This window comes from Coptis chinensis, chromosome 9 (genome assembly GCF_015680905.1).
Source record: "Coptis chinensis isolate HL-2020 chromosome 9, ASM1568090v1, whole genome shotgun sequence".
Classification (NCBI taxonomy): Eukaryota; Viridiplantae; Streptophyta; class Magnoliopsida; order Ranunculales; family Ranunculaceae; genus Coptis; species Coptis chinensis.
In genome coordinates this window covers 83129394-83273572 of record NC_141464.1, presented here as the reverse complement: position 1 = coordinate 83273572, position 144179 = coordinate 83129394, and the positions used below count along the sequence as shown (strand labels likewise).

The 144179-nt window shown below is 35.6% G+C and overlaps 9 protein-coding genes, 5 long non-coding RNA genes and 3 pseudogenes across 19 annotated transcripts; 5 read left to right on the top strand and 12 right to left on the bottom strand.

The window, feature by feature from the left end:
* Positions 1 to 1291: 1291 nt before the first annotated feature.
* LOC147478840 (tryptamine hydroxycinnamoyltransferase 2 pseudogene) lies at positions 1292 to 4695 on the bottom strand (annotated as a pseudogene). Its single transcript, XR_015208060.1, has 2 exons — positions 2380 to 4695; positions 1292 to 2305 (listed from the first exon to the last, which is right to left on the bottom strand). The product of XR_015208060.1 is annotated as a tryptamine hydroxycinnamoyltransferase 2 pseudogene (transcript).
* Positions 4696 to 5913: 1218 nt separating this feature from the next.
* DRT111 (D111/G-patch domain-containing protein) lies at positions 5914 to 8602 on the bottom strand. The gene is made up of 2 exons (XM_086584052.1): positions 7493 to 8602; positions 5914 to 6480 (listed from the first exon to the last, which is right to left on the bottom strand). The coding sequence occupies exons 1-2, from the start codon at positions 8372 to 8374 to the stop codon at positions 6184 to 6186; spliced, it is 1179 nt and encodes a 392-aa protein (XP_086440178.1). The 5' UTR covers positions 8375 to 8602; the 3' UTR covers positions 5914 to 6183.
* A 593-nt stretch (positions 8603 to 9195) lies between these two features.
* On the bottom strand, positions 9196 to 14825 carry LOC147478838 (exosome complex component RRP45A-like). The gene is made up of 10 exons (XM_086583945.1): positions 14662 to 14825; positions 14323 to 14466; positions 13303 to 13512; positions 12748 to 12843; positions 12512 to 12626; positions 11454 to 11534; positions 11160 to 11348; positions 10484 to 10761; positions 9980 to 10038; positions 9196 to 9559 (listed from the first exon to the last, which is right to left on the bottom strand). Exons 2-10 carry the CDS (start codon positions 14457 to 14459, stop codon positions 9351 to 9353), a joined length of 1374 nt encoding a protein of 457 aa, XP_086440071.1. The 5' UTR covers positions 14460 to 14466; positions 14662 to 14825; the 3' UTR covers positions 9196 to 9350.
* A 687-nt stretch (positions 14826 to 15512) lies between these two features.
* On the top strand, positions 15513 to 24331 carry LOC147478837 (cellulose synthase-like protein E6; annotated as a pseudogene). Its single transcript, XR_015209891.1, has 9 exons — positions 15513 to 15622; positions 20757 to 21333; positions 21768 to 21908; positions 22211 to 22340; positions 22453 to 22665; positions 22794 to 22923; positions 23029 to 23120; positions 23229 to 23576; positions 23691 to 24331. The product of XR_015209891.1 is annotated as a cellulose synthase-like protein E6 (transcript).
* A 1079-nt stretch (positions 24332 to 25410) lies between these two features.
* Positions 25411 to 33519, bottom strand: LOC147478836 (lysine-specific demethylase JMJ18-like). Its single transcript, XM_086583222.1, is given in 13 exon segments — positions 25411 to 26219; positions 26607 to 26786; positions 27307 to 27410; positions 27858 to 28989; positions 29074 to 29442; positions 29650 to 29811; positions 30524 to 30748; positions 30851 to 31183; positions 31186 to 31380; positions 31474 to 31551; positions 32043 to 32308; positions 32997 to 33082; positions 33383 to 33519. Coding segments are annotated over 11 exon segments (3336 nt in total). The 5' UTR covers positions 32202 to 32308; positions 32997 to 33082; positions 33383 to 33519; the 3' UTR covers positions 25411 to 25820.
* Positions 33520 to 37241: 3722 nt separating this feature from the next.
* On the top strand, positions 37242 to 38547 carry LOC147478835 (uncharacterized). Its single transcript, XR_015207632.1, has 5 exons — positions 37242 to 37365; positions 37458 to 37563; positions 37639 to 37752; positions 37857 to 38020; positions 38107 to 38547. It is a non-coding gene; the product is annotated as an uncharacterized LOC147478835 (long non-coding RNA).
* Positions 38548 to 39347: 800 nt separating this feature from the next.
* LOC147478834 (E3 ubiquitin-protein ligase WAVH1-like) lies at positions 39348 to 42805 on the top strand. Its single transcript, XM_086582479.1, is given in 3 exon segments — positions 39348 to 39905; positions 40756 to 42120; positions 42123 to 42805. Coding segments are annotated over 3 exon segments (2160 nt in total). The 5' UTR covers positions 39348 to 39695; the 3' UTR covers positions 42708 to 42805.
* Positions 42806 to 46630: 3825 nt separating this feature from the next.
* On the bottom strand, positions 46631 to 51062 carry LOC147478833 (transcription factor PIF4-like). 2 transcript variants are annotated; one of them, XM_086582286.1, is made up of 10 exons: positions 50793 to 51022; positions 50464 to 50570; positions 49343 to 50255; positions 49149 to 49247; positions 49006 to 49071; positions 48580 to 48645; positions 48178 to 48471; positions 47657 to 47783; positions 47173 to 47276; positions 46859 to 46996 (listed from the first exon to the last, which is right to left on the bottom strand). In XM_086582286.1, exons 2-9 carry the CDS (start codon positions 50541 to 50543, stop codon positions 47251 to 47253), a joined length of 1671 nt encoding a protein of 556 aa, XP_086438412.1. In that variant the 5' UTR covers positions 50544 to 50570; positions 50793 to 51022; the 3' UTR covers positions 46859 to 46996; positions 47173 to 47250. The 2 variants fall into 2 exon arrangements, with proteins under 2 accessions (XP_086438413.1, XP_086438412.1); XM_086582287.1 differs by lacking the exon at positions 47173 to 47276 and having other exon boundaries at positions 46631 to 46996; positions 50793 to 51062.
* Positions 51063 to 60991: 9929 nt separating this feature from the next.
* LOC147478832 (uncharacterized) lies at positions 60992 to 70141 on the bottom strand. Its single transcript, XR_015209104.1, has 2 exons — positions 69758 to 70141; positions 60992 to 61527 (listed from the first exon to the last, which is right to left on the bottom strand). It is a non-coding gene; the product is annotated as an uncharacterized LOC147478832 (long non-coding RNA).
* A 948-nt stretch (positions 70142 to 71089) lies between these two features.
* On the bottom strand, positions 71090 to 75413 carry LOC147478831 (Glycosyl hydrolases family 31 protein). The gene is made up of 5 exons (XM_086584485.1): positions 75032 to 75413; positions 73970 to 74673; positions 73480 to 73710; positions 72644 to 73287; positions 71090 to 72068 (listed from the first exon to the last, which is right to left on the bottom strand). The coding sequence occupies exons 1-5, from the start codon at positions 75250 to 75252 to the stop codon at positions 71196 to 71198; spliced, it is 2673 nt and encodes an 890-aa protein (XP_086440611.1). The 5' UTR covers positions 75253 to 75413; the 3' UTR covers positions 71090 to 71195.
* Positions 75414 to 82589: 7176 nt separating this feature from the next.
* On the bottom strand, positions 82590 to 86157 carry LOC147478830 (uncharacterized). The gene is made up of 3 exons (XR_015208667.1): positions 85993 to 86157; positions 84093 to 84313; positions 82590 to 83074 (listed from the first exon to the last, which is right to left on the bottom strand). It is a non-coding gene; the product is annotated as an uncharacterized LOC147478830 (long non-coding RNA).
* A 298-nt stretch (positions 86158 to 86455) lies between these two features.
* Positions 86456 to 87708, top strand: LOC147478829 (uncharacterized). Its single transcript, XR_015208409.1, has 2 exons — positions 86456 to 87083; positions 87321 to 87708. It is a non-coding gene; the product is annotated as an uncharacterized LOC147478829 (long non-coding RNA).
* Positions 87709 to 94001: 6293 nt separating this feature from the next.
* Positions 94002 to 95322, bottom strand: LOC147478828 (uncharacterized). Of its 2 annotated transcripts, XR_015208280.1 has the most exons (4): positions 94927 to 95321; positions 94731 to 94812; positions 94487 to 94617; positions 94002 to 94399 (listed from the first exon to the last, which is right to left on the bottom strand). It is a non-coding gene; the product is annotated as an uncharacterized LOC147478828 (long non-coding RNA). The 2 variants fall into 2 exon arrangements; XR_015208279.1 differs by having other exon boundaries at positions 94487 to 94812; positions 94927 to 95322.
* Positions 95323 to 96200: 878 nt separating this feature from the next.
* LOC147478827 (retinoblastoma-related protein-like) lies at positions 96201 to 98225 on the bottom strand. The gene has a single exon (XM_086586300.1). The coding sequence runs from the start codon at positions 98223 to 98225 to the stop codon at positions 96201 to 96203; it is 2025 nt and encodes a 674-aa protein (XP_086442426.1).
* A 6481-nt stretch (positions 98226 to 104706) lies between these two features.
* Positions 104707 to 108037, bottom strand: LOC147478826 (alpha-glucosidase-like). Its single transcript, XM_086586298.1, has 5 exons — positions 107814 to 108037; positions 106862 to 107526; positions 106487 to 106717; positions 105749 to 106395; positions 104707 to 105671 (listed from the first exon to the last, which is right to left on the bottom strand). Exons 1-5 carry the CDS (start codon positions 108035 to 108037, stop codon positions 104829 to 104831), a joined length of 2610 nt encoding a protein of 869 aa, XP_086442424.1. The 3' UTR covers positions 104707 to 104828.
* Positions 108038 to 109886: 1849 nt separating this feature from the next.
* ABA3 (molybdenum cofactor sulfurase (LOS5) (ABA3)) lies at positions 109887 to 120184 on the top strand. The gene is made up of 22 exons (XM_086583221.1): positions 109887 to 110116; positions 110210 to 110308; positions 110387 to 110445; positions 110888 to 111048; positions 111590 to 111759; positions 111962 to 112088; positions 112469 to 112574; positions 112661 to 112706; positions 112810 to 112848; positions 112929 to 113085; positions 113166 to 113268; positions 113885 to 114034; positions 114556 to 114633; positions 114754 to 114855; positions 115632 to 115731; positions 116017 to 116103; positions 116956 to 117020; positions 117275 to 117420; positions 118079 to 118311; positions 118727 to 118863; positions 119304 to 119414; positions 119829 to 120184. Exons 1-22 carry the CDS (start codon positions 110005 to 110007, stop codon positions 119937 to 119939), a joined length of 2499 nt encoding a protein of 832 aa, XP_086439347.1. The 5' UTR covers positions 109887 to 110004; the 3' UTR covers positions 119940 to 120184.
* A 453-nt stretch (positions 120185 to 120637) lies between these two features.
* Positions 120638 to 122421, bottom strand: LOC147478824 (pentatricopeptide repeat-containing protein At5g08305 pseudogene; annotated as a pseudogene). The gene has a single exon (XR_015209365.1). The product of XR_015209365.1 is annotated as a pentatricopeptide repeat-containing protein At5g08305 pseudogene (transcript).
* Positions 122422 to 144179: the final 21758 nt, after the last annotated feature.

The following is a 144179-nucleotide window of genomic DNA, read 5'->3' as shown; positions in this document are numbered from 1 at the left end:
AAAAACATCATTTAATTTTTTTTTAACTCGTTTAACTTTACTCCTTTAAAGAAACTATGTTTTTGCGACAAAAGAAAGTCTTGCATCGCCGCGTGTACGTTGAAAATACTATTTTTTTAAATATTTTTTCCTTCCTTAATAACTTGTTCTTTCCACAAAATTAAACTAGACAAGGTAAATGAACCAAATATTTTTCTACAGCAAACACTGTTTGTGTCAAACAACATGAAAAAAGAAAAATTCAATTTTCTCGATCATGTGCGACCAAACACAACAATACATTTTCTTATGAAAATTTTCCATCAAAAAATAAATATATTCTTGATTTTTTTTTTTTTAGCAATTGAAAATACCCTTAATAGCCAGCTGTCCATATGAAAGTTTTGTGATGAAAAACCTGCGTACCAAAATTTCCGGTCCTTACCAGTTACTAATACTATATAGAAATTACTCACCATTTATTATTGTCATAGCTAAACTAAAGCAAATTTATGACATATGAGTATGTATATAGATGGATCTAGGGGGGGTGCGTGTGGGGCGGACCCCCAAAGATTTGTAAAAGTCACATAATGTGTTAGTAATTTGTTAGAAAAATTGTTAGACTATAAGGATTTGCACCCATAAAATTTTTACAAAAATTCCACTACTGCTCCCCCTAATTCAATTACTAGGTTGCATATACTCTTGCACCCTAGACATTGAATCCTGGTTCCGTCCCTGAGTATGTAGTTATAATTAATGTTATGTTTTTTTTTATTTGTTATGTTGTTTGGGAATTATTTGTTCCTAGTTTCAGTCGTTCCATTTTTGTCAAACGTTATCTATATTAACATTCTCAGCTTTCTTAGTGTTAAGGATATCATGATTAGGAAGTAGGAATCCTAACCCTACTTTCTTAGTATACGATTGTAGCATGTCTAGTGATCTTAGGTATGTTAGGCTTATAGTATGTGGATTTTGCGTCTTTGTGTGCCTCCTTTTAAAGATCTAACTCTTAGGGAGGTTTGTAAGGTTTACTCCTTTGCAATAAAAACCGGTGGGGTCTGTCTTAACCCCATAACTTTTTCAAAAAAAAAAAAAAAACATTCTCAACTTATAAGCTTATCCCATATTTTAAGAAATTAATAAAGTATCTACGTATTCTGTGTTTGTGTATGTGTCGTATCCGTATCTCGTGTGAGTATCATTTCTCATAGATAACTAGCTAGTTTTCACTCACTTTCTCATTTTGGAGAATTAAACAATATATATTACACTGAAAGGAAGAAGTTACATACTACATGTCTACATATCACAATTTCATGACACTACAACAAGAACATTCGCACAAAACAAACATAACAATTGCTAAAAGGAGCATTGCTGATTTATTCCTGGTGGGATGTTGTGAAACATGAGTTACAGAGAGCTCGAACTCAGAGAGAGACACAGAGAGGGCTCCTACACATTTTCAAGAACAGATTAAGACTGGTGATTGCTCCTTCCTGCACACTCCACTCCTCTAATACCATTTCATGAAGTTGTAAGAACTGTAGTTGAACAAACCCTTCAGTTGAAAAAAAATGCATTTCTTTCCCTAAGTATGGCGCTTGCCTTAACCGAAGTTCCTTGAGATATGGTAGACATTCCAACTCATGTGACGGGTCTTTTGTCAAGACACAAGATTCAAGGTTTAGCTCAGTGAGGCTGGAAGGGAAACAGTCTTCTAGATCATTCAGTTTTCCGCGTAACGTTGATGATCTAAGGCAGACGAATTCGATAAAAGCCTTTGATAAACCCTGACTTCCAAATCTCATCCAAATAATGCCAGAGATCTCTAGTGTGAGGAGATCCCTCGGAAGGTGTTCTTTTCAGTCTCATAGCCTGAATACTGTGTTGGCAATGTAACATCAATATTATATTGTGATCTATAAGTTGATATCTCTTTACTCCTTTTTTCAATATCCTGAATCAGTTTTCCAATCTTGTGTAGATACTTGATCAGTTGAGCTTCCTCGATCCAGAAACCCATAATTCTGGTGCAATGGTTCTGTGCTTTCTTTTTTCCACATTAAGGTTGAAGGCATCTATAGCATCTCCTATATCATAAGCTAAGTCTCTAACTTGTCTCACCCAAATTTCCACCACTTGAAATTGTTTGCTTCTCTTTTCAGCATCCATTAGAAAGCCCCTATGAGTATAGTCTGGTTAGTGTCACTATAAATGATAACTAGTAGAATAGTTGTTCCATGCCAGTGATTGCAAGTCCCCTTGGAAACACCATGAAGCAATTAAGCCGAGACTCCTTGTCAATCCAATATTTCTACATGAGGAAAAACAATTCATCAATCAAACCATGGTTTTGGTACACATAATACATCATTTCAAGGGACTTACCTTTTTCTTTTGTTCCAAGTAAACTCCAGACTGAAGTTGATCATATAGCTCCTTAGTTGCCGAACTGTCCAAAGGTGGATCGCCACTCTTGATTATGTTCTCATATAGCTGTGTGACGAACCAACGATAGGTGGTTCTGCAGCCATCTCGTTTGCTTCCTTCTTTGCTTTTGTGTCTGAGGTTTTGATTTGGTGTAAATGTGTAATGATGCACATAGCCCCATTTTGTGCTCTTACTCTACTGTTTCTTGATCCAATAAATTTCTATATGGAGGTGTTTTTCACACTTTCTCTCTTCCAAGTTCAAAAGGTTGGTTCCATACACAACAGAGTGCCTATATATTCTTCCTTCAACCCAATAAGATACACTGAGGGTTTTTTCCTTCAGAAAAGTGGTCGATCCCATGTTCTCCTTTTTAGCTGGGTACTAGTGTAGGTGTAGGACTGAGCCAATTTTCTCTGATATAAATTAGCCCGGCCGGGGTTTTTTGGTCGATCGTGTCTCAATGTGTCATCATCCTTGTGGAAAGAAAGGTGACTAAAGACTCACTGTAGTTTAAGGATCAATTATTTGGATTCGCAGACAATAAGATAAGGAGCTCGGGCTAAACCAAGTTACATGTACATTATCAAATTTCGAATAGGCTTCAATATATAATGTTGGTTCCATCATAAGCTCAATCATGTCATTAACCCTGTTTCAAAATTTGTTTTTCCATTTTGTAACTAGGGTAGTCGATCATCACTCTGGTGGAATAACAATTAGTTCAGTGAGTGGCAAATTTTATGGTAGAGATTAACATGTTCAGACAAGAGTGACATAATCAAATCAACACCACCTCCCTTTCCGCAAGATGGCATGAATACCAACACCCCTTCAACAGGGAAGTTGGGAGAATAAAATGCACAAGGTGGTCCTCCTCCGAAATCAAGATCATGGAAGCTAAATCTTAACCAGCTATCCACTTCTAAGTTTGGACACAACGTCTGCCCAACCTCAGGAGTAGTCCCTGCGAGTATTTCACCATTTCTCTTAGACAATTCACCAAAATCAATAAATGATTGGATATAGTCATTATCAATCATAGACACAGCGTCGTGAATCGCTTTAGCAACATATGCATGGCTCTCCATTAATACCTCCCTCACTGTCAACCTTGGATAAGCAGATAGAACTAAGTTTCCGAAATACTCCATTGGTACAGGTGGCTTCATTCTTCTTCTAACATTCACTCCGAGTTTCACTTCCGTGAACTCGTCCAGTTCAAGGCCTCTAGCTTGGTCACCTTTCTTCCAAACTTGGGCAAGGAGACATTCAAAAGTGCTGTTTCTTTGTTTTGGATTGGATATTTGTTTATTTGCCAATGCTTTGATTTTCTCTATGATTTCCGTAGAGAAATGGGTAATGAAATGTGTAATGGAGGATAATGGAGTTGTTTTTTTTGGATTAGTAGTACCTTGTCCGAATTCCAGCAGGAAACGATGATCATAGTCTACTCTAAGTTGGTTTCTCGGGACAAAAATAGCAGCTCTATCATGGTAGGGAAGCTTTTCTATGTCAAGTCCACGCACTAACCTACCCCATGCAACAAAGAAAAAGCTCCCGGACCCAGCATCAACAACACGATGATGTGCGGTGTGTCCTATAACAAGGCCACCACAGGCATAACGGTTGAGTTGAATTTGGAGCAACTCATCAATTCCATCAACAGGCGGAATGAGATAACTAACATCCTTAGACGGATCAAAAGGTAGCTCGTCAGCTAACTTCATCGGCACGTATGTTTCAATTATTCGAATACCAGCATTGTTTAGCACAATGCATTGGTGGCCTTGTTTGTCGACTGTAAGCCGCCCCGTGAAGTGTGGAAAGTGTGCAAGGACTTTGGAGAGTGCATTCTTCAAAACTTCATTTGATGGCATGGGTGGTTTGAAGGCATGGAGGGATTCGACATGTAAATTCAAGGCGGCCTTGTCAAATATGGTGAGAGGAACTACAACATCATGGCTGAGTTGAGCTGATGAAAAAGAAGGTTTCAGGATGTTGTTCTTGATCAACCAAGTCTCAGTCATTGCTTACTAGTTCTGATATATCTGTCACTGGAAAGGGAGAAAAGGAAAGGAAGGTCGATCGGGAATCCGGGACTTGGTTTTGACTGAATGACTGGGATGCGTCTGTACTCTTCAAAACTAGCTGCTGCAGTATGTTTAAATAGGGTTTATCTGATTATTTTTAATTTTTTACATTGTTGGATTGTCCCATACATAACAACTTACTGCTTTCAATATTCCAAAATACCAAAAACCACTTCTGTCATTTTTTTTTTCATTGTCCGACTTAAGTGAGGCTCAAAATCGTCCAACTTGAGTAAGGGCGTTAGAAAACATAAATTTTCTTCCTCAAAGCAAGGATCAAAATATCGCCGATATATCTGATATATTGTTGATATATATTGGTATTTTGGTACATTGATATCGATATTTCCAATATATATCCACCGAATATAGAACTTTTTTTTTCCGATATATATTGAAATTTTTGATATAAAATTTTATATCACCGATATAATTGATATATTTGATATTTATGAAATATATCGGTTGACTTTTTGACTATTTTTTAATATAAATCCGATATTTCTAATATATTTTTGATATATTTTAATATTTTAATATATCTGATATTTTAAATAGTTTGGACTAGTCACCAAAAAAATAAATATATCTGATATATTTAATATATATCGGTTTTGAATATACCGATATATTCATCGATATCGATATTTTGGACCTTGCCTCAAAATAAGGTTCATGCTACTCTTGTGATTGTATTTTCGTTCACGGATCAGGAAGGTACTCTTTTCTTTCGATAAACGTTCACGGATTGAAGGTACCTTTTTTTCAACAAACGTTCACGGATAAGAAGGTCCACACCCAACTAGCAATAATTACAGGCCTAAACTCTCCCGAAAGGCCTAAACTGACTCCGTAACTGATCACTAATTATCCGCTTAAGTCTTACGTAATTATCTCTTTAGAATGAAAAACAGTCTTCAAAAATTTCAGTTGCAAATTTGACCCCTTCACTTCCAACAGAACTGTGTATATCGTGTACCTTTTCTACTAGGGTACAAATTATTGATATTACTTTATTTTGCATTGATTTATCCGCACGCACAGACCACTTGCAGGGCGAGGGCCCCAATTATATGGGGCGTCCCAAATTCAGTACAATTCTATTGGTTAACAGTTTTTTCAGACAATAGGCACAGTTATTTCGGTCAGTTTAACAGTTTTTTTTGCTTGTCCACAAATTTATTCTGTTTCTCTAATCACAGAGAACCCTTTTTCCTTTTGGTAACAAATGACTGAGGGAGAAACTGTCCCATCTATCCCAACCATAACGAAAGTCATTTATTTGTAATGCTGGACGATAATGAATAATGCACCTGAAAAAAACCCTCGAAAATCTCGCTAGTTTAGCTAGTTTAGCCATTTCATAATCATTTTCTTTCTGTTTCTCCAAAAGACAATAGAACCAACAAACGAATGATGTTATATGCCAATACACCAGAGAAGACGAGACATTGAGATTTTTCGAGCTTTACCAAAACTACATATCTCTTCAATAAGCGGAAACAAAAATGGAAAAAAAAACATATCTTCACAGTTTAGTGACCAGTGCTACAAGGGTATACTATAGTAGATAATACGCACCATTGATATCTAAAGCCTTCCGCAGTGCAATGGTACCTCCCACTTCTTCACATGAATTCAAAGAATTCTGCTCTTTCTAGATTGTATTTCAAGGGTACCCAGGAACTTCGCCGGGTACAGGAGCCAACTCATTCTTTCCAAACCTCTCTTCATCATAAAACGTCGCATGGACAGTCCTTCCTCCGAAGAAGCGACCATCAAGATCAATGAGAGCCTTTGTAGTCTCCTCTGACCTTTCAAACTGCACAAATATCCGAACTGCCTCGTCCACTGGAAAGTTGGTTTCTGTGATCTCAAAAATGAGGACACGAGTTACAGTACCATACTTTGCACACTCGGATGCCACCTCATCTTCTAGCTCATCATCCACCTCACCAGGACCCACCTTTAGAAAAGAAGTATAGTCAGGATAAGCAACTCAAAAGGTGGCTACAAGTAAGTGGTACAGAACAGGCGCGTAAATAGCCCTCTCCCAAAACAATACAAAATATACTTGACAAAAATATCTATACATGAATTAGCAAAAAATGGGTATAGCTCTGGTAAAACTAATTTGCAAATATGACACTTTCAACCATTGCCCACTTTTCAAAAATCACTTAAATGGCTACACTGGACAAGTCTAAAACTGCAGTTTCAATGTCAAAAGTACGCTGGCAAAAAGGGACATAAAAAAGGAGGAACGTCTAGAAAGATGCTCAAGGCAATACACCCAAGCCCAACCAGGTGATGAAAACCACAAACAGGAGCTCAGTACCTAGGATTGCCCATAAAACCAGAAACACACAGACACACATTATGATATATCTTTTCCATCAAAGAATCTACACCTACTTCTTGGTTTAACTCACCCCACTAAGAGGCGCCTAAGAGATGTGCATCACACCAGTGACACAACTCTTTTGAGGCTCTATTTAATTGTGACATAAGTTTCAGACTGCAATCTACTTTCCAAGAGCCTCCAGATGAGGCTCAACTAAGTCCCAAGCTTCTAGCATTTCTCAGACACTAATGTAATGCAGTATCTGATCATCAAAAGTTATTATATATCATAACATTGAATCAATGAATATATCTAGATATTTATACAGAAAAAAAAAGGTTTGATCTGTGGCCTATATCAGTGGCATTCCCAGGAATCCCAGCTCATAAACACCACTGATGATTTAATACAAGTAATAAACAATTGGCATGCAAAACTGATTTCATGTAAACAGCAATTTGATATGATTGTGACTTGGTTCCATGCTTATCTCCAATTACCAAAATATAAATCGGACAGAACCATAAGCCTCTCCACATTGTGTTTAAACAAAAAGTACCCAGGTGTCAAACTTGAAGTGCAAAATCTTAAATACAACTGCTTGTAAAAATAAATAAAGGAAAAAAGTGCATACCATATTCCGTAGCAGGAGAACCCGAGTAGGTATGCCATTGATGTTAACACTCTTAGGCTTCTTCTCTGCTTTAGTTTCGCTAGCATTCACAATTACTCCAGCTCGTCTATCTGTCTTCTTAGCCATCAAAGGAGTAGTAATCCCTTGCTCCTGCTTCCCAAGACCCTGGCCTGCTTTCCACCCCATCTTTGCCATCATTCTTTGTGCAGCAGTCATTTGTCCACCCGCACCAACACCTAGTCCAACAGAAGCTGACTTCCCAATACTAAACCCATCTCCATTAGATGGTGGAGAAGGTGATCGTGGTACAGAACCACCAACATTCCCACTCATTGCCGCTCGTCGTTTCCAAGCATCTTCCCCCGAAATATTCAACGACAAGGATCTAGAATCTTTATAATCCCTCTCCTCTCTTTCCACTACCTCCCTCTCTCTCAATTCCTTCTCCCTCTCCTCTTCTTCCTGCCTCCGTCTCTCCACCTCCTTCTTCAACTCCGCCTCCGCTGCCCTTCTCTTCTTCTCTCTCCTATACTCTTCATAATCATTCGGCCTACCCGGGTCATACTCTTCAATAACATTCGACATTACCCCAACAAGACCCGGTTGAGAAACAACCAGGGTACTTCTAACCACATCATCAACCACAATGCTAGGACTCAAAGCCTTAACAACAATAGGTGAACTAGAAACTACATTCTTAGGCTTAATCTGTGACTGTTGTTGTGTTTTCAATACAGATTGTGGTGGGGCAAAAAGGGAAGAAGGCTTACGCAATGTAGGCGGTGCCATTTTCGCACTACTTGACCAAACTGCAGAGTTACTTCCACTTTTCTCTTCTTCAGATGATGGTGGTGGTAAGTCTCCATATAACCCACCAAGCATTTTGCACTCTTCTCCACCAAACACTACAACAAGAACTGATTTTGAACAGCAGATTATGCAATTGAAGTACTGAATTGAAATGGGTAATGGTTAATTTTTCGATTGAAACTCGATTCTAGTTCGCATTAACGAGTTTTATGGATTTAGGGTTACCGAAATTTTTACCGAAATTTTCACAGAACGTCGTAGAGTTTTGAGGAATGAGATGAAAGAAAAACAAAAGATGTTTTGCATTTCTAGCTAGGGCTGGAAATGGTGCGGGTTTTGACCCGAATCCGATACGATTCAAACCCATTTCAACGGGTTTGGATTTTAATAATGAATTGAATAAAAAATGGGTCGGATATGGATTATCTATTTTTAATTCGGATTCAAATATGGTTTTACTCTAAACGGTTCGGATCGTCTTAGATCCGAATCCAAAATATAAAATTTTGTTAATATATCTTCTAAATAATAATAGGTCTCTCTTGTTTGTAGACATGTGGGTGATTGAGAACTTGTGGTTCGCAATTCGGATCGGATTGGGTCGGATCCGATTATCCATTTATATAAATGGTTTGGATATGGTATGCCATTTTGGATCCATTCGGGTAATGGATCCGGATCTGGTTTTGTATTGAAAAAATGGATCAGGCATGGATATAGTCTTATCCGACCCGAACCCGCTCCATTTCCAGCCCTATTTCTAGCCGTGTGATAGTTTTACAACTCAGATCTCAAAGCAAATAATACATCCTTTGGGCTCAGTGTGGGCTATTATTTCTTCTCAGATCGGGCCAGAAAAGGCCCACAATATTGATATCGTTCAATATCTCGTGTTTTGGAGATCAAGCATCTAATATATCGTGTATTGGAATTTCAACTGTTGAAATTTCGGAACAAAAATATATAAATTGCAAACAAGAGTAACAAAGTCTGTCAAACACAGAGTAATGGTTTAAACCAGATAACCTGTTACCTAAACCTAACCAATCTAACTTCTAGTATTGCCAGGTGATGGTCTCTTTCTTCTCTTGCTTTTCGGCTTCACAGCATCTTGAAGAGTCATGGCTATACTCGTCTGCTGCCCACTATCCTCTGCAGCAACTGGCGTAGATTTAGTAGTAGGAAGGTCTATAACTGGTTCCTCCAATGTCACTTCCATTGGGCCCTGATCATCCTCCCTTTTCGGTGTTATCCTTTCTGCATGATTCAAATAGTAACAAGCTATGAAGTCAGAAACCTGTTTAACCAATGAAAGATTATATATTTTCCTACATAGTATGAAGGTTATATCATATCACTAATAGAATTATCTATATGTGAAATGAACGGGAAGTCCAATTGGCATATGCCAAGAATAAACGCAATATGCTATGTAGATCACATGGATCTGCACGAGAGGTCAGTTCTAAACTTGGGTTATCAGGTACTAAATGGTTCCAAATGCAATAGCAGAGAATTATACAAGTTATGATCCGCGCATATGCGGATCATTTGCATACATTCCTCGGATGGAATAGGCACATAGATCCAGATTTTACATCACTTAGAATAAGGTAAGATATTAATAAGTATCTCTATTTTGTTTTCAATGTAAAATCTAAATTTGAAGTTAAATACCAGGTGAAGCTACAGAAGTCTTGAGAGAATCGTAATCTATGCAGCTAGTGTATGGATCCCTGCACAAAAGAAAAAGGAAAACAAAGGACTATAGTTCAGACACATCAACTGCAAACTAAAAAAAAAACTTGTAAAATTTAACCTAGTGCTTCTGACAAGTCTGTGCTACCACAGAATCTCAGACTCGCAATATTTGTAACAAGTTCCAGTATTCTTTCAATAAATTCCAAGATGGGCAACACAATTCTGTATTGGTTAAGCCAATACCATTTCAGCATTTCCCCTTTTTCTCTTTTGGTTTAAACAAAAGATCAAGCAATTCAAACACTAAATAGATGGATTAATTCGCTAGGATTCACAACACTACAAACACTAACAAATAGTGGCATGATATCTGTTGTTAGAAATTCCGAATAAGTAACCCCGTTATGGATGTTATGCCTAGAGCCCTAGACATATGAAAGATTCAATCCACGAAAACAAAAGTGAGTGCCAACAGCTTACCAACTTGAGGGAGCTCCACCAAGTTTTTTGACACTGTCACTTCTCCCTTTGGATGTTTTTGTAGTCGATTTTTTTTTACTATCAATACCATCACCCTTGCTACTGCAGCTTCCCTCTGGTTCATCCATTTGAAGCTTCGACAACTCACCAACTACTTTATGACTAGTAGATTGGTTTTGCTGCTTCATTCTAATGTCTGGTCCACTAACATCCACAGGAACTACAGATGAATGACGCTTGATCTTCCTTTGAGCTCTTTCTGTACTGTATACCTCTACCTAAAGAAGCTTACAAACAACAAGGGTCAAGGTTAACCATCAGCTTTGGTAAATGAATTTCATACAGAGCAATTGTGGAAACGAGTCACTGCTAGTTTCTTTCCAAGGCAAGCCATGGACCACCTTTAACAAAGATATAACATGACAACACGTGAGGCTTGTTTCTACTTGTGAAGTGCAGAGCATGCTGTTAAAATATAATTAAGAGTGCTAAATATTGTTCCTAATCTACAGAAGAATGCTGAACAATGCCTATGAATATGATCCCAGAAATATTAACATGCTTCACGGCTCTACCTAGAAAACACATATGCTTTTTCACGTATTCTTGCATAGATTAGAATAGGCACAAGAAGTAACTCGTGCTGCAAAAGCCAATATTTAGATGAAAAACTCACTGCATCTTTTATCTTGCTGGTTATATCAGCAGCTTTCACAGAGGCAATACGTAAACACTGCATGATCATACTCTGCATAACACCCTCTCCTCCAGCTTTCTGGATAGCACAGATCTCACCATTCATATTCAATGTAGCAGTCATTCTTCCTCCCATAACAGCCTCTTCACTGTGCGATGGATCTATCACCTATGCAGGAAGCCAAACTCTCATACAAACCAGAAAAAGCACACAGCCATGCGTTTATGGAGATTAATTTCAGTAAGAACAAACATAGAAAAACCAACGGCTTACCATAATGTTCCCGTCACCCAAAAATGCAAAAGTGACTGCTATAGGAAGATGATGTATTATCAGAGGAAGTGGTTCCTTGACCTGCCAAAACACCATATAAGAATGATGTCACAAATCCATTCAATGCTATATGAATAACTGTCAGAACAAATAAAAGAAATAAAAAATCAAATCAATGATAACATGGGTTTAATCAAGCACACACGCTATTCTATCGATATAAATGAACAGCATACAAAGTGTAAAGGTTCTTCTAGCCTAAAAACTGAGAACACGAGTATGAAGTCAAGGCCATGATTTACATGTCAACCATAACTATGCCAACATAGTGAAGCTACAACTTTGATCTAAAGTGTATGTTATCAAACAACCTGACAATCAATCTAATCTGTTTCATGGATATAAACTGTATGCTATCAAAATTATCAAACGTCAGTGATATAAACAGTCTTTTAATATAAAACATATTCTGGGAACAGGGGAGGTAATGATTTATGCCTGGATCCACGAAAAAAGAATCAAATATTGAAATTATATTATAGATTCTTAAATGATTAGAACTGACAAGGCAAGATCAACCAGCAAGACAGTTATGATGTTGAGCTCCTTAGTCCTTAACAGGTCATAATGAAAGATAATAAAATAACACGACAGAGACATAAAAGAAAACTTGCAATGATTGTACTACTACTGTAGTTGCATATCTGGACAGCGTACAGGCATAGCTTAGTGTTAATGAAAAGTATTCTACATCAAAAGTGTTAAAGAAAAAAACTCCAAGGGCGGAGGGGGGAGGAGGTCGGGGGTCGGGATGAGATTTTTCATATTCCTACACTCTCTCCTACGAAGGAACAAAGAGCCGGGAACTGGAAGACTAAGTCTCTGTATTAGTGTAAAGCTCATTGCCTTACTCTATTCCTTTTGGATCAGAATCTCAAAGGTGGACCCAACATATACTGTACTTTATAATTATGACATTGTTGTTCCACCAATAAGATTATATTCACGATTCACTACACAAACTACCAAGAACTTATTTCCAAAAGAAAGGCTCTAACCTCAGGTGGATGAACAATCACTTCCTGCCCATCTTCCCCTCCTAATGTGCATTCAGGCCTTCGAAATGTCATTAGCGCAGCCAAAGCAGCAACATTAGCAGCATCAACAAGATTCCTAGCAGATACGAAATCATAACCCTGTTCAAGAAACTGAATGTACATCTAAATATCCAGGAAAATAACACATCAGAACCATGCCCAAGAAACTGAACATGTCCAGAAAGTGTACAACATACCCTCCATTATCAATAACATGGAGATCAACACGGATAGACCACACTTGTTTTCCAGCAAGAACACAAAGTGACTCCGTATCAACTGCCCTGCTTTCCCTGCAATCCCAGACTCAGATTTTCAACAACATATTTCAATGTGGACCCACATAAAAGAGTCTGTTTCATTCAACATTTTTAAATTCCGGAATTGGCTACAAAAGCCTACATAAAATGCTTATAACTTCAATAAACCTACATAAAATGCCTTATAACTGTGTAGTTTTCTACTCTTATAAGAATAAAAACCATAAATTAACATAATTTACAAGTAAATTTATTTTTTTCCATCATAAGATAACTTAACCTAATAAACAAATAACAAAAATATTAAGTATCTAGTTATAGGAAAAACACTCCTTGGTGGGTTTTACCCTGTGTACACTCTGAGACCCTAAAAGAATCAGCAAGTGTCAAGTGAAATCATAGCAAAAGTTTCGCACGAAATCACTCGAGAGTCAAGACTATTCTATGGAGTGAATGTATAACAGTTGCAGAAAAAGAGATAACAGGTTTCACCTTAGACCACGGTCGATTATACGTGCCAATTCAACTGCCGATTCTCCAGGACGTCCTGCCTCAAATGAGGGATCAGCCATAGGTGAAAATTCTGTATAAATGGAAAGTGTTCCTTCATTTGGTCTGTCCCGATAAGGTTGTACAAGTTGAGAGCTCACAAAACCCATTACATGAGTCTGACCTAGCTGCACCTCAGAGGAACCATCCTCCCTGCTTATTTAAAGAATGAGAAGATAAACAGTTAAAATATCCAAAACATGATTACAAACCGAATAGGCGAATATTACATCCATACACATCAAATACACAGCATGAAACCAAACAAACTATCACAGAAGGTGAGATGCGAACGTATATGAGCTACAATTACGGGTTAGTTACACCTATGATAGTGAAAGCGTAGAACCCTATATCCAATCTAACCAGTATAGAAGATAAAATGAGGCGTACAAGGAATACACGAGTTAAACAAGCTTAGGATACATCACCTACGTAGTATCAACCTCATCGGACAACCTTAACCACAAAAAACGTCAACTAATACTCACATTAACTTACTCCATTAGAGTAATCACATAGTGATAAACTAGGACTTTTCACACATGCCAATTCCGAGAAAAGAAAAGAAATGCAAATGAAATGACTTGATATAAGTGAGATGTTATCATTGTCTTGAAAATCTTCTTGTGTGCCTTGTGACCAGTTTACATACTAAAACATGGACCATTTGCAACATTATTTTTAACATTCATAAGATAAACATATCGTTTTCAAACACAACGAAATGCAGCTTGTTTCCTGATTAAAATGTGCCGAAATAACTCATGAGACATGAATAACTTTGTTTGACCCCTTCTCTGATTGACAAATCTTCTTATTGGTGTATGCCAATACGCTAACATGATACATTACACAATATACAAACTTGAAGCACCAAACACATACACACATTCAAAACATAAAGAGTGGACTAAAGCAAGTATGAAAAATGGATAATTGAGAATAGACACAAATACTTACTTTCCAAACTTAATAGTTAACCGACGATAATCATAAGGCTTTCTACCATCGACTCTAAGGTCTACAAGCAAAGCAGTTTCAATAAACTTCTTCTCATTCACTGTCATTCTCCATGTATTAGCCAACCTTTGCTCCATTTCTCACCTTCACAAAAACAAAACAAAACAAAAGCCCAATATTTATATTCCAGTAACTAAGCCAATGGTCCTAAACATTCAACTCAAAGTAAAAGATAACTTCTTTCAGACATTTTATCAAACAGTTTGAAACAAAGTAAATAAAAAACAGTTCTTTTTACTGGTTACTTAAAAGGGGTAAGAGAAGAGAGTTAGTACTTACTTGTTTCGTGGTGAGAAAGTGAGTAAGAAAATGAGACGTGGGGAAGATGAGTGAGGGGTTTAGGGTTTTGCAGGTTTGAACTCAAAATTGAAATGGTGAAATTTTGTGTGGTTGAAATTTTAGCCCAAAGCCCACCCAAACCCAGAATGAAAATCTTGGGCTTTATCCAGTTTGAGCCCAGAATGAAACTTTTGTCTTGACTTAATCCCCCTTACCACCTCTACGATTCTCTCTATTTTCACCAAAACGGTGAAAAACAAGGTGAAGTTGTTCAATACATAGGTGGAAAAAAAAATCGATGGGATGTTAGCGGGATGTTAGATTCGAGAGGAATGTAACATCCCGTCCGGTATTTTGTCCGAAGTAAAAAAAACGAAAAAAAGCGGAATGAAACATTCCATCCGGAAAAAACACACGAGACGGAATCCAACATCCATCCGAAGTTAACAAGTCGATTCTTATACGGTGGAAGGGAACTTTGATTTCAACCGGGAAAATAGACCAATTTTTGGAAGGTTTTCCCCAAAACTGGTGACTATAGATTTTAATTGGGAATGATTTTAAAGAGAAAATTACAAATTAAAGTTATTACCTATATTTGTTGGTTCTATATTTCAATCTAATTTCATTGATCAGATATAGTAGTTTATATACATAATGAAATCACATTTTGGAAGGGATTTTGTGTGGTTTTGTGTGGTAACTAATATTTTAAAGATTGAGGTAACAAAAATAAATAAATTTAGTGAAGAAATGGGAATGGCCTTTGTATTCAGTGAATTGAGTGGTAAGAGGATTTAGCTAAATATAATAATAATAATAATAATAATAAAATAATAATAGTGAGAGAAATGGGAATGGCCTTTGTATTCAGTGAACAGACGTATGGCACTGTAAATCCCCTTAAGCCTTTACAAGTTGAAGGTGGTAATATAAAAAGTTGTCATGCCTTCGGAGTTTGGTCCGTCCTTTACAATTGAACATGCGAAAAATGAATACTAAACCCTGGTTAGTAATTCGGGATACGGCAAAAATATGAAAATAATTCAAGAATATTTTAGTAGCCTAATAAATTGGTACGGTCAAATATTTGCAATTCGTTAAATATCCGGTCTATGTATAATACATATATTAAATGTTTTCCTTTAAAAATTTGGTGTTCAAAAATTCTATAATTCTCATAGGAGAATACTTTATTATTTAGGGGGGAATGATTGTTATATACAAACCTAGAATCTCTCCAGGCAAACCTCATTTTAAAATATTAAAACACCATACATATTCCCAAATAATCTCTTAGGACATACTCCACTTAGAAGTTAGAAAAGTTAAAACACCTAAATTTCAACTTTTGTCTTTTTACTTAAGTTTTTGTCTTTTCACTCGGGAACTGACGCTTTTTTTTTCCCACTCCTCTTATTTTCCAATCCAAAACAAATTTAACCCACATATCTCTTTTTTCTCTACACATTCATATTTTCTTTCAAATTATTTTGTTATATTTATATTTACAACCCTAAAACCCATCTTTTTGTTTTTCATATTTATTTTTATTTATTTTATTATTATTATGGCATTGAGTGAAATGGAATGGGCATACGATATTTTTAGTTAAGTCTACCACGAGGATATCCTCATAGGGGGAAAATGAACTATTTAATAAAAAGAAACCCAATTCTCTCTCTCTTTTTTTTTTTTTTTTTATTTTTTTTTTTAGGACCATTGGAGATCCAAGGTAATTAGGGATATCCCGTGGTAGCCCATATCTATTTTTATTCATTTAATGTTTCAATTTCAATTTATCAATTATTATAAGACCATTATAAGACCATTATGAAGACGACTTGTACACAATGTGATTACAAAATATTTTTGCAAACTCAATCTATGAAGACGACCTCTTCCGTTTATGGTTGATTTTAATAGTGAGTGTTGGAAAATGGGAATAGCCTTACGTTCCAGATGTCTCAGGCCAACTAATTAACTTCCTAAGACCCTAGTGTCCCCACTGGAGCGACCTATGAAGCATTAGACAATCTAGTATAGTCGTCGCTTAGTTATTTTGATAGGCATTTTTCTTGTGACAAATTTTTAACTAACATCATAATCCACTGTGAATGTTATAGGATCCTCTATACAGTCACGATGAGGTACCAATTGATCCATTTCGAATTTCAGAAAACTCAAAACATCATCTTGAAGGGAACTACATAGATCGAACAAAATATTTTAACACCAACGAACATAGTATGTATGGACGAATATACGCTTTGAAACTTACTTCTTTGATTTAATATCTTCTTACTAATGGATTAATGAATTGATCCATAGATTAAATTGATTTATAGGTATTTGATAGTCGTCAAGACTTGATTGATTGGACACAATACAAAAAAAATGAAGTGGGAGCTATTATCGTCACTGAGAAATTTCGTAATGCAATTGGTGGGAATGATTCTAGGCTTATTTTGATATATGAGCGTGGTGGTGATAAATTTTGATCTCATAAAAAGGTATAAGCAAATGAGAAGACAACGAGAAAGACCTGAAACAAAAAAGATGGGTGTTTAAGGGATTGCTCAAGCAGTGCATAATCTTTCGAAGGAGATCTAATTTTTGTTGATTAGTGTAGTTGGGCAAATAGATGTTTGAAATATTTATATTTTTACATATGATACATGAATAAATATTTTTTTGTAAGGAAGACTATTTGTAAAGACTTTGATATAATGGAATTGAGTTTCTTATATATATATTTTGGAACCAAACATTTTAAATATTTAAATTGATGTTTCGACTTTCATTGTTTACATGTATTGGTCTGAAATGTTTTGCCAAATTTTCAAATTGGTTAGAGTTTTAATTTCGATCAAAATATCAAACCCATTATTTGGTCCTGCATTAAATACGGTTTAGAGAAACTAGCATAAAAAAAAGCAAAGACGTTCAGATTATACTAATATTTTTGGCATGGTTGGTTGGATTGGACCGTCTTACATGGAGATGAGATTGTGTTTGTCATGCATTAAAAATGGTTTATTATAACCAATTTTAAAATAAAATATGTTCAGATTATGCTAATTTTGTCTATATTGGATGGTTTGATTATACCGTCTTACAAAGAGAGAAGATCGTGTTAATCCTGCATTAAGAACGGTTTATTAAAACTGACTTTAAAATAAAATATGTTCAAATTAGGCTAACTTTTTCTACATTAGATGGGTGGACCAAAATTCAATTTCACCAACCATTTTAGATACAGACAATTCGACCAGAGTACCAGACTAACTTATTTCGTTTTGGATTGTTGATATGAACGATTTAGTTGGTCAAAATTGGGCCACTTATAGTAATTCACTAAAATTTGGTATTGGGTTACAAAATATTGATTTTAAGACAATAACTAGAAAATTATTACTAACCATTGTTTGTACACCTAAATGTTACATAGTTATTTTATAGTCTTTCCCACTACACTATAGTTACATATGAGTTTCGGGTTTAAGGGTTATGGTTAAAGTTTTGTATTTTATAGAGATGTTAATGAAATTGAATTTGAACAATATTTTTTATTTATTTCAAAATTTATTATTAAATTCTGGCTAACAAAATTATTTTTGAAATTTAAATACACGATTCAGTTTAGGGTTCAGGGTTTAACCATTTAGCCAGTCAAAATTGGTTTATTTGTAGTTATTCACTAAAATTTGGTCAACAATGGGTGACAAAATCTTGATTTTAAAACGATAATTAAAAAATCATCACTAACCATTGTTTGTACACCAAATGTTACATATTTATATTTTGGTCTTCAATTCTCCACTACACTATAAGTGTACATATGAGTTAAGGGTTTAAGGTTTATGGATAAGATTTTGATGTACTTTATAGAGATGTGAATATAATGAAATTGAATTTGAACAATATTTTTTTATTTATTTCAAAATTTATCATTGAATTTTGGCTAACAAAAATATTTTTTGAATTTAAATACATGGCTCAGTTTTGGGTTTTGGGTTTAGAACATATAGTGAAGGAAAACTTTGATTCAAAATTTTTGGTCAATTGATTTATAGGCTTATTTATTTGTTTCATATGAAGTTTTTGAATATAGTTTGAGATGTGAAATTTAAATTGAAATTTCCAATCAAAAATTTAAAATTTGAATTTGAACTAGGCAGTGGGTGCCATGGACAATTTTAAGTTTGAGAGTCAGTCTCGAGAAAAATGAAATCTGTTTTGAGATGGGTTCTGCGAGAAATTCGGATCTGTAGGTAGTCCTTCCAAAAAACCCCCGTGCCATATCATTTGATTACCTTTTGTACTTTACAATTTAGGTAGTTATTTTGTGTATCCTATGGGCCATTAACTATGAACTATTCGAGTCTTGGAATTTAGAAACACTGCATCACGTGATTGGTTTGAAAGTTAACCCTACCCCAGTTCCGACCCACCCTTCACTATTTTTTGTTGTTTTATCATTTTTATTTTTCTCTAACAGATCTAAAAACATATCTAAAGTTTGAAAGCAAGCTTTTATCTAGGAGTGTGGTATTGATACCACTTTATGAGATTGGCACCCTAGCATTTGACTAATTCAGAAGTACTGAAACTATTCCATTAATCATATAAAAAAAAGCTTTTACTCACACAAAATCATTTGACTAATTTCAAGTAATCTTGAAACTATTCCATTGATCACATAAAAAATCCACACCAATATTGGATTGCCGCATTAGAAAAATCATATCCACTAAAGGATGTTACCGTGAGTCTTTTTTTGTTTTTTTTTTTTTTATAGCAACCGTAAAAAAATGTTAGTTGCCGCGAGATGGTTATGTTCACTAAAATGGATATTTGCTTGTGTTAATTATCAAAATCTTATTCATTAATTTGATCACAAATTTTTCTTATAGTATAAAAATATTTGCCGTGAGATAGCAAAATTATGTCTCGATTGTATATTTTTTTCCCCATAGTTTTGGTGTTATTCTTAGAGTGTATAAAGAAGTTTTAAAGAAGAAAATGAGGTATTCATATGTTGTGTGTGTTCAACACGTAAAATTTGAAGTGAAAAAAAAAAAAAAACACAAAAAAATCTTCCACGACAACTCCCTACCCTGTAGGATATGGGATCTCGCGACAACCCGATGTCGTGCGATTTCATGGCAGCTGCTTGCCGTGGGATATGGGATCGATCTTGTGACAACCTGATGTCGTAGAACTATCGGTCATATAGGCGGTAAAAAGATATATAAGGAATAACTATTATTGTTTTACTTTGTGCCAAAGGGTGTCAATCCCATAAAATTGGGTACCAATACCGTACCCCTTTATCTATACAAAAACATAGATCTAGAAGAAAATTTGTTTTCTTTTTTCTTATTCCTTCTCTCTCAAAGTCTCAAGATAGAGAAAATTTAGATGTGTTTATTATTCCCATTAAAATGATTTATGATAAATTTATTGTTTTTTAAAATGAAATTTTTTATTAATTCGTGAATACGTGTTTTATACTTCTCGACTAAAAAAAAAGAGAGAATTATAGCAATTTTTTGAAACATGCAAAAAAATACGTATTTGCGAATTATACACAAATAATTCATCGAATTGCTAACAAGGTACACAACACAAGATTGATCTTGATCTTGAACTCGAGACAATTTTTAATTAAAGGAGACCAATTCTTTTCTTAAAGAAAAAAGACAAAAATAAACCAATTCTTTTCTTAAAGAAAAAAGACAAAAATAAATTATTAAAACACTTTAATTAGGTTGGCTAAAAATTAACAAATAAAACAAAAATACTAAATATATGATACTCATTAGTCCTTGCTCATAATCTTTATACTTATTAAACTACTAATGTTATGTCATCTCCCATGCCAGTGGTTGTTTTGATGTCAACCAGTCAGCATCACGAACGTGGTGTCCGTGGGATCTTATTTCGACTACAATGTTGTACGTGGGCTTGAAAGACCAAAAACCTTCTCAATGCAAATATAAGTATACACACGCTGCGCTTTTTCATTTCTAGCTCTTCACCAGGCTAGCCAAGCACATTCACCATCACTTCCTCGTCAAAAATGACTGAAGCAACTGCTGTCAACCGCCTTTCACCAGCAAGCAAATAGGTGGACGTTTTCTATACAAGCTCTACTTCACAACCTTCCTCATCGGAATATTCTCTCTTTTTTACTACCGTTTCACACACATACCAAATGATCACCTAGTCCTATATCTACTTGTCACTTTAGCTGAGTTTTGGTTCTCTGTTACGTGGATATTCCAGCAAGGATTTAGATGGGCACCAACGTTTCATTCCACGTATCCAAATCGATTACCGTATGATCTTCCACCAGTTGATGTGTTGGTTTGTACAGCTGATCCAGATAGAGAACCAGCAGCACTTGTGGCTAATACTTTGTTATCACTTATGGCTTATGATTATGATGCTAATAAGTTGGCTTATTACTTATCTGATGATGGAAGTTCAGAGTTGACTTTCCATGCTGTGTATCAAGCTTCTAAGTTTTTCAAGTATTGGTTGCCATTTTGCCGGAAGTTTAATGTGGAACCAAGAGCACCACATGTTTATTTTTCATTGGATAACGTAATTAATGGACATGGTCCGAGTGGCCGGAAGTTCACTCAAGAGCACGACACAGTCAAGGTGCGTGCATGGTTGATTGGGAGTTGGTACAAGTTGTTCTTCTTTCTTTTCATTTTTATTTTTTTATTTTTTATTTTTATTTTATCTGTTTTTTATAAATTTTTACATGGTAGCAAAACCACTCATCGGCCTGTGTTTTTTTACCAAAAAAAGAAAACTTGGTCTGTTTTAAATTTGAATTCATATTTATTGGTATTACACAAGTCACACACCCAATGCAAGTTGCATGGGTGAGCCTTGGTTGAGGTGAGTCAATAACCAAGTTAACTTAGTAATTTTAAAGAAAATGGTTGTAATCAACTCTCATTAGCATAAACAATCAAAATGTTTCTAGTCGCCTAGTTGACTCCCTCTTGGGCGCTCCTAATAATAAACATGTTTCTATAATGTTTCACTGATAATGTTTTAGCTCTGTGTACACAAATTTTGTGCAGGCAAAATATGAGGAAATGCAAGAACTAATAGCAAGAGTTGCAAGACTTGGAAAGGTGCCTGATGATATACGGAGTGAACACAAAGGCTTTAGAGAGTGGGATTCTAAGGTCAATCCTCGTCACCATCAATCCATAATTGAGGTATGATTTTATTTCATTTTAATTCTTCCATTTTAATCATGAGTTTGTTTACGTGTTTTTGTAATATATGTCCCTAGAACCCCTCCCATAAAGAAAATGTCCCAATTCAACACTGAAGTTTGAATCAACTGCCCGACATTTTCACGGTACCATAGCATGATAGCACCAATGCAACTATGGACTAATATTCATATCGGTCTTGCTTGTTTCAGATATAGTGACCAGTCATAAATCAATCAACAAATATATGATTATATCCTGTCAGCAATTAAATGTTTTTCTTTCTCTAATGTCTACATAAGGTTCTACTAAGAGGAAACGGAGATGATAAAGACATAGAAGGCAATCCGATGCCAACACTTGTGTATGTATCACGAGAAAAACAACAAGGATCAGCCGCATCACTACAAGGCCGGTGCATTGAACGCTTTGGTACTTCTCATTTCCCATTGTATATAAATTCTGGATCAAAGTTTGATTGTTATTTACACACTTGTTGTTTGTTGATTTGTTCTGATGAATCTTCTTTTTCATTTGTTGACAGAGCCGAGTTTCAGCATTGATGAGCAATGCACCACTAGTACTCAATGTCGACTGTGATATGCACTCAAATAACTCAAAAGCACTTCGTGATGCTGCATGCTTTTTCTTGGATCCCAAGGAAGGTCACCGCATTGGCTATGTTCAATTTCCCCAGAGCTTTGGAGGCATCACAGAGAATGATTTATATGCTAATGGTGTCAAGAGGATTTATGAGGTAAAAAAGAAAAATATTTATCATTTTAATTCTTTTTCTATGTGAAATGAAGAATGATGGGAAGTAAACTTTGTAACTTTTATGTCCACTACCAGTAGTATATGATGTATATCCTGTTTGCATTGTAGATTGAATTTTTTGGTACCAATGCCCACAATGGTCCTATGTATGCTGGAACGGGTTCTGTTCATCGTCGTGAATCTTTAAATGGAAGGAAATATGATCCCAAAGTTCATATAAAACTAGAAGATAAATCAGGTATAGAGTAACCGACACCACGCACAAATTCAATCAAAGCTTATATAGTTGGAATTAAGGACTGCAATGACTAACGTTGCCTATTATTTTGCTAAACAAAAACAGTTCAAGGAAGTAAAAGCTGGAATGACTTGGAAGTGAAGGCCAAGGATCTGACAAGTTGTACATTTGAGAATGGCAAACTATGGGGAAAAGAGGTATACTTAAAATCTTTGTTGTTAAAGTTTATTTGACAATGATTGTTGTTCTCAAATGCACCTACTTCGAGTCCCTAACAATTTTTTTGGTTCTGTTTCTTTTTTCAGATGGGTTTAATGTATGGATGTGCAGTTGAGGATGTATTCACAGGACTTGTTTTGCATTCAAGAGGGTGGCAGTCAGTATATTGCGCCCCTGAAAGGAAGGCCTACTTAGGATTAGCACCCGTCAACACCAATGACACACTTATTCAACATAAAAGATGGTCTACTGGGTTGCTTGAGATATTCGTATCTGATTATTGTCCTTGGACTAATGGAATTGGAAAATTAAAGCTGGGACAGCTTATGTGCTATAGTTTCTATACATTGTGGGCTCTCTGGTGTTTGCCCATGATAACTTATGGACTTGTACTTCCCTTGGCTATGGTGAATGATATCTCCTTGTTTCCAAAGGTATAGCACGGTGCTATTGTGTATCCTCTTCTTTCGATCTTACAAGATTATTATGCTCGACATTGCCTAATTTCTTTCTTCTATTGCATCTTTCTCGCCATTTCGATTTTGTAGGTATCTGATCCATGGTTTAAGGTGTTTGCCTTCTTGGGAATTGCTTCACATCTGTTTAGCCTAGGAGAACTATTATGGGCCAAAGGAACAATCAAAATGTGGTGGAATGAAACAAGAATGTGGATGATGAAAGGAACTTCTTCATACCTCTTTTCCGTCATGGTCATAATTTTAAAAACATTAGGCATTTCTGAAGCAGGATTCGAGATTACAAGTAAAGTTATAGACGAAGAAGCATTAAAAAGATACAAGTGCGAAAAAATGGAGTTCGCTGTAGCATCCCCTATGTTCATTCCTCCTACAGCATTGTCCTTGCTTCACTTGTTTTGCCTTTTGAAAACAATCACAACGGTTATGAAGGTTGGCATAGAAGAACTAGATCATATGTTATTACAAGTTGCTATTTCAGCATATGTTAGCCTTATTAGCTTGCCATTATACGAGGCCATGTTCCTAAGGAAGGATAAAGGTCGAATGCCAGTTTACGTGACCATGTACTCCGTAGGAATAGTTATCGTTCTGTTGTATATATCTTCAATGTTGTTGTAATTTTACAATGTAATAGTAGTTCATGAAGTACTATTTCATAAAAATTTTGTTGATAGTCATGAATATCACTCACTTGGGTGAGTTTCTCAGTTTCTCTGATGTCAACCTGGTGATGTGTTACCTGTTCCTATATTCTACTTGTCAAACAACAGGGCCCAGAATAAATTTTTGCTAATCTAACCGAAATAACTGTTTTCGTCAATATGTGGAATACGTGGATATTCCAAATAAATTTTCAGCTAATTTAATGATATTTTATTTATAAATGTATGCTTCATGATCGTTGAAATGAACCTTGATTTAGAGTATGCATTTTGACTAAGATGAAATTATATATAAATGTGTGCAGCTTATTTTAAGTATATACTTGAGATTGAATGGACCTCTGGGTACCACACTCGATGCCCAAGCATAATAAGTTTGAAGATGTAAACGAGGAGCTGTTGTTTCCCTGTGATCTTTGTGATTCAGATGTAGTTAACGAGATAGTGATTCTAAATGCACTATGTTTCCAATAATCTTCTGCACAGAAGCTGCAATCCTCTTTGGTATGATAAGCATATTATTTTCATTTTGTGGCAGTCATCATCTATTAGTGAGCTAGTAGAAGCTCGTTATGTGAAATCTTTAACGTTGGCAGTCAAGGAGCTAGACAAAAAGGTGGGATTAGGGACTGCTTAGCCTCCTCAGACCAGTTATAAACTTCAAAACTTTCTATCAGAAAATACCAAAATGTTGGTGACAACTTTTAATTGAAAATTCCTTTTGTGTGTAAAAAGTAAACATAATTTTTAAGTGAAATTGATCTACACTCTAGACTTTAGAACATTCGATCCACTCATGACTGATCTTATATTTATTTTGATAAAAATGAAAAATTGTGAAATTCCTCAAAATATTTCTGATTTCAGAAAATGGTATGGAACACACTGAAGGATCTTGCTGAAATGGGGAGCTATATCTTAACAATCTTACATTCTTACTCAACGGGTAAAAAAAGAACTGAAGAAGAAGCGACAAAAAATTCATATGTAATAGACCTGAAGTGCCCCAATTGTTACTCCCTACAATTAAAAGAATATCTGCTTAAGCACCATCAATATCGATATCACAAATGCAATGCAACTGTATACTATCTGAGAGTGCTAAAGAAAAAATGGAAACAAAGTTCTGAAACAAAAAAATTCTCAAATTTATTGCCAAAAAACTATAATACAAGCAGCCTCAGTTTTGGTCAGTAAATGTAAATAAAACAAAATCTATACATGATGATCGGGCAGAGTAGGCACAGAAAATTATACCAAACTCGTGCCTCTATCTCTAGAGAAATAAAATCACGAGGTTAATGTTGCTATAAAAGTGAGCTGATGTGTTTTCACCATTACTCATGTACAAAATCAATTTCACACAGATCTTGTACATATTTCATAATAAAAACACAAAAGCTCACAACCTTAACAAGCTCGTCTATGCGATATTGGTATATCTATTTAGCTTCAAAAGAATAAATGTAATAGATGATTAGAAAAAATGAGATGCTACCTAGGGGGAAAGAATGAGGGATTATTCTATTTGTCAGTCTTATTTATTTTTGTTCTTCTGGATCTCCTCCGTCAATGTAGTGTATGCCAGTGTCCAATCATTGCTTCTATACTCGCTGCAAAGAATACTTTGCATTGCCTTCAGCTCTTGAAGATTAGCCTTCTTGAACAATCCTCCCAATACATTCTGTACATTGTCGCCCAATTGAACTCCTCTCCTCGACCTTTCAAGGTCCTTTTTCATCAACACTTGAGTGAAAGCATCCTGGCTTGTTCTCTCAAGGGCCCAAGTTGGTTGAATTGGCATCCTGTCACCATCCCTAGTGGTGACACACGCTGAACCACTATTGGCAGCAGTATTTGTATTGTCCCCTCTCAAACTTAGGTGCTGATTCCAGTACTCCAGGCATTGATGGTAAGGATCAAGAGCCTCAATAGCCTGCCAACAACTCGATTAGTGTCCAAAACATATCAATAATGCATGTACTACTCCCGATGCAATGTATGAACACACGTTTGATGGGTTGAAATGTGGCCTAAAAGCTTTCATACTAATGCCACACCAAGCAAGGATGGTTAACTAATTGCCTCATGTTTGCTATATGTAATAAATACATATTTGCGAAACTGTTTCTAAACATGGGAGAATTAGCTGATAAGTTAATTAAGGTGAATTAAAAGAGTAAAAATCAGGTTGCTATTTGACATGCATGCTAGCACACTCGAAAAGATACAGTTTTCAAAGTTTACATAGTTCTAGGGACTAGGGACATGAAAGGTCAATTGATGTCAGATTGATACACTAGGTGGAAGAGAGAGAGAGTACCTGAACAATGGAAGGAGAGAAGAATCCAAACATCTCAAGACCATTGACACTTTGCAAAGGCTTCAAGGCCGGGCTCTGATGTTTCGAGATTTCTTTGTTTAATCTATCTACAACCATTTCCCAGCACTTCTGAGCTGAGACGTCAGTGAAAGTTTCATTTGGAAGGTCTTCTACAGTAACCTGAGACACATTATCCATGTTAGAAGTACTATAACACCACATAAGATCCTATTAGCACTTATTTTTTCAAGTTCTCACATGCTCTACTACAGATTCAAGTTATGAGCGAACAAATACGAAGAGTTGAAATTTACAAAAGGTTATGATAAGCATTTCTTCTTTAGTTCTTTTGTATCAAACACTTGTGTCTTTAATCAATATAAGCAAAACATCAGTAATATGCAGTCCATAATTACCTGTTTTCATTGATTTATCTTGATCCCTAGGATTTCTAAGAAAGGTGACATAATATCAAGTCTCATAGTATCATCACATGCTTCAAAGTTTAAGATTAATTGTTCAATAAAAGATTTGGATGTACAGCACATTTGCCTTGATCAAACAACAGACTCCCTGCTCTAACAAAAACCATCGTATATAATCAAGAACACAAATTTATTTGGAAAACGATCAGGTCTTTTTCAAGCTTTCACTGAAAATATTTCTCAAAGTATAACCAGGAGACAATCATACAACCCACCTTAAAAACAGGTCCAAGAAGACCCGCATCCAGGATCTCCGAAACGTAGTAACACGTTTGTGAAGGATTAAGGGCACTTAAGAACCTAACCCGGCTTCTGAATCCTGCAAGGGCAAGGCAAAGGACATTGAAAAATAAATAAATAAAGAGCAATTTTCCACAACAAGGGTAAACTTGCACAAAAGAAATTTTCTCTGCGAATCAAGAAATAGTGAAATACAAATAGTGGCAGGCAAAGATAGCAGACAAGAACTCGCTTCACATTATTCATCATGACCTCTTTCTCTCAGATTCTTCACCAGTCTTTTTGAAGCAATAAAAAGGGCAAAAAACTTAAGACATCTAATTTAGACCTGTATAGCAGATGATAGTACTAGTTTAAAAAAATAGTAAAACACTTAAAGAGCTCACTCCCTTATTTCTTTCTTAAAATCAGTACTTAGTTCCTTCCTTATAGCCAACAATTCTTAGTTGCTCTTTTTCAAGAATTATCCTATAATGTTTATGAGTAAAAAAAATTACAGTTAAGCTGAAAGTCTTTCGAGATATACCTTTTGGGAATATTGCCTGCTTACAACCCCACAGCTTTCCAGGCACAACTTCTCCAATATTTAGAGGCTCAACATGCATATCCAACTTCTGTGACGGACCACTTAGGCACAACTTCATGTTTAGCTTCTCAAATTTGACTGCACCAGTTAAATGTGCAGATGAAGTTGGACTTGGATTCAAAAGATCGAAGCCAAACAGTTTAGTCCCTCTAGATGTACCAGGATATCCATTATCTCTCGAACAAGATTGATGACTACCATCGGAAGGCACTGGAAAAAATATCTCTGGCACGTGATTATTGGAATCTGCAAAATCAGTATATGGACCGAATTGTATTGGTAAAGATTGGATGCTACTAAGATTGTCAAGTCTCATGGTACCAGGTTTATTATCCACTAAAACACAGATCTCATCCACAATGATGGATTTATTTTTGCAATTATCCAATGTGTCTTGCACCGTACTTCCATGTCCATCCAACTCAACCTTGAAATTTAAATCAATGAAATGGTCCTTCCCCATTTCACACTCATCTTTCATTGTTGAGAGTAGCCCATTTGAGGTCCCTTTCTCCTCTACTGTCTTGGCATCCGGCGAACAAAAACTTTGTGGTCTACTTTCCCAGGTTGACTGAATCACTTCAGAAGAGTTGTGGACAGAGTGGCAAGGTTTGCCAGATTCATGGATATCTTCAGATTGAAGGGAATCAGATGAGTTATTTGTTATCTCAAGACACTTGGATCCAGACATTGGATTATCCTTGCTCAGCTTCCTAACACCAGCATCATTGTGAGTAGTAACAACCAATTTAAGGTCCTCTGGTACCCAAAGCTTTAAAGCATCTACATTTCCTTCTAAAGCTTCAACTAGAGTGTTCAACTCATCCATACTGTAGCGGAAAAGGAAGAACTTCTGGCCTGGTTCACATGAGCAGAGAAGTTTTGCATGCTTAAGACAAGCAAAACGCTTGGAAGAGCAACTACAGACAGAAGCGGACAAGTGCAAATCATAGAAGCATTGAAAACATTCTCTCTCTTGGGTAGAATCGAAGTCTTGTTCCATCTTTCGAGCGTGCAAAAGAATGGGAAGAGGAAGACAATCCATTCTTTCTTGCTCCGCCATTACTCGAGTCTAGAAAATGAAGTCACAACAAAGGTTTAGCTTAATAAGAAAGTTCCACTTTTTATAAGAACAGAGTCATAGGAAGAGGTTTACCTTAACTGCGGCAGTAAGCATTCCATCCTTCCCACAAACACTTTTCCAGTTTAGATTTCCTGAGTTTTCCTTCTTAAGATGTAAAATCTCCCAGAGGGCGCGGACAGCTTTCTGAGCTGCCTCAAATAACAATTTGTCATGGGACAAAGATGTCTTGCGACACTGCTCACTGTAGAGCTCAACTGCAGATTGCCCATGTGATAACCAGTCAACTGGAGCCACGTTAACAGCCTCTGCGCAGTTAAAACCACAATTGAAACCAGAGTGGTATGCCCTTGGGAAAGTCAGAACAAACTCCCCAGAGTGCTGGACGACCCGATAAACAGGAACGCCTTCAGATCTTAATATTGAAGGAGATAGCTGGGTGACCTGACATCAGTCAGAAGAATAAATGTCAAAATTCCATTAACATGTTCAAAATGTCCATGACACAATCTCATTAGTCATTACTATATGATATTATCTCTAAATAATATTTTAAGTGGTTAGAATATAGCCTGAACAGATTCTAGATACGCATGTCCAGATGTAGCCATAATTTCACACAAAACAATTGAAAGAAACATCATCCCTTACCAGTTCATGGAGTAGATCGGGTTGTTCTTCAAATAAATCAGGTAGATTTTTTTTCATGGCATTTTCCAAGTGCTCAGCATGACCCTCAGGGACTCCATACCATAATTTTGGATCTCCACAATGTAGAAAGTTTAGTGAATATAGGTGGTGATCTTCGACATGCTGTTACAACAGACAAAAGAAGGTTACTACATCCATTTCACACAAAATTTGATTATGTATTGTTTCAGGACTGCAGAACATTGTAAATTACAAGTTACAACAAGTGTCACAGTTGGAAATATCGTAGTAAAACTACAACCCAACTTCAACTAGTAATTACAAGATGATACAGTAGGAATCTAGTTTGAACTTCTGTTGTAACCCAATACTGCACAAATTGCGGCAACTGCACTTATAGGATCAATTAACTTCCTTGCAGTAGTATCAATATTAAATCATGTTGACCGAAAAGCGCCATCTATATTCATGGCATCGACACAGCCCATTGAATGCCAAATGATATGAAAATACGATTATAGTCTTATTGTGCATATACCGAACAATGTATACCTAAATACCTAGGACAATGAAAGTTTCAATAATTACGTGAAACCCATTTATCATCTCATCTGTGGTTTCACTTTTACTTTATTTTAATTTTATTTCTGAAAGAAGTTACAGGATATTTCTTATTCATCATTAAACTAAAACAAAGGTAGAACAATATTATTAGAGTAATGACTAACCTCTGGAACTGTTAAAATAGCAAGGCAACCTAAATTTAAGACCAATTTCCCAATTTTCTTTCTTATCTTTTTCTTTCTTTTTTTGGGATGATCAGTAGTTATTATAGCTACTTAAAACTTTAAACATTTTAGTTTCAGCCACATACCCAACAAAATGAAGAGAAGCACATTCCAAAATACAGCCACGGAACTAGAACCCCGGAGATATCTTCTCTTTCAAAAGAAAGTAAAGATCCCTGCAAGCGAGGGAAGTTATTCAAGTTCCATCCCGATGTAACATACTGATCCAAGTCACATTTATTCACCAAGCAAGAAGCTTTAGGGAATCCACTCCCAAAGATCCCAGTTTCCAAATCAGCTCCATAGTAAACCTGATATCATAATTGGTAATCCCACATAATTAAAACGATTGTATATGGCATGAAACAGATTATAAAATGCTAGAAATAAAATTTGGACAGTTGTCTCCATACCTCAACTTCTTCTGATGGTTTCTCAACTATCCGCCAATATTCGCCTTCAATATCCTCTATTGAGGGAATCCCACTTTTTCTAGGCTCAACCGAAGTAGGTTTAGTATCATCCATCCTGTCCTGGATACCAAAATAGCATTCCTTGAAATCATTGGCATATCTCTGGAAGTCAGAGAGCGTAAAATCTGGACCCGAATGGAATCCAAATTTCTCATCTGTATCAGAAGCAGCACACTCGCTTGGTTCAGAACCTTCCAAACTGGTTCTCCTGCGACTTGCTCCCATTCTCATTCCTCTCCTTCGTTTTTTTTCCTGTGGCTGCGACCTCTTGATTTCTTCTTCATGGACTCTCTATTTTGAAGCTTGTCAACTTGCTGGACTCGGGTAGAAAACTTGGCGCGCTGCCAAATGTTCTTTTCTTTTAAAAGGCAAGGTGGCTTCCAAGAAGGGGGAGGTACAATCCGGCATATACCATACGGTTCTGCTTCTTGGCGAATCTTTGCGATGTAACCAAGAGTATCTTTAAATTCCTGGTGAACATCATATTGGAGACCAATTTAGGTGATGCCCCATCAAATATACAGAGGAAAAAAGTACTTGTACATGATAATTTGTTAGCATACCTCCTCAGTTGGGTAAAATACAGGAGCTTCACTGATTGTGGGCCTGCATGCTTCCTCCGGATGCCATCTAGCAGATGTCTGTACGAACATCAGATGTTGTAAATCAGTTAACTAGTGGAAGATAAGATGAGGTATTAACCTCAGTTTCAGTGCGCAAAAATGGCTAATTCAGAAACTGACTGCTATGAAACCAAAGCTGGAGGCTCATTCATAACAAGCCCACATGAAGGTTGTGATCTATATAATGAACTTACGTCTATGAATGCATCTCAACAGATATCAATGCAGGAGTTTGGGTGTTGGAATGTGGAGGTGGCACCAAAATGCTTGAGAAAACTTGATATATATATTTAACAAGTTTGTCTTTTACCAGAATTCGAGTGAAGATTTGGAATGTTTTCTCAAAATTACAAGCACACTAACAAGTGAACAAATGGTCTTAGTAGAAACATGGTGGTGGAATTTGGAGCGATGAATGAGTATCAGGAAGTGAGCATAAAATTAATGATGAAGACAACTGTGGAAGAGCAATTTGAGCGATAAACTAACAGGAAAATGAATAAAAGTACCTGCATGGACTTCTCACAACCGGATTCATTGTCAGAAACATCGACTTTTCCATAACTTGTGCAACTCTTACGCTTACAAAGTTGTCTACTTTTCGATTTATCAGAACTGGTAGACTCGGCTTCCACTTCTGACGGTTGTGGGCTGGTTGTAGCTTCCATTACATCAGTTGAAGTGGCATCACGTTCTCTTTAATGTTGATGGCAGTTTTGAAGTTGAAACTGCCACAAGCAGGTACTCCTGGATGTTCTTCTATACAACTGTCTAACTGAGACAGAAAAAGACAACCGATTAGTATGAAAAAAGTTCAGATTTTGAAACTAATGTGTATACATTGCATTGGCATTACAGGTTCACAACTACAGTGAGGAAATTTTTGGGTTGTTCTTCAGTAAAAAGAGTTAAGCCCAGTGCATGAAAGATCCTATCAACTATGAAACGAACTAACATCGCAACCAATTCTTTCATTAGAATCTGAATTGGTAAAATTAAGGGATTACAAATCTAATTTTCTTATTGGAAAGGCATAAATCCGCAATTCAATTTCATGTAAATCAAAGATTAATTGAACACTATATACAACAACCCTAGATATAAAAAAATCATTCCAAGTTGCAGCCATAGAAGAATTGGAGGAACCTAATGGAGGATGATATCTTCATATAAATTCCAATGTCATCTAATAATTATCTGTCCATCTCTAGGGCATGATATGGGAAGCCCTGATTCTAATAAAAACATTCTTAACATGTAATAGACTTGGAAAATACATCCTCAGATAAATTCCAATGCCAATAAAACGGCGTGGGGCGTCTTGATTCTACCTAAAACCTTCTTAACATGTTGAATACTTGAAGAAGATGAACCACAATTACATATACATGCATCATTAAAATAAAGAAAAAAAAAAAAACATAACTTTCAATTGAACAGGAAAAATCTTCTAAAAATCCAACCTTTCCAATGTAAAATCCACCTGCCCAGAAGATTTTTTCCAATGCCCCTTATCAAATCAAATCAAACCAATCCTCCTTCTACTGACCTATAAAAAGTCAAAAATAAAATATACAATTCAACCAATGATCCAATACCATATATCTAAATATTCATGCATGCAAAGTAATTCTTGATCAACCATATCTAGTCAAAAACAAATATATATATATCATAATTCATAACAATAACTTACAGCCTAGAGAAAAAAAATATATCTACACAAGGTATATATTTCTAGTTACATACCACACACAAACAAACTAATATTCAATACCTAAAGCAAGATCCAAACCATCAAAGTAATGAAGCAATATACTATACAAAATCAAAAGAATAATAGAGTTACCTTAAATGAGAGAAAGAAACAGCTAGCTAGTAATGATATTTGGATTGGTCTAAAACTGTTATTTTATGTACGTGCAGTTTGTACAACCCATTGTATTACGTGAATACCACCGAAACATATTAAGGTCATGGCTTTACGTGAAACAAGTTACAGTTTGCATTGGATTTGGTTTTGTACTTTGGTTCAGAACTCTTTTATGTACGTCAAAGGTTTATTTATTATTTTGTTAATTTATTATTAGAGTTTGACATGTATATGAGAACTTGTCCAACTAGGTTATGCCAATTTTTTCTTATTGTATATTCACAATCGTTTTACTCTATCTTACTTCTTTAAAGAAAACTTCTAACTCTACAGTAAATTCATTAATTTTTTTTTTTTTTTTCTTATTTTATTGTTGTAATTACATGTTTTGTCCTCCATATATATATTTTTTAAAAGAAAACGATGGCTTCAATAGTAAATTCATCAATTTTTGTTTTCATTTTTTGCTCTCACTTAATGGTTGGAATTACGTTTTTGTCTCCTGTGGAGAAACAAAGTCAAATAAATAGGACCCAATCTATTAATGTTTTGAATGGTTATTTACCATTTCTCAATGTGTTAATTGAAGTATTGAACGCTCATTGAGCGTACAGAAATGCTAGTAATAATAACCATTGATTATGGGTAGAATTGTAGAAAAGATTTTTATGAACTTCTAGTAAGTGGGATGGAAATGGGATTAGGTTTTTTCATATGTGAGCTATTTGATTTCTTGATTGTCAAACTTTAAATGGGAAATGTTAGCTGAAATGTTGACATATGATTACATGATTACGTTTGCAATGTATCATAGCACAACGTTGGTCAAGTTTGGAGTTCTGATTCCATTGAGTGAATAAAATGTTGTTTCAAGGTTACCACTGAATGCCTGATGTGAACTACTCGAGCAACCAAAGCCCACGCTCCGATTATGGTCCAACTGTCCAAGTGATTGACAATTGATGGGCTTATTATGAAAAGTAAAATGTTGGTTTTGTTGGAGCTTGTAGCTAATGAAATTATAAAATGGACCTTTTTTATAAAATCCACATATGGTCAGTTAACAGCAGTGTTCTAAAAAAATGGCTAGGTGGCCGTTTAGGTTGTGCCTAGCCGTACTGTATTTTATTCTAATCGGTTGATAAAACGGTGGACCATTTAATTGGGCCTAGGCGGCGGATTAATCTAGGGATGGCGAAATTAAAACCCCAAGACCGAACCACGCCCGAGCCGACAAAACCGAACCCGAACCCGGACCGAAATACATAGGGTCGGGTTTGGTTAAACCCGGACCGACCGACCCAATTTGATAATTTGGCCCTAAATTAAAAGGGTTAAAAGTCCGAAACCATATCGGGCTTAAAACCCAAAACCCAGGTTATATAAAAATGCCCGACCAAAACCGAATCGAACCGCACCATAATTCCCAACAACTATATTTTCATTTATTATCTATTTATCTTCAACAAACTTTTTTCCTGGCTTTTCATTCTATTTCTTTGGTCTTCAAGACAAATTGTTTGACTGCATACCTTTACTACTCTTCTCTCTCTTCCCTCCAACAACTTCCCAAGAACAAGACAACTCAATCACACGTTCATGATGAAGAGATTGGTGGGTTTGATGGTGTTCTTAAGTTCTTATTTTTCGGAAAATTTTCCTCAAATATTTTTCTAAATGGAAAAGCAAATGATTTCGGATTAAAAGTAGTGAAATCCCTAAAAGCCATCAATCTTATGTCAAATCTAGTATTCACACCACCACACAAGAACGAAACTCCCAAAAACCATCAATCTTATTGAGTTATTGTCTTGGAATTGTTTTGCTTTGATGGTCTTTTTTTTCTCTTCTTTTGCTTTTCAAAAATGCAACCCGTGTTTTTGAATCTTTGATGATCTTTGGGTGACTTTACGATTTAAAGTTAAACAAATCAAATCCAATAAAAGAAGATTTTTGATTAATTAGATGAAAAAGATGTTTTTCGAGATTTTGAGATCAAATAACATGAAAATGGCGTTCGATGAAGAGATTTAATATTCTTTTTATTTCATAATTTCGGGTTTTACCAACCGAAACCCGAACCCGAACCGGCGAATTTGCCGAAATATATAGGGTTAGGGTAGGGTTTGGTCACATATATCCAACAAAGGCCCCGAACCCGAACCAATCCCCAAGAAAGAATAGGGCGGGCGGATAACCCGAAAATTCGTTCAAAACCGAAAAAATCGGGTAACCCGTTTGGACATCCCTAAAACAAGGGGGGGCCGGTTTAGAAGGCAAGGTTTGTTTTTTTTGGCCCAATTTGTTACAAGCCCAATTAAATTAAAAATATGGGCTTAGAAACAAACAATCGGACATTTGCCTGTTATATCACTCTCACCAACAATATACGGTTCTGCTCAATCTCTTCTTCAACAAACCTCTCTCTCTCTCTCTCTCTCTCTCTTCTCTCTCTCTTCTTCTCGGTTGTTTTCTCTCTCTCTCTCTCTCTCTCTCTCTCTCTCTCTCTCTCGTCTCCAGTTCAAGCAACCATTTCAGGTATGTATTTCTTTTCTTAATCTTATTTTCTTTTCTTTTTTTCAAAAGGAAAATATTGATTTCATTAAAAGTAGTTCATCCCATTGCAATCAATTTAATCTATAATACAATACAACTACATAAAAAACAATCACTTCAACTAAGAGAAACAGATGAAAGAAAGAAAAAAACGGTGACCCATTTTTTCATTTCGTTTCGCCTTTTCAATTCCAACAACTTTGATATCAAGCTAAGTCTTGCCACGTATCAAATAACATGTTCTATCAAGAGAAAAAATAATATATATACAATACATCCTACCGGATGGACCCTTTAAGATGATTTTAGGGCTAAGTTTTTGTGAATAAGATGTTCTCACCATAGATATGACCTCCACAAAATATCGGGTCTTTTAAACATTTATAAGTTTGTCAAAAAAGAGTTACAAAATTGATATCTATGGACCGTTTATGAAGATTCATAAATTGAGAGCAATTTTTCTCATGGTTAGGAGTTTTCAAATGAGTTGAATTTTTGTGGAGATGATCTCCATGGTGTGAAGATCATATCTACAAAGAATCAATGCTTAATTCATATTTTCAATGAGTATTGTATAAAACGTTGTATAAAAAGTGTTGTAAACGGAACCTACCCTATATATATATATATATTCTCTTATTAATTTTGTTTTTTTTTTGTATTTGTTTCAATTCTTGAGATGACAAAAACTCATTCTTTTTTTGTAATTTAATATGTGTTCACCTTCTCTCTCCTCTCTCTCGAGCTCTCACTGATCGATGACGAACAATTTAACAAATGATGTGTCATTTGATATATCAATAACTGAGAAGAAATTATAATAGAATAAACAACACAAACTCAATAGAAAAGTAAAACAACACATACTCAATAGAAATGTGAAACTATGATTATAACTCAATCTTCACTTCAATCACAACTAAATTAAAAACCCCTTCAACCCATGACCTTTAATTTACTTAACATCTTATCTAAATTAATAATAGTGGTAACAACAATTTAAAAAAAACAATCATCAACCAAATGAAAAGATTCAAAGAAAGGTAAAAATCATTTAGAAGTTAAAGATTACCTTTAATTATCAAAATATTGTCTAAAAAAATAAGAAAAAAATGACAAAATGGAATAATGAAATATTAAAATGGACTAGTAAAAGATTATTATTTTTATTTTTATGGTGACTAGTTAAAGATTCAAAGAAAGGTATATTAAAATTTTATGGTGAAATACTTTTATGTTGAAATACTTTTATGTTGAAATACTTTTATGGTGACAAGTATATTAAAATTTTAAAATACTTGGAATGCTTGATTGAAACGGGAAGTTCCCATAATTAATTTGGAAACAGGAGCATCACGGTATTATGTTTGGAATCAGCCAGGATCTGGTGAAGCACATGTATTGTATGTGCTTGTATACCATATGTTTTATTATGTTTCACTTTCTCTATGTGATACATTAAGGAATGCCAACATATCTTGCAATGGCAATGCAGCCTTCCTGACAGTCTTGGAGACGATTTAATAATTGAAGTTCAGGATACAAAGGGAAAATATTATGGCCGTGTCGTAGCTCAGGTGGCTACCATTGCTGAGGACCGGGTAAGATTCATATTACATTCAAATTTCTGAAGGTAGCTTTCTTTACTGTGAGCTCATGTACCATTTTGATGCCAGGCTGATAAGGTTTGTTGGTGGTCTATTTATCACGAGCCGGAGCATCAACTTGTTGGCAGAACACAACTCTGCATAAGCTATTCAACAAATCAAGATGAAAATTGTCAGGCTAAGGTATTGAACTCTTTGATGTAATACGATGGATAAATTTTTTTAATTTTTTAATTTTTGATATTCCGGTTTTAATTTTTTAGTTTTCTCTCACTTTTTGTCCGTAGTGTGGCTCTATTGCAGAAACGGTGGTGTATGAATTTGTTTTCGAAATTGCAATGAAAGTTCAGCATTTTCAGCAATGAAATTTGTTTTTGCATGACCCATGGAAGTGGTTGTTGACTGAATTTGCGTCCTATTATGGGGTCTCAGATGCTTATACAGAACTAAGGTATTAAAGCTACATCTTGAGACCTTTTATTTGTTGAAACTTATAACTTTTAATTTGTTGGTTAACTTTAAACTTCTATCTTACAGATATCTCTCTTATGTTATGGATGTCGCCACACCCACAGCAGACTGTCTAGTCTCGGTGCTTGATTTGCTATTACCTGTAGTCATAACTATCTGGATTGATGGATGTTTTTCGGCCATATAGTTATACAGAGAAATAATATATATAGAGAGATTACAGATATTTAAATTAAAAAACACACACATACACAATAAAAAAGTAAAGTATGTGGTATAACTTGTCTCATTAGTGTGTTTGCTATGTTCCTGCTCAAGTTGTGTGTTGATGTAGAACTTTTGTCATGTCAATAAATAACAATTAATTATCTAAAAATAAATAAATAACAATTCGATTATGGAGATCTTTGTGATTTTAGAGTATGGAAATCACTCGAGCCACATTTTAAAGTTGACTTGGAGGTATTTTGATATTTAGGGATATTTTTCAACTCTTATTAATTTTAATCCTTATTAAATTGGCTTTCAGGTTTATTATATGGAAATGGCCTTCCAAGGAGAGAGAGAGAGCGAGTAATTATGTGTTATAACTTGTCACATCAGTGTGGTTGCTATATTCGTTTCATGTTGTATCATGTTGTAGACCTTTTGTCAATGAATAACACTTCTACGATGGAGATCTTTTTTATTTTAAAACACATAAATTTCCTTACCACATTTTTAAAGTAGGATTGGATATATATGTTTTTTAACATTTAATTCGATTAATCAACTCTTATTAATTTTAACACTTTTTATTTTAAATTGGATCGACCGGTTTTTTATGTGGAAAGTATTTGTTCCATAAAATAAATTTTTTCCCCAGGCAATTAGTGTAGTATGCTTAAACTATAATGTCTCCTTTTTGTATCAGATGAATATTGGAAGGAGTCAATGTTGGGAAGACTTGTTATGATGATTGTTGCAGGAAATATGGAGTTTGATCAAACGAATGAAGTATTCTTAGCAGATTTAGATCAGAAGTAGAGATATATGAGAAGATGGCCAAGTTAATGTTCATAAAAGTCACTTGCTTTTCCAACATAATTCACCTGTCAACAATAATACACATTTGCTAGATTTTTCTTTAGTAATGGACCATTTCTGAAAACATTGAAAGTGGTATGTGAGACTAATTAACACACCTTTTAGTGCTGCTTTGGATACTTTATTTAGAGTTTTTAGCACAAAAAAAAGCTTGACGTGTCTCAAATTGTTCTCAAGTCTAAACTTATCTAAACTTATCACTAATCAGTTACTTAATTTTAGGCTTCACTCTCTCAAGTCTAAACTTATCTAAACTTATCACTAATCAGTTTCTTAATTTTAGGCTTCACTCACAAATATCTCCAAAAGTCTCCAACAACATTTGAATCCTATTTATAAGCACGCTCTGTCATAACACCTGCCATTAATTAACTAAAACTCAATACCACACGTTTATACTTTATACCACACTTATTTTTACAACCTCCAAACGTTCTCTCTTTTCTCTTCAAATCCAACTAAATTCTATCTACTCAAAACTCCAAATTTCAATACCCACTTTTCAATTTTCATAAATTTTGACTCTGGTGTGTTTTTACAATTTTATGTGTGGTAAATTTGGCGGGAAAATGGAGAAAACATGGAATAAGTTGAAGAAAGCAATGTCTTTGAAGCTTTTTAGTTCAAAGAAATTAACTTCTACTTCTTCTGGTTCTTTTGATTACCCATTTGATGTATCTCAAGTTGATTTAAAGCCTCAAATTTCACAATCTTCTTCTTCAGGTGGAAGGCGGTTTTCAAGAAATAGTACATTTAGTAGTGGGAGTAGATCGACTAAGGTTAGATTTTCAATTCCTTTGTTGAATGTAGTGCATAGTTATTTATTTTAATGAATAAAGATGAGATTTTTATTGATTTATTGCGTAAGTTGATGCAATGCCATATCAAGAATGAAATGCTGGACAGATGTATAACATTTTAAAGTCCTTGAAATAAACCTTGTAAGGTTGTAAGGTTGTATTTGAATGGAAAAGTTGAGTGAATTTGCATGAAAAGAGGTGAGACTCTTTGGTGGTCATGTAGGAGCTTAGGTTTAGAAACATGTTGAGTTACTTAAAATTCTCCCTAGATATTCTCAGTTTTGACCCAACAGATTAGAGAATTTGAGGATGTTGAGATTGTAGAAGATTGGAGACGAAATTAGGGAATTCGGGTTCCTCTTATTAATACATGACAGATTTGCATATATGAGATCTTTTTAGTCTGAACCATGATGTCACAAAGGCAGTTGTGATGTATGTATGTATGTATGTAAATTTCTGGTCTGGGTGTCTGACTGTGTGCATGTTATGTACTTATGTGTCCATGTTGAAAGTTCTGCAACTTGACTTTATTCAATGATTAGTGGAGAGTGCAAAGATGGAAGTCACCAAATGCACAGTGAGTATAAGCTTAAGGGTCCTTTCAATTTGCTATGAGATTTTTCACCATTCAAGTTCTGTTTTCTGGAATAATTTCTCTTTATTACTGCATAATTTCCTGATTTTGTGGGAGAATATTGCCGCCTAAAAGCTATGTGGAAAGTTTACTTGGGGAGGGGGAATCGACACTTTTGTAATTGTCCGTATTTTTTCCTGCTCCCCATTTAGTAGTTACTAACAGATTCTTGCAATTCATTGATGAATGCAGCAGAACATTTGTTCTATTTGCTTAGGGAGCATGAAACCAGGGCAAGGCCATGCTATCTTCACAGCTGAATGCTCCCACACTTTTCACTTCAAATGTATCACATCCAATGTGAAGCATGGAAACCACGTATGCCCTGTCTGTCGCTCCACTTGGAAGCTCATGCCAGTCCACACCACTACTGCACCCACTGATTCTCAATCAAGTCCGGTGGTCGGTAGCAGTGCAACTCGTGTCACTCCTATGAATCCACTGCCTGATGAACGCCGTGCTCATCGACTGCCCAACCAGCGGGCTTTTTGGTGCGAGTCTCACCACTTCAAAGACGATGAGCCACTTTGCCACATCAATGATTCTCTAGACCTCACTTCCCCACTTGCAGTTTCAGCTGATCAACTAGTTACTATCAAAGCCTTCCCTGAGGTTCCAGCTGTTGGAGCAGCAGAGTCTCTAGCTGCATTTACTGTCCTTGTTGGCGTACAGGCTCCTCCCCTCTCCGAAGACACCCATCAACAGGCTCGTGCACCTATAGATCTTGTCACGGTGCTGGATGTAAGTGGAAGTATGAAAGGTACAAAGCTAGTGCTTCTTAAGAACGCAGTCCGCTTTGTCATATCTAATCTGGGCCCTGCAGATCGCCTTTCCATCATTGCTTTCTCATCAACGGCCAGACGTATCTTCCCACTCCGTCGGATGTCCGACGTAGGCCGTGATTGTGCAACACTTGCCATTGATTCACTTGTGTCTAGTGGTGGGACCAACATAGCTGAAGGCCTAAATAAAGGGGTGCAAGTCCTTGAGCAACGGCGTGAGCGCAATCCAGTAGCAAGCATAATACTCCTCTCAGATGGCAAGGACACCTATAGTACTACTTTTGGGATTGATCATCAGAGTCCACATCATCAGGATTCTCTGAATTCAAGGTGGATATCATATTTTCTGCAGCTCTTGCCCCATGCTATATGCCCTAGTAATGGTGTGGTTGTAGGGGACAACTCTCTGCCGCCTATCCCAGTCCACACATTTGGCATTGGAGCTGATCATGATGCCACATGTATGCATGCTATATCAGATGTGTCAGGTGGTACCTTCTCTTTTATACAGGATGTGAACATCATACAAGATGCCTTTGCACGGTGCATTGGTGGCCTTTTAAGTGTGGTGGCTCAGCAGCTAAAGCTTAAAATAATCCCATTGTCTCCTGGGGTCAGAATTTGCTCGATACCTTCTGGGAAACACACTAGCGAAATCTCTAACAATGGCGAACGGGGTGTAGTTGACGTTGGTGATCTATATGCCGATGAGGAGAAGGATTTTTTGGTCCAAGTATCACTACCAGTGTTATCAGCTGCTGAAGAAAGTGAGGAATTGGATCCAGCCACTCCATTGTTGTTTTTGAATGCTCCTACAAGGACTTGGTATCAAAGAGGATCGCCCTGGTAGAAAGTCTGCCAGTGAATATACGGCGACCCCAAAATCTTTCTTCAGTAGGAAACTTAGTGTGCTTGAAGGTAGATAGGGAGAGGAATCGCTTGTTGGTGTTAAAAGCCATTGCAGAGGCACAAGGGTTGGCTGAGAGAGGAAATATCGAAGGTGCACAAACAATACTGGAAAAACAAAGGGTAGCTTTGTTGAGTTCTGCATCCGCACAGACTGGTGATCGCCTTTGCAAGTCTCTCGAGGCAGAGCTGAATGAGATAAAGGAGAGAATGGGTAGTCAGAAGCTTTACCAAGAGTCCGGGAGAGCTTATACTTTGTCAGGTATGAGCTCGCACTCATGGCAGAGGACTACAACAAGAGGTGATAATTCGAAAACAATCAGTAGAGATGGGTATGAAACACCGTCCATGGTGACTATGGTGACAAAATCACAGACCTCCTTTCAGAAACGCGATTATCCAAAACCGGTTCAATCGCTAAACAAGTCATGCAGCACTGGTCGAGGTCGTGCATAGGTACTTGGTTAGGATTTAGGAAATATAACTTGGATATTCATTCAATTGTTTGATATATATTATTCTTAAGGTGCAAAAGTTCTATTTTCTTTCTTGTATTTTTAATTCTTATTTTTTTTGGTTAAAGGGCATAAATTGATAATTGTAGCTTGAGCAACTAACTCTGTGTAGGCGTGTAGTCACTGACTAAAACATTTCAAATTTTCAACTTAAGATAACAACAGAACTTCTGATAAACTGATATTTCACCATACATTGCCTACAGAAGGACCAGTATAGGCAGGCGTCCAGTTTACGTGTATATTTTAAATTAACAGGATGATGAAAGTGTATTGTAATTAAAATTACATCGGCACTGGCCATGAGATAAATGGTTAAAAGGGTGGGTATGGTAATAATATCAGAGTATAAATGTTTATTGAGTGGGAAGTTACACGGGACTTAAAGAGTTATAATGTCAGAATGGCGTGCTCTGGAGTGTAGTGTATGGTTTGGAGTGGACTGTTTCGCCTAAACTAGCCCACCCACAAAATTTCCCCATACCATTCTTTGATAACTTACAAAATTTCCCCATACCATTCTTTGATAACTTAACGATAAATATTGTTGTGTATAATTTTTCCTTTGTGCGTGCGTGTCTGTGTGCGTGTGTCGTGTTATCTGCTTATGTATTGTCTTCTACTTGCAATCATTTGCATTCTCATGTACCAAGTAGGCAACTGTTCTCTGCAACATTTTCTCCACCTCCAGTTCTAGTCTACTCTGAACCATTAGTCCAAAGGCTTCTGCCTTTCTATTCACACCTTGCCATCCATATATGAGCTGCAGCCGTTACTCACCCAACCAACAAGAAGAAACAAGTACTCCACCAATTAGAAGCTGAAGTCTTGTGGACAGCAAAGAGTTGCCTGTCCACAAACTTATTCTGAACAAGTATTCATTTGGACATCAATGCCGACTTTTTAAACTAGTGATAACTACTTGGATAGTGATAGGAGATAATGAGGCGGTAACAAGCATAAACCTCTTCCTCCTGTAGTACAACCTTGTCTGCAAGGCCGAAGAAACAGAAAGCAGCTCCTAAGCGCTTGTAAGCCAAGTGTTTGCTCACTTTGTTTAAGTACCTCTGCACCGTTACACCATAGATAGATGGGACCGTAAAATTTCTTTAGAAGGATATGCATGGTCTAACGTTCCCAGATGTGACAAAGATAACTTTCATTTATATATGGCTGGGAAGTTACTACCATTTTTTTTTGATAATGACTATTTTTCGGGGACGTCCGTAAGTGGGATATAAATCTTAACATTCTGGTCCATAGAATTTCGAACAAGTCCAGTATGAGGATCAGAGGATGCATGGTTAGAGGCATTATACCATTTTTCCCTGGTAACTAAATTTCTTTTCTTGGTTACTCGTTGAAATTGTTGTGGTTGCGCTTGGTTCATCAAATCAGAAGTCCTAGAAGATGGAGAGGAAGTAAGTCGATCGCCTTGTTTTCAAGAGGGAGAAATAGCTTTACAACCATGCTTATAGGCCAGGTTTTGGGGTTTGTTAGGAAGTCACTTCCTACAAACATCAGTGCACGTCTTCCTCCTTCCTAAAAGTGTCCCAATAAACATGGTGATCAATTTAGTTTCTCTGGCTTCTCTATGTTTTTCGACAATCATTTATGCACATAGTTTGCTAATTAATTATTCTGGTTTCTATTAAAAAATCTTCGAAGTACTCTAAGCTATTTTGTTTTGAATGAATGATTTTAGCCCCAATGATTGTTAGGTGAAAGAAATATATAATTATATACCAGTCTCACACTGGTCCCCTCGAGTGGTTGCAGTAAAAGGAGCCATCACTCCTTGATCATCCATTACTTTAAGGAATCTTCTGAAGACTAAACATCCCTTGAGAAATAATATCACAACATGCCTTGTGAGTTCTGATTAGAGTTGACGGGAATGTGTTTAGAATTGATTATTTTATCACACAATAGGCCTGGACTACCCCAAGGATATCTTCATAGGGGGATGAGGGTTTCGAGACTAGAGATGAGAGTTTGGAGACAGTTGGATGTGTGACCCAACGGTCCGAAAATAAAAAACATCCAACGGTCTCGGATCTCGTATCTATGAAGATATCTTCGGAATAAACTAACTCAAACGAAGGAAAAATAAATATATGAGGCTATGAGCTCTTCTCCTTATTGGGATACTGCTGTTGTGGAATTAGCTTTTTTGCCCTCTCCACAGAATTAGGATGAAGAACTTTTGTGGTTATTAAGATAATTGGCAATGATTAAATGATTAGAGACAAGGTAATTAGTTTCCGACCAATCAACATTATCTATCTTGATAAGGAACTCTAAACTTTAGACAAAATAAAAGAGAGTACAACACCATCAATGATTGGGACAGTAGTTATCTACTAGTTTCAGTCCACTAGTTTATCTCAAACGGAAATAGATAGACCATTTTCGCAACATGAGAAGATCTGAACAAGATCAAATAAGTAAAACATAGCACTCTTGAATCTCAACTTGTGGTTAAAATGAATCCTAGAATAATCTTTAAAACAAACTGCAGCCATGCTTTGAGATTGCACCCATATGCCAAGCATCTATTTCTAAGTTCTACTTTCAAAATCAACAAAAAAAAAAGGAAAATGTCCCCACTGGCATCCCCACCATCATGAATATTACTATTAAGGATGTTATCTGTTTCTTTTGTTAGATCTTCTTATTGGGCCCCTCATTACCATACATCACACTACAATACATTCTCTCTCTTGGCCTATTTTAGACTTTGCTGTGCACATGAGCACATCACAAACTGTCCTACTGTCCTAGTGTCCTACTGTCCTCGACCAATAATTTAGATTCATTGAACAAATATAAAACACCCCACACACAAGAAGCAGACTATGTATTGAGGGTCCTTTTATTACCAACTATGGAGGTGATGTTTTGGGAATCTTATGAAGTAGATGGCAAGAATTTGTCTGAAAAAATAAGGGTAATAAAATTCTCCTCTGACGAATAGAATCAAATCAATCAATTAGATCCAACTTGATTAAGTTGATATTGGAATCAAATTTCTGGTTTTCTCAGGGCTATATACCTATAGTCATATACTACTTGGGAAAATGACATATGACGCCATCATTGTATGCTCAATTGTCAATTCATAACTAAAATATCAGCTTCCTGACTCTTGTTGGCTGTTGAGGGAACTGCTTCAAAGATATTAATATATTATTACTATACTACTATAACCATTTTATATTGGAAATTCAAAATAAGGCCTGGGCTACTACGAGAATATATGGGATGTGATAAACTAAAAAATTAGATTACACATCCAACAGTCTCTGATCTCGTCCCTATGAGAATATCTTTATAGAACTCATAGGGACTCTTTATAGAACGGTTTCTATTATGAACTAAAACTATGATTGATGACCGACGTCCAAAAGTTGGATCAAACAAAAACATTTTTAAATTTGTTTATTTATTTATTGTTGTTCCTGTTTCATAAATGTGTATATCCTGAGGATAAAATAAAATAACTTGCGACGCAATCCACTGCATTGCTGCCACTGTGATACCACAACTTATATATAACTTGATAACATATAAATTGGCGATGTACCGATGTACGCCTTCCAGATGTGATTAGAGGTATTCTGTGAACTCAACGCATAAATCTTCACAGCTAATACAAATCTGGGTTATGCAGTTTTATGACTGAGCAAATCTGAGTTTAGATTATGAATTTATGACAGTCATAACTCATAACATAAGTAACTAAAATAGAAGGAAAAAACGAGATTCAAGCTGTACTTAAAATCATCAAATGTGTTTAATAAATGTAAATAAAGCCGAGAACAGGTATATCAGGAGACTGTAACTGAAAATAGAATCTATTCATAACACAGAACAACATATATTTTGTATTTACCAATTTGGGTGAAAAAAACACATATAGGAGACTGTGAATAAACACTGCTACTCTTGTTTTCACATGCTTAAAGATTAAGTTAGAAGCCTAACTGAAAATATTGGGGGGCCTCTGATTGTTGTTTAACTCGTATGTACACATGGGAAACTTGCACATCTCTCTATCAAGAATATGTGTAAGAGAAAACAAAATCTCGAGGTAGAATCAATCCATAATCATTCATTTGAGTACTCGGTGGGTCTAGATTGATCCATGATGATGACCAACATTGAGAAGGTTGCCCAGTTGATGTGGGGACCTTATGCATCTGATAAGCTTGGATTTCCTGGGCTAACCTGTTAACATCATTGAAGATAGACATCAAGCAATGGTGAAAGCAGAGACAGCGATATTTACAATTGTCATTTGCTTGAGATTGACATAGCACAAATCTTTACGTGAAACGAATAGTGGGTCGAGCATAAGACATTAACTTTGAGAAAATACATAGCATTAAAGCAGAAGCACTTAATTTGTATAGTCTGAGAGGAAACAGTTGATGCCATGACAGACTAGGCTGTTGGATGATCTCCCAACATTTATCTCAAGATCATCCAACCCACTGCGCATGTTCATCTGCAAACAATCCTTCATTCTTATCATCATGTATAACATCATTTTAGAGAGTAGATTATTAAAGGATAGGTAGACCTTGCAACTCAAAGTAAAAATATCATAATGACTTTGTTTAAAAGAAAAAACACCATTTAGTATGTACGGAAAACAAGAAGGATTTCAGTTGGCAGCTGCTTTACCCTTTTGGTTAGTTGCATATTCAGCATATACTTACATTTGAACATAACTTAGGCATAAAACAAAAGAATATCTTGCATTTCTTTTGAAAGATACTAGAAAAATGTTATTCTGAAACAGAATGTTAAGTTTTCCCACACTTTAATTTTAGTTCCAGATGCTCAAACTGTGAAGAGTACTGAAAATAGGGTGACATGTCTTACCCAATTTGCTGCTTGGAGCATTGTCCACAGGAGTGCCTCCATGGCAGGGTGCACTGCTACTGCTAGGCAGTCCTACCTTAGGACTCTGCTGAGCTATTTGAGAACCATAGCCAAATATATTCAATGACTGCAAGACAAATTGTCAACGATTCAGACACTTGAAAAACTAAAACATAATATGTAATCATAATACAGGAATTCATATATGATAATGATAACCCTGGTGTGCCCTTCAGTTCTTAGGCATGAGGCCTAGGCCTCCAGTGCCAACTATCAGGAACTCGCACACATCTCCCTATAGGCTTTACTTCTAGGATGTATTTTCAAGATCAAATGGAAATGTCAAGCTTCCTGAGGTCCCGAATGTGAAGTTGGGGTATCAAGACTCAGCGATTGAAATTCTTCAAAAAATTTCGAGATGCTAATAACCCCTTTCTTTTCCTTACTCTTTAAAGTAGTACAAGGGGCTAAAATATGAAAGTATACTCATATGGAATGAACCAGGGATGACAAGAAAGAACCTGAGGGGTTTGCATGTGATGGAAACCCATGTGACGAGCGTAGGAGAGGGAGAAATCGGTATTCTGCATCCTGTTCTGAAAATTAACTCCATTTAATACTGAAGGGCAAGTTGGAGGTTGATTTGGTGAGAGAGCTGGAATAGTTTGATTAACTAATGGCAGCCTTGGTAATTGCATTGGACTGTGGATGGAAGGCATGGAATGATGTGTACCCATTCCCATACCCATTCGTGATATGTAGTGCTGGACACCTGGAAACATCATCGGCGCCATACCACCCCCCATCCACATCATCTGAAATACAGATACCAAATGTTAGTTAGCTCGATGCATTGCTTCTTAGCTTGCTCTAGGACTTTCGTTATGCATTACACAAAAACGAAGTATTAGGGATCTTCCAACCTGAACTTGTAACTGAAGTGACTTCAAGTACTCTATAGCTTCATCTAGCATCGATGCTTTGTCTGACTGTATAATTGACATTACTTTAGTAACAAAACAATAAATGGAAGAGTTGGTCAACGAAGAGTATGAGACATAATATATATAATTCGTCATCTACAAGAAAACAAAATGCTTTTATGTGAATCATATCTGATCCCTAAATAAATTAAATACTGAGTTCATGATTAAGTTAAGTTCATGATACCGACCAGCCAAAATTATTTTGAACGATAAAAGATTTTAGTGGTTGATTTAAACAGCTTGATGCAACAAAGGTACACCACTATAATTGACTACGAAACTTAACCAACTATCAGTGAACCTTGCAATGTTGTGGTTTGTTTTGCTTGCTGAGTACAAAATGAGACAAGGCAAATGGCAAACCTTGTTACAATGAGGTATTAATTCTTGAAGTGCTCTCATCTTCTCATTGATTCTGTCCCTCCTCCTCTGCATTAGTAAACAGTTCCCATAAGAAAGGTATATACATACACTAATGCTGGAAATGGTTATATTATGATTCTCACCCTCTCTGACAGATTATGAACCTCAGCAGCACGGCTTCTGCGGATGGATCCTGATCGCGGAGGTGCCTTATTTGCATTGGCAGACTCAAACTCAGCATCCTACATGATTATAACAATTACAATATTATAACCAGTGATTGCGTTATGCAACATGCACAGAAACAAAATATGGGAGAGATTAAAGAGTTCCTGACCTCACTATGGTACTCAGATTCATCGGCATCTCTTCCTTTCCTTTTGTGACTATGAATGCTTGCTGATTGTCTGTCTGTACCTATGAAACTACCCCCAGATCCACCAGAGGATGAAGTGATATTCGTCTCAAGAGTCTCGGTAAGCCCTCTCTCACTCTGAGGAAACACCTTTCTAGTATCCTCCTTTACAGGACCTTGAAACATGCCTGTGGAACCAACCCCATTACTTGAAACCCGACTCAAATCAGTCTCATTTGGCAGTTGGTTGCTGCCACAGTGACTTGATCCAATTGTCATCACGGAAGACTCGCCAAAGTCTCCTCCGCTCACAAGGCCTGACCCTGACCCTCTAATTCGACCATTTGATAAGCCATTTTCAGCTTTCAATGGCCTTGAAAAATGAGGAAAATTTCCTACTCTATCCAATCCCTCCAAACTAAGATCTTTCTGCGTTGCATCAGTAACTTTTGGTCTTGAAGAAGGTACTGAATTCTCTACAAAAATTGGATTAGTGGGCTGTCTAAAGAGGGGCTGTTGTGGTCTTGTACTACTAGTGGTGAGAACATTGGTTTCTTCTGAAGCACCAAATTTGACATACTTCTCTCCTTCAAAATGCTTGATTGTCTTCTCTTTCTCAATTGGATGGGCGTTTGACAATTCGTATAAGAAATTGGAGCAAAACTCGGCATCTAATGAATCTTCAAGTGGGTATTGGATCCATGATGCAGTTTCATCTTCTTCAATCAAAGTACTCAAATTCATATAAGAGTCACCATCCTTCATAGGATGAACATACTTCTTTTTTGGTTCTGAGTCATTATGCGCTGGGCCAGGTTTTCGATGTGTTTGGCTGTGCTGAACCACCTGCCCATTTTGCCACAAGAGCTCTACAAACTCATTATTGTCTAATAACCTGTGCAATTAAAGGTTATATTATCAAAAAACAATCAAACAAGTTGGACTAAATATGTTTATTCGAAAATTTAAAAAGCAAATTCAAACTCCTTTTTCTTTACATTTTATCTGTACTCTTGTTTTGGCAATGGGATCCAGAGAGAGTAAAAAAAACAAGTATTGAAATAACGAACACTCAGTTAAAAATGGTGAAACTATTAACTAACCCCATGGATCTTTTCTGGTTCTCTTGAGGTGGGAGGAGATGGTTCATCTCCATGTTCCAGTTACGAACACTGTGATTCATTACGTACTACAAGCTAAATCTGCAAAACTAAACAAACAGAAGAAAAACAAAGACATGGTTATATATCACTAGTAGAAAAAAAACTAAAGCTCAAAACAAATTGTATGGAAACATCAACCCATATTTGGAAATTTAATGAAGTGTAAACTGTAAACAGTTCTGAACAAATCATACCACAAGTAGAAAAGTAACATGTAAATAAACAAACTATCATGAAAGTGTCAACTTATTAGTTAGTTAGATTCTCACCACTCAAACTTGGCAGAAAACAGTTGTAGAAAGTCAAGATATATAGTACACTGCACACCCTCAAAACACACCTGATTCAGAGGAGCTTCTCCTTTTTTTTAGCTCTTTAAGGTTCTATAATCTATACACAACACACACTTCACTCTCTTGTTTTGTTATTTTTTTCTATTTCCTCTCTCACTTCTGGTGTATGTGGGGGGGCTAGATAGTGTCTAAGACTGACAAGTGACAACTAGGCCGCAGCGCATCTAAATACATTTCTAAAGGATTAGATCAGTTGGTCCCGTTTAGCTGGGACATTTAATTGGATAAAATCTACCACTTGGCACTCTAGTAGATCTCCTAAGATTTTTATTTATTTATCTTCCCTACCAAGTTCCACGGTGTCGGCTACCGTGGAACTCTAAACATTATGGGTGCTGTAGCTAGAATAGACCCGTATACTAAGCGTCCCTCCAGTCAAAAATAGTGTGGCCTTGGAGGGAATCGCGGTATTTTTCGAAATTTAATCCTACATCTAGAAACTCCGTTTACATATTTAGATGATAGCTCACTTACTAATTTTAAGACCTTACGAGTTTTGAGCAAAATCTTGCACCACGCCTTAGGACTTGAATAGTTCATAGAAATGATAGAGGCACATTAGATAGTAGTAGTTGTGGATCTCAAATTTAGTATAGACCTTCTGGATAAAAGCCCACAGTTATGACTCATGACGGATTGGCAGGCTTTGGGCCTTGGGTGGGTTCGTATGACCATGACGGGTTGATGGGCTTTGGGCCTTGGGTTGCGCCTTTCAAAGATGATTTTTGGTGGAGGGATGAGGGATCCATAAATTGTTTGAAGGTTGCTTTCCAATTGTCAACTGACATGAACAGATTTTCCCATGCATGGCAAGTGGTAAGCTTTCAATTTTTTTTTTTTTTTTTTTTTTTTCTTGTTCTCGTTTTTACTTTTCGTGTCAAAATTTCATATATGCCTCCAGGCAGAATGTTTTGCTCGTACTGTAATAGGACAAGAAAAGTTGCACAATAATGCAATTGGTCTAACACTCTTACACTCTAACCTAAAATGTTGCGGCCCTATATGGAAACCTGGGGTCAATGACGAGGACCAGTAAGTATGAACGTAAATGAAGTTATTAATAATTGAAGAAGGTTTGTTGTGTATGCGTTTTCAGGCTTTAATCACACGTTGTCCCAGAAGTGGTTGGTATTGAGAACATGAGCAATCCTAACTTCCTAAGAAGATGTGCGGTAAGTAAAGATTGTTTCGTGGAAGTCTCCTTGGTAATAGGTGTTGAAGTCGCTAAGTTGTCGTACCACCCAGGGTGTAACTGTGTAAGGGTGGAATTTGAGCCGAGTATTTGAATGTTTGACCAAATTTTTCACGAACTACAATTTAGACGAATATTTGAATGTTTGACCAAATTTTTTCATGATTTTAAAATTGAATTATACCCAATATTCCGAACAAGAAATAAGCCAAAAAAAATCCCAATTTCCAATTTTAATTATAGTCTAAGATAGCTGAGTTTTGAAACCTAAAATCGAATTATACCAAATATTCAGAACAAGAAATAAGCCAAAAAGTCTCAATTTTCAATTTTAATTATAGTCTAGGATATAGCTGGGTTTTGATACTATTGATAAGGACATTTTTTGGCTTATAACTATTAGAAAAATCAGATTTCACGTTTTAATTATTAATAAGAACATGTTTGAATTTTTTATTTTTTACTCTTTCCTATTTTATCTTTCTATGTTTAGTATGCACTGAAGTGGTATGCACTTACACTTGTGTATACAATTTTCTTTGTGATATTTGGTATGTATTTACGTCTGTGCATACCTCGTATACCAAGAGGTGGTATGCACTGACACTTTTGTATACCATTTTCTTTGTGATGTTTACTTATCATTGGCGATGCATGATACCAGATTATAAAGAAGTAGTATCTTTGACCGACATTCATGCATCTTATTTTCTTTGTGATGATTTCCATTAATGTCTTGGCGTGCAAGATACCTAAGATAACATATTAAGGTGGTATGTACCGACACCTGTGCATACCAGGTTACCAGAATACTATTATTTTTTTCGGACAAAAATCAATTATTCTCGTTGAGAGTGTTTTTTAACTGAGGGTAGGTTTTTTGGTTCATTATTTCATAATTTTGTCTGGTCCTGCTTTGATAGGTATGCAACGATTATTGCTCAACCCTCTAAATTGTTTTCATAAATGCCAAGACATGGTACACATACCTTGTCCTACATAGCTGAAATCCGCAGTGCCAAATGGGGACTGTATCGTATTCTTCAAACATTTATATCAGGAAAGAAAAAGTCACAAAACAATAAGATGGAACTAACAAACGTGAAACTACATACTATGAAATTATTGTGTTTATTTGCAATGGCATTATGATCATGGATTCAGTTATGTATTTCTCCTGCGTATATTCTTGATTGTCATTTCGTTTCTTTAAGTTTTAAATTGGACCGAACCTTTTCTAAGTTTTAACCTTGGTGTGATATTCATTCAATCCGTGCATTCGAGGACATTTTAATGTCCCAAAACTATACTAGTACTGTGGCCTAGGATGGTGCATGGAACTATGGAAGAACTGTGACAAGTCTGCCACTGGACTCATCTTCCAGCTCTACGGTAAAGATACACTTAACTTAATCATAATTTTTGAGTCTCACACGGACAGAATCTTGACTATGAAATTCAGTGACTTAGCTTAAAAGCTTATTAAGAGTTGATAAATTTTATAATGCTGTGGTTATCAGTTATTGGTGGAGGTTTAATTCGAATTCTTGTCCAACCTCTGCAATCCCTTCCTTAAACTTAACTTCTATCGTTCTTGAATCATCATTCTTGAACATAGTCTTTGGATTTAACCCGACGAAACTCATCATCTTGTCAATGATCCACTTCTCGTGCTAACTTAGCATCCAGTTTTAGATAACTTTCTCTGTTTACACTCGCTGACTATGAAAATTTGAATAGATTTTGCCCAAGTGCTTATCTAATAGCTCATGCCCAAGTTATCCAAGCAATGTGGGTGGGACTATTATTCCCAACAACTAATACTCCTTTACCGATAAGAAACTGTGAGCTAATGTCATAGGTCTGAACGTCTTCAGGAAATGAGAAGAAAAGGTGCAATGCAATTGGAATTCCTTTAGTGTGTGCCTCATGCATTAGCGTATAGAAGTAGGGGAGTAGCCTATATCGGAGTCCAAGCGACTTCTTTGAGCAACAGAATCCCATAGATAGAGCTCTTGTCGACTTTTATACTTGTCATAATGGTCTGTGGCGAAGGGATAAAAGGCCCCAAGCTGCATTGAAACCATTAAGAGTTAACAATTATACTCCATTTAGAGTTTCACTAGATTTTGGACCCGGACATACGCCCGGGATCTATTAAATATTTTGTGGGCTAAAAATGCTTTACAAAATGTCTCACACACATTTTCGAATCAGAATATATTTTTATTGAAAATAAACCGAAATACATTAATGACCAACGATTATGGTGCATAAGTATTTGGAAACTAATTAAGAGATCAAATTGAGATAGCCTCATCACTTTGTGGTTTAGGATATTAATCCGTAATTTTCAGATAGAATTATCTTAAACTCGATCTATCTTGTATAATAGTTTTATTATATTTATGGTCATTTAGCGGCAAATTTTGAATCGAGAATATATTTTTATTGAAAATAAACCGAAATACGTTAATGAAGCGTGATTATGATGCATAAGTACTTGGAAACTAAGGGATCAAATTGAGATAGCCTATTCACTTTGTGGTTTAAGATATTAATCTATAATTTTCAAATAGAATTATATTAAAACTCGATCTAGCTTGTATAATAGTTTTCTTAGATTTATGGTGATTTAGTCAGCAAATTTTTAATCGAATATATTTTTATTGAAAATAAACCGAAATATCGTTAATGAAGCGGCAATTATGGTGCATAAGTACTTGGAAACTAAGGGATCAAATTGAGATATTCTATTCACTTTGTGGTTTAGAATATTAATCTGTAATTTTCAAATAAAATTATTTTAAACTCGATCTAGCTTGTATAATAGTTTTATTAGATTTATGGTGATTTAGCGGTAAATCATCACCGTCGGGTTTTACGTACTAATGTGTACAAATCACTAAAACAGATTGATTGTTTCCATATCCTCAAATAATACACTACTCCCACTTGAAAAGATTTATCATATGAGCGTGTCCTACTTAACGGGTGCCGTTATATTAAATTATTCTAAAAATATTAGCAACTATGCATAGTTATGAGATATGAAAATTATATTAATTACTCATTTAAATTTCTTGCACCACTCTCTATAAAAATGAAGCACCAAATCTTGATAAAACTAATCGATTTTTTTTTTTTTTTTTTTATTGTTAGGTTTAATAATTGAAGTTTTGTGAGAATGCCCAATCGTGAAGATAATAATGAAGATACTTGAATAGCAAGGTATTCCCAATCACAATAAAAAGAATTATAATAAACAATACTTAAAATGCAAAACTATATTTGTCGAGACATTTATCCCTCTACATAAAATACAAATATGTTTTAGGGTTATTAGTTCAATGCATTTGCACCAAGTTTATGATTTTCCATTAATTATTCTTTGAGGTTAGTTTAATATAGTATGTTGCATCCGTTTCTAATTTCTCATTAATTATTCTTTGAAGTTAGTACAATGCAGTTGCATCAAGTTTTGATTTTCCGTTAATTATTATTTGAGGTTAGTACGATTGCAATTACATCCACTTTATGATTTCCGTTAGTTATTAATTAAAGTTAATTCAAGACGCGTCTGAGTTGCATCCAGTTTTTGATGTTTAGTTAATTAGTCTTTGAGATTAGTTCATTGTATTTGCATCCGGGTTCCATTCTCGTTAATTAATTACTCTTTGAGGTTAGTTCAATATATTTGCATCCAGGTTTCGATTTCCCATTAATTATTTTTTCTAGGTTAGTTCGATAGTTTACAATTTCTATACGGTTTGCATACATGTAAGAGTCTATTTTTATAAACTCACTTTCGTTTTGGGTTCATAATTACTTGTAATTACTCATATGAGAAGGCTAAAAAGTGGATATTTATGCCTTGAGGTCGGATGCGATGCGTTACATCCGACTTCGATTTCTAGTTAACCATTTTTTTATGTTATTTCAATGCATTTGCATCCAATTTTTGATTTCCGTTAGTTAATCTCGATTTTAGTTTAATGCGATTGCATCCAGGTTTTAGTTTTCCATTAATTATTCTTTGAGGTTAGTTCAATGCGGTTGCATATAATTTTAGATTTTATGTTAATTGTTATTTGAGGTTAGTTCAATGCATTTGCATCAAGTTTCGATTTCGGTTAATTATTTTTGAGGTTAGTTCAATGCAGGTTACATCAAATTTATAATTTTCCGTTAATTATTCATTTAGGTTAGTTGGTGTAGTTTCATCCATTTTTAATGTTTCATTAATTAGTCTTTGAGATTAGTTCATTGCATTTGGATCCAGTTTCGATTTCCGTTAATAACTCTTTAAGGTTAGTTCAATACATCCGCTTGATCTAGTTTACGATTATTTATGCTTTGAGGTTAGTTCGATATAATTATATCCAGTTTTTATTTTCCGTTAACTATTCTTTGAGGTTATTTCAATGCATTTGTATTTAGTTTTCAATTTCCCACCAATTATTTTATGAGGTTAGTTCAATGCGGTTGCATTCGTTTTTGATTTTATGTTAATTATTTTTTTTGAGTTAAGTTCAATGCATTCACATTCGGTTTCGGTTTCCCATTAATTATTATTTGAGGTTTGTTTGATGTATTTGCATACTATTTCCGATTTTCCAATAAATATTTTTCAAGAATTTGCATTCAATTTTTTAATTATCATTAGTTACTCTCTGTCATTAGTTTAATGCAATTTGCATAAAGGTTATGATTTCCCATTAATTACTCCTTGAGCTCGGTTATGTATTTGAATCTAGTTTCCAATTTCCTTATAATTATCCAATGTGGTGTGTAATACCAACTTCTCGATCCATCCAGTAGTGTCATTGAAAACATGACATAAAAAGTAAATTATACTTAATTTACTATGTGGGATCATCGAAGATTATCTAGTTTTCGATTTTCGTTAATTATTCTTTAAATTATGCATGACTCACTATGTGGAATCTTCAAAGATTATCTACAAATGGGTGTTGTTATATTAATTATTCTAAAAATATTTGCAAATATGCATAACTATTATATATTAATATTATAGTGATCACTCAACCAAATTTCTTATAACGTGAAAACCTCACTCTCCATTAAAAAAAATAACTCACCTTTGATAAAATTCTTCAACTTCATTTTTTTTTGTTTAATAATAGAAGTTTGATTGAATTTTTGTGAGATTGCCTAATAAAGTGAAGTTCATATATATTGAAGCTACTTGAATAGCGAAAGGAGTTCCCAATCATCTGAGGAAAGAGATAAGATAAACATCATTTTAAATGCAAAACTATACTTATCGAGACATTCCCCACAACATATAACCCAACTATATTTTGAGGTTAGTTTAATGCATTTGTATTTAGTTTTGATTTTTTCGTTATTTATATTTTGAGGTTAGTTCAATGCAGTTGCATCCAATTTCCAATTCCCATTATTTATTTTTTGAGATTAGTTTAATGCAGTTGCATCCAGTTTCTGATTGATTGTTAATTATTCTTTTGGGTTAGTTCAATACATTTGCATCAAATTCCCAATTTTCTATTAATTGTTTTTTGAGGTCAGTTCAATGCATTTGCATCCAGTTTCTGATTTCCCGTTAATTATTCTGTGAGATTAGTTTGATGTATTTGCATCACGTTTTCGATTTCTCATGTTTATTATCTGATAAAGTTGCATTTGCATCTAGTTTCCGATTTTCCGTTAATTATTGTTTGAGGTTAGTTCAATGAGTTTGCATCTAGTTTCCGATTTCCGTTAATTATTTCTTGAGGTTTTGCATCCAAGATATATTTTTGAGATTAGTTCAATGCCAGATCCGGTTTTCGATTTTCCGTTAATTATTTTTTAAGATTAGTTCCACGCATTTGCATTATGTTCTCAATTTATAATTAATTTTTTTCTTTGAGGTTAGCTCAATACAGTTGCATCCAGTTTTCGATTTCCCATTAATTTAATCTTTGAGGGTTAGCTCAATGCATTTGCATCCAGTTTCTGATTTTTCGACAATTATTTTTTTATGTTAGTTTGATGTATTTGTATCTAAGTTTTGATTTTCTGTTAATTATTCTTTGAGATTTGTTTAATGCAGTTGTATCCATATTCTGATTTTATATTAATTACTTTTTAAGATTAGTTTAATGCTTGCATTTGCATCCAGTTTCCGATTTTCCGTTAAATATTATTTGAGGTTAGTTCGATGCATTTGCATCCAGTTTTCCGTTCTCCATTAATTGTTTTTTGTCGTTAATTTCATTAAATATTATATATATTTTAAAATATTTGTCATTATTGCTTTGACGATATTATTATTTTTTTCATTTTCTATTATATATTTTGTATAATTATTTTTAACTATATTTTGAAGTCATGTTAAGGATATATTCGAAATAAGTCGGTGTTTTATTATAGATACTAAAATTGTATGATTTGTAATAGGAAATTAGTTTATACAAATCACCTATTTTTTAGCAATTTTTTTTATTTGATTAAATATAAATTAGTTTTTACTAATCACCTATTTTTTAGTAATTTTTTTTTTATTTGATCAAATATATAAGAATTGGAACACTAAAAACTCCAAATATAAAATTAGAAATACACTCAAACTCTCCAAATCACCTATTTTTTTAGTAATTTTTTTTAGTATTTCTACAAATCACCTATTTTTTTAGTAATATTTTTTTATTTGATCAAATATATAAGAATTGGAAATACACTCAAACTCTCCAAATATAAGAATTAGAAATACACTCAAACTCTTCAAAAATCTTTCATATTAGAGTGCTACATAAGATAGAAAAAAAAGCTAACTCTCATATTAGAGTGCCACATAGGAGAGAGAAAATCCTTCTTTAAAGGTCTCTCCTTTAGTATATAGATAGTAGATATCATTAAGAGTTAACAATTATACTCCATTTTGCAAGGCAAGTTATTTGAATTCTCAACCGACAGTCTCAAAGCTGTGGAAAAAATAGACCAAGTATCAATAGCACATAGGTAAGATGTTCTATGATCATTGCACCAATATGCATTCAATATTCCGTAGTCACTCGATCTAGTCTAAGTTTTAACTGTATTTTACTATGACGGAGCATCTTAACGAATTGGAAAATTTCTATAAGAGAATAATTCTTTCATTGGAACAGTAGTAGATCGATGTTTTAGTTTTTGTCAGTACACTGTATGTATATGTAGACTACTTAACTTAACTGCTATGCCTGAATGTATCGAGGACTTACAACAAAATACACACGTATTATTTATTACTAGAAGATAGCCAGAACAGAGCTTTGCCTTCTTATATATTGCTGCATGCTACCTGCCCATAACATTCTGAGTATATGTAATGTGATTAAGTTATCTTTTATACCTTGCTAAAAGATTGAGATTCTGAATATCAGGTCCATATATGGATGAATTCTTAATAACTCCTAGAGTGGCTGTTAAAGACTTTCCTAAAGAACTCTTGGTGATTGATCTTACTTCATAACCATAATCAATTGCTTCTTCATTTCCTCTTGATAGAATGAACAACAAACACAGAAATAAGAAGAAGAGAGATGAATGATAAGCTTTTGGTAGCATTTTTCTGCTCTTTCACAGTCCCTTGTTGGTCTTCAGTCTTCACACAGTACTACTTCTCTCTCTATATAAGTGCATAATGAGTTAGAAGATAGATATGATCATATCCCTACATGAAGTCATATTCTCTGAGTAACCATTAATCCTCATTGGGATCACAAGTTTTCTCTGATCGTGTATTACTTTCTTCAAAAACAAAAACAAAAATGTAAAAAATAAATAAATGATACAAATTTAAATAAAAAACAAGGAACTGTATGACATAATACGTACTATAAAAAATTGTACTAAATCTCAACTAAATTCATAATATGCATTTTTTTTTTTAGTTTCAATAGAATATGATTGTAATTTGCAAAGGTGGTTAAGTTGTTTGATTTTTTTTAATAATAATATGAGATTTCTTTATCAGAATGTTTATTTCATGATTAATAATGTGACTGCATCCGTTGAGCACGTCTACTTTTAATTCAGTCAGCTATTTAGGATGTTTAATATTGATTTATTTATTTTTATGAAAGCCCATGCTGATCGAGCTGAGCATATAGCAGATGAATTACACCAACTTCTCTTAGCATTACTTTCAAAATGATTATGTATGAAAGCCTGTGCTGGTTGTTTTTATTTTCGAGTCCTACGCTGGAAATGTCCCATGGAAACTAGTTCTTAGTGAAAAAAACAGGTACCGTGTGGTGTGGAGGTAAGTGACACTCAATCATAGACATCGATTTTGTCAAGATTCTCAGTTTTCCAAAATTTAAAGAAGATTTCGAACAAGATACATCACATTCTGAGTTTCTCGCACAGTATTTGTTACGTCTCAAAAAATAGCAAAGTTTCTGGAACTAGGTGTTAAACAATAAGGCATGAAACTGATTATATTTCCATTTCCAACATATTGGAGATACTACAAGAGTACAAGTGCACATTCTGTTTATTATTTGTAATATTAATTCCAAGATTATTAGCTACACGTGGAAGTTCAAGTCAATCTCATGTCCAATAACTAAGGACAGTCCAGTAACTTCTGCAGTTCCTTCCTTTGCATCAAACGTCACTTTTATTTTAGAAGAAGGATCCCAATTGCAAATAAACGAGGCGACAAGCTGCAAATTATTGAATTAAAACGTAGCCCAAAAAGTAAATAACCCCTTTTAGTTTATTTGTTTTCAATTCCATTTGAACTACTCAATACTGTTTGATTTGAATGTTCAGTAGAGTATAACCGTCCATTTCAAATGTCTATATATCTTTGTCAATAGTTTTATTGTTATCATTTTTTGAAGTTTGTTATATAATATATGAGTTACTGATAAAACATGCTTCCCAAATCCCAATAAAGATATATATAGACAAATAATAAACAGGTTTTTTCAATATTAAAATGGCTAGCTATTCATAAAAGACTTAGTAGTCTACATGACAAGAATAACAACAATGAAACGATCGACTTGCTCGCTAGAAACTCAAAATCCAAACTATTAGACAAGATACCACACACTGAATAAAGTGCGTAGAAATTCCTAACTAGCCTTAATGAGCTACAGCCAACACGGCCAAACCAAAATCTGCCTCAAGAACACCCATGGAAGCAGAAGCACCATTGTTCTTAGGAGGAGAAGAAGGTACAGCTGCAGGACGAGGTGGTGGCGATGGTGCATTGGAAGAGTCGTCAACAACTCTAATATCAACCTTCTGGCCAGCAAGACAGTGGCCTGGAATACCAGAGGTAGTAGAAGTAGCCAGACCTGCTGAGGGTGATTGGGTCATTGCCCAATTCGTATGTCTGAAGTGCCGCAGTCACATTGCATGTATCGTAGTCGTTTTGGCACACCTCCAACACGTTATGGTAACATCCCCAACTTTAAACGTCTTGTCAGCAGCCCACTTTTTATAATAATCAACAACAGGAATAGTCCAACCATTAGCATCTCCAACCTTGTAAACAGTAGCCATGGACGCATGCAACGATGCCATACCCAAGACTAACAGTTTGAGGGGCAACTTTGATACTTCACGCAGTCAGTTGAAAAGGCAACAAACACTGCTCAAGCACAGCCTTCTCTACACCATGGGCAATTTACCATGGGCCAAAGGCTTGGGCAGTCACTAGTGTTAAGTACTAATGGATGTACGAGACTCCAGCACAAAGTAACCCCGCATGCAGCATCACAAAAGCATAGCCTAATCAGTCTTTGTTGACTTTTCATATTAAATGGTAAAAGTACAAAATTTCCACCACATAGGCTTCATAAATTAGAGGTCAAGATTTAACTATTCAAGCTAAAATAAATAAATATTTGGCAACAATTTGGTGCTTCACCCAATCATTTAAAAAGCCAACCAAGGCTACTAAATAGCCTTTGCTACACCATGGGTACACCTACAACTTCATATCACTAATGGATGCACAAGAATGGCAGAAAGTAAACCGGTCTATGACCTAGCGGAAGCAACCTTTACCCACATAACAATTTCAAAGTAGAATCTAAAAAGTAAAAAATTGCCCCCCAAAAAGGGTTCAACAAATCAGTGCTCAAAACTTAAGCTCAAGCAAACACCTACTAAGCGGACAATTTTGATACTCCACCAAGTCAAATGCAAAGACAACAAAGGCGACTCGAAGCATAGCCTTTTGCCATACCATAAGCTTCCCACGGGTTAGAGGCCTACCCACCCACTAGTTTTTAGCACTGATGATTGCACAAGTTCCTAACACAAAGTAATACAGGCTGTGGCGTGGAAAAAGCAACCTTTATTGACATTCAAAGTAAAAGCACCAAATTGCCACCAGAAGGTTCAACAAATCCGTGCATAGGATTTGAGCTGTCGCAAACACCAATGGGGGCGATTTTGATACCACAAGTCAGTTGCAAAGACAACAAAGGCTACTTAAAGCAGTCAGTTGCTACACCATGGGCACACTTACCATGGATCAGAGGCCTGCTCACGCACTAGTTTTTAGTACTAATGGATGAACAAGACTCCAAGACTAAGTAAACAGGCCTGTGGCATGGCAAAAGCAACCTTTATTGTCGTTCAAAGTAAAATTTTAAAAGTACCAAACTCCCCTCTGAAAAGGGTTCAACAAATCAGCACTCATGACTTGGGCTGAAGAGAACACCAATTAAGGGGCAAATTTTGATAATATTATTCAGTTGCAAAAACAACAAAAGCTACTTAAAGCATAGTCTGTTGCTACACCATGGGCATACTTACCACGGGTCGGATTCATTCTCACCCACTAGTTTTTAGTACAAATGGGTGAACAAGACTGCAAAACGAAGTAAACTGGCCTATGGCATGGCAAAAGCAACCTTTATTGACATTCACAGTAAATACTAAAATCACAAAACTGCTCCCGAAAAGGCTTCAACAAATAAGCACTCATGACTTGAGCTGAAAAGAACATTGAGTAAGGGGGCAATTTTGATACTCCAAGTCAGTTACAAAGACAACAAAGGCTGCTTAAAGCATAGCCTGTTGCTACACCATCGGCACACTTACCATGGGTCAGAGCTTGTCCACCCACTAGTTTTTAGTACTAATGGATGCACAAGATTCCAACACAAAATAAACTGGCCTGTGGCATGGCAAAAGCAACCTTTATTGACATTAAAAGTCATTACTAAAAACACTAAATTGCCCCAAAAAAAGGTTCAACAAATCAGTGCTCAAGAACACCGATTAAGGGGGCAATTTTGATACTCCAAGTCAGTTACAAAGACAACAAAGGCTACTTAAAGCATAGCCTGTTGCTACACCATCAGCATACTTACCATGGGTCAGAGGCCTGTCCACCCACTAGTTTTTAGTACTAATGGATGCACAAGATTCCAACACAAAATAAACTGACCTGTGGCATGTCAAAAGCAACCATTATTTACATTAAAAGTCATTACTAAAAACACTAAATTGCCCTAAAAAAAGGTTCAACAAATCAGTGCTCATGACTTGAGCTGAAAAGAACACCGATTAAGGGGGCAATTTTGATACTCCAAGTCAGTTACAAAGACAACAAAGGCTACTTAAAGCATAGCCTGTTGCTACACCATCAGCATACTTACCATGGGTCAGAGGCCTGTCCGCCCACTAGTTTTTAGTACTAATAGATGCAACATGAAATAAACTGGCATGTGGCATGGCAAAAGCAACGTTTATTGACATTAAAAGTGCATACTAAAAACACCAAATTGCCCCAAAAAAAAGTTCAACAAATCAGTGCTTAGGAGTTGAGATGAAACGAACACCTATGAAGGGAGCAATTTTGATACTCCAAGTGAGTTACAAAGACAACAAAGGCTACTTAAAGCATAACCAGTTGCAACACCACAGGCACACTTACCATGGTTAAGAGGCTTGCTCACTCACTAGTTTTTAGTACTAATGGATGTACAATACTCCAACACGAAGTAAACCGGCCAGTAATGTAGCGGGACAATCATCCTTTGTGGACTTTTCTAACTAAATATTAACAGTACAATTGCTGCTACCTCTAAACAATGGTCCTTGTGAGTTATAACCAATGTTAGTTATAACCAATGCCATACCCAAGACTAACAGTTTGAGGAGCAACTTTGATACTTCACGCAGTCAGTTGAAAAGGCAACAAACACTGCTCAAGCACAGCCTTCTCTACACCATGGGCAATTTACCATGGGCCAAAGGCTTGGGCAATCACTAGTGTTAAGTACTAATGGATGTACGAGACTCCAGCACAAAGTAACCCCGCATGCAGCATCACAAAAGCATACGCCCAATCAGTCTTTGTTGACTTTTCATATTAAATGGTAAAAGTACAAAATTTCCACCACATAGGCTTTATAAATTAGAGGTCAAGATTTAACTATTCAAGCTAAAATAAATAAATATTTGGCAAAAATTTGGTGCTTCACCCAATCATTTAAAAAGCCAACCAAGGCTACTAAATAGCCTTTGCTACACCATGGGTACACCTACAACTTCATATCACTAATGGATGCACAAGAATGGCAGAGAGTAAACCGGTCTATGACCTAGCGGAAGCAACCTTTACCCACATAACAATTTCAAAGTAGAATCTAAAAGTAAAAAATTGCCCCCCAAAAAGGGTTCAACAAATCAGTGCTCAAAACTTAAGCTGAAGCAAACACCTAAGCGGACATTTTTGATACCCCACCAAGTCAAATGCAAAGACAACAAAGGCGACTCGAAGCATAGCCTTTTGCCATACCAAAAGCTTCCCACGGGTTAGAGGCCTACCCACCCACTAGTTTTTAGAACTGATGATTGCACAAGTTCCTAACACAAAGTAATACAGGCTGTGGCGTGGAAAAAGCAACCTTTATTGACATTCAAAGTAAAAGCACCAAATTGCCACCAGAAGGTTCAACAAATCCGTGCATAGGATTTGAGCTGTAGCAAACACCAATGGGGGCGATTTTGATACCACAAGTCAGTTGCAAAGACAACAAAGGCTACTTAAAGCACTCAGTTGCTACACCATGGGCACACTTACCATGGATCAGAGGCCTGCTCACGCACTAGTTTTTAGTACTAATGGATGAACAAGACTCCAAGACTAAGTAAACCGGCCTGTGGCATGGCAAAAGCAACCTTTATTGTCGTTCAAAGTAAAATTTTAAAAGTACCAAACTCCCCTCTGAAAAGGGTTCAACAAATCAGCACTCATGACTTGGGCTGAAGAGAACACCAATTAAGGGGTAAATTTTGATAATATTATTTTCCGTTGCAAAAACAACAAAAGCTACTTAAAGCATAGTCTGTTGCTACAGCATGGGCATACTTACCACGGGTCGGAGGCATTCTCACCCACTAGTTTTTAGTACTAATGGGTGAACAAGACTGCAAAACGAAGTAAACCGGCCTATGGCATGGCAAAAGCAACCTTTATTGACATTCACAGTAAATACTAAAATCATAAAACTGCTCCCGAAAAGGTTTCAACAAATAAGCACTCATGACTTGAGCTGAAAAGAACATCGAGTAAGGGGGCAACTTTGATACTCCAAGTCAGTTACAAAGACAACAAAGGCTGCTTAAAGCATAGCCTGTTGCTACACCATCGGCACACTTACCATGGGTCAGAGCTTGTCCACCCACTAGTTTTTAGTACTAATGGATGCACAAGATTCCAACAAAAAATAAACTGGCCTGTGGCATGGCAAAAGCAACCTTTATTGACATTAAAAGTCATTACTAAAAACACTAAATTGCCCCAAAAAAAGGTTCAACAAATCAGTGCTCAAGAACACCGATTAAGGGGGCAATTTTGATACTTCAAGTCAGTTACAAAGACAACAAAGGCTACTTAAAGCATAGCCTGTTGCTACACCATCAGCATACTTACCATGGGTCAGAGGCCTGTCCACCCACTAGTTTTTAGTACTAATGGATGCACAAGATTCCAACACAAAATAAACTGGCCTGTGGCATGTCAAAAGCAACCATTATTGACATTAAAAGTCATTACTAAAAACACTAAATTGCCCTAAAAAAAGGTTCAACAAATCAGTGCTCATGACTTGAGCTGAAAAGAACACCGATTAAGGGGGCAATTTTGATACTCCAAGTCAGTTACAAAGGCTACTTAAAGCATAGCCTGTTGCTACACCATCAGCATACTTACCATGGGTCAGAGGCCTGTCCACTCACTAGTTTTTAGTACTAATAGATGCAACACGAAATAAACTAGCATGTGGCATGGCAAAAGCAACGTTTATTGACATTAAAAGTGCATACTAAAAACACCAAATTGCCCCAAAAAAAAGTTCAACAAATCAGTGCTTAGGAGTTGAGATGAAGCGAACACCTATGAAGGGAGCAATTTTGATACTCCAGGTCAGTTGCAAAGACAACAAAGGCTACTTAAAGCATAACCAGTTGCAACACCACAGGCACACTTACCATGGGTAAGAGGCTTGCTCACTCACTAGTTTTTAGTACTAATGGATGCACAAGATTCCAACACGAAATAAACTGGCCTGTGGCGTGGCAAAAGCAACCTTTATTGACAGTAACAGTACATACTAAAAACACCAAATTGCCCCAAAAAAAGGTTCAACAAATCAGCACTCATGACTTGAGCTGAAAAGAACATTGATTAAGGGGGCAATTTTGATACTCCAACTTAGTTAAAAAGACAACAAAGGCTACTTAAAGCATAGCCTGTTGCTACATCATCAGCACACTTACCATGGGTCAGAGGCCTGTCCACCCACTAGTTTTTAGTACTAATGGATGCACAAGATTCCAACACGAAATAAACTGGCCTGTGGAGTGGCAAAAGCAACCTTTATTGACAGTAAAAGTACATACTAAAACACCAAATTGCCCCAAAAAAAAGTTCAACAAATCAGTGCTTATGAGTTGAGATGAAGCGAACACCTATTAAGGGGGCAATTTTGATACTCCAAGTCAGTTACAATACAAAGACAACAAAGGCTACTTAAAGAATAGCCTATTGCTACACCATCAGCACACTTACCATGGGTCAGAGGCCTATCCACCCACTAGTTTTTAGTACTAATGGATGCACAAGAATCCAACACGAAATAAACTGGCATGTGGCGTGGCAAAAGCAACCTTTATTGACATTAAAAGTACATACTAAACACACCAAATTGCCCCAAAAAAAGTTCGACAAATCAGTGCTTAGGAGTTGAATTGAAGCGAACACCTATGAAAGGGGCAATTTTGATACTCCAAGTCAGTTGCAAAGACAACAAAGGCTACTTAAAGCATAACCAGTTGCAACACCACAGGCACACTTACCATGTGTAAGAGGCCTGCTCACTCACTAGTTTTTAGTACTAATGGATGCACAAGATTCCAACACGAAATAAACTGGCCTGTGGCGTGGCAAACGCAACCTTTATTGACAGTAAAAGTACATACTAAAAACACCAAATTGCCCCAAAAAAAGGTTCAACAAATCAGCACTCATGACTTGAGCTGAAAAGAACATCGATTAATGGGGCAATTTTGATACTCCAAGTCAGTTACAAAGGCTACTTAAAGCATAGCCTGTTGCTACACCATCGGCATACTTACCATGGGTCAAAGCCCTGTCCACCCACTAGTTTTTAGTACTAATGGATGTACAAGATTCCAACACAAAATAAACTGGCCTGTGGCATGGCAAAAGCAACCTTTACTGACATTAAAAGAACATACTAAAAACACCAAATTGCCCCAAAAAAAGGTTCGACAAATCAGCACTCATGACTTGAGCTGAAAAGAACATCGATTAAGGGGGCAATTTTGATACTCCAAGTCAATTACAAAGACAACAAAGGCTACTTAAAGCATAGCCTGTTGCTACACCATCGGCATACTTACCATGGGTCAAAGCCCTGTCCACCCACTAGTTTTTAGTACTAATGGATGTACAAGATTCCAACACAAAATAAACTGGCCTGTGGCATGGCAAAAGCAACCTTTACTGACATTAAAAGAACATACTAAAAACACCAAATTGCCCCAAAAAAAGGTTCGACAAATCAGCACTCATGACTTGAGCTGAAAAGAACATCAATTAAGGGGGCAATTTTGATACTCCAAGTCAGTTACAAAGACAACAAAGGCTACTTAAAGCATAACCAGTTGCAACACCACAGGCACACTTACCATGTGTAAGAGGCCTGCTCACTCACTAGTTTTTAGTACTAATGGATGCACAAGATTCCAACACGAAATAAACTGGCCTGTGGCGTGGCAAACGCAACCTTTATTGACAGTAAAAGTACATACTAAAAACACCAAATTGCCCCAAAAAAAGGTCAACAAATCAGCACTCATGACTTGAGCTGAAAAGAGGGGCAATTTTGATACTCCAAGTCAGTTACAAAGACAACAAAGGCTACTTAAAGCATAGCATGTTGCTACACCACCGCACACTTACCATGGGTCAGAGGCCTATCCACCCACTAGTTTTTAGTACTAATGGATGCACAAGATTCCAACACGAAATAAACTGGCCAGTGGCGTGGCAAAAGCAACCTTTATTGACAGTAAAAGTACATACTAAAAACACCAAATTGCCCCAAAAAAAGGTTCAACAAATCAGTGCTTAGGAGTTGAGATGAAGCGAACATCAATTAAGGGGGCAATTTTGATACTCCAAGTGAGTTACAAAGACAACAAAGGCTACTTAAAGCATAACCAGTTGCAACACCACAGGCACACTTACCATGATTAAGAGGCTTGCTCACTCACTAGTTTTTAGTACTAATGGATGTACAATACTCCAACACGAAGTAAACCGGCCAGTAATGTAGCAGGGCAATCATCCTTTGTGGACTTTTCTAACTAAATATTAACAGTACAATTGCTGCTACCTCTAAACAATGGTCCTTGTGAGTTATAACCAATGTTATCGCTTCATACTATATATTTGGACACATTTTGGGTCCTTGTGACTCAAAACCATTAATGGCCAACAGTTGGTTCATATATCTTTTATAAACGATAATGAGTACACATGATAAGGTTTTGTGTTCGTCATAAACAGAAAATGATTATGTTGTTTTGAATTTATCAAAAAAAAAAGTTATGCCTTTTAAAAAAGCATTTATGCTATGAACAGAAACAACAACTCGAGAAATTGCTTATTGATAAAAAAATTTGTTGACACATTATTCTAATATCAATATGCCAAATCCAAAATCATAACTACAATAAATCATAAATCTATTATTCTAACAATGCTTGGTATGTCTAATATAAACCAAATATATATATATGAACGCATGTAAACTAACGCATATGGCATACTAAATCCCCAAAAAGTAAAGAAATGTATATAAAACAAAGTTTCACCCAGTAAAAATGAAACTAAAACAACTCACCCCAACACAGCCACACAGATATAAACATTACCCACAACAAAAGAATAAAACTCATGCTCTCAAATACTAACTAAATCACTCTAAACTCAATTACTAAGCCATATATTTCATTTTTCATACAAATGAAAAAATACATATTTTTACCCATCACATAAAACACCCCCAACATCATAAAAAAAAACACACACACACAAAATGCAAACATGTCACCAAATAACAAAATTGCCCATCACATAAAAAATAAAAAGACGGGTTATTTACTATTATACCTGCTGGTTCCACCACCCGACTATCACCAACATACATGATGTTCCACATTACAAACAACAGCTCCTTCAGCAGCAACAAACACTTCTTTCTGATGCTTATATCTAAACGGGTGACGGAATGTTACTCGGGCTAATGGAGCCCCACGACCCGTATCGTGAAACTACTCCTTTTAGGTAACCGTTACGTTCACCGAAGTCGAGTGAACGGAAACGGGCGGGTCCCATTTTTAGGGTTTTGAGGATGCGGCTTGTAGAGAGATGTTGGAGAAAGGGTTTTGAGAGGAGAGTTGTTTATATAGTGTGGAGTGTTTAGAAATGGACTTGGGTAGTGTGGGTAATTACGAGATTACCAGTGATGTAGTGGGCTTCGGATTGGGCTTGGGGATGGACTTAGTTTGTTGAACAATATCTAACTTCTTTAAAGAAAACGAGGGCTTCAACAGTGAATTCATCACGCCATTAATTTTTTTATCCAATTTTATCTTTTTCCAAATACAAATATTACAGCTCATGCCATTTGTTTGTTTTATTTTTTTATTTTGTCTTTTGCAAGGGTAAAATGGTAGTTTCACGTTCAGAAATCAATGAAAAATAAAATAAAATCAGAAATTGTTAACGTGGCGAAAACACGTACAAAAGAGACTAGTATTTAAATAAAAAACGAGGAACTGTATGACATAGTACGTGCTATAAAAAATTGTACTAAATCTCAACTAAATTCGTAAGATGCATTTTTTTTAGTTTCAATATATAGAATACTCTTTTCTCGTGATTGTAATTCGCAAAGGGTGTTAAGTTGTTTGATTTTTTTAAATAATATTATGAGATTTCTTGATCAGAATGTTAAATTTCATGATTAATAATGTGACTCATCCGTTGAGCACGTCTACTTTTAATTCAATCAGCTATTTAGTATAAACCATGGTATATTGATCCCTCCCTTATATATTTATTTTTATGAAAGCCCATGCTGATCGAGCTGAGCATATAGCAGATGAATTACACCAACTTCTCTTAACATTACTTTCAAAAGGATTATGTATGAAAGCCTGTGCCGGTTGTTTTTATTTTCGAGTCCTACGTTGGAAATGGCCCATGGAAACTAGTTCTTAGTGAAAAAATCGGGTTCCGTGTGGTGTGGAGGTAAGTGACAGTCAATCATAGACATCGATTTTGTCAAGATTCTCAGTTTTCCAAATTTTAAAGAAGATTTCGAACAAGATACATCACATTCTGAGTTTCTTGCACAGTGTTTGTTACGTCTCAAAAAATAGCAAAGTTTCTGGAACTACAATGGATTACAGGCTCATCAAGAGGTGTTAAACAATATCAAGGCATGAAACTGATTATATTTCCATTTCCAACATATTGGAGATACTACAAGAGTACAAGTGCACATTCTGTTTATTATTTGTCATATTAATTCCAAGATTATTAGCTACACGTGGAAGTTCAAGTCCATCTCATGTCCAATAACTAAGGACAGTCCAGTAACCTCTGCAGTCCCTTCCTTTGCATCAAACGTCACTTTTATTTTAGAATCATTGTACAAGCTTGTCCCTATAACAGTCAAATTATACTCTTTGAACATTGGTTCTGGTTTCAACCCGAGGAAGCTTATCTTCTCTATGATCCACTTCTGTCCAACAGCAAACTTTCCATTCACTACCTCTGATTTTATTTTGACCTCATCCCCTAATAGTTCACTGGAGAACTTCACTAGACTCCAATTCCCCCCATCCTTTCCCATTTCCAGTTCCTCTCCATCATCCAGAAAAACTTCTCCATTGGCATTACCACTGTTGTTGACTGCCACCAAGAGGTGGAAAGCTGTCTTGCGTGCAAGTTCTGTCGTAGAGGCTTCACCTTGCATGGCTAGAATATTACCTTCACGAACATGCACGTTTATGGAATCTGGAGGGGCATCGAGGTTAATGTAACTTCCACTCTTTACACTTACTGACTTTGAAAAATTGAATAAATTAAACCAAGTCCCAGCTGGGAAGTACGCGTCGACAGATACTTCCCCTTGCTTTAATACAGGGGAGACCATTACTCCTTTGCCGAGTAGAAACTGCGAGCTAATGCTATAGGTTTGGACGTCTTCAGGAAATGAGAAGAAAAGAGGTCGTGCAATCGGAACCCCTTTAGTGTGCGCCTCATTCATCAATGTGTAAAAGTAAGGGAGTAGCCTATATCGGAGTCCAAGCGACTTCTTTGCTGATTCGGCAACAGAATCCCATAGATAGAGCTCTTGACGAATTGTAAACTTGTCAGAGTGGTCTCTGGCGAAGGGATAAAAGGCCCCTAGCTGCATTGAAACAGAATTGTGAACACAAATTTATAGAAGAATTTGGTATGTTGGTATAATATATAAAGATTCAAACTCTCAGGTTATTGGGGCCATTAATAAAGGACTGCAACCTACTACAAGTTTTATTGCCAAGTGTCATGCTATTGTGGAGGGAGGGGAAAGAGCTGTTGTGGAAGGATTTATGGATTGAGTCTGACTCAACTGCTTCTGTGCATGCCTTTGGAGGCAATGAAGTACCATGGGAACTGGAAACCAGGTGGCTTAATGCACTAGCATCACTCGATCATGCAGTGATCACATCTACCTGGAGAGAGGTCAACTTCTCTGCCGACTGGTTAGCTAATCAGGGAGTTACCTTGGGACCTAATATGTGTGTAAATTATGTTGGAAGGCCTCCACTTCTACATAAAGCGGAGGACCCCCATATGACCTACTTTAGATTCAAAAATCTATATAGGTGAGATTTGTTGCACTACGACCTATACTTTCTTTTCCTTTTCCCTTTGTTTACTATATGTAGCACCTATATTTTCCTTAATACAATAATTACTTATAGAGAACAAAAGTTTTACCTGAATCCAACGCCGGCAAAGTTCTTCAGTTGTGTCCCTGGAGAAGCCACAGATATCAGCTCCAACCATTGGGATCCCGAACAGTCCAGAGTTCAAAATAGACGGAATTGAGTACTGTAGATCATCCCATGTGGCCGCGTTATCACCAGTCCAATGTGCTGTATACTTTCCAGACCCAACGAAAGTCGACCTAGAAAGTATAAATGGCCTCTTTTTTATAACTTTGCTTAAAGCTGTATTTGTGGCTTTGGATTCTAGGAACCCATATAGATTGTGGACGTTATACTCCGTGACGTTACCAAAGTGAATAGATGTAGCTGGGACGGTTTTCTCATTGATTGGTCTTTGGTTTCCAGAGTTGTTGATCTTGTAGGGAGGATCATCGAGCGTAGAAGGGGAAGGGGCCGAAGAGATGAAGTTGGAGATTTCATTCATGTCAATCCAGAGGCCATCAAAGGGAATGATCTTCCTGAATTCTGCAATCTCGCCCTGCCAGTATGTTGCTACTGATGGCTTTAAGAAATCAGGGAAGTATACAGGCCCTGGCCAAACCTTACCAAGGTAAGGACTGCCATTGCGTTTTATGAAGACGTCGGCCTGCATGCCTCTTATATATGTGGCATAAGTGTTGTTTATACTAATACCTGTGAGAAAAAGTATACCTCAGAACACTAAGGATGGTAGCCAGAATCGTACAAAACAAGCTAACATTTCAGCATCACATTCACACATGCACACCCATCCCAATGTCATTCAATCAACACTAGTTGCATGACTACTCTTTGCTTAGGCCAGGATTATGGTATTCTACGAATAACCTCATTTTGTTGTCTTACCAGGATCCAGGATGAGCACATATTTCTGTCCTTTTGAGTGAAGCTGATCAACAAAGCTCTTCATCTTATCAGCTGGAAAGTTTACGGGATCCAAAGTAAAATCCTTATATGCATCCATATGATCGATATCTGTCCACATAACTTCTAGAGGAATTCCAGCTTTCGCATACCCAGCGATTACACCCTCGAGATCAGCGACATTTTTGTACCCATATCGGCACTGGTGAAAACCTATGCGTTAAACACCAAAATTCTGAGTATGTAATTCATATATAGTATATGCCGGAAATAGTAATGACAAAGCATCAACTTAAATTTTGTATTGTTATATATATTATCATGGGACATAGGACTGATAGACGCAAACATAATGAGGAGATCTCGAGAATCAAGGTGAATCCTAAATTTTACTAGTAAAACTGCATAGCAACCTTCAGAATCAGAGGAGTAATTCAGATTTATGAAGAAAGGTGGGGTTTAAGAAGCTTACCAAACGACCAGTACGGCATTGGTGCTGGCAAACCAATTAGCCCTGTATACTGCTGCATTACTGATGTAGGCGACGGGCCTGCAAGGAAGTAGAAATCCAGAATGCCTCCGATGACCTTATATGCAATCTGGGAGCCTTGATAAATAATGTCCATGCCATTGCTGTTAAGCAACAGAACACCATGTGTTGTACCAGCAGGGACTTTTCCATCAAGTGAAGGTGATCTAACATCCATATAAAATGGATGTGATCCATAAAGATTTAAATCAGGATTTACGCTCCCAATGTCAGCATTCCACAATGTGAGAGTCTGATCAGGTTTTAGACGGAATGTGCTCTTTGTATGCTCTCCTAGACCATAGAGAGAGGATCTATCTGCTGGGAGTGATGATGAAACCTGTATGTATTGGTCCTTGAACACAAGGCTGGTTGTAGAAGTATCAAAGAGTATATCACCAGTTGAGCGACGAGTAATGTAGAAACTGAAAGACGTGGTATGGATAGTGAGGATGAGATCAGATTCTGGGATGGAGAAGGAGTAGTTTTTTGGGAAGGCTTGGTTGCTGTAATGAATGAAAACATTGTTTTCTGGTAGCGACCGGTGTGGGAGGTATGCTTGTCTTGGGATAATATCTTGTGGAATTTCCCATCTCTGCTTGTCTGCATCTGTTATTCGAATTCTTAGCCGGTCATTAGTCTCAAAACTGTGGAATGAAAGAAGAGAGTAACCAAGTAACCATCAATAGCACATTGAGTATATTGACATGAAATTTGACTTATTAGATTGATCAACTGTTCTAAAATAATATCAACTTTGATCATTTAACACATTATTTATGGACCAAGTAGTAAGATAAATTTTAGGCCAGAGAGCATTGTTAATGAACGATGGACTTTTTTAGTTTTTATCAGTGGACTATTGCTGTAAACTTACGATGAATATTTCGAGGACTTAAAAACAAATCACACATCTCAATATTAAAATATTAATATACAAACGAAAAACAGCATTGACTTGTCTAAGCAAATAATATTCTCAATCTAGTGTGATTAATTTCATACCTGGCTAGAAGATTGAGATTCTGAATATCAGGTCCATAAATGGATGAGTTCTTGATTACTCCAAGAGTGGCTGTTAAAGACTTTCCTGAAGAATTCTTGGTGATTGATTTGACTTTATAACCATAACCAACTTCTTTTTCATCTCCCCTTGATAGTGTGAAGAACAAACACAAAAACGAGAAGAAGAATAAGAGAGATAAATGATAAGCTTTGGGTATCATTATTCTTCTCTTTCAGTAGCACAGCTTCCTGTTGTTCTTCACAGTTTTTACTTCTTTATATATAACTGTGGAATGAGTTACAAGTTAGAAGATAGGCCTTCTCATCCCCACCTCAAGTCACTTTCACTGAGCGTTGTAGTGGAACCACATGCAGTAACTTCACAACTTTTGGTACCATACCAGCTACCACGTTTATGAGTGACAAGACTTCGTGTACACTTTGAACTTTCACATAAAGAAGTTTTCTAAGCTGGGGAGATTTCTCTCTCTCAAGACTATCGTTCAAGCGCGTTTAGCGGAGCGCGCCTCAGGTTTTAAGCGGAGGGTTTAAGGGGTTAGGACTAAAGTTACCAATTAGGGAAAAAAACATTGAACATGTACTTGGCAAAGAGAAGGTCACATTCCAAGAAGATACAAGATAACAAGTAAAAGAAACACGAAAGTACAATAAACATCTAAAATACTATAAGTCTCCCAAAAGTCCGAAGGTGTTCTTCTGCCTTGTCTGATCAAAATCTGTAGTTTTCATTAGCGGTACGTACTATGCAACAGCTTCTTGTTAAAGTCTTGAAATATATTTATGCATGCCAACACATGATATAGATATGCAATTAAACTTCTACTTAGCCGATATGCTAATTAATTCCATGTGTAGAAATTAAGGTGCACTTGTGCCTACCATCTCACCCGTATTACAACATTATATGGTAGTCACATGTGTATTACAACATTATATGGTAGTCAAATGTTAGAATAGTTGTATCAACACAACAACTAGAGGAGAACAGAAGGAACATTAAACAAGGACATAATTAACAGGTAATAACCAAGGCGCGGATTAGGCTGTCCTTAAGGAAAGACGTCCTTAAAGAAAGACGGATTTCGCCCCTTCCAATGGTGTGGAAAGGCAGCAGTGGCGTCTTCCTAACAGGATTCAATGGCTAAAGGAAAAAGAGAAGAAGAATAGGATCAATGGCTAAAGGAAAAAGAGAAGAAGAATAGGATGGGATCGAGTTATGTTTCTCTGAGATGGGTTGAGATCAACTCTATCTTCTATGGAAGCATAACCCCTGTATTTATAGAAATAGGTCGGTCACAGCTAGTGGTGGATAACCAATGTGGGACTATTTACAATGCAGCTAGTGGTGGATAACCAATGTGTAAGGGTGGAATTCGAGCTAAACAAGCCGAGCTTTACCATGCTCAAGCTCGGCTCGCTAATTACACAAGCTTTAAATTGAGCTCGAGCCGAGCTTAAACGAGCCAAGCCCAAGCCAAGCTCCGAGCCCTCGGTTATTTTACACTATAAATATGCTATTTGAACTAAACGAGCCGAGCTTCATCAAGCTCATTTGTTACACGAGCTTTTATTTGAGCTCGAGCTCGGCTCATATAGTAAACGAGTGAGCTCGAGCCGAGCTTAAACGAGCCAAGCCCAAGCCGAGCTCCGAGCCCTCGGCTCAAATTCCACCTTTACCAATGTGGGACTATCTACAATGCACTAAAGTGGAGAGAACACACTTTGTTAATCTCCTCCCCTTTGCACACACACACACACACTAGTATTTAGAAATACTATAGAGATTCCAACAATCCCCACTATTTCAAAATACTAATAGTCCCCCACTATTTTGGAATAGGATATTACAAAAGAAATGAGTTAACTAAATGCCAGAGAGAATCGAAAAAACAATACATAAGATACTGGTGCTTTACGGGCTTGAACCAGTCATAGGATAACATGTCTTATAATACGTGAAAGTGGTGGATTAAAAAATCTTTGAACCAACATTCCCTTATAGTAAAATAGATCACATGCACCTACACTGCTCTTTCATTATATGCCTATTCTGCGGTGTTGCGCTTTTTGGCCCTTGCGCTGCATGTGTTCCATGAATGCTCTAGAATACTTGCCAGTATACTCATAAGAACCGACCCAGTTCTACATTCACGTAGGTGGATATCCATCAAGTATACATTGTAGTTAAAATACACTATCTCATTATAAAATGGATTATGAATTCCAATAAGAGTAAAATAACTCATCCTTACTCATTGCAATTCTAGTTATACAAAGTATACTATAATACCATCTCGGCATAGGGTGGGATGCCTCATAAATAAATAAGACGATAGTACTGCAGGACGACGAAGTGACTTGTTTTTCCCTTTGAACCTACTTCATGGGATCTCCAATCACATAGGTAGGGTTGCCGTCAGTGTCTCCCTATATATGGGCATAACTCACATCCCCCTCGACGTATAACCACTTGCCTCCAAATAAGTGGTACGGTCAGACATGTGGCCAAACTAAGTCCAACCTAACATAATCTCTAGCAACTGCTTGATTAAGTTATATCTCAAACTTATGTATATACATTTCCCATTGCACATATTTCTTTATGTTTTAGCTATTGCAATGAGACAATTGCAAAGCATAGACACATCAGGAGGCTATTTAGAGCCAATGGGAAGATTTGCCAAAAGGTTGCTAACCCACTCAACATCATCACATGCCTTTTATAAGGTGATTAGCTTGGATGATATCCAAGACACTTAATTTCCACCAAGGGTAAACACATAAACATTACTGGATCCAGCTTATAACACATTACCCTTTCAACAATGATGGAAATCTACTAAATATAAGTCCATAATCAATGGCTCCGCTATAGTACTTGAATAATCTGACAATATACATCCAATGTTTATTATAAGAACAATGAGTTATCAACTCAGTATGCCATTAATGTAGGCAATGTCATGTTTCACATATATAATCCATCAAGTACAATAGGTTACCAATGATATTGACATATTTAGTATGAGAAAACACAAGTAGATTAATTTTCATAAGATGGATATTTGCCACAAAAGGTGTTAACACATGCTTACTATCAGAATACCCATACTTTTCAATGAAAAATATTTCTACTACGTGCTAAAACAATATAATAAGACCAACATGAGTTATAATTCCTATATTCACCAGTCATTCAATTCTGTAGTGCTCGAAATTCCCTTAGACCATCCGGCTGGTCTGGTTTAAGGTACGTTGTGGCCTTCAACCATATTCAAACATTAACATTTTGACAACTGAATATAGCAGTTACAGAAATGAGTTTAACAATATAATGAACTATCATTTCCAATGACGGTCTATTATGTGTTTCAAATAAGAATTTCTCTGTCTCATACACATTCTCAATGCTAGCACTCATGATATTAAATCATCTAAACAAAGAGAGATTAACACATATATCTTGCTTTACTCTAAAGAAAGTACACCTCTTTATCAACAACGGTACTTTGACATCTATATGACACTAATATGTTGTTGGATTGATCATGCTATTTATAGGCGCTTGAATCAACTCATACAAAGATTTAATTAAATTGTATGCCTTTAGCTCATCACCTGGTACTACTTGGTATTGTAGTTCCGCACAACTACTCAACTAGAGTCTTTAGAATTCTGTAGAAGAAATTCAAGTTACATGAGCAAGGTTTCAAAGTAGTATAAATCTTGTCTCTGATTGAAACCCCTCGGCTATTATTATTAGCCTTGTATTTTGAAATACAACTATCACGTTTTAGTTTTCTCTTGAAGATCCAATTCAACGTATAGATCTCCCAATAAAACAAGAGTCCAGTTTAGAAGAGTTGTATCCTTAAAAAAAGGACACTTCTCATAGACAAACAACTTCCTTATAGGTTAATGAATCTTCTTCAAGAAACATATAAACATCATCACCGTGAATGGTGGATATACTCACTGATAGTCTTCCAAATTTCTTGTTCAGAAATTATGGGATCCTCATACGTAGTTCATTATGAACATCCAACCATTCTATGCCAATTTTACAGAAAGCACATTCTCAAAATAAAATTAGCATATAAGACATTCAATAATAGTGTGGTATCTACAAGATTGTTATCACGCATGACAACTAAAAACAAACATCACTATTATGAGTTTTACTAATGGATATTTACTAGATAGTTCTAGGTTTAAAAAAAAACTTCTTTTAGATTCATTCACAATAGCCTTGGTAAGACATCCCCCCATATTTTTAACCATTTTTGGATAGGCCCAAGACCTTTCCATACTTTGTAGTTCAGTGTCTTTCCAATTATCTTGTGAGGTAAGTTATGGTAAAACAGTGTCATGCATATAGGTCACCACCCCCCACAGTTCAATGGTTACTCCACCTAATCAAACTTACATGCAAAACACATTATACTGCTACAAACACTAAAAGAAACAACAACAATAATATGCACTCTTATGACAAGAATATACTTTACTCAAGTCTATGATTATGGATCATATTAAATATAGTCATATTATGTTCATGTTATCTATATGAAAGGAAATCCACAAATGATTCTAATGAATCTTAAAGAATTGAAGAATTTGATGAAAAGGTTTTACCCAAGATAATCATTATCATTCTTCTTTTCATCATTCAACATTCCTACTGGCATAGTGAGACAATCCACGGACTTGTACATCACCTTGGCTATTTATTCATAGTCATAGGAGAATAATGGCTAAGAAGACAATCTACAAGCGTTACATCTCCTTGTCTAAAATAGTCACTGGAGGATATTGTCTAAGAAGACAATCCATAACCTTACATCTCCTTGACTAAATTAGGTTTAGGAGGATATTGATTGTTTCCCATATTGTTTCCTCTCGTAGATAACGATGCTCATTACTTAATAATTTATGACATGGTTAAGCTTCATGCCAATGTTAAATAATGCATTCATGCCAAAAATGGTTAATATCATATCATAGGTTCAGGAAAAGTAAACTTTAAATGTACCTCTCACAACAAAAAGTATACGATATTTAAGCAAATCTAGCCACTGAATATGCAAAACAACTGAGGACTCCACCTTCTCTTTTTACATGAGCTCAAGTAAGATAGAATACCCTATCAACAAGACCTCAAGTACTACCACAACATCTAATGGCTCAACCCATTAATGTCTTCAACTAGAAAAATATACCAATAAACTATCATCAAGTTTAAAGTAAATCCACGATGATTAATATCCAAAACTAGCATGCTACACAACTTTAACATATATTATATTGGATATAAGCTACAAGTTACTTCATCTAACATGTATTTTCACAATAGTACAATTATAACCATCGTCTAACAACACGTACACTCAATAGAGTTAAACAATTATGCATTGAATATATTATAATTATTATCTAAGATTTGAGTGTGGTTGATATTAACTATCTTAAGGTCTCTCTTAGACCATCTACATACATCTACATATGTACAAAGAAAATTAATATCAAACTACTTCTAGTCTAACCAATTAATATCTTAGTGATAAACACGTATAATTTATTGACTAGGTTATTAAAGAAGTTTAAGCTTAGGGATTTTCCTCCTAAGAAAAATTAGCATGCAACTCAAGGCAAGAATATCACCATATAATTAATCAACCCAAAAGAATAGCAAAGAGTGAAAGAATACGATACCTAACCGATTGAAAAACCGGATTACCATATTTTTCTCTTTCTAGAAACACAGTTCAAAAGAACTGTAATTCTAAACCAGCTCAGGACGAATTGGGTATCAAGCCTTATACCACTGGAAATCTCTTTGAATCAGCTATCCAACACAAAAAACGGATTGCAAAACCGAGCTCTGAGCTGAAAGTTACAGTAGTTTCCGTAACGAGCGACGCAACTGTCAAAAAGACGAACTTTGACGTTTTTCTTAATAGAAATCTCATATTTGACTCCCACAAACGTAAGAGAAAGGTTTACAACTATATAGGATTTGATAAACCACAAAAGATTAATAAATATTCAATCTTTAATTGGTTTCCCTAACAAAAGCGAACTTATCAAAAAATTTCTAAAGTCATAATCCAATAACACAAACAATAACTCAAAGTAAAAGACTTATCTTTTGATTGCCGTATTAAAGCACTCTCCTTTGTTCTACTACGGAATTCTTTCCTTAAGATTGTTAGAATAGTTGTATCAACACAGCAAGTAGAGTAGAACATAAGGAACAATAGACAATGACAGAATTAACAGGTAATAACTAAGGTGCGGATTAGGCTGTCCTTAAGGAAAGATTTCGCCTCTTCCAATGGTGCAGAAAGACAGCAGTGACGTCTTCCTCATAGGATTCAATGGTTAACAACAATCTGATTTTGCACTAGAACAGACTACCCTCTAGAACAACAATATAACTTTCTCTGGCGGCTAAAGGAAGAAGAGAAGAAGAATAGGATGGAATCGAGTTCTGTTTCTCTGAGATGGGTTGAGATCAACTCTATCTTCTATGGATGCGCAACCCCTGTATTTATAGAGGTAGGTCGGTCATAGCTAGTGGCGGATAACCAATGTGAGACTATCTACAATGCACTAAAGTGGAGAGAACACACTTTGTTCATCTCCTCCATTTTGCACACACACACACACACTAGTATTTAGAAATACTTATAGAGATTCCAACATCACACACTCACACTGAAACCAACAGGTTTCCTCCAGAGTCCAGACAATTTCTATGATTCTAAAAATATCATCATATTTCGACATTTTCGATATAGTACTTTGAAGTTTGATGGCAATAAAATTGTACGAGTGAAAGCTCAAGAAAGAGGTAGAAAGGTTAACAAAACTGGGAACATTTATCCACTTCTAAAAGATTGAAGAGATTTTACAAGTTTATTGTATGTACTAAAAATGATGATTATTTGCTACTCAGTACTTCTGGAACTTTATATCAAACTCTTTTCCAAAAGTATGTTGTTTAATTAATCAATTTGGACGAACTATAAAAATGAGTTATTTATCTAATTACTTATCTACTTACAATTGTGTGATTGATGTTATTATTACAAGTTTTCAGGGTAAAAAAGTCTTGCTTGAATTGCAAAAGATTATCCAATTCTATTCTTATTTCAATTGTTGCATTGAATTCGTTCATAATTTCACAATTTTGATTCCTTATGGATTCATTTTATGAAATTTTTTTTTAGAAAAGATTAGTTAAAATCTTTTGAATGTGTATGGTTATTCATTGCAACATGAGTGTTGCGTCCAATGTATTCTTGAAAAAAATAATAATGTTGGGTTGAAATTGCAGTGGCACTGCAACTGAAAGCAACACTATAACTAGGAATAAATCCATTTACAATTATTGGTGAAATAATTATGTTGGTTGTGTACTCATATATGAATTTTAAAGAACTTAATGGCTGTAAACAATAAAAAGTGCACTTATTATTACTTTTTATTTAAATGTACTCTTAGTTTTGTGTTGTAAAAAAAAAAAAAAAAAAAAATCAAAAAAGTAGAGCGCTTGGGAGAAAGAAACTAAACATTAGCATCCCAAACGGCTGATGGTTCAAATCCACCAAAATGGCTTTCGAATCATTTTCATTTCATATGAGCCAACCATGTGTTTTTTACGGCTGCCATGGCAGAAGGTAGACCTTCAAAACCTTTTCTTTCTCAACTTTGTCCAAAACCATGTGTAATCCAACTTAAACAGACACCAACCATGTTACATAATAAGGCATCCATTATTTTAAACCAAGTCCGATCCAAACGACAGCTTCGGCCGTGTTTTGTTTTTACTTTTTACCCAATAGCTTCATCTGATTTGATCTTTCTTCCTCTTCTTCCAATTTCTTTCTCCGCATGGCCTCTTCTTTCTACCTTTGGAGTTGTTCCAGCTCCCGGTAGCGTTCCTCCTCCTTCCTCTGCTGCTCTAATGCTTCTCTTTTTTTATCCAGCTCCTCTCTCTCTCTCTCTACGAGCTTGTTCCTATGAGATACCAGAAAATGGTCATAGCTTCCCTAAGCTATCAAGAGCAAAACCATAAAATTTTAAAACTGGAGAACAAATAGATTAACAGGAAAAGAAAAACAAAATATTATTTACTTGTGATTAACTTTTGCACAAAACGAGCCCATGATTTCCAAATATCAGATTTAAGTCATTTAACTTTTCAAAGTGAATGCAACTAAACGGGGGAACAAAGAGCTCAAATAAAGTGCTCGATGCAGAAGTAGACCGAGGCTCCTATTCCGTTTCATTCACTTCTGAGTTCTGATGCACATATGCATTAAACATTTACAATCGATAACATCCGGTGATTGTAGAAGCCATAAGATAATTAACTCATACATTGGCGGTGGAGAAAGGGGTTCATAATGATTGTCCATGTGTATCGGCCATAAAAACCAAGTCGACAGCTTGTGAAATGTCGAACAAAAATTAAGCACCCAAAGAGTTGCAAAACATATTGGGCGTCTTTCTACCATCAACTAACTATCACGTATCACCTACAATAATTTACGACGGAGAATCCAAAGTTTCTCATGAGCTAAGAGAATCAAGAAGGTTTTCAAGGCCACAAGGCAAAGAGTAAAGGACCCTTCAAAAACATATATGAAGCCTTTCTCATTCCTAAAAGAAAATCCATATGAAAGCTTTTGGCAGATTTATATAATAAATGCCTAGACATCACCATTTGAATATCTGAAGTTGAAATATAGGAGCCTTATTGCAAATTACATGCAAACGTGATCTGATTGCTAGTAGATACATAGTGTTCAAGAATTACGGAGTCATGACTTTGAATCGAAAGCAAGTAGATCCCATGGATTATTTAATTCCGCACATAGAAGAGAAATAAGGATCTTGATGAACCCAAGCTTGCAAGAAATTATACATAAAGGATAAAGTTTGAAACAATACTGAACTTACTCTTTACTTTAAACACGAGAGAAAAAAGATATATTATAGTATGCTAGTACAGACATGTAAAATGACAGTATACCTTTTCTTTTCTTCCTCTTCAATTTTCAACTTCTCAATAGCATTCTTCGGTCTATAGCACCAACGCTCGGACTACTAGATTTGTTGTTAATAGGGGACACTGAGGAGCTCGTACTTCTATGTCTCTTGTGACGCCTTGGAGTTGGAGAACGAATTGTGCGACGTCTTGGAGTAGGTGAACGACTTTTGTGTCGTCGTGGAGAAGTCGAATGACTTCTTCGTCTGTGCAATAAAACAAAACAGTAAGGAATACTTGAATAGAAATCAACTCTCAGAAATCTCTAATAAAGTCAATAAGCATGGAGTAAGGCATCAAACATGACTTACATACAATATAACAAATAAATAAGCATACACTGCACATAACTAATTGGTACGGGGAAAGGGTTGATTTATGGAGAGATGTGTGGATTGGAGAGCAGTCAATCAAACAAAAGCTCCAGCTGTTGCCACAACATCTAAAGGGGTGTAGGTCCAAAGTTAGTCACATTATCATTAATGGTGAATGGGCAATCCCCTTTAATTTGCGGCAATTAATGTTATATGCAGGGTACAATATGAATCAACTACTTACCATTGCAGGAGAGGACCATGGTATTTGGAAGCCAGATATGAAAGAGATTTTCTCCGTCAAGTCTGCTTTTGAGACCATTAGAAGGAAAAATGCAACTACATGATGGAGCAAGAAAGTGTGGTGCAAATGGATTCATCCAAAGATAGCGGTAATCTTGGCTGGAAACTGGTGAGAAATTGTGCCGCCTCGATGAAAGGCTGCAAAAGAGAGGGTTTAGAATGGCTTCAAGGTGTTATAGGGGTTGTGAGGTATCCGAGACATTACAACATATATTGTGGGAATGCAAGGACTCTAAACTCTTGTGGGAATGGACGGCAAGTCAGTTTGGTTTTAATACATCTTTCAACAACATGCCAGATGCTCTTAGAGTGAATAGAGGGCATAGTCCTCTTATCAAGCAACTGTGGGAGGCAGCAGTATTAGTTGGTATGGTGATTAATTGGAAGCAGAGAAATAAATGGCTTTTTGAGGGCAAGAAGATCACTCTAACCCAATGCAAATGTCAGATGAGAAGTCATATTCAGAATTCTTTTTGGATGACTATTGGTTACATGAATAGAGGAGCTCATGATTCTCAAATTCTTAAGAAATGGGGGTTACCGGATAAGCTTGGAAGGGCGCCAATATTCAAGGACTGTAAATGGTATCCCCCGGATGGGGATGTTATTAAAATGAATGTGGATGGTGCTTCTCAAGGAAACCCAGCCCCTCGGGGCTATGGAGTTGTGTTTAGGGATAGTAGGTGTCTTTTTGTTGCTTTGTGGTATGCGCAGACACATAGACTTTGCCACAAATTATATAGCTGAATGCTTGGCTATACTTGAAGGTGTAGAATATGCGGTTCAAAGGAATTGGAAGAAGTTATGGGTTGAATCGGACTCGGCGGCTGCAGTCCATGCTTTTGGGAGTTCACAACTTCCATGGGGGATGAAGCAAAAATGGGATAAATGTAAGGAAAAACTAGAGTACTGCAAGATAACGCCTACATGGAGGGAATGCAACTTCTCCGCAGATAAAGTGGCCAAATATGCAGCAGACTTACAGACAAAGGAACAACTAGTTTTTGATGTAAAACCACCATGGATTACCACATGGGAGGTTCCACAACAAGTTTACTTTAGATTTGACTAAAAATCCTAGCAGTGCTACTGTTACAGTGGACTATAGGATACACATGTACCTTCTCCTCTTTTCTGTTTTTACTCTCATCAATACAATATTTGCTTACTTAGAAAAAAAAACATAACTAATAACCAATATTGTAGCGAATATAAAATTAAAAATAACCAGTATGTTTTAAAAGAACATAAGAAATTATTATACGTACATCTGGAGTCAGTTTGGTTGGAGGGAATTCGAGTGCTCTTGCTAATCCGAAATCAGCTATCTTCAACTTTTTGGAGATTGAGTCGAATAGGATGTTCTGAGGTTTTAAATCTCGGTGGATAATTCCTCTTCCATGACAGTAAGCAACTCCAGAGATAATTTGAAACATTAATCAATAAAACAGTGACAAGTCATTTGTAACGACCCCATTTTCAAGACAACTAAATATCCAGTCAAATTTCTCAAACTGGACCTAAATATCTAGTTATCCCAAAGACAGGATCGTAAAAGAAAAAAATATACAAACGAATACCCTAGGATGATCAAAACATAACCCAACCATTAGCTCTACAAATAATATAGTAACTGCGGTTAAAGTATATATGGAAAGATATAATCCTTACATATATTTAATATCCTATATACCTTATATGTGAGGATAGGCAGCTTATTTGTTTTTTGATTTGTATGTTCCTAATCCATGTGTAATGATTCTTATAAATATAATGTATTGGGCTGAGTAGAGGTATTCTCTCTCAAACCGTAATTCCCTCCACCTTCTTCTTCTTCTTTTTTTCCATCTTCCATTCTCTCTTCTAAACCCTTATTCGCTCAACAATATGTATCCATACGTAGTCTGAACCAATTACATGGTATTGGAGCCACTAGGTATGGTTTAAAGATCCAAAACAGTATCCGATTATCGCGATCTCGTCATTTGTATAAGTATTCCAGATCTAGGAAATTGCAGTATTCAAAAAAAAAACACACTTTTTTTTTTTCCCAATTAGTATTGCTTTTGGCGCTTTTCCTCTTTCATTATTAGATTTGATTTCGCATTTCGTTTGCAAGTATCCAAATCAGCGTAAGGCAAATCAAGTATCATACTATCAACAAGTGAGAATAAAGACCAGGGAGACATGCTCCAAAAACTACAAGAAAATATGGCTAACATGATGAAACATATGCAAGCACTAGCCGCATCACCTTCTATACCTACTGTCACATTAGCCAACTCTGGTAACACGTATCTCCATACTAGTACTTCGGCTCACTGGGTTATTGATTCAGGGGCCTCAGATCATATGACAGGTAACCCTGCCTTGTCCATGAGTATTCGGTATTTCAGTTTACCATCATTCATTACATTAGCTAATGGTTCTAAAGCCAAAATTCTTGGTCAAGGAATCATTAAGCTTAATGATCAGTTACTACTGCATTCGATTATTTTATTTCAAGGTTTTCCATTTAATTTATTGTCAGTTCGTAGTCTCACAAGATCTCTGACTTGCTCAATCACCTTCTTTCCCTCGTATTGTGTCTCTTCAGACAAAGAGAACGATTGGTGGGGGGGTATGAGTAGGGTGGTACTTATCACTTCCAAGATGAGCAAAATAAAGCACTTGCTACTGTTACGCCAGTCCAATGGCATCGTCAACTTGGACATTTACCATTGAAGTATTTATGGAGTTTGATTCCTAGCATTTCCAGTTCAAATAAATTAGAGTGTGAAGTTTGTGCAAACTATCGCCACGCTACTTACAAAATCGTATTGAGAATAAAAGTTGTAAACCATTTCATCTAGTTCATTCAGGTATTTGGGGTCTTTGTAGAACAATTGGTTTATATGGAGCCAAGTATATTGCTACCTTTATTGATGACTATTCTCGTATGTGTTAGGTATGTCTTGAAAGATCGATCCGAGTTATTTTCAGTATTTAGATCTTATTACTCCGAAATCACAAATCAGTATTCAACCTCTTTACACCTTTTTCGATCTCATAATGTTAGAGAATATACAGCTGGTCTTTTTCAAGATTTCCTTAACGAAAAAAGGGTTACTCATTAGACATCTTGTGTTGATACTCCACAACAGAATGGAATAGTTGAATGAAAAAATCGCCCTCTTTTAGAAGTTGCTTGATGTTTCAATCCAATGTTCCCAAAATATATTGGGTAGATGTTGTTCTTACAGCATGTTATCTAATAAATAGAATGCCTTCTTAAGTTTTAAATGGGAAATCTCCAATGTTTGTGTTGTTTCCTTGTCAAGTTTTATTTCCTCTACCTCGTGTATTTGGATGCGTCTATTTCGTTGACAATCTAGACACAAGTAGGGATAAACTTGATCCCCGGTATTACAAATGTATTTTTCCGGGATATTCTCTTACCCAGATAAGTGTTATAGTCCTACTATCTAGAAGTCATTTATTTGTGCATATGTCAACTTTTTCGAATCAACTATGTATTATTCTTTAGCTGGACAGATTAATCTAGAACTATTTGAGGAGCCTATTATTCTCCCAGTCACTATGGAAGATATTGTTCGCCCAGTCATGTATCCCCCGTGGAGTTTTAGACAGGTTTATCAACGTAGACCAACTAATAAAGCAAAACCACCTAATTGAGGAACTAGAACATGTGACGTCTACTGTACGTTGATTTGCAACATACTGAACCACCACCAAAGAAATAATGGGTATCAATGATGATCAGCAATCTGATGCACCACCACAAGTAGAGATGATTGCTCCGCTGCACCCCACTAATGTCTGTATGTCTGAAGATTCCGACCAATCTTTCACTTCCGCTGCTAGTATTGATCTGCCCATTGCTCAGAGAAAAGCTGCTCGACAGTGCACATTTGATAAACAAATAATTGCTCCTCCCATTGTTGAGAGAAAAGGTGTTCGGAATTGCACACGTGATAAACAAAGGTATCCAGTTTCTCATTATGTTTCATATGATCACTTGCCTCCCTCTGTCAAGTCCTTTGCTACTTCTTTGTTGTCTGTTTCTGTCCATAAAACCTATATAGAGAGGCTTTATCACATCCTGGTTGGAAAAAGGCCACGGAGGAAGAGATGGTTGCACTGCACTCCAATTGTACTTGGGGTTCTAACTTCACTTCTCCCTAGTAAAAAAGTTGTTGGGTGTCGTTGGGTTTTTACTGTCCAACAAAATTCTGATGGCACAATTTCTCGAAGGCAAGGTTGGTTGCTAAAGGGTATACTCAAACTTATGGGCTGGACTATCATAAGACTTTTTCTCTCGTAGCAAAACTCAACTCAACTCAGTTTGTATTATTCTCTCTATTGCAATTAATCAGAACATGAATCTTTATCAACTAGATGTTAAACATGTGTTTCTTCGTGGTGATCTTCACGAGGAAGTATATATGGAACAACCTCCTGGTTTTCTTGCTAGGGGGTGGGGAGATGAGTTAGTATGTGGACTTAAAAAGTCTATTTATGGACTTAAACAGTCACCAAGAGCATGGTTTAACAAATTCAGTCGTGTTGTGATGACTAATAGTATGTCTCGTTGTTCTTATGATTATTCAGTGTTCTATAGGAAGACAAACAAGAGGGGTTGTCTTGTTGGTTTTGTATATTGATGATATTATTGTCATTGTTCAGATGAGTATGGTATTCAAGTATTGAAAGAGCAACTGTCCAAGCACTTCCAAACCAAAGATCTTGGTGTGTTACAGTATTTCCTCAGCATTGAGGTAACCATATCTGGATGTTGAATGTCATCTATCACAATGAAAGTATATATATACTTGATCTACTATAGAAACTGGAAATGTAGGTAATAAACCAATTGATACCCCTATGGAATTCCCAATCACAAGTTACATTCTGACCAAGGAGAAGTGATTTCCGATGGTTGAAACAATATGTGGCAACCGAACCAAACAAACAATTCACAATAAAATAAAATATTTAACAAACACAAAAATTATTATAAAATGTTCTTAAAATTAGAGGCGTCAATTCAAATTCAAATTAATTCAGGAATTCTTACCTTTGTTGTATTATCATCATAACAGCCACTCTCTTTTTTCACTCTCTCATTCATGTCTTTCTTTAGTTCACGGTCTACATACTCGCAAACAAGGTAGATGAACTGGTCTATATGCACAACATCGTGAAACCTGTAACTCATAATTGGTTAATTACTTGGCATGTGTTACCAACGGTAATTAAACAACAAATGATTAAGAGAAGAAACTTGTTCTCTTAAATAATGGTTACTAATGGTGAGAGGATAAAATGATGAAGTAACCCACTAGGGGTTAACAGCACCATCAACTCCCCTCCACTATCTTAGACGTATACACCCAGAGAAACTCAAGAATTGGAAAAAGAGTTGACTTCTTAACAAAAGTTTAATTAATAACCAGACTCTATTAGTTTTATCTTGTTCATCTTTTCTTCTCCCACTATTCATCATTTTAATTAACAGTTTTCTAGCTTTACCCCCCAGAACTTAGGCTAATTAGCTTTACCCCCACAAGTTTTATCTATAGGCTTACCCCCAATACCACGGTCAACCTTAGTTGACTGTGTTCTTTTTATGAAAAAGACCTTAGTGCCCTTCTGTGGATGCAATGACTAGTATTTTACGTAAGGGCACTGAGGTCTTTTCATGGGTGCTCACGGTGGAAAACACAGTCAAACTTAGGTTGACCGTGGTCTTGGGGGGGTAAACCTATAGATGAAACTTTGGGAAAGCTAGAAAACTGTTTAATTAATGGTTACTAAAGCGTGCGTGCATATGAAAAGCAAACCCATTTGATGGTTTTGGAAGTTGGAAGTAAGAAAGAACTTGGTCACTTTTCATATGAACCAAGAATCACCTTTATTGAGTTTGAATTTGGAGCAATGAGGTGGTAAAATAATCATTTAATCACAATGGAGTCGCTGAACATATCTGATAGTACTTGTTAAAAAGAAAAAGAAAAATAAAGAGAATGACAAAATCAAACTCCGGCTCGTAAGGGCCTCTTTGTTTTGGAGGAAATGCTAAGGAAAGAGAGGAAGAGAGGTGTGGTCCACATTTTCCATAGTTTTTTTTGTTGTTTGTTTGCCTATGGAAAGGAAAAATTGTTTTTCGTGCGGAAACAAAAATAGGGAAATGAAAATTGTTTTGTGTTCATGGTCCAAACCTAAAAAATTTAGGGAAAGGAAAGGAAAAAAAAAATAGATACAATTTACTTTACTTTCCACAGTTTACCAAACAGACACAATTTTAAAACTATTTCCATTCTATTCCACTCATTTCCTTTCCATCGTGGACCACTTATTTACTTTCATTTCCATTAGTTAAAATTTAACAAACAGACCCTAACTCAGAGAACTACTCAAAGCTTGAAATATGGGATCAATCATTGGACTACCAAGAACTAAAGATTGAATGCATTCTTATCCAAATACGTGGCCAACAATTTGTTTAGTGTCATGACATTAAGGATCTTACCAAATAAGAAGTTAAAATCTTAAGAATTATATGATTGACTAGAAGAAAAGCAGTAAATAATTACGGACTGAGGAACGAAGAAATAGAAGATAAACAAGTTGTTCAAAGCAAGAGCACAATTTTAATAAATTAAATAAAATCCAAATAGTTTTTTGTAAGAGTAAATTATTTTTCTTTTCTCCAATTCAATATTGTTTCCATCTAAACTTCTAAGTTCTAACAACTTGCATGCATGTCAATTGTTTAGTTTCCATATACATATTCTATGATTCTTATTTTACTTATTTTTATTTTATTTTAGAAAGCAAAATAAGTATATATACCTGACTATGTTCGGATGTTGCAAATTTTTGAGTAAGCAAACTTCTGACGACTTCACTTGGAACTCCTCCACTAAGTAATTTGATCTCCTTAACAGCTACGGTATCCCCTGTGGCTTTTACAATGGCTTTATATACATTACCAAAACTGCCTCCCCCAATTTTCTTAACTACTTCAATTCATAACTTGATAACTTTGGAAATGAAGGATCCATCACTTAAAAAGTAAAAAGAGACGCAAATCAATACAAACGGATAAAACAACTTTTTGCACATATAATTAATACAATGTATCTTCAGCTAAAGTCCATTGAGTTCAGGGGCGGCTCAAGATAATCGGGGGCCCTAAGCAAAGTTCGAATAGGGAATTTTCTATGATTAATATATACTAATAAAAATTGTTACATTTTTTTTATTTTTTTTTCTCACAACATCTTATTGATTTGTTTACGTTATTTCATATGATCCTAACTTTTTCTTTTTGTCTTTCTTGAATAGTTTTCACACAAACTTGAAACATCAATTGATTTATTTAACAAAAAATTGCAAATAGAGAGAGAGAATGTATAATAATTATACACCAAATAAAACAAATATAGAAAGAAAGAGAGATTATAGGAAAAAACCATAAAAGGCAAAAATATGATATAGATAAGATTGAATTGTTGGCGTTATATATACTTGATTATTTATTATAGGGTGATGAAGAACTTTAATAAGTTATGGAAGCGTGCTACTTTTTGTTGGAGAAGGCGAGGGAATCGAAGGAGTTTAAGTGTTTAACACTACTTTAACAAATAAAAATTGTTACATCTTTTTTAATTTTTTTTCTCACAACATCTTATTGATTTGTATACATTATTTCATATAATCTCAGCTTTTTCTTTTTTCTTTTTTGAATAGTCTTCGCACAAAGTTGAAACTTTAATAGATTTATTTAAGAAAGAATTGCAAATAGAGAGAGAGAATGCAGAATAATTTTACACAAAATAAAACAAATATAGAAAGAAAAAGAGATTATTGGGAAAAACCAGACAAAAAAATGATATAGGTAAGATTAAATTGTTGGTGTTATACTTAATTATTTGTTATGGGGTGATGAAGAACTTTAATTATATTAGTTATGAATGTGTGTTATTTTATGTTGGAGAACGCGAGGGAACCGAAGGAGTTTAAGTATTTAACACTATTTTAACAAATAAAAATTGTTACATTTTTTTTTCTCACAACATGTTATTGATTTGTTTACGTTATTTCATATGATCCAAACTTTATCTTTTTTATTTCTTGAATAGACTTCACACAAATTTGAAACTTCAATAGATTTATTTAACAAATAATTGTGAATATAGAGAGAGAGAGAATGCATAATAATTCTACACCAAATAAAACAAATATTGAGAGAGAGACAACGAGATTATAGAGAAAAACCATATAGAAAGCAAAAAAATAATATAGGTAAGATTGAATTGTTGGCATATATATACTTGATTATTTGTCATGGGGTGATGAAGAACTTTAATTAGTTATGGAGGTGTGCTATTTTTTGTTTGAGAATACGAGGGAAGTGAAGGAGTTTAAGTGTTTAACACTACTTTAACGTGATTTTATGGTTTCCAATTTGTCAATGTAAAAACGTTTATCCAACAGTTAAAAATAAATGAAAAACAATAGTGGGTTTTGGTTTTAATTTTTTTCTTTATTTCAATGGCTAGATTATATTGTGGGGGCCTTGGCTACGGGCCCTAAGCGGAGGCCTACTTTGCTATATGGTTGAGCCGGCCCTGCTACGTGTCCAATGTCCATATGTCGCGGAGATCCCGACCGAACTACTATGTGCCCATATGTCGCGGACATCCCGACTAAACCCTGAAAAGAGATATCCCAACCACGGAAATTAAAGGGGCTGACCACTTAAAAATGCATGTATGACAATTTTGACATGTGGCACCTCCTGGTTGAGTAAAAAAACAAACAGTTTCGCCCATCCTACACACTGCTACTAAATCACAAAATTTCCTCCCACAATGGCATTTTCGGGAACTACGATCCTTATGTAGTGATATATGGTATGGTACTAAAGCTCGACTGGGGGCAAAAATGCAAGTACAAGCCAGTTTAAGAGAGCAAGAGATGATACCATCAATTGTTACCTTCACGGTGCGGGATAGATTTGGGAGTTGCAAATATCAATTGAGAGGAAATAAGGGTGGAGCAAATATTTCAATGTAAAATGTGATTATACAATATCATCATCCAATTCCAGACCTGTTTTTCCGAAACTTATTAGCATTGTTGAAGTTAAATTTACTATTACAATACCAAGTCTCAATCTAGTAATCTACTACTAATCCAATGAAGTCAGTAACACGGAACTGCAGAACTGAAGTCAGTTTCTCATAGAATCAAGAGCAAGAACATTATATTTTTGCAAAAAATTGGGATTTTAATTTATTAATGGGTAGAGAAATTACGACTTATCAGATATTACACCTCACAAAGGGATACAACTTTTACATGACCCCAGGGATCCCAAAACAGAAGGATGAAAGAAATGATCAGCAGCAAAGCAAGAGGCATATACCCAAATCCCCTAGAGATACAGGGAGATACTGCCCTCTGAAGAACTTGAGCTCCCACCAAGGCTTGTTCCAAACACCACGTCTTGTATCTCCCACACAGGCTTATGCCAACGTTACGGCCCCTACACAAAAGCTTCTGGGCAACATAATCTTTGGCAACATTATGTACCAAAGGAACTTTCTTCGATGAGTTGCAAAGTAAAACTTGTAGATGAAAATACAGAAGATCCAGGCCGTTGACCTGTCAAAACAAAAGATACTGCTTAGGGCTCAGCTGGATGACCAATATGTAAAAGTATCAGCCACTGGAGGTTGTAACAAAAACTACCGTCTATGTTTGTATTAATTTCACTGAGAGCCTTTCGATTTGCAGGAGCAAGCTCTTTCAGCAAAGGATTTATGGTCAGAACAAAAACTTCCTTGTAAATTGTACAAAACATCATGATCCAGACCAGTTTTCTGTTGTCCAAAATTATAGTCACACAATAAGCATTATTGAAGTAAAACAATGTAAGAACGCAGGCTAAGCAACATAACTCAATGACGTGGCTGTGTCAAATCAACAAATACACCTCGAAAAACTTGAGGTTTACAGTGGAGTTGTTTTCTGTAATTGTGAACAATTTCCTTAAAAGATAGATTTATTTGGAAAATCTGCAAATCATCAAGATAGCTAGGCTCAGAAAACACCTAAGATCGGAAAGAAAAGTGTGTATATTATCAGAAATAAAACAATCCAAAAGAGCTTATTTGAGTCCAGAGGCAAACCTTTGCAACACTATAGGAGTTCAGAGGCAAATCTATGTTGAAGAAAAGAGCTGGACCTTGAAGCTAGAAGAATATATTGCACAAGCAAATAAACAGTCTTCCTGATATGCTTCGTCAGTTTTAGTCTCTCAACCAACTCACTGATTGCGGAAGCAGCCAATTCGAGAATTTAAAATAGCAACAACCAGACAAAAAATCAGACGAGAAACTCCACTAAATCTTATAGCCAATTTGTGAGAGTTAAGACTGGTAAACTAAGGGCATATGTGATTCACCACAAGCCCCGACCAAATGCAAACTTTCCCATATAAGCAAGCCTTGAGAGCGGTGATCATCTTCCCATACTTCTACGTTATTTCAGGGAAGGAGTGAGTGTATATATATATATATATATATAAAGTGGTTTCCTTTTTTTTTTTCCGATAAACAAATATAAAGATATAAAGTGGTTTCCCACCACCATAACATATCCATGGGAATCAAGACACCCAAAAGCTAAAAGAAACTTACCATCAGCTTAACAATCTAATTAAATGCGTAAAAAATGTGGGGGGGCCTTAGAGGTTTTGTTAATACGTCTACCTCTACCTCTACCTCTTACGTATGGAATTTGGGCATGCAAAAGCGGTATGTAGAGGAGGTGGTTTTGATTTCGAATTAAAACTATGATAATAAACAAAAGTTCCTCGTTTACTGTGAACGATTTTTACTAATGCTCAGCAGGAGGAGAAAATGCAAGTACAAGCCAATTAAGAGAGTAAGAGAAGATACCAGCTAAGTTATTGTTAACTTCACGAAGGCGCATTAGATTTGGAGTTGCAGCAGCAAGGACAAGCTCTTTCAGCAGAGGATTTATGGGTGGAGCAGACATTTCGTTGTAAAATTTGATAATACCATATCAGGATCCAGACCTATTTTTGGCTTTCCAAAACTACATTATCAGTATTGTTGAAGTTCAACTAATCCAAAGAAGTCGGTAGCACAAACATAGATAATCAATATTCTCATATAACTGCACAAAAGTTGGTGCTAAATTGGGATTTTATTAATGGGTAGAAAAATTACAACTTATCAAAAAGTCTGCGAGGGAGATCCTTACAAGGGATACAACTTTTACATAACAGGGATCCAAAAACAGAGGGATGAAAGAAATGATCAGCAGCAAAGCGCCAAAGTAAGAGCCATGCAACCTAGAGATACAGGGCACTCGAACACCCACAGAGATCCCACATAGGGTCGTGCAAAACACCACGTCTTGGATCTCCCACAAAGGTTTATGCCAACGCTAGGTCCCCTACCTCTGACAAAAGCTTCTGCCCAATATTATCCTTGGCCAGATTATGTTCCACAGTAACTTTCTTCAGGGACTTGCCAAGTAAACTTGGAGAGGAAGATACAGAAGAACCAGGACTTTGAACGTCTATGTTTGTGTTAACTTCATGGAGAGCTTTGCGATTCGAAGCAGCAGGAACAAGCTCCTTCAGCAGGGGATTTACAGTCGGAACAAATGTTTCCTTGTAAAATGTACAAATACCATCATGATCCAGACCTGTATTCTCATCATGTCTTGGCTGTGCCAAATCAACAAATACACCACGAAAAGCTTGAGGCTTACATTGGAGTTGTTTTCTGTACTTGAGAACTATTTCCTTAAACGACAGGTTTATTTGGAAAAATTTTGCAACACTAAATAAACTGCAGAGGATTATCTGGTCAAGATCTGTGTTGAAGAAAAAAGCTGGACGTTGATGAAGAATGTATTGCACAAGCAAATAAACAGTCTTCCTGATATGCTTCACCAGTTTTAGTCTCTCAACCAACTCACTGATTAAGGCATAAGCCAATTCGAGAATCTTAGACGACTCTGTTGGAGAGAGATCAACTTTATCTGCTGAAGATACTTTGTCTTTGTTTGCGATCATGTTTGAGGGGTGTGGACGAGAAGATACATGGGAAGATCGAGGACGAGGACAGTGACCAGTACGGACAAGTTGAATCAGAATAGATTTTACAGATGGAAAGTAGATTTCATTGTAAAATGTTGTCAAGCCGACATATTCCTGACCTGTTTTCCCATTGTGACATGTTGGCGACCAATCAACAAATATACTGCGATAAACTTGAGATTTACAACGGGGTTGGCCTACATAGCTTCGGAGTATTTCCTGAATAGTCAGATTGAGTTTTGAAAACTGTGCAACACCAAAAAAACTGCATAGTATGATCTGATCGATATGTCTGTTAAAAAAAAGAGCTGTTTGCCGACGGAGTATATGTTGCACTAGACAACAAACAGCCTCCTCAATCTGCTGTGTGACTTCCAACACTGCAGCCAACACACTGATTTTTTGAGCAGCCAGTTCAAGAACCTTACTAAAGAAAACATTAATAACTGCTTCTGCACATCCTGGATTTGGGCATTCTGGGCTTGCAAAAGCAGTATGTAGAGGAGGTGGTGGTGTCTTCGATTGAAAACTACTATAATCAAACAAACGGTCCTCGCATGTTGTGAAGGACTCGTACGCTGGCCACTGTGTCATAACATCTCCATTCTGATACGAACCTAATAAAGCTGGTATGTTACTCTTACGGAAAGAACGCAGATGTACAAGCTTCTCAAAGGAATTGCTATGCATTAAAATTTCATCCAATGATGGGATTGGTTCTGCAAGTAATCCGAGACGGTTAATCTCTTGAGAAAGATCTGGCCTAGCAACAATCAAAGAATTGTACATGGAGGAACCTTTCTCCCAAATCATGCACTCAAACAGTCTCTCTTGCAAAGCAAACAAATGAAGTATCAAATCTCCAGGAAGTAACTCTTTGTGTTTAACAAAGCTCTCTATAACCTTACATACATCAAAAGCAGTAATACCACATCTCTTCAAAACCATTGGAAACAATAGTGTGGAATATAGACCTGAATCAATTAAAACCAATTCGGCCGAACAAGCAAGTAGGCTTCGATGAAATTCCTCATTAGTCAGTAAAGGGGACCATAGTTCCAATGAAGTTAATATTGCTTCAAGAAACTTGTAATAAATACTGGGAACCAAAGTTGTTTGCCATTTAACCGATTTAGGACTAATAAACTTAGTAAATAAGTACGAGTCAGAAAGAGCAATAAATTGTTCTACGTGAGCACTTGGTGCGAAAACCGATTCAAGTATTATGTCTGCCCTATGTGTCAAGTCTTTGATCATGTCATCATTGTTGCCAAAAAGGCGTTCTAGCTCAGGGGAGGGCTTCGAAGGGAGTGATGACACAAAAGTGTCCAGCCAATCAAACGCGTTAGACATATCCTTAATCGATGAGGAATCTAGTACAGCAATATTGAGAAACCCTAACTTTTGCTTAAAAACAAGTGGTTTGGAATCTCATGGTATTTATAGACTCATAGATGGGTATGGGCCGGGCTAGGCCCGATTGAATCTTATCCGAATTTTGTTTTTTGGACAACCATTCTATAATCCAATTTAGGTCATTTCTAAGAGCCCACCTAACTAGCTCATGGGCCTTCCCAATTGGATGATATTGTTTGATTGCTTGCGTTCAGATTCTTTGGAGTTGTCATGACCGGTATATCTCTAGTCGGGTCAGTTTCCTTTCGGTTGTTAAAAATCATGGAGAAATGATCGTGTTGTTATACCATATGGTAGGCACCATGCATGTAGTGTGCCTGCTAAAAATTCAATAGCACTAAGTGTAACATAACATAACATTGTAAATTGGAAACGATTGCTATAAGGGAAAAAAAATTAAAATTAGACTTTAAGGGATTTTTTTGGGACTTATTATAGAGTCGACGGAGTTTTAGATGAAGCAATATCCAATCAAAATATGCTACTCCCATAACGTTACAAAGTTTTGATAATTTTTTACCTTTGTTTATGACTTTGGAGTGTAATTTATATTATGGCATATCAACATTTAACTCCTTAAAGCCAACACTTAACCTTTCAACGTTCAAGACATAAGATAGGCACACCTGAGCGATCAATATATACATTTTTCATGGACTTCTATTTGCCTTTATCATCTCAACATTTAACTCTTTAAAGCCAACACTTAGCCTTTTTCAACATTCAAGATAAGATGAGCACAGTTGAGCGATCAATACACTTTTCATTTTCAGGATGAATTATTTCCAAAACTAAACCAACATATTTAACAAACAATGTACAAAGATTAAGCAACTCAAAAACTGGCCAATTACAAAATTATTTAACATGACTACATGAATCCATTCCTGATGAGCAATGCCTATAAGACTATAACCACACGACAAATAAGAAAACTCGAGTGTACCCTGACACCTATGGTTCTTTCTTGCATAACATCATCTACTTAGGAATCTAGGTTAGTTTCCATGAATCACTCATGTTCTCAAATGGTTGGTCTCAACTCTTTAGTGAATTGAATGAACAATCACTTGTACCTGTTTAACAGAGTCATATCATCCGAGCTTATGAATCTTAAGACACGTACATCAAATTAAAATGCAAAGTGACAGTAAATACCTAAAAAAATATATCTTAGAAAAATGGATATCATCCGCACCTATGACTCTTGAAGCATTCTGATGGCATACAACGATAAAATAGCCACATGAAAGTTTTAAACAGTGCGAAATCAATAAAATAAATCAAGTGACAAACTTATGCAAAAACCATTTCAAAGAGAATGAAAAAAAAAAATATATATATAATACATAATTTTATTTAGGTTTTGAGATATTAGTTGAACTTACGAAAAAAAATGTTCAACGAGAATGATGAAAAGCTTGATTCGATTTCTTCTCGTGAAGCTCATTAGCAAAATCGAGGATTGTCCTTCCCTTGAAGAGCATGGGTGGCTTGATTTAATTAATTTATTAAAAACATGTGAGTGTTTGTCTAGACTAAACCAAGTTGTCACGACTTAATGCCAAAAAGACATTTTGAAACAATTCAATTTCCAATCCACCTACAATATCAAACTATAAGCAATTGACAATGAGGAGTTGATATTGTTCATACCCTAGCTCAAAGATGTCATGCATTCCCTTCCCTGCCATTGCAAGGGGAGAGAAAAAAAAAACTCAAAATATTTAAATCGAGTTTCTAACCATTCGGGGTAGAGTACATGTACACATGACACATCGACACTGGCAATTCCTTAGTTTACCTAGAAACAATTTTATTATCAGTTTCTTACAAAAATGAAGTTATGGCTTGAGGAGACACCAATATCTTACCATATACAATCTCCAAGAATACTAATAAATACAATATGTTCACACTGCAAACTCGCGTAGAGTAGTAACTGAACTCTTGCCAAAGAGTAAGAGTATTGCATCTTGAGTATGCGTATGACCAACGTTAATGATATTCTTGAACTCAAGAACTTGGAAATCATAGAAGTGAGGGTGACTTCATTAGTCTTGACACAGAAGTTGCTCATGATTCCATTTCCATCATCTTAGGGAGTCCTTTATTGGCAACCGCTAATGCCCAAATCAATTGTCAGGATGGCTCAATGACTCTTTCTTTTGGAAATATTTTTGTGGAAGTTAACATGTTTAGACAAAAGCAGGGACAACTAGGTTTGCCTATAGAAGAAGAAGTGGAGTCCATTGAGAGTTTTGTATCTCACATTAGTGTGACCGATACTTTTGTCCCCACACTAGTAGATACCCCTCTTATGGAAAAAGACAAAGATCACAAATTTCGACTCCCTAGATGTAGATGAAATTGAGGGAGATTTCCTTCGACTCTTTTGCAACCTTTCTTCGCCACCTCACGAGCCCCCTCCTATTGGCATCCATTCATCCCTCGACGCCATGACGGAAGAAATTTTTTCAACCTCTATCCCAGTGATTCTTCTAACCCACCTACTGAGAAATATCTTGCATATCTCAAGGCTTCTGATGATCTATAACTGAGAACACTAGTTGAACACTATTCACCCACCTCACATCCTCATGTCACTCATTCACCTTCCATCACCAATATTCCCCACCTTCCACCTTCTCAAAGGAACCCTGAGTTTGTACTTGACCTTCTTACTTCTCCTGTGCTTCATGATTTTCTATACCCTCCTGATAGGACAAGCTACCTGACACCTTCATTTTTAGATTTGAGACAGTTCATACTTACACCATGAATGAGTTTTGTACTAAATCCACATTCTCATTTTTTCCATTCCATCCTTCTAAAACTTATCCATATCCCACGTATTTTTCATAACCATCCATTTTCTCACGATCATTCACTTGGACACCCTTTCATTCAAAGAAGAAAAAGAAGGTGCATGCTCGGTTACGTTCTAGGTCTATCAGGCTTCACTCTCATTCTACTAAGCTACGTCGTACAACATCTTGGTGTTTGATTCTATTTGAGGGTGCTTTATGTGATATTTGTTTATGGAAAGACCCTAAACTTTTTTGGTTGTTAATATATGGTAAGCGACACATATATATCTATTAGTAAGTCTCGGGAATCTGACTTTAAAATACCTAAGTTTTTATAACATACCACCTTTCTAGAGTATAGACTACAAAAATTTTCAAACTTAAAAAGAGTTTTCAAATTTTGTTTTGGGGTGGCGTATTTTGGTATTTTATTTCAAATCTTTTTGTCACTTTTTGCCTGTTATGTTTACTCTAGTAGAGTCCATGTTAGTTAGTACGTAATAGTTTAATTGTGTTTCATGTTATCATATCCTCTTTATAATATTTCTGTTATAGGTACTGCCAATTTTTGCCACGTTTCTATGGTAAATTATTTCCTTATCTCTTTACACTTTGAGGACAAAGCGTTCGATTGTTTCGGGGTGGGATAGAAACATTTACAAAAATTAGGCACTTTTAGGATGTAAATTACGTACTTTTCTTTATAAAATGTTAAAAATCATAAAAATTAGTTAGTTACATAATTTAATTGTGCTATTGAATTATTTCATGAACCCCCCTTATCCCAAATTGTTTGAGGGTGATATATTTAATTTTAGCACATTGTATGTTAACGTATTAAAATTACATATATTAATATCGAAATATTAATGCATAATGTAATTAGGTACCTCAATTTTGTGAAATTCACTATTTCATGGAGCCACGATAGGCATGCTTGATTTGTAAACATATGGTATTATTTTATTTACATTAGAGTCCGCTTATGTCCCAAACACTATTTATTATTTAATGTTATTCCCATAACTGGTGGAACTCATATCGGAGTTGCGTATGTTTTTATTTATTTATATTAGTATAGATTAACCTTCTTTTTCAGGTGCTCCCATTTACAAGCACGTTTATATGGATATGGTACTCTTTATCATTTATTTTTATTCCATACTTTGGGGACAAAGCATGATTATGTTTAGGGGTGGTATAAAAACACGTCGTAAATGTTTAAGCACATATTAGGTTGTATATTACGTATTATTTATCTTATAAAAATTAAAAAAAAAATTAAAAATATAGTTTATGCTATGCACTTTGAGATAATGGTATTGTTCCCTTCTTCATGATGATATTAGTCTAGAAATCTCACATAGTACTTGAATTAGGATTTAAATTTTGAAATTAGATTAATATATAGGTAATAGTCATTGCATCTTTTCATGAACATCGATCTTGCATGAGCATCTATGATTGTACTTGGCAATATTTTTCTGAGACTTAGGTTAGAGTACTTAATACATATCCTGTGAGCATCTAGCCAAAAAACTCATATGAATTAATATCTGAGTGATGACACAAGGGAGAAGTCAATTCCGAGTAGAGAAATCACACATCCACTTGCTTGATCACCATATCATATCCTAAGCGAGAATTTAGGCCTTCTTTGGATCGATATAGCTAAAAATTCATACTTATATGAAATTTATTATCCGCTAGTCTCCCCACTAAGCCTTTCATTAGCCTTTCATTAGCCTTTCCACAAACCACAAATCCTTCACCCAATAAAATAAAATAAAAAATAAAATCATCCTACCTATCTGGATAAGTCTGAGAAATAGGATGAGTGAAGAAAAGATAAGAGAAAAACATGTGTAAACAAAAATTAGTTAGTTGCTTCAGGAAAAAAAAAAATTCCATCCAAAGAAAAGAAAATAAAAGAAAAATAAAATAAAAACTCTAAAAAAATAGAATAAAATGAGTAAAAAAGCCAAAATAAAAAGGCTAAGGATGGAAACAAAGTGTAGAAGCAAAATAAAAACGAAGTTTTCTCTAGTTACATAATATGAAGACCCTATTTTATCAGATTTGTCTTTTTGAATATTCATTTCCTTCATTCTTTAACCAACACCTACGCCCCGTATCACATAATAAAGACATCTAGCTCAATTAGGAATAGGTTGGTGTGATAGTAAGTGGTAGATGTGTTTGATTGACTTCGGTTTTCTTGGATTGTCATTGAGATTATGAGGAAACGTGTGCCCACTGCACACTGGAGTTAGCAAATTTGAGTGGAAAAATCAGAGTGTTATGTGTTTTGATACATTCCTTGTGAGAACCTACGTACTTAGGCACGCTATCCAAAAGTTTCAGAAAAAGATCTGCCACTGCATTTCATAGCATAGTTGTTTATCTTAAGATGATTTGATTATTATGCATATATTAATGTATGAGTTAAATTGATGATCTTTGTTTAATTGCTCGTTAGATGTATAGATATCTGAGATAAATTAGGGGACAATTACTTTTATTTCTTAATCGTTGTAGTATAAATGAAGTTTGTGAGTACTTTCTCTAGAAAACTCTCACGAGGCTATAACTCGTCTACTAGGGAAATCTTATTGGTTTAAGGCCTTATTGCATATAGTCAATGCAGTCCCACTCAGCGAAACGAGAGTAGTTAACATATTTTTGAGAATATTTTTGGCCACTTATTTTAATTTAAGATATTTGCGTAAGGACAAACAAAATGCTGTTTGAGAATAATTTGATAAGAGCCCAAAACTATAGCTTCAACCTTTTAATAGTATTATATTTAGGCCAATAGTACAGTTTCTTGTTGTTCTTCACAGCTTTTACTTCTTTATATATAACTGTGGAATGAGTTACAAGTTAGAAGATAGGCCTTCTCATCCCCACCTCAAGTCACTTTAATTCACTGAGCGTCTGTAGTGGAATCCACATCCAGTAACTTCCCAACTTTTGGTACCAAACTACCACGTTTATATATAGTGACAAGACTTCGTGTACACTTTGAACGTTCAACCGCGTTTAGCGGAGCCTGATCAGAATTTAAGGCTTATATATGGCGAGCCTGAGGGTTTAAGGGGTTAGGACTAAAGTTACCAATTAGGGAAAAAAACATTGAACATGTACTAGGCAAAGAGAAGGTCACATTCCAAGAAGATACAAGATAACAAGCAAAAGAAACACGAAAGTACAATAAACATCTAAAATACTTTAAGTCTCCCAAAAGTCCGAAGGTGTTCTTCTGCCGTGTCTGATCCAAAGCTGTAGTTTTCATTAGCCGTACATACTATGCAACAGCTTCTTAATAAAGTCTTGAAATATATTTATGCATGCCAACACATGATATAGATATGCAATTAAACTTCTACTTAGCCGATATGCTAATTACTTCCCTGCGTAGAAATTAAGGTGCACTTGTGCCTACCATCTCACCCGTATTACAACATTATATGGTAGTCACACACTCACACTGAAACCAACAGGTTTCCTCCAGAGTCCAGACAATTTCTATGATTCAAAAAATATCATCATATTTCGACATTTTCGATATAGTACTTTGAAGTTTGATGGCAATAAAATTGTACGAGTGAAAGCTCAAGAAAGAGGTAGAAAGGTTAACAAAACTGAGAACAATATTTATCCACTTCCAAAAGATTGAAGAGATTTTACAAGTTTATTGTATGTACTAAAAATGATGATTATTTGCTACTTAGTACTTCCGGAACTTTATATCAAACTCTTTTCCAATAGGTATTTTCAGTCCCTCTCCCACTCTAACATCTCCCTCATGTACTTCCATCCTTGAATCATTGTTCAAGTTTGCTTGTGGTGGTGGTTTCATCCCTAGGAAAGTTATCTTCTCTATGATCCACTTCTCATTAGCCATCGCAAATTCTGGATTCACTACTTCTGATTTGAGCTGTACCTCCTGCGAATCAAATTGCCCAAGGGAGAATCTTACTAAAGTCCAGTTTCCACCCTCTTTTCCCATTTCCGGACTCTCTCCATCATCCAAGAATACTTCTCCAGTTGAATTGCCAGTGTTGTTGACTGCCACCACGAGATGGAACATTGTCTCACGGGCTAACTGTGTCGTATTAGCTTCTCCTTGCATGACTAGAATACTACCTTCCCGAACATGCACATTTATAGAGTCTGTTGGAGCATCGAGTTTAACAGAACTTCCATTTTGGACAGTCACTGTCTGTGAGTAGTTGAATAGATTCCACCATTTACCAGCTGGGAAGTACGCGTCTACTGAAACTTCACCTTGCTTCACTACGGGTGACACCAAGACACCTTTGCCGAGCAAAAACTGTGAACTAATGCTATAAGTTCCAACATCCTCAGGAAATGAAAAGAAAAGGGGTCGTGCAATTGGAGTCCCTTTAGTATGTGCCTCGTACATTAATGTGTAAAAGTAGGGAAGTAGTTGGTATCGGAGCCCAAGAACCTTCTTTGCTGATTGAGCAACGGACTCCCATAGATAGAGCTCTTGACGAGATGAATGTATGTCTGAGTGGTCTCTGGAGAAGGGATAGAAAGCCCCTAGCTGCGTTGAAGGACAATTAGTTAAAGCAAATAGTTCATGTAGAAATCTCTGCGAATACCAAGTAACTTATGCTTTACCTGAATCCAGCGTCGGCAAAGCTCCTCATTTGTGTCCCTCATGAAGCCACAAATATCGGCTCCAACCATTGGGATTCCAAACAACCCAGAGTTCAAAATAGCTGGGATCGAGTACTGCAAATCGTCCCATGAGGCGGCATTATCACCAGTCCAGTGCGCTGTGTACTTTCCAGACCCAACAAAAGTCGACCGGGATAGTACGAATGGCCTTTTTTTGGTCACTTCAACTAAAGCTGCATTTGTGGCTTTGGATTCTAAGAAGCCATAGAGATTGTGAACATTATACTCTGTGACGTTACCAAAGTGAAGAGCTGTTGCTGGGACGGTTCTGTCATTGATTGGTCGTTGACCTCCACCACAGTTGATTTTGTAGGGTGGATTATCAAGCGTAGAGTTGGTAGGAGGGGAAGTCATGAAGCTTGCGATTTCATTCATGTCAATCCAGATGCCGTCAAAGGAGATGATCTTCCTGAATTCTGCAATCTCACCAGTCCAGTATGTTGCTACAGACGGCTTTAGGAAATCAGGGAAGTACACTTGCCCTGGCCAGACCTGACCCTGGTAATTACTGCCGTTCGCATTTTTGATGAAGGCATCAGCTTGTATGCCTCGAGTGTACGTGGCATATGTGTCATTTATACCGATACCTGCAGAAATAGTATACATCAATTTTTATAAACTTCAAAAGCTGCAAGGAAGCAGTTGTGCCTGAGTCAAATTTCTTGCAGTTTGTCTTACCAGGATCAACGATAAGCACATATTTCTGTCCACTCTGGTGAAGTCGATCAATGAAGCTCTTCATCTTATCTGCAGGAAAGTTGACGGGATCCAAGGTAAAATCCTTATATTTATCCATGTAGTCTATGTCTGTCCACATAACTTCTAGAGGAATTCCAGCTTTTGCATATCCGGCAACTACATCCTCGAGATCAGACACGTTCTTGTACCCATATCGACACTGGTGAAAACCTATGGATAAAACACCACGATGTATATGTAAGTAATCTAGAATTTTATGTATGTATGCGAGGATGATTGTTAACAAGAAAGACAGACCTCACCCGACTGTACGTGGGACAGAAATGAGAAAAAAAGGGAGTTTGAACAGCTTACCAAAAGACCAGTATGGCATAGGTGCTGGCAAGCCAATTAACTCTGTATATTGCTGCATTACTGATGTTGGCGATGGTCCTGCAAAGAAGTAAAAATCGAGAACACCTCCAATGACCTTATATGTAATCTGAGAACCTTCATAAACGATGTCCATTCCATTGCTGTTAAGCAGGAGAACACCATGTGTTGTACCAGCAGGGACTCTTCCATCAGGGGAAGGTGATCTAACATCTATATAGAATGGATGAGACCCGTATAAATTCACATCAGTACTCAAACTTGGGACATCAGCATTCCAAAATGTGAGAGTCTCGTTAGCAGTCCGAGGAAATGACCTCTTGGTATGCTCTCCTAGACCATAGAGAGATGATCTATTTGCCGGGAGCGACGATGAAACCTGTATATATTGGTCTTTGAATACAAGGGTAGTATTAGTTTCAAAGAGAATGTCACCAGTTGAGCGACGTGAAACAGAGAACTTGAATGCTGTGGCATTGATTGTGAGGAAAAGGTCAGATTCTGGAATGGAGAGGGTGTAGTTTTCTGCCAAGGCTTGATTGTTATATGGACTAAAAATTTTCTTTTGGTGAGGGGTGTGCACTTGACGTGGGAGAACGTCTTCTGGGATTTCCCATCTCTGCTGGGTTGAGTCTGTGATTTTGATCCTCTAAAAAGTGTTTATTTGAAAAACCGATCACTTTTTTCCCAAAATTTGTTTTATCAAAGTAAAACTTGTTTTTGCAAGAACAAGAGATTAATCATTAATGTATTAGCATATATAGCCAAAATATCAATTGGTATGGCTAGTCCTAATTTTCATTCACATCAAAATGTGCAGTGGTATAATTAAGTGAACATTTTCGACGTAAAGCAAACAGTGCCTTGGCTTTTGGTATAGCTACACTTCATGGATAAAACTCTGAATCAAAATGTGATTACTTAAGTTTCATACCTGGCTACAAGAGTGAGATTCTGAATATCAGGGCCATATACAGATGAACTATTTGTAACTCCAAGAATGGCTGTTAAAGACTTTCCTGATGGATCATTGGTGACTGATCTGACTTGATAGCCATACCCAATGACTTCTTCTCCTTCTCCACTTGATAAAGTGAAGAATAAAGACAGCAATGAGTAGAATACAATAATAAGATGATGGTAACCCTTTGTTCTCATTATTTTTTCTTTAATCCAAGCCACACAGTCTTGTGTTTGTCTTCACAGTTCATTTGTAGATGAATTATGAGATATAAGTGGTAATTTCTTTTGATCTTATCGCCACACCTGGCAGAATGAATGCACATACACTAACTTCAGTAACTTTTGATACCAACGTTCAAATTGGCAAGAAAACTTTACAGATATTGATGGGATTTTTTTTAAAAAAAAAAAGTCAACTGAATTTTTTTGCTTATGTTGGGAGCATATCTAGTAATTGTACAGTTGTACACTGAAAAACTATTGTGGCAACATGCATGTAGATATCCTGGGTATCTAAAGTCGTACACTAAAATATTTTTGCATGCAGGTTTCTTAGATGTTACAGGGATGTAAATGGGGCGGGTCGGGGCGGGTTTGCCATCCCCATCCCCGACTTCGATTTTATTCCCCATACCCGCCCCAATCCCCACTTGAGAATAGTTGGAGATTCCCCATCCCCGCCGTATGGGTACCGGGTCCCCATACCCGCCCCATTCTCCATTAACCTACTTTGACAAAAAATAAAAATAAAAATAAAAAAATCATGATTTGTACTCATCATACTCACCTAACTAAGTAATTGTACTCAAAAAATTTAGATCATTTAATAAAAACTAATAAGCTTTCACAATAGTCTAAGTAGTAAATTGAATTTGCAAACACAAAAACTATATTCTAACTCAATAATATCTAAGTCTAAGTATCTAACCAATAATATATTTTTTATAGCATAAAGTGGTTTCGGTCTAGTGGTTTGAGGGTTACTTTTCCATTAGAGGGGTCGGGTCGGGTCGGGGACCCCCTTCCCCGTACCCGCCGCATCCCCGCTTAAGACCAGTCGGGTATTCCCCGTACCCGCCCCCATACCCATTTAGTGCCCCCCATACCCGCCCCATTAGGGTCGGATCCCCATGGAGCCCCGTACCCATGGGTAATATTTACATCCCTAGATGTTAGTTGTGTCAACAATAATCCAGAGTAACATATCCTGGGGGATTTAAAAGTCGATTTCTAAAACTTGCACGCTGAAAAAATGTTCACTGATTTTCTTTTTCATCGAATTATTGTCCATACTGCGACAACTAATAACTAGCTCGATTTCACATATATTTTCATGTCTTCATGATGATTTTGTTTAAGCTCAAAAAGGAATAAAATACAATAATTCAACAATAAAAAATGAATCAGTGATTATTAGTATAAGATTAGTGTATACTAATCAAGTGAGCGGAGCGAACGTTCTAGGCCCGGGGGGTTATGTGGCCAAAATGTTTTTGGTTGGTTTCTGTCTGTCCTCATCTTCATCTTCCTCTGCCTCTCTCTCTACGCCCTTTCAATCTCTCTCTCTCCACTCTCCACTCTCCACGCCTTCCTCTCCCTCTCCCTCTCCACTCTCCACACCTTCCTCTCCCTCTCCCTCCTCCCTCTCCACCTCCAATTCTGCTTCTCAGCCCCTCTTGCGCGATAGATATACTAGTCAGCCAGTGGCGAGGGGGGTATGTGGCCAAAATGTCATTTGGTTGGTTTCTGTCTGTCCTCATCTCTTCTCTCCGACAGTAACTCCTCCCTCTCTCTCTCCACTCTCCACGCCCTTTCAATCTCTCCTTCTCCACTCTCTATTCCTCTTTCTCTTTCTCCATGCCCTTCCAATTCTCTGCTCAGGCCCCACTGCTATATAGCATACTTAGTAGGGTATGACTTATCTTAGTAAGTGGGCCTATATAAAAAAAAATGGGCCATAGGGGCCCAGTGGGCCTGTATATGCCTATCAAGAAAGATTCCACCATAACCAACTTATATAAAATAAGAAAAACAGATTCTTCCTGTTTCATTTTACAGTTAAACTGAACTCTTGTTTTTTTTTTGGTCTCTTTCCTTCCCGCCATCAAAAAAATTTTCTTCATTTACAACAAAAACAGCTGAAAATTTTCACAAATTTCAACATGAATGAAGAAAAGATTAGATTTTTAGAACAATTTGGTGAAAATTATGGATACCCAAATGCTCCAAAAAACATTGATGAAATTCGAGCTACTGAATTCAAGAGATTACAAGGTTTGGTTTTTGTTAGTTACTTTATAATCAAGTTTTAATATAATTTACTGATTATTATATTTTTAATTGGTTTTAATGATTTTGAGTTTGTAGGGCTTGTTTATTTGGATCATGCTGGAGCTACTTTGTATTCTGAGCTTCAAATGGAATCTGTTCTTAAAGATTTAACCTCAAATGTTTATGCCAATCCTCGTATCCATTTTTTTATTATTCCATGCCTTGTTTTTATTCCATGTAATAGAGATTTCCTTAGCAATTGAAATTATTTAGATAGCCAGAGTGATGCTGGTTTTGCTACTTGTGAGATTGTAAGGGCAGCTCGACAACAGGTAATTTAGTTTGCGGTTCAATTGTTATTTTTTATGGTCTTAGTTTGAACTTTATATTAAGTTTTCATGAGAATATGTAAACTGTGAATGCTGATAATGTTTGCCACATGGACAATTGGATGAGATAAAACTATGTGACTTGTGGAAACTCTGTTCGGGCCACTATGGGAAAGTTAGTATTTGTATTCACCACTACAATAATAAACACTGGTGTTATTTGAAAGATTTAGGTACAAAGTGTTGGTAAAGTTTTCTTGGATTAGTGAAAATGTTGCAGTTGGAAGTTTTTCTAATGAAAATAATTAATTTATGAAAGTTGTCGACTAGATAGTAGAATGCAATACTCTTTTATCCTTTTGTATATGATGAGTTTTTGTGTATTGTTGGTTACCTACGAATTCATCAAAAACGCAGTCGGCAATTTTTTGCTTTATGTGTGCAGGTTCTTGATTATTGTAATGCATCCCCAAAAGACTATAAGTGCATATTCACTTCCGGGGCCACATCGGCACTAAAGTTAGTTGGGGAGGCTTTCCCTTGGAGTGAAGAGAGCTGTTTCATGTACACGATGGAAAATCACAATAGTGTCCTTGGGATCAGAGAGTATCCTACAATTATAGTATTGTGTAACAATTGACACTCTGCTACTTGAGGTTACTGATAGCTTTCCAAATGATACATTTTTCCATAGTATACTTGTTTATCGTGTGTGTAGTGCATACAAATTCATATTTGTCAACTGATTTGGAGAGGCCATCTCATTAGTTTGATTCTCATTCATAAGCTACACAGTGATTTCACGTTACAATGCTTTTTTGTGAGGCAATAACAGAACAGCAATTAAATTCACTGTTTTTTTTTCTTTTGATTTCTTGTTTTTGACCTGCCTTCTTTGACCGTGTTTCTTTTTTTTTTTCCTTATTGTTATTATTATTTTAAATTTTCTTTTTGAAACACATGGTCTAATTGTTATGATTGTCGTGGATCACTTCTTGGTGTAGTGGCCCTTGCTTGTTTTATTGTTGAAAGGCACCCCACCCCACCCCACACACACAAACACACAAATAAATAAATAATAAAAACTACAAAATCATATAATATATTATGAATGTGTCTTTTGTGTTTTACCTTCATGAATATCTAGATATCCTCTCGACAAAGGAGCTATGGCTTGTGCAGTAGATATTGAAGCATATGAAAATTCTAATGAGCTAGGAAGAAGCAACTTATCATCTATCAGAATTACACAACACCCCGTGCAAAGAAGAAGTGCACCAAGGTTTTCCGGAGAAAAGTCCAAATCTAATTCATTAGGTATGTTACCCATATTGTTTTTATGTTCAGAAATTGTTGATTTTGAATTTTGAAATAGAAGAGACCTTATCATAGTTGTATGCGTGGGTGAATTATGGTTTTGAATGTGGGTTTCCATGGAAATTCAATACTTCCAATTATTGAATTATTTTTCATAAACCATATCTTACTTCAACTTGCTTCTATGTTTTGTTGGCTGCAGATACTTCTTGCAACTTATTTGCCTTTCCTTCAGAATGTAACTTTTCTGGTAGGAAATTTGATCTTGAATTGGTGAATATGGTCAAGAAAAATTCAGAAGGATTTTTGGAAGGCTTATCAAACGGCAGGTATCAAAGTTCAATTTTTTTTTTTTTTTTTTTTTTCTTAATAAATAGTTTCTCATTTCAGTTTTCTTGTTTCCCACGTTGAACACGAGTAGTTTTCGTAAATCTATTTGTGATGGCTTTACTTTCAAACTAAGTTACATTGACACGGGTAAGTGTATCCATATCCGACATGGACACGAAGTATCTGACACGGCAAAGTAATATATGTGCGTGTGTTGTGTCTGACACTGATATGTAGACACGTATCCGACACGGATTTTTTTGGAATATGGCGTGTCCATGTAACTGAGCTTTCAAACTAGTTCTTTTACTTCAATTTTAATTTGGGTGCTCATTAAATTTCGAAAAGTCTATCCACAATTTTCTTTTTGTGTTGGAAGTAGAGGGCGCTGGATGGTCTTGATTGATGCTGCAAAAGGATGTGCTACACAGCCACCAGATCTGGTGAAGTACCCGGCTGACTTTGTTGTCATCTCATTCTATAAGGTACCTACTTGCACATTTGTTTAAGTTACTTTGTGTGTTTCCTCATATGTTTGGATACATTTTATTCTCTTCTTGCTCTTTCTAAGATATTCGGCTATCCAACTGGACTTGGTGCTCTAATTGTTCGATCAGGTATAGAAGTTTTGGACGTTTTTCTACTTTCCCATTTTATGTTTTCCTTGGACTTTCGATGTTTTTGACATTCTCATACGTTCTTTATCAATGAAATTTACAGAAGCTGCCCAGTTACTAAAGAAGACATATTTCAGTGGAGGTTGGTAGTTTGTTTTCCTTTTGGTATGTTATATATATCTAGTATTACAACTAGTTGGCTCACCTGTTTGATTGTTTCAGGCACAGTAGCTGCATCCATTGCTGACATTGATTTCTTTAAAAGAAGGGAAAGTGTTGAAGAATCATTTGAGGATGGCACCCTATCATTCCTGAACATAGCTTCCATCCACCATGGGTTCAAGATTATCAACACTTTAACTATAGCAGCAATAACTAGGTATATGGATAATTTAATTATCTCTTTTAACTCTAAACATATAAGTGTCTAACACATGTTTTGGTACCATTTTTTTCAAGGCATACAACGTGTATTGCTACTTATGTGAGAAATGCTCTTTTAGCCATGAGGCATGAAAATGGATCTTTCGTTTCCGTAGTTTATGGAGGAGATGCTGCAAAGGTTCGTTTCTTAATGGAGAACTGGGTAAATACATTTATTTTCAATATTTAAATTGTTTCCCTTCCGAAGTAGTGTTGACCCTCGTGGAAATCTAGATCTTATTTTCAAGCAATACACGGTAAATTTCTGAGTTCGAGATGAAGTTAGTGATATATTGAATGATATTATTTACTAACTAATTCTTTTGAGTTTGTTTGCCATTTGGAATGCATCTGAGCTTTGTTAGGATTCGAGTCTGTACTTTGTCATCTCTGGCCGTGTAAAGAATAATTGTATCTAGTGCTTCATATATTTTATATTACCATTTGAGTCAATAAATGTATACAGACACCGGTATTTTCTTTATCAGATTAGCCTAAAATTAGTTCAGTATAGGTATAGACTCAACAATAGATTTTTTTTTTTGTTTTTTTTGTTTTTTTTTTAATGTTTTTATGATGTAAACCCTACTATTTTTCCATATAAAGATGTGTGAGAGAAGGCTGAAACTAATTAAGGCAGTATAGTATACTCTTTTCTCTCTTTTTCACCAGACTTTTTTCTACATCTCAGCCAATAATATAATTTTACTGAATAGAATTTCAAGGTATACTATTTTTTTTGCAAAACTATTTAGAAATTCTGTCATCTGGTGGGTATTTCTTGCAGATACCGTCCATGTGAATTTGGTCCAACAGTAGCATTTAATTTGAAACGCCCAGATGGCACTTGGTTTGGATATCGTGAGGTCGAAAAGCTAGCTTCATTATCTGGAATCCAGTTGCGGGTAAGAATTATAAATGCAATCATTCTATACTTTTTTGTATAGGTTGATGTCCAAACTACCCCTCCTCCCCCCAGACAGAATAAAAACAAAAGGAGAAAAGAAAAAACTACAGAAACCAATCAGGGATCAGGATTTCTCTTCAAAAGGAAGCTCCGAGCGAGAGTTCTTGTCTGTTGGGTTTTTTTTTTTCTTTGCGATCCTGTAAACCAAATTGACAACATAGTGAGCTCAAAAGCCGTTATACATGCAACATGCAAGATGAATGATTAAGAGATGTATTATTTACCTCATCATATTCTTTGCGTACCAAATTGGAATCATAAACAAAATATCAGTATATGGTGTCACTTTGGAGGTTACAAAACATACAATTCAATATTTAGTTTTTTTTTTAAAAATAGCTGAAATAAATTTTCACAGACGGACATACTTAACCAGATGAATGCACGAGAAAATTGTGAACTAGTTTTGTTGTATACTCAATGCCATACCCTTGAAAAATATTTCACTGCTTTTTGTAGACCGGATGCTTTTGTAACCCGGGTGCATGCTCCAAATATCTTGGTTTATCTCATTGGGATCTTCTTTCAAACATCGAGGTAGTCATTACTCATATCCTACTTCATCCTATTTTATACATGGCAGTGATTGTGGTTTGGTTAAATTTAGAAGTAAAGGCGTGCAGTATACTCTTATTTGTTTATATTTTTTAATTCTAGGCTGGCCATGTTTGCTGGGACGATCATGACATTGTATGTGGAAAGCCAACTGGTGCTGTCAGAATATCCTTTGGTTATATGTCAACATTTGAAGATGCCAAGGTAAAACTTCCGTAACTTCTTACATTTGTATTGCATAAATCATATAAGCACAGACATTTTTCTCCCCCCACACTTTCACACTTTTTAATACCTTTAATATACTCATCCTTCGTATATGTTGCAAAATAACTTATTTTATCATTTTTATGTAATCTTGAATAAGATGCAAACCTCTAGGAAATTGGTCTACATTACTGAAATGAAATGAACCTGTTATTTGTGCTCTTGTGTTTTCTATCTTGTGTATTCAGGGTTAGAATTAGCATACGCTTGATCCTCCTAATGTCAATATTGCTGCTTCTTTTGAAACTTTTCACGTTAAGTCTGCAATAAAGTCCTAGTTTTAAAATTTGAGCAATTACCCTTACTAGTGTTAAAAAGAAATGTTTCCCACATGATTGTATTTGAAGTTTCGAACTTAAATTTACTAGAAACCAGAACATGTGAATAACTAAAATTTTCAACTTGGAATATGCTGAATATTTTCCGACTTTAGACACATAGTTGAGCTCAATATTATGTCTTAAGCAGTTTTACGCTCATTAGTGTTTCTTATGGTTGGATGATGTTAATATAACTTATTGATTATAGTAGTTTCAACTTTCAAGAGTTTATGAGGAGAGTTATTTCTACTTATTTGTTGTTTCTTTTTTCCAACTTTTGTACTGAAGATATTATCTCGTCAGTTTTGTCCTTTTTCGCAAATACTTCTAACGCTCTTTTGCAAGGAAAGCCAAACATTGTCAAACTAATATTGTTACACGTCTCATTTATAGGAATTTATCAACTTCATAGTCAAATCTTTTGTGCCATTCCGAAAACCAGTTGAAGATATATGTTTATCGGCAAACAAGTTAATCAATAACTCAACCAAAAGTAAGTTTATTAATCCTGATCCGCTATGACTTGATCAGGAGCAATTCAGCTAGTTTAGTATCTATTTTACTTGCTGATGTTGATAATGATTTTTGTTCTATATGTCCAATTCTTCAATTGTGGTTCTTTTACTTTCTTACAACCAATCATCAGGGTTTTCATTGACACTTACGGTAGCCTTTTGGATTTAGTGTTAGAAGACTTGGTTACTTAATTCTTTGTTGCCACACTTTAGCGTAATCTTCATTTTGTGCATATTCAGGCCTAATGAATGCCCCACGACAGCAGGTGTTTATCTGAAATCCATCACGGTGTACCCTATTAAATCATGTGGAGGTTTCAGTGTAAATTGTTGGCCTCTGAGTCCTTCAGGTACCTTTATTTATGCTGTACCTTGGATAATTTTTTTAACAGTAATGGGATTTTTAATTGGGGGAGTTATTGCACTGCTCATTTTCACACTTTATTTTTCGTATTCTAAACTGTACTAACTGACTGTATATTTCAACTTGAAAATGAAAAATTATAGCAATGTTGTGTCCGTAACCAGTAAGAAATCACCTATAGTTTAATCTTATATTGATTGTATAACATGTATGTCCAAGCCCCCCTTACGAGGAAAGGAGTAGGTTATGTGGTCAAAACATTTATATGATACAACCGTATATAAGTTGGTATTGGATTGTTTTGTACTTATATTGATTTATTAGAAGACCGATTGAGGATTAAACTTTCAAATGGACAGCTTTCAAATAGGAGACACAGAACCTGTTGTTCTCCTGACTCCTAATAATTCTGAGTGACGGATTCATATCTTCTGTAGTTTTTCAAATCATTGTAGGACTCTAATAGACATAAATGCATTTACATAGGCAGGGCACCACAATTGGCACCGTTGGACAGTGTTTGACTACATTTTATGTCAATAAGGATTTTTAGCAATATCTTTTGGTAAGAAGATGACTGAATAGTGGATCTAGCAGACTCAGTGGCAGGATTTCTTATGAATAGTGCATGAGCCATCAAGTAGCAAAGCTGTAATAAGTCATGTCCATAAACAACATCAAAATCTCATCCTAGATGTCTTGCATCAGTTGTGCCTAACTTTGTCTCCGAATTGCACAACAGTTCATTAGGCATCTCATTTCAACAGTCTCTAGGAACTTTATTTTTGAAATATTTATGAACAATGGATAGATTTTGTAATTTTAAATGTTTGAACAGGGTTACTTCATGATCGTGAGTGGCTTCTAAAGTGTCCAAGTGGTGAAGTTCTTACACAGAAGAAGGTAACATGTCTAATATGCTCATAAACAATCAACTGTAGTGTCGCTCATGACAATCAGATATTCCCATCTAATCCAGAACCAGGCGCCATCGTAGCATTTTCCAAAGGGAATGAACCCTTAAAACCACTATCTGATGATTAGGGAGTAGAATAGTAAAGTTGTTATTATTATGTTCACTTCAGCTATTAAAACAGATTTTCCCTAAAAGTTAGAAATAATGGGCTGTCTCAAGTGAGTTTTATTTTGTTTTGCAGGTTCCAGAAATGTGTCTCATTAGTACGTCTCTTGATCTCTCTCGGGGAATAATATTTGTGGAGTCTCCGCGTTGTGAGAAAAAATTGCAGATTAATCTTGCACAGTGTGATGGTTCCAAGGAGGAAATCTTAGTACAATCCCAAAGGTACACATGAAGAAATTTGTCTTGCAATGTTTACATGCTAATTACTCTTTACTCGGCCATCAGCCGAAGTTAATCTTTGCAGTAGATGTGAATGAGTTAACTTCCTTAGGAGCATCAACTAAGTTGAGTTTTGCTGCAGATGTCTGTGTTTTCTTGTTGAACTAATTGACAGAGAAGTATTAATCGTAAGGGAGAGAAAATCAGAAGTTAAAAATATTGGAAAAACCATCAAAGAGGTATAACAGTTGGTAGAAAGACCTACAATAAGAAAAGTACCAATGTTTCTGCAGATAAAGAGTCTTTTATGAGTTGACTGGGTTTTTAATGTTCTCATCTTTTTTATTCTTTCATTTGTTATGTTTCCTTTTACCAATTGTATTGTAGGGCATCACATCCTACTTTTTCATTTAAGTAAAATCTATACTTTGTGATGTGAGTAATAAAGAAAAAAGGTACAGGTGTACTAGTAACAAAAGAAACCAGATAAAGTAACCTAAGCCAGTGATTCGAGAACTCTCGCTAAATTACAACTCTACCATGTGCATAAGCTATAACTACTATGGACGCGACATTTTCCAAATATAAGATAGTTGTTCTTTGTACAAGTAATAGTAGATTTCATTGTGCGTAAGTAATTTTATCTTCTGCTTTAAACCAGGTATGAAGTGCAGGGTTATGATAGTGACGTCAACCTTTGGTTTTCCAGTGCCACCTCTCGTCCCTGCTATTTATTAAGATGTTTTGCCTCTCAGTTATTCTGTTCGGTGAACAAAAATGGCAGTGTTGGCATGTGCAGAGATGTCAAGAGCCAATTGAATTTTGTCAATGAAGCTCAGTTCTTACTAATATCCGAGGAGAGCATCTCGGACTTGAACACAAGGTTAAGCTCAAGTATGTTTAGTAGTCGCATCCTTTTTACGTTGGTTACAATTTCCCTACTTTCTATTACTATTAATCAATTAGAATGGAAAAGGAAGACTTTTCTAGACCCTTATATTACAGATACTGGGGAAGTAACACTGTACATTTTTTATTTATTAATATTTTTATTATTATTATTATTGAATTCCAGTTCAGAACGACACACATGAACTTACAAACTTACTCTTGGGTCCTGCCCCTGGAAAAGGACATGGAAACATTTTCTATTTCCTTATTTTTTTGATAATGATGACCACCATGCATCACTTCAGAATTTTAACAAACATAATCCACTGGTTATATCATCTTGTGGTTTTGTTGCTTCTATTCTCTTAAAATTTTTGTTTCTTTACGTTAATGTGTTCATACGTTTTATTTGCTGAAGATGAACAAAACGGTTTCCATGATGAGCCAATTCATGTTAATCCCATGAGGTTTCGACCCAACCTTGTTATTTCTGGAGCAGACCCATATGAGGAAGATAATTGGAGAAGTCTTACCATTGGCAAGGCACAATTTACGGTAATCTCTCAGACAAGATATTATTTAAATATTGCATGGTAGGAAGTTGGAGGTGTAATTTTTGATTAAGAAAAATAATAAGTCTGAGCAACTTTACAGATAAAAATTTTGTGCTTAGAAACTCTTGACACCTATGAGGCTGTCCAAGATATTTTTGCGATGTCATAGTAGTTACAGTAGCAGGTCAAGTATATCTTAGTTATAAGTTTAGCACTACTAAATGTCTAAATGCCTTGAGTTGATTTTGGTTGAGTTTTGAGTTGTCCCCAGGCGTAATAAAATACCCAGAATGCACCTTTGGGATATGGAAGTTATACTATTGCTTCAGCACCAAACATTCATCATATTTATATTATTGTTGTATTCCCAATGAAACTGATCTTCCTAATGATGTGTTTTGTTGCAATTGTATCGGATCCTTCTTTCCCTTCAATTTGCAGTCTTTTGGTGGATGCAACAGATGCCAGATTATAAATCTCGACCACCTTAATGGACAAGTGAAGAAGTCAAAAGAACCTTTGGCAACTTTAGCATCATTTCGGCGAGTGAAGGTCTATAGATATTATTTTCGACAAATTTTATTATTTTCTAATGGAATCCTCTGAAATGGTGTTCCGTTTTACTCAAAGAGCACTTGACATGATGGATACGGTTTGACTGATTTGGGGACCATGTATGGTCTTTCTCTGGAAAATACACCAAATGCAAATATATAATGTTATGCTGTTGAAAGCAGGTCTGGTGTTTTCTTCAGAGGACCTTTCAGGTTCACCAATCAGCCAACCTGTCTTCTAAATGAAGGGCTCCTCAGTATCCTTGGAGAGGCAGGAAACAAGGGACTGGGAAATTGCTTTCCTTCGTCCTGGTTCCAGGCACAAGAGCTATGCACATTGTCAAGTCCATTTAGCATCTTTTTTTAGGTTTTCTGTGAATGATACTTGATATAAATTCTTCCGTGGAAACAGGGAAAGATTCTATTTGGGATCTTGCTGAGATATGATAAATCTGATGATGTGCGAGAATCTGAAGATCATTTGCCAGAGCTTCAAGTGGGACAAAGAATATACCCATGCTAAATCAGCTATGCAGTTGCATTCTTTAAAGTAGATTTTCAGAGTTCGTCAAATGGATTGAGCCCTCTGCAAGACTACCTACGACTCATACATGTCCATTATTAATTGCCCTGTTGAGTTTGTACAATAGAGAGAAAGAAAGAAAATAGAATTTAGATGAAAAGATATCTATGTTCTCCATATTTGTATTGAAGTTGTATACCAACAGTAATAATGATCAATGTAATTAGAAATTTGATCCTTGAAAATCTTTGTTGTTCGAATGCACCATTTTAGATTTCTATGCCGATTCATCATCAATCTACAAGACAGGAGCTCTAGTTCATAGAATTCTTCCATCAAGCCGAGCACAAAGTGTTATAACCAATACAAAGGTTTCAACCATGATGGTGAGCTGAGGGCCCAAGATTATGGCTTTCCCCTTGTTATCAGAAACTTTGAACCATCTCGGAGGGCGGTCTAACCATCATGGTATGCGTCTCATATTAAAACGGCATATTTTTGTGAGGATGTCACCAAGGACATCCTCACAAAAGTATCAGCTCATTCCCAATATTCAACTTGGTAAAAGTACGGGTGCAAAGATTAAATGATTGCCGTTTTCCCTTGCATCTTCTAATTAGACTAAAGGGATTCAAGAGCCAACTATTGTGAAGACCATCTCCACGACTCCATGGTAGTGAGATTGTCTCCACAAAAAATCAGCCCCAAATTCCTTAGGTAAGTAGTTTGATTTGATATATATGACGGACAAAGAGATGTCTATATACTCATTCCCTTTAATATAATCAAGATTTTAACAATATCCCAAATCATTGCAAGAGAATTCATCTTCTGTACACACGACCATCTTCATTTCCTTCTCTAAATCATCCAGCATTTCATAAATATCTCTGCTGTGAGAGTTGGTAGTATCCCCAACAATAAAATCATGCATGATTCCATCCTGCTCAATGGAACTACAGCCCGTCTCTTTTTTTGCTCCCTTGTGATCCATCTCTCTCCTAACACTGCGAGCATCGTCCCATCTGCCAGCAGCAGCATAAATATTAGATAATAAGACATAGCGACCTCCATCATGCGGTTCCAATGATATAAGACGCTTGCCAACACGTTCCCCTACTTCAACATTATTATGTTTTCTACATGCTGCCATCAAAGCACCCAATTGTGAAGCCTGAGGTTCCATGGGCATGTTAAACAAAATCTCCTCAGCCTCTTGTACTCGCCCAGCTCGACCAAAGATATCTGCAAGACATCCATAGTGCTCAATCCCAGGCTCAATGCCGTTGGCCTTCATGGTTTTGAATATTTCAATTCCCTCCGCAACCATCCCTGAATGAGCACACGCAGACAAAACAGTTACGAATGTGGTTGGGTTTGGCATGGTCCCACGCCTTTTCATTGTGAAGTAGAGTTCCAATGCATCACGTCCATGTCCATGCAAGGCAAGCCCACTGATCATTGCATTCCACAGAACAACATCCTTGTCCTTTATCCTATCAAACAGTTCTAAAGCAACATCAATACACCCACATTTTGCATACATGTCAACTAAAGCCGTCCCAAGCACCACATTCTTCTCCCATCCAAGCTTATTCTCATCAACATAACGATGAACCCATTTCCCCTTATCAAGTGCACCCAAATTACAACTAGCCTTCAAAACACTAACTAATGTCATTGCATCAGGTTTCAACCCAGAAACTTGCATATCATCAAAAAGACTCAACGCCTCAGAAAACCCACCACTCACTACATACCCATCAATCATAGCACCCCAAGAAACCAAACTTCTCTCAGGCATTCTCTCAAACAACTCTCTACCTAACTCCACCTGTCCACTTTTTCCATAAGCAGATATCATAGAATTCCAAGATATCAAATCCAAATTCAAACTCCCATCAAACAACAACCTAGCCTCTATCAAACAACCCATATTACAATACATTTTCATAATAGAGTTCCTAACAATAACATTTTCCTCCACCCCATTCTTAAAAACTTGTCCATGAATCACTCTCCCTAACTTTACCTCCTCAACTAAATTCTCACCACTAGTGTTCACAATGCAAGCCTTTATAACAAGTGCAAATGTATATATATTAGGCTTAACACCACTCCCAAGCATTACCCTATAATGACTAATACTCAAAATAGGTAAGTTAAGTTTAATATACCCTAACATAACAGCATTCCATGTATAAAGATCAGGGTAACTTATAGACTTAAAAATGAGTTGGCCATAAGTTAAGTTTGCATGTTTTGAGTTGAAACAAAACTCAACTAAACGACTAGATGTAAATGGGTCATGAAATAAACCTGAAGTTATAGTATATGCATGAAGTATTTTGAAATCTAGTTGTTGGGTTTGGATGTTTTGTATAAGTGGAAGAATTTGAGAGGGTGCATGAAATGATTGAAGGAATGTTAAGTGGTGTTTTTTAAGGTGGAGTTTCTTAGACATTTTAACATGGCACTGTTTTTTCATATAAGTTTTGAAATATAGTTTTGAGGTGGATCCTTAATATTTCAAAACAAGTTTAGTCAACGTGTACGGAAGGCGGCGCGATATTTTGCAAAATTTCATGATATGGAACACGAGAGTCGGCGGGAAAAATTTAGAGGAAGTTTAATCGGAAACACATGTCGTTAGATCAGGAAAACTAAATTTTTGAATTTTAATCAGAAACACACATTAAATCAGGAAATCAAAATTTATGAAGTTTAGATAGTGGTGAGTTGTGGCCGAATTGGGGTCCGATCTGATTTTTTTTGGGAATGCCATTATGCCATGGTGATCCGATCTGATTTTTTTGGGAATTCTATTATTGTTTCGGCTATATTTAGAAAATTCGGCAATCGGATTTTTTGGATTAAAAATCGGATAATTCGGATAAAAATCAGAAATTATTGAAAATTCAAATATTTTAATATTAAATCTATTTTATAACTTGTACAATAGATACTAATTCTAGGATTTTTAGTTTGTTTATACTATATATTGATTAATACAAGTTAATCCACTATAAATTAGCAAAAAAAAAAAAGGGATTATATTAATACAATTTTAATTACATTAGAACTTTAGATATATTGTATGTAATTCCAAATAATAATTTGGCAAAATCGGATCGGAAAAAATAGGAAAATCGGAATTAAAAAAATCATCCGAAGCCGATCCGAATTTGAATCAGATTTTCGGCAATCGGATTTTCGGAAATCAGACGAGTAATATTGATGCTGAATCTAAAAAAATTTCAGATCGAAATTCGTAAAAATTGGAATTTTGGAAAAAAGTGGAACCCCTAATTTTAGATGATAGACTTATGTATTACCATTTTGCTATCTATGAATTTACTTGCTATAAGCTAAAAAAGTTGTGTTGCGATAGTTTCCTGAGGTTTTATAAGGTTTTCAACATTTTGACTCTCAAAATTCGGTTGTAACTTTCCATTTTACTTGTAGAAAATAAAACATATGTAGATATTCAAAAGATCCTCTTCTATCGGTTTTAAAATTTCAACTTTGTTAAGAGAAATTTACCAAGGTGATGACATTTTCTGATAGCAAAGTCGACAATTCCCGACCATGTAGACTATCAAAAAGTCATTTTATTTTTTTATTAAATAATGCATGGTACCTTTGAGAATTTGAGATGAATTTCCTTGACCCTTTGGTAAATTTGCTAACGCAATTTTATTCCTTCGTCATATTTTTTGAGTCAACTTGGTTAATAAATTTAAAAACTAAAATCCACCACGGAGAAATTTACATTTTTGAGAAATAGTGTACGTGTTAGAGTGTTATTGTACATTATGTTAGTGACACAATCAGTACTTAAATTTCATAAAACATGAAAAATTAATACAAAGGTACACCAAAATGTGTTGAATGTACTTAGTCCAACACTTACGTAAAATTCTTAGATACTAAATATCTCCCTCGAGATATGTTCAAGAGTAATATCGATGTATTCTGCGATCTTCTTTTTCTGTGCGTGTTGTGGAAAAGAAAAATCTCATATATACTGTAAACCTGAGTCCATTTGGTTATTTTTATAACTAACAATATATTTGCGAAATTGGTTTTCGAAGTTAATTAACCCCTAACAAGATTATACCGGCCAATGGGTTCACGCAAAATTTTACTAATAAATAAATTTAAACTTTGTGTGATTAAGTTTTTCTCCTAACAAGATACATTTGCCTCCTGTAAATATTATTATTTCTTCTGACTTCAAATTCAACAGTTTATGTGGAAAACATATTTTATTAATAAAATGAGAATGATCAGATGAAATAATGTGAGCAACAAAAAAAAACCACTTTGAATAGGCAAAAGTATTTAATTAATGGACAGATTATTTAAATAGGCCATTGAGATTATTTGTTGGTGGTTATTATTGCAGGAGTAATACTATACTGACACAGTCAATACATAGTGACGTGGCATGTTGCAACATCGCCAGTATAGTATTACTCCATCGATGTTGCAGTAGTGGTGAAAATATGAACAAAAAATCTCTTTTCTCTCTCTCTCTCAAAACACTTATTCTATTTCCAATATCATCTTTCCATTATTTTTTTTCCATTCTCATCTTTTCTTCATAACAAACCATTCATTCCATTGATTTTTCATGGTGCAACATTGACGTTGCAGTGGTTTTTGTGATGCAACATTGACGTTGGTTGCAGTTGTATTTCTCGGAGCAACAATAATATTGCAGTGGTTTTCATGGTGCCACATTGATGTTGCAGTGATATTTCTCAGGGCAACATTGATGTTGCAATGGTTTTCATAGTATAATATTGATATTGCAGTGTTATTTCTTGGTGCAATATTGATGTTGCAGTGGTAGTTTTTCATAGTGTAAGATTGATGTTGTAGTGCGTACCACGTCATTATGTCGGTCAACTGTGTCAGTGTAGAATTATTGATTATTGTAGTAACTATTTTACTTTATTTTTTAGTAAACAATAAGTTAATATTTTTTTGATGTTGGATCCTTATTCTCTTAACTTGCATGACTTAAATATTGCGTCCACATTGAGAATACAAACTGAGAAAGGGAGAGCTGAGATAGTTTAAAATATGAGTAGAATTTTACTATATTCGATCAATAATAAAAAAATGGAATTACATCATCAAAATTTTCTGCTGTAATTACAAGGAACGTGGGACTGAAGGAGAGCCAAGTGGTGCAGATTTTTTGTTTAGGATAATAACACATTGGTTCCAAAAATTATGTGCCCACTTAATATTTTTTTCGTTCTTAGTACGTTCTAGATAGTTAACAAGGTTGCCCCAACATTTCTCTGGATTGGAAACTACAATTTCCCGGCAACAACTGAGACTGCTGTTTCGACCCCCACCTACGTGGCAAACGTCCATTAGTAGGGGTCTCTATTTTATTCATTTAATCAACAGGGCTAAAGCTCAATTCGCAATATCATGGATCAATGTATAGGCCCATTAACTCATGTGTCTAAGGCTGAACCTTAGCCACATGGCTTGCCACCAATATACGTTGATTTATGTCCAGATTCATTTCTCATCAAAGAGATAGTTATCAGTTGACAGTTATACTCTATCACAATTACTCAAGATACAAGATTACTTGAGTTACAAGGACTCTCTACTCTACCTCTATAAATATCAAACTATTTTTCATAAGGAACTACGTAGAAACTTGATCCCTAGAGAATAGATCTTGGAGTGCGGGCAGCCATTATTTGGTTCGGTTTCATCTCCCCAACATCAAAATCCTCGTTTCTTAGTGCGTTCGTCACCATTGCTCGTTGTGTTGAAGCGGTTTACTGCGAAAAACATAATTGGGCGCCGTCTGTGGGGAACGAGAATTCATTATCACGTGAAACAATCAATATGGTAAGCACGAAGTAGACCAAATAGTCAACATATTCCTCCTACTAACAAGAATCGCAACCCCGAAATTCAAATCGGCCGATGCATGAATCGTTGAACAATCAAGTTGCTCCTAGTAATAGGATCAATTTCGACATCCGATCAGAAGTAATAAGAAACCGTCCGCCTCCGCCTCCGCCTCAAGAAAAGGCAATACAAGTGCCGCCACCCTTAACAACCTTGCAACAAGAAAATCGACAAGTCGGTAATCCTCCATGCGGTCCGCCGTCGTCCATGTCGATCCTTGGTTGACATGGATATGGGCGTGGACATCACTCACGCCAACTAGCGGAAAAGGTGATAGTAATGACCAATTCACCCCTAATACGGTTGGCGGGAGTTCTGACGAGTCAAAAATTTAAATAGGAATTTGAGAAGGAAGCCGGCAAAGAGGCAAAGGCGGTGGGCGATGTTGCAAATTCAACAACATCAAGGCGACCACGAAGGGGGACGCAGCCATTCCAGTGTATGGGACCGTCTTGACGATCCACTTCGTCGTCCCCGAAGAACGTGCTATTTCTCAAAGCACAATCAACCATTCTGCACGCTCTAGGAGTAATGACCCTATTACCCCGTACTTATGGGGAGAATCGGATTGGCGGGGATAACTACTACCCGGACATGTCCCGATCTCAAAGGGAAGATTTACCTCGAGAAGCAATTTCGGGGAAGACCGCCATCCGAGATATGTCCGACACGACCGAAGGCGGGCATCCCGCATAAAGAGCAACAAAACATGGAGAAGTGGTATAATTATTCCGACCACCCGGCCAAGGGTGACTACCGCCTGCCAGACGGGCTGGGTTACGAGGGATAGACAAAAGACAATCACCGGTCGGAGCTGATCGTGGGTACCGCCAAAGATCTCTAACTCCAATAAGAGATAATGGAAGGTATCCGTCTCCATATGGGCACGACCGGGGGCGTTCAGTTGTTCGAGCCAATACTTTAACTCTAACAGAACAACAGCTGAAAGAGTTGATTGCAAAAGAACTTAACGATAGAGAGTCAAGGGATGTAAGAACGAAAAACTTGACAGTCAATGATGGCGTACTTGATAAGTTTTCGGTCGACATTCAAGAAGCTTACCACCATCTCGACTTCAAACAACCCGATTTTGAACTTTATGATGAGTTGGAAGGAGATCCTGGCTTGCATGTTCTATCGTTCAAAAATAAGTTGGTGTTATGGGGTGGAGATGATCCGCTCATATGTAAGCTTTTTCCATCGACTCTAAAGGGAGAAGCATTACGCTGGTTTAGTGAGTTGCCTTCAAGATCAATTCACCAATTCAATGAACTAGAAAATCAGTTTGTTAATCGTTTCCGTCACAATTGCAAGACGCCAAAGGATATCGACTCACTTCTGAACATCAAGCAACAACGTGACGAGAAGTTACGTACTTTTGTTACTAGGTTCCGAAAGGCAGCAGCAGATGTTCCAGAAGTTTCTGATGGGATGCTTCTTTTCGCCTTTAAAGAAGCATTATATTATGAAAGAGACAGAAGTTCGAACTTCATTGTAAGGGATCTTTACCACTCTCTAATTAAAGATGTCCCTAAAACTCGATACGATCTGTATGTTAGGGCTGAACAACACATCCGTATCGAGGAGAACCCTATCGAAAAGCAAAGCAAGGGACAAAGATATTCGAGTAAAGATTTTTTCGAGAGCAAAAATTTTAAGCCGGGCAAGGACGATCGGATCAACAACATAACGATGAAAAGAATGACGGTCGAGGAAGCAAGTCAATTTCAATCGTGATGGAAAAACTCTACTTGAGCTAAAACTGACCCCGCTCAATGCCAAGTACTCTATTATATATGAGAAGTTGAAAAGTGGGAATCTTCTTTCCCCTGCTTTATCCACTTTCAGAAGATACCAAAGCGACAAGGGACAAAGCTTTGTGGTGTAAATTCCATAATGACTATGGCCATGAGACAGAACTTTGTCGCTCTCTCCGGGGTCGGATTCAGAAATTAGTGGAGAAAGGACTTTTAAATGAATATCTTATTAAAAACTCTCAACAGGCAGTTGCTGCAACTTATGAGCATGTCATTAATGTTTCCCATTCTCATGTTGAGTCTCTTTCCAAAAATCAGAGTAAGAATCAAAAGCGTTTGAAAGTTAGTTATGTTGGTGAGTTTAACCGTATCAACAAAGTCGATTTTGTCAAAGGAATCCAGACCGAAACTTCTGAAGAAGAGCCCCTCCGATTCACTGATGATGATCTCCGTGGTGTATATCACCCTCACTATGACGCAATTATAATTTCTGTGTCTATAGGTGCTTCTCGTGTTCAACGGGTAATGATCGACACAGGGGCCACTTCCAGCGTCATTTTCAGTGGATGTTATTCTCAGATGCAACTTCGCGAGGGTATGATCATCGCCGAAGACAATCCTATCATCGGTTTTGACGGTACAACATCTTCAGCGGTTGGAAGAATTACCTTACCAATCAAATTAATGAACAAAGAAGTTGAGCTCGATTTCTTATTGATAGACTGTCGATCCCACTATAACGCAATTTTGGGTAGAGATTGGATACATTCCATGGGGTCGTAGTCTCCACATTTCATCGATGTGTCAAGTTCCCATTCTCTGGGCATATTTGCAAGGTTCGTAGTGACCGGGTATCTGCCCATTCCTGTCATGACAAAGCAATGGATGACTATAAAAAATCTGAAGTTCGAGGTAATACGATCCTTGCAAGTGCCTTGCCCAAGTTACAGTTACCAAGTGGCGTGCCCTCCATCTATAATATTGAGGCTTATGTGCAAGGGCCGCCGACAGTGGATCGACTTTTGGAAGTGCAAGTAGGAGATTCAGCAGAAGAAACCACCTTTATTTCCGCTGAACTTTTGAGCATAGAACAACAAGAGTTGGTTTCCTTTTACAAATGAAATAAAGCGTATCTTCGCTTTGGAAAATTGAGGAAATGCCGGGAATAGACCCTTCTGTTGTCTGTCATAAACTTGACATTGATCCAAGTTTCAGGCCAGTTCGCCAAAAACCAAGAAGAATGACACCTGATCGGAAGCTCAAAGTTAAAGAGGAGATTGATAAGCTACTTGCGGTTAACTTTATCCGACGAGTTACTTACCGAAATGGCTTGCTAATGTCGTCATGATTGCCAAAAAGAACGGACAAATCAAAATTTGTATTGACTTTACAAACCTTAACGCAGCTTGTCCGATTCATCCGTATCCATTGCCACGAATTTCCGAACTAGTGGATGCCACTCCGGGATTCCAACGCCTATCTTTCATGGATGCTTCTTCAGGGTACTACCAGATCTCTTTGAATGTTGATGACAAAGAGTTCACCGCTTTCATTACCGACCAAGGCATTTTTTGCTACACTGTTATGCCTTTTGGTCTGAAAAATGCCGGTGCAACCTACCAAAAGCTTGTCAATACAATTTTTTCCGATCTGGTTGGGGATAATAAGGGAGGCTTATATTGATGATATAGTCGTAAATCGAAGCTTTACCGGTGATCATCTTTCCGATCTTCAACTTGTTTTGATAGGCTTAACAAGTATAACATGAGACTCAATCCCGCCAAATGTTCTTTTGGCCTCTCTTTTCCGAAAATTTCGGGATACCTCATGACTCGTAGAGGTATTGAGGCTAATCTCGATCAGATCCGTGCCGTTATTGATATGCCATCACTAAAAATAAGAAGGAAATTCAACGGCTTCTCGGGTCGGCTTGCCGCTCTTCATAGATTTATTTCTAAATATTCGATCGTTGTCATCCCTTCTTCCAAACTTTAAAGGGGGCAACTTGGAACATTGATTGTGAGATGGCATTGCAACAAATTTGAAGAAATACTTGGTGGGTCCTCCTATATAGACAAGTCCTTCAACGGGTCAACCCATTGGCATGTACCTAGCAGCTACAACTCATTTGTTAGTCTTTGTTCTTTTCGTCGATGATGGTAGACCCGTCTTTTTTATCAGTAAGACGTTAACCGGAGCTGAGTCTCGTTATTCAAAGATGGAAAAAATGGCACTTGCATTGGTTCATGCCGCTCGTCGGTTAAAACAATTTTTCCGTGATTTTTCTTCTCTTCTTTGCCATGTGACCTTTGTTCGCCTGACAAAGAGGGGGCGGTGTTTCGACCCCCACCTACGTGGTAAACGTCCATTAGTAGGGGTCTCTATTTTATTCATTTAATCAACAGGGCTAAAGCCCAATTCGCAATATCATGGATCAATGTATAGGCCCATTAACTCATGTGTCTAAGGCTGAACCTTAGCCACATGGCTTGCCACCAATATACGTTGATTTATGTCCAGATTCATTTCTCATCAAAGAGATAGTTATCAGTTGACAGTTATACTCTATCACAATTACTCAAGATACAAGATTACTTGAGCTACAAGGACTCTCTACTCTACCTCTATAAATATCAAACTATTTTTCATAAGGAACTACGTGGAAACTTGATCCCTAGAGAATATATCTTGGGTACGTAGGCAGCCATTATTTGGTTCAGTTTCATCTCCCCCAACATCAAAATCCTCTGTTTCTTAGTGCGTTCGTCACCATTGCTCTCGTTGTGTTGAAGCAGTTTACTGCCGAAACAACTGCCATTCAAACTCCTCTCAGCCAAATGTATGTCTAGTTCATCTCCACATTGGTCACTAATCTAACATTCTTTATCTATAGCTGATGTGATCGTCAACCCTACCATAATAAACAGTAGTCCAAAAATTAATTTTGTACTTGAAAACATTTCCATGATGTATCTCTACGTTACAGACTTTTGTTTTACTGGTTATGTTGATGTATTGCGGTGGTACAATGAGTAGAGTTTGTGAACAATATATATAGAGGAGAAATATATACAATAAGACATACGAAGAGTTTCATAATAAGTTACGTTAGTAATTTAGTCTGATAATTAACAATTGATTTTCTTATAATGCTATTAATATCCATCTCTACAGTTACTCGAGTTGTTTGGATTTTAATTGGTAGTTTCTTAAAAGAATTAATTTTAAGCTACGGTCCATCTTCAATTTGATGACTTCACAAAAAAAGTTTGACCGTTGGAAAATAAAATAAAATATTTGTCTCGACATCTGAGATCCTTACAGTGACCGGCGTATCGGTTAATTTAATTTAAGATAATCTGCAAGCGAAAAATTCAGATTATATGATCTGGATGTTTAATCGGAAACACACGTTAAATCAGGAAAACAAAATTTATAGATTTCAGACAATAGACTTATGTATTATCATTTTGCTATCTACGAATTTACTTGTTATATGCTAAAAAAGTTGTGCGGCAAAGTTTCCTGAGTTGACACTAAATAAAGTTTTCAGCATTTTTAATCTCAAAATTTGGTTGCTACTTTCCATTTAACTTGTAGAAAATAAAAAAAATAATATGTTGATATTCAAAGGATCCTCTACTATTGGTTTGAAATTTTAAACTTTGTTGAGAGAAATTTACCAAGGTACGATGATGACATTTCCAGATAGCAAAGTCGACATAAATGCTTGACCATATACACTATCAAAAAGTCATTTGAATTTTTATTAAATCATGTATTGTACCTTTGAGAATTTGAGATAAACTTCCTTGACGACTATTTCCGTTAAAACCATTTGTTAAATTTGCTAAGGCAATTTTTTTCCTTAAATTCTTCATATTTTAGATGTCAATTACTTGGTTACTAAATTTAAAAACTAAAATCCACCGCGGAGAAATTTACGTTTTAGAGAAATAGTGTACGTGTCAGAGTGTTATTGTATTTGTTAGTGACACAATCAGTACTTAAATTTCACAAAACATAAAAAAAAAATAATGTGAAGGTACACCGAAATGTGTTGAAAGTACTTATTAGTCCAACACTTACGTAAAATTCATAGATACTAAATATCTCCCTCAAGATATGTTCGAGAGTATAATATCAATGTATTTTCCGATCTTTTTTTTTTTCTGTGTTGTGGAAAAAAAAAATCTCATATATACTATAAACTTGAGTCCATTCAGTTATTTTTATAAGTAATAATATATTTGCGAAATTGGTTTTTGAAGTTCATTAACTCCTAAGAAAATTATACAAGTGGGTAGGGGTTCACACAAAATTTAACAAATAACTAAATTTAAACTCTGCGCGTGGATAAGTTTTTCTCCTAATATAACAAGATACATTTCCCTCCTCTAACTATTAATATTTCTCGTGTAACTACTTTAAATTCCATAATTTATGCGAAAAATAAATTTTGATAACAAGATGAGAATGATCAAATGAAAGAGTGTAACCAACAAAACACACACATACACACACTCTTTAAATAGCCCAAAATATTTAATTAATGGTTGAGACCATGAGATTATTTGTTGGTGGTTATTATTGTAGTTACTATTTTATTTTAATGTTTAGTAAACAATAATTTAATGTTTTTTGATGTTGGATCCTTATTTTATTAACTTGCATGACTTAAATATTGTGTCCACACTAACAATACTAATTGAGCACGGGAGAGCTAAGATAGTTTAAAATATGAAAATTATTTAACTATATTCAATCAATAATAAAAAATTGGAATTACATCATCAAAAATTTCCACCATAATTAAGAGGATGGTGGGATCGAAGGAGAGCCAAGTGGTGCAGAGTTTTTGTTGTTGTTTATGATAACAACACATTGATTCCTAAAATTATGTGCCCAGTTAATATTTTTTTCGTTCTTAGTACGTTCGAGATAGTTAACAAGGTTGTCCCAACATTTCTCTGAATTGGAAACTAAAATTTCCCGGCAACAACTTATGCTACCATTCAAACTCCTCTCAGCCAAATGTATGTCTAGTTCATCTCCACATTGGTCACTAATCCAACATTCTTTATCTATAGCTGATGTGATTGACAACCCTACCATAACAAATAGTAGTCCAAAAATTAATTTTGTACTTGAAAACAATTCCATAATGTATTTCTACGTCTTAGGCTTTTGTTTTATTGGTTATGTTGATTTATTGCGGTGGTACAATGAGTAGAGTTTGTGAAAAATATATATAGAGGAGAAATATATGCAATAAGACATACGAAGAGTTTCGTAATAAGTTACGTTACTAATTTAGTATGATAATTAATAATTGATTTTCTTATAATGTTATTAATATCCATCTCTACAATTACTCCAGTTGTTTGGATTTTAATTGGTAGTTTCTAAAAAGAATTAATTTAATGCTACGGTCCATCTTGAATTCGATAATTTCATAAGAAATGTTTGACCATTGGAAAATAAAATAAAGATTATTGTCTCGACATCTCACATCCTTACAGTACCGGTTTATCGGTTAATTTAATTTAAGATAATCTGCAAGCAAAAAATTCAGATTATATGATTAGGATGTTTACTCGGAAACACATGTTACATCAAGAAAACAAAATTTATGGATTTTACACGATAGACTTATGTATTATCATTTTGCTATCTACGAATTTACTTGGTATACGCTAAAGAAGTTGTGCGATGATAGTTTCTTGAGGTTTTATAAGGTTGATACTAAATAAAGTTTTCGGCATTTCGAATCTCAAAATTCGGTGGCCACTTTCCATTTTACTTATAGAAAATAAAAAATATAGTATGTTAATATTCAAAGGATCCTCTACTATTGGTTTTAAATTTTAAACTTTGTTGAGAGAAATTTAGCAAGGTACGGTGATGACATTTCCCGATGCAAAGTCGACCTAAATGCTCGACCATGTAGACTATCAAAAAGTCATTTGAATTTTTATTAAATCATGTATTGTACCTTTGAGAATTTGAGATGAACTTCTTTGATGACTATTTCCGTTAAAACCGCTTGCTAAATTTGATAAGGCAATTTTTTTTCTTAAATTTGTCATATTTTAGGTGTCAACTACTTGGTTACTAAATTTAAAAACTAAAATCCACCACGGAGATATTTTCATTTTAGAGTCATAGTGTATGTGTCAGAGTGTTATTGTATTTATTAGTGACACAATCAGTACTTAAATTTCACAAAACAAAAAATAATAAATAATGTGAAGGTACAACGAGATGTATTGAAAATACTTATTAGTTCAACACTTACGTAAAATTCATAGATACTAAATATCTTCCTCAAGATAAGTTAGAGAGTGTAATATCGATGTATTCTCCGATCTTTTTTTTCCTGTGTTGTGGAAAAGAAAAATCTCATATATACTGTAAACTTGAGTCCATTCGGTTATTTTTATAACTAATAATATATTTGCGAAATTGGTTTTTGAAGTTCATTAGCTCCTAACAAAATTATACCAGTGGGTTCATGCAAAATTTAACAAATAAATAAATTTAAACTTTGCTCGAGAAGAAGTTTTTCACCTAATATAATAAGATACATTTCCCTCCTGTAACTATTATTATTTCTTGTTCGACTACTTCAAATTAACAAGAAATTGGTCCCAGGACCCAATTTTGGGAAAAATGAAGTCTAGAGTGTGACCAACAAAACACACACACACACACACACTTTAAATAGCCAAAAATATTTAATTAATGGACAAGACCATGAGATTATTAATTTGTTGGTGGTTATTATTGTAGTCACTATTTTATTTTATTGTTTAGTAAACAATAAGTTAATGTTTTCTGATGTTGGATCCTTATTTTCTTAACATGCATAACTTAAATATTGTGTCCACACTTACAATACTAACTGAGCAAGGGAGAGCTGAGACAGTTTAAAATATGAAAATTATTTAACTATATTCGATCAATAATAAAAAAGTGGAATTACAACATCAAAATTTTCCGTCATAATTATGAAGATGGTGGGATTGAAGGAGAGCCAACTGGTGCAGAATTTTTGTTGCTGTTTACGATAACCACACATTGGTTCCAAAAATTATGTCCCCACTTAATATTTTTTTCGTTCTTAGTACGTTCCAGATAGTTAACAAAGTTGCCCCAACATTTCTCTGAATTGGAAACTACAATTTCTCGGCAACAACTGATACTGCCATTCAAACTCCTCTCAGCTAAATGTACGTCTATTTCATCTCCACATTGGTCACTAATCCAACATTCTTTATCTATAGCTGATGTGATCGTAAACCCTATCATAACAAACAGTAGTCCAAAAATTAATTTTGTACTTGAAAACATTTTCATAATGTATATGTACGTCTCAGTCTTTTGTTTTACAGGTTATGTTAATGTATTGTGGTGGTACAATGAGTAGAGTTTGTGAACAATATATATAGAGGAGAAATATATACAATAAGACTTATGAAGAGTTTCATAATAAGTTATGTTAGTAATTTAGTCTGATAATTAACAATTGATTTCTTATAATGCTATTAATACCCATCTCTACAGTTACTCGAGTTGTTCGGATTTTAATTGGTAGTTTCGTAAAAGAATTAATTTTAACCAACGATCAATTTTAAATTTGATGACTTAACAAAAAAAGTTTGACCGTTGGAAAATAAAATAAAATATTTGTCTCGACATCTATAATCCTTACAGTACCGGCGTATCGGTTAATTTAATTTAAGATAATCTGCAAGGGAAAAATTCAGATTATATAATCAGGATGTTTAATTGGAAACACACGTTAAATCAGGAAAACAAAATTTATGGATTTTAGATGAAAGACTTATGTATTATCATTTTGCTATCGACGAATTTACTTGCTATATGCTAAAAAAGTTGTGCGGCGATAGTTTCCTGAGTTGACACTAAATGAAGTTTTCGACATTTCTAATCTAAAAATTTGGTTGGTACTTTCCATTTAACTTGTAGAAAATAAAAAATATAATATGTTGATATTCAAAGGATCCTCTACTATTGGTTTGAAATTTTAAACTTTGTTGAGAGAAATTTACCAAGGTACGATGATGACATTTCCAGATAGCAAAGTCGACATAAATGCTCGACCATATACACTATCAAAAAGTCATTTGAATTTTTATTAAATCATGTATTGTACCTTTGAGAATTTGAGATAAACTTCCTTGACGACTATTTCCGTTAAAACCATTTGTTAAATTTGCTAAGGCAATTTTTTTCCTTAAATTCTTCATATTTTAGATGTCAATTACTTGGTTACTAAATTTAAAAACTAAAATCCACCGCGGAGAAATTTACGTTTTAGAGGAATAGTGTACGTGTCTGAGTGTTATCGTATTTGTTAGTGACACAATCAGTACTTAAATTTCACAAAACAAAAAAAAAAAAAAAAATGTGAAGGTACACCAATTTGTGTTGAAAGTACTTATTAGTCCAACACTTACGTAAAATTCATAGATACTAAATATCTCCCTCAAGATATGTTCGAGAGTATAATATCGATGTATTCTCCGATCTTCTTTTTTCTGTGCTGTGGAAAAAAAAATCCCATATATACTATAAACTTGAGTCCATTCAGTTATTTTTATAACTAATAATATATTTGAGAAATTGGTTTTTTAAGTTCATTAACTTCTAACAAAATTATACCAGTGGGTTCACGAAAAATTTAACAAATAAATAAATTTAAACTCTGCGCGAAAATAAGTTTTTCTCCTAATATATATAACAATATACATTTCCCTCCTGTAACTATTATTATTTATCGTGTAACTACTTTAAATTCAATAATTAATGTGGAAAATGGATTTTAATAACAAGATGAGAATGATCAAATGAAAGAGCGTGACAAACAAAACACACACACACACACACACTTTAAATAGCCATAAATATTTAATTAATGGCCGAGACCATGAGATTATTTGTTGGTGTTAGTATTGTAGTCAGTATTTTATTTTATTGTTTAGTGAACAATAAGTTAATGTTTTCTAATGTTGGATCCTTATTTTCTTAACGTGCATGACTTTAATATTGTGTCCACACTGACAATACTAACTGAGCAAGGGAGAGCTGAGACAGTTTAAAATATGAAAATTATTCAACTATATTCGATCAATAATAGAAAAGTGGAATTACAACATCAAAATTTTCCGCCATAATTATGAGGATGGTGGGATTGAAGGAGAGCCAATTGGTGCAGAGTTTTTGTTGTTGTTTACGGTAACAACACATTGGTTCCAAAAATTATGTCCCCATTTAATATTCTCTTCGTTCTTAGTACGTTCCAGATAGTTAAGAAAGTTGCCCCAACATTTCTCTGAATTGGAAACTACAATTTCCCGGCAACAACTGATACTGCCATTCAAACTCCTCTCAGCCAAATGTATGTCTATTTCATCTCCACATTGGTCACTAATCCAACATTCTTTATCTATAGCTGATGTGATCGTCAACCCTACCATAACAAATAGTAGTCCAAAAATTAATTTTATACTTGAAACCATTTCCATAATGTATATATGCGTCTCGGTCTTTTGTTTTACTGGTTATGTTGATGTATTGCGGTGGTACAATGAGTAGAGTTTGTGAAAAAAATATATATAGAGGAAAAATATATGCAATAGGACATACAAAGAGTTTAAGTAATAAGTTACGTTAGTAATTTAGTATGATAATTAATAATTGATTTTCTTATAATGCTATTAATATCCATCTCTACAATTACTCCGGTTGTTTGGATTTTAATCGGTAGTTTCAAAAAAAGAATTAATTTTATGCTACGGTCCATCTTCAATTCGATGATTTCATGACAAAAGTTTGACCATTGGAAAATAAAATATAGATATTTGTCTCGACATCTCACATCCTTACAATACGGTGTATCGGTTCATTTAATTTAAGATAATCTACAGTTTAAAAAAAATTCAGATTATTTGATCGGGATGTTTAATCGGAAACACACGTTAAATAAGAAAAACAAAATTTATAGATTTTAGAAGACAGACTTATGTATTATCATTTTGGTATCTACGAATTTACTTGCTATACGCTTAAAATGTTGTGCGGCGATAGTTTCCAGAGGTTTTATAAGGTTGACACTAAAGGAAGTTTTCGGCATATCGTATCTCAAAATTCGATTACCACTTTATATTTTACTTGTAGAAAATTGAAAATATAATATGTTGTGATTCAAAGGATCCTCTACTATTAATTTTAAAGTTTAAACTTTGTTCCGAGAAATTTACCAAGGTACGGTGTTGACATTTCCCGATGCAAAGTCGACCTAAATGCTGGACCATGTAGACTATCAAAAAGTCATTTGAATTTTTATTAAATCATGTATTGTACCTTTGAGAATTTGAGCTGAACTTCCTTGACGAATATTTCCATTAAAACTATTTGCTAAATTTGCTAAGCCAATTTTTTATCGTTAAATTCGTCATATTTTAGGTGTCAACTACTTGGTTATTAAATTTAAAAACCAAAATGCACCAAAGAGAAATTTACATTTTAGAGAAAAATAGTGTGTGTGGAGAGTTATTGTATTTGTTAGTGACACAATTAGTACTTAAATTTAACAAAGCATCAAAATAAAAAAAAAAATGTGAAAGTACACCGAATTGTGTTGAAAGTACTTATTAGTCCAACACTTACGTAAAATTTATGGATACTAAATATCTCCCTCAAGATATGTTCGAGAGTATAAGATCGATGTATTCTCCGATGTGTTTTTCCTGTCTTTGTGGAAAAGAAAAATCTCATATATCTTTGTAAACTTGAGTCCATTCGGTTATTTTTATAACTAATAATATATTTGAGAAATTGGTTTTTTAAGTTCATTAACTTCTAACAAAAATTATACCAGTGGGTTCACGAAAAATTTAACAAATAAATAAATTTAAACTCTGCGCGAAAATAAGTTTTTCTCCTAATATATATAACAATATACATTTCCCTCCTGTAACTATTATTATTTATCGTGTAACTACTTTAAATTCAATAATTAATGTGGAAAATGGATTTTAATAACAAGATGAGAATGATCAAATGAAAGAGCGTGACAAACAAAACACACACACACACACACACTTTAAATAGCCATAAATATTTAATTAATGGCCGAGACCATGAGATTATTTGTTGGTGTTAGTATTGTAGTCAGTATTTTATTTTATTGTTTAGTGAACAATAAGTTAATGTTTTCTAATGTTGGATCCTTATTTTCTTAGCGTGCATGACTTTAATATTGTGTCCACACTGACAATACTAACTGAGCAAGGGAGAGCTGAGACAGTTTAAAATATGAAAATTATTCAACTATATTCGATCAATAATAGAAAAGTGGAATTACAACATCAAAATTTTCCGCCATAATTATGAGGATGGTGGGATTTGAAGGAGAGCCAACTGGTGCAGAGTTTTTTTGTTGTTGTTTACGGTAACAACACATTGGTTCCAAAAATTATGTCCCCACTTAATATTCTCTTCGTTCTTAGTACGTTCCAGATAGTTAAGAAAGTTGCCCCAACATTTCTCTGAATTGGAAACTACAATTTCCCGGCAACAACTGATACTGCCATTCAAACTCCTCTCAGCCAAATGTATGTCTATTTCATCTCCACATTGGTCACTAATCCAACATTCTTTATCTATAGCTGATGTGATCGTCAACCCTACCATAACAAATAGTAGTCCAAAAATTAATTTTATACTTGAAACCATTTCCATAATGTATATGTACGTCTCAGTCTTTTGTTTTACTGGTTATGTTGATGTATTGCGGTGGTACAATGAGTAGAGTTTGTGAAAAATATATATAGAGGAAAAATATATGCAATAGGACATACAAAGAATTTCGTAATAAGTTACGTTAGTAATTTAGTATGATAATTAATAATTGATTTTCTTATAATGCTATTAATATCCATCTCTACAATTACTCCAGTTGTTTGGATTTTAATCGGTAGTTTCAAAAAAGAATTAATTTTATGCTACGGTCCATCTTCAATTCGATGATTTCATGACAAAAGTTTGACCATTGGAAAATAAAATATAGATATTTGTCTCGACATCTCACATCCTTACAGTACCGGTGTATCGGTTCATTTAATTTAAGATAATCTACAAGCGAAAAATTCAGATTATTTGATCAGGATGTTTAATCGGAAACACACGTTAAATAAGAAAAACAAAATTTATAGATTTTAGAAGACAGACTTATGTATTATCATTTTGGTATCTACGAATTTACTTGCTATACGCTTAAAATGTTGTGCGGCGATAGTTTCCTGAGGTTTTATAAGGTTGACACTAAAGGAAGTTTTCGGCATATCGTATCTCAAAATTCGATTACCACTTTCTATTTTACTTGTAGAAAATTGAAAATATAATATGTTGTGATTCAAAGGATCCTCTACTATTGATTTTAAAGTTTAAACTTTGTTCCGAGAAATTTACCAAGGTACGGTGTTGACATTTCCCGATGCAAAGTCGACCTAAATGCTTGACCATGTAGACTATCAAAAAGTCATTTGAATTTTTATTAAATCATGTATTGTACCTTTGAGAATTTGAGCTGAACTTCCTTGACGAATATTTCCATTAAAACTATTTGCTAAATTTGCTAAGCCAATTTTTTATCGTTAAATTCGTCATATTTTAGGTGTCAACTACTTGGTTATTAAATTTAAAAACAAAAATGCACCAAAGAGAAATTTACATTTTAGAGAAATAGTGTACGCGTGTCAGAGAGTTATTGTATTTGTTAGTGACACAATTAGTACTTAAATTTAACAAAGCATCAAAATAAAAAAAAAATGTGAAAGTACACCGAATTGTGTTGAAAGTACTTATTAGTCCAACACTTACGTAAAATTTATGGATACTAAATATCTCCCTCAAGATATGTTCGAGAGTATAAGATCGATGTATTCTCCGATGTGTTTTTTCCTGTGCTGTGGAAAAGAAAAATCTCATATATATTGTAAACTTGAGTCCATTCGGTTATTTTTATAACTAATAATATATTTGAGAAATTGGTTTTTTAAGTTCATTAACTTCTAACAAAAATTATACCAGTGGGTTCACCAAATATTTAACAAATAAATAAATTTAAACTCTGCGCGAAAATAAGTTTTTCTCCTAATATATATAACAATATACATTTCCCTCCTGTAACTATTATTATTTATCGTGTAACTACTTTAAATTCAATAATTAATGTGGAAAATGGATTTTAATAACAAGATGAGAATGATCAATGAAAAGAGCGTGACAAACAAAAACACACACACACACACACACTTTAAATAGCCATAAATATTTAATTAATGGCCGAGACCGGCCATGAGATTATTTGTTGGTGTTAGTATTGTAGTCAGTATTTTATTTTATTGTTTAGTGAACAATAAGTTAATGTTTTCTAATGTTGGATCCTTATTTTCTTAACGTGCATGACTTTAATATTGTGTCCACACTGACAATACTAACTGAGCAAGGGAGAGCTGAGACAGTTTAAAATATGAAAATTATTCAACTATATTCGATCAATAATAGAAAAGTGGAATTACAACATCAAAATTTTCCGCCATAATTATGAGGATGGTGGGATTGAAGGAGAGCCAACTGGTGCAGAGTTTTTGTTGTTGTTTACGGTAACAACACATTGGTTCCAAAAATTATGTCCCCACTTAATATTCTCTTCGTTCTTAGTACGTTCCAGATAGTTAAGAAAGTTGCCCCAACATTTCTCTGAATTGGAAACTACAATTTCCCGGCAACAACTGATACTGCCATTCAAACTCCTCTCAGCCAAATGTATGTCTATTTCATCTCCACATTGGTCACTAATCCAACATTCTTTATCTATAGCTGATGTGATCGTCAACCCTACCATAACAAATAGTAGTCCAAAAATTAATTTTATACTTGAAAACATTTCCATAATGTATATGTACGTCTCAGTCTTTTGTTTTACTGGTTATGTTGATGTATTGCGGTGGTACAATGAGTAGAGTTTGTGAAAAATATATATAGAGGAAAAATATATGCAATAGGACATACAAAGAGTTTCGTAATAAGTTACGTTAGTAATTTAGTATGATAATTAATAATTGATTTTCTTATAATGCTATTAATATCCATCTCTACAATTACTCCAATTGTTTGGATTTTAATCGGTAGTTTCTAAAAAGAATTAATTTTATGGTATGGTCCTTCTTCAATTCGTTGATTTCACGACAAAAGTTTGACCATTGGAAAATAAAATATAGATATTTGTCTCGACATCTCAAATCCTTACAGTACCGATGTATTGGTTCATTTAATTTCAGATCGTATTGGTTCATTTAATTTCAGATAATCTGCAAGCGTAAAATTCAGATTATATGATCAGGATGTTTAATCGGAAACACATGTTAAATAAGAAAAACAAAATTTGTAGATTTTAGAGGATAGACTTATGTATTATCATTTTGCTATCTATGAATTTACTTGATATACGCTTAAAAAGTTGTGCGGCGATAGTTTCCTGAGGTTTTATAAGGTTGACACTAAATGAAGTTTTCGGCATTTCGTATCTCAAAATTTGGTTAACACTTTCTATTTTACTTGTAGAAAATTGAAAATATAATATGTTGTGATTCAAAGGATCCTCTACTATTGATTTTAAAGTTTAAACTTTGTTCCGAGAAATTTACCAAGGTACGGTGTTGACATTTCCCGATGCAAAGTCGACCTAAATGCTCGACCATGTAGACTATCAAAAAGTCATTTGAATTTTTATTAAATCATGTATTGTACCTTTGAGAATTTGAGATGAACTTCCTTGACGAATATTTCCATTAAAACTATTTGCTAAATTTGCTAAGCCAATTTTTTATCCTTAAATTCGTCATATTTTTGGTGTCAACTACTTGGTTACTAAATTTAAAAACAAAAATGCACCACAGAGAAATTTACATTTTAGAGAAATAGTGTACGCGTGTTAGAGAGTTATTGTATTTGTTAGTGACACAATTAATACTTAAATTTAACAAATCATCAAAATAAAAAAAAAAAAAATGTGAAAGTACACCGAATTGTGTTGAAAGTACTTATTAGTCCAACACTTACGTAAAATTTATGGATACTAAATATCTCCCTCAAGATATGTTCGAGAGTATAAGATCGATGTATTCTCCGATGTGTTTTTTCCTGTGTTGTGGAAAAGAAAAATCTCATATATACTGTAAGCTTGAGTCCATTCGGTTATTTTTATAACTAATAATATATTTGAGAAATTGGTTTTTTAAGTTCATTAACTTCTAACAAAAATTATACCAGTGGGTTCACGAAAAATTTAACAAATAAATAAATTTAAACTCTGCGCGCAAATAAGTTTTTCTCCTAATATATATAACAATATACATTTCCCTCCTGTAACTATTATTATTTATCGTGTAACTACTTTAAATTCAATAATTAATGTGGAAAATGGATTTTAATAACAAGATGAGAATGATCAAATGAAAGAGCGTGACAAACAAAACACACACACACACACACTTTAAATAGCCATAAATATTTAATTAATGGCCCAGACCATGAGATTATTTGTTGGTGTTAGTATTGTAGTCAGTATTTTATTTTATTGTTTAGTGAACAATTAGTTAATGTTTTCTAATGTTGGATCCTTATTTTCTTAACGTGCATGACTTTAATATTGTGTCCACACTGACAATACTAACTGAGCAAGGGAGAGCTGAGACAGTTTAAAATATGAAAATTATTCAACTATATTCGATCAATAATAGAAAAGTGGAATTACAACATAAAAATTTTCCGCCATAATTATGAGGATGGTGGGATTGAAGGAGAGCCAAGTGGTGCAGAGTTTTTGTTATTGTTTACGGTAACAACACATTGGTTCCAAAAATTATGTCCCCACTTAATATTCTCTTCGTTCTTAGTACGTTCCAGATGGTTAAGAAAGTTGCCCCAACATTTCTCTGAATTGGAAACTAAAATTTCCCGGCAACAACTGATACCGCCATTCAAACTCCTCTCAGCCAAATGTATGTCTATTTCATCTCCACATTGGTCACTAATCCAACATTCTTTATCTATAGCTGATGTGATCGTCAACCCTACCATAACAAATAGTAGTCCAAAAATTAATTTTATACTTTAAAATATTTCCATAATGTATATGTACGTCTCAGTCTTTTGTTTTACTGGTTATGTTGATGTATTGCGGTGGTACAATGAGTAGAGTTTGTGAAAAATATATATAGAGGAAAAATATATGCAATAGGACATACAAAGAGTTTAAGTAATAAGTTACGTTAGTAATTTAGTATGATAATTAATAATTGATTTTCTTATAATGCTATTAATATCCATCTCTACAATTACTCGGTTGTTTGGATTTTAATCGGTAGTTTCAAAAAGAATTAATTTTATGCTACGGTCCATCTTCAATTCGATGATTTCATGACAAAAGTTTGACCATTGG

Coding starts and splice junctions, on each gene's coding strand:
- ABA3 (XM_086583221.1), top strand. CDS start 110,005: ATGAATGAAGAAAAGATTAGATTTTTAGAACAATTTGGTGAAAATTAT. Junction 114,856..115,631: donor CAACATTTGAAGATGCCAAG/GTAAAACTTCCG, acceptor TCTCATTTATAG/GAATTTATCAACTTCATAGT. Junction 119,415..119,828: donor CATCATTTCGGCGAGTGAAG/GTCTATAGATAT, acceptor CCGTGGAAACAG/GGAAAGATTCTATTTGGGAT.
- DRT111 (XM_086584052.1), bottom strand. CDS start 8,374: ATGCTTGGTGGGTTATATGGAGACTTACCACCACCATCATCTGAAGAA. Junction 6,481..7,492: donor TTCTCCTGCTACGGAATATG/GTATGCACTTTT, acceptor TCTTTTCTAAAG/GTGGGTCCTGGTGAGGTGGA.
- LOC147478831 (XM_086584485.1), bottom strand. CDS start 75,252: ATGATACCCAAAGCTTATCATTTATCTCTCTTATTCTTCTTCTCGTTT. Junction 74,674..75,031: donor AATCTCAATCTTCTAGCCAG/GTATGAAATTAA, acceptor TTCATTCCACAG/TTTTGAGACTAATGACCGGC. Junction 72,069..72,643: donor TTTGCCGGCGTTGGATTCAG/GTAAAACTTTTG, acceptor GTTTCAATGCAG/CTAGGGGCCTTTTATCCCTT.
- LOC147478833 (XM_086582286.1), bottom strand. CDS start 50,543: ATGAATCACAGTGTTCGTAACTGGAACATGGAGATGAACCATCTCCTC. Junction 47,784..48,177: donor ATCACATGCAAACCCCTCAG/GTTCTTTCTTGT, acceptor TTTGTCTTGCAG/TCATTGAATATATTTGGCTA. Junction 47,277..47,656: donor TGCTCCAAGCAGCAAATTGG/GTAAGACATGTC, acceptor GATTGTTTGCAG/ATGAACATGCGCAGTGGGTT.
- LOC147478827 (XM_086586300.1), bottom strand. CDS start 98,225: ATGTCTAACGCGTTTGATTGGCTGGACACTTTTGTGTCATCACTCCCT.
- LOC147478826 (XM_086586298.1), bottom strand. CDS start 108,037: ATGAGAACAAAGGGTTACCATCATCTTATTATTGTATTCTACTCATTG. Junction 107,527..107,813: donor AATCTCACTCTTGTAGCCAG/GTATGAAACTTA, acceptor CACTTTTTAGAG/GATCAAAATCACAGACTCAA. Junction 106,396..106,486: donor TGTGCTTATCGTTGATCCTG/GTAAGACAAACT, acceptor CTATTTCTGCAG/GTATCGGTATAAATGACACA.
- LOC147478838 (XM_086583945.1), bottom strand. CDS start 14,459: ATGGAGCAAAGGTTGGCTAATACATGGAGAATGACAGTGAATGAGAAG. Junction 13,513..14,322: donor TTAACTATTAAGTTTGGAAA/GTAAGTATTTGT, acceptor TTAAATAAGCAG/GGAGGATGGTTCCTCTGAGG. Junction 11,349..11,453: donor TGGGTGACGGGAACATTATG/GTAAGCCGTTGG, acceptor CTTCCTGCATAG/GTGATAGATCCATCGCACAG.